At 30.7% G+C, this 132,328-nt stretch overlaps 5 protein-coding genes across 8 annotated transcripts in view; 1 reads left to right on the top strand and 4 right to left on the bottom strand.

Moving 5' to 3' along the window:
• Window positions 1-19,089: 19,089 nt before the first annotated feature.
• On the bottom strand, window positions 19,090-21,557 carry LOC112690849 (vesicle transport protein SEC20). The gene is made up of 5 exons (XM_025564949.1): window positions 21,291-21,557; window positions 21,041-21,225; window positions 20,247-20,354; window positions 19,468-19,589; window positions 19,090-19,399 (listed from the first exon to the last, which is right to left on the bottom strand). Exons 1-5 carry the CDS (start codon window positions 21,360-21,362, stop codon window positions 19,212-19,214), a joined length of 675 nt encoding a protein of 224 aa, XP_025420734.1. The 5' UTR covers window positions 21,363-21,557; the 3' UTR covers window positions 19,090-19,211.
• Window positions 21,558-24,543: 2,986 nt separating this feature from the next.
• Window positions 24,544-28,327, bottom strand: LOC112690847 (stomatin-like protein 2, mitochondrial). The gene is made up of 9 exons (XM_025564946.1): window positions 28,049-28,327; window positions 27,471-27,575; window positions 26,452-26,599; window positions 26,271-26,391; window positions 25,477-25,604; window positions 25,261-25,416; window positions 25,090-25,205; window positions 24,839-24,967; window positions 24,544-24,759 (listed from the first exon to the last, which is right to left on the bottom strand). The coding sequence occupies exons 1-9, from the start codon at window positions 28,094-28,096 to the stop codon at window positions 24,688-24,690; spliced, it is 1,023 nt and encodes a 340-aa protein (XP_025420731.1). The 5' UTR covers window positions 28,097-28,327; the 3' UTR covers window positions 24,544-24,687.
• Window positions 28,328-28,465: 138 nt separating this feature from the next.
• On the top strand, window positions 28,466-30,554 carry LOC112690848 (U1 small nuclear ribonucleoprotein C). Of its 2 annotated transcripts, none has more exons than XM_025564948.1 (3): window positions 28,466-28,628; window positions 28,821-29,268; window positions 29,336-29,435. In XM_025564948.1, exon 2 carries the CDS (start codon window positions 28,823-28,825, stop codon window positions 29,261-29,263), a length of 441 nt encoding a protein of 146 aa, XP_025420733.1. In that variant the 5' UTR covers window positions 28,466-28,628; window positions 28,821-28,822; the 3' UTR covers window positions 29,264-29,268; window positions 29,336-29,435. The 2 variants fall into 2 exon arrangements, with proteins under 2 accessions (XP_025420733.1, XP_025420732.1); XM_025564947.1 differs by lacking the exon at window positions 29,336-29,435 and adding an exon at window positions 30,445-30,554 and having other exon boundaries at window positions 28,467-28,628.
• Window positions 30,555-34,440: 3,886 nt separating this feature from the next.
• On the bottom strand, window positions 34,441-82,466 carry LOC112690850. The gene is made up of 8 exons (XM_025564950.1): window positions 81,901-82,466; window positions 49,123-49,358; window positions 46,864-47,036; window positions 46,595-46,783; window positions 46,238-46,531; window positions 42,949-44,167; window positions 41,812-42,412; window positions 34,441-35,538 (listed from the first exon to the last, which is right to left on the bottom strand). The coding sequence occupies exons 1-8, from the start codon at window positions 82,187-82,189 to the stop codon at window positions 34,724-34,726; spliced, it is 3,816 nt and encodes a 1,271-aa protein (XP_025420735.1). The 5' UTR covers window positions 82,190-82,466; the 3' UTR covers window positions 34,441-34,723.
• A 16,559-nt stretch (window positions 82,467-99,025) lies between these two features.
• The window catches only part of LOC112690832, a 242,408-nt gene continuing 209,105 nt past the window's right edge, over window positions 99,026-132,328 (bottom strand). For all 3 annotated transcript variants that reach the window (XM_025564927.1, XM_025564926.1, XM_025564924.1), the window contains 5 exons: window positions 132,127-132,204; window positions 111,908-112,089; window positions 111,280-111,478; window positions 100,050-100,156; window positions 99,026-99,224 (listed from right to left, as the gene is read on the bottom strand). In XM_025564927.1, coding sequence (XP_025420712.1) covers window positions 99,099-99,224; window positions 100,050-100,156; window positions 111,280-111,478; window positions 111,908-112,089; window positions 132,127-132,204 — 692 coding nt within the window. In that variant the 3' untranslated portion in view covers window positions 99,026-99,098. The remainder of the gene's footprint in view (window positions 99,225-100,049; window positions 100,157-111,279; window positions 111,479-111,907; window positions 112,090-132,126; window positions 132,205-132,328) is intronic.

The raw sequence follows: 132,328 nt of genomic DNA, 5'->3' as shown, positions 1-132,328 counted from the left end.
GGGGGGGGGGGGGGGGGGATTGAACCCCCAAACCCCCCCCTATATACGCCACTGTTTATAATAATAATAGAACAATATAATTATATATAATTATCTATACTTCCAGTGGCGGAACTACATAAAGGTGTGTTTTCACACGGGCTTCGGCATAAGAGGGGGCTCAAACGATTTAACTTTGAAAATTATGAACATTAAAATTTAAATAATTTAACTAAAAACCTCATAAAAGTTTATTTTTAGTTTTTAGCTTTCCATTTATCTTTCTAAGTAAACCATTGCATAATTAGTTATGGAGGTTCAGATTAATAGAATAATAGTAATCTAGTATTAGTTATTATAATTAGTTATTAGATCTTAGTATAATATGAAGATAGGTAGGCATTTATTCGTTTTAAATAAAATATCATAGAAGAAAAGAAGTTATAACTATACTAGTGCAGAATAATAATTTTATCACATAAATAAATTATCGCTTGTAACTTGTGTCCTGCTGACATTTAATTCGGCAGAATTAACCAATCAAATCGAATCTTTTAGAATATTATTTGCTTTTGAGTTCGAAACATTATCCAATATTTTTGATATAACTAAATTGTTAGTCGTTGAAAATAATAATCTTATGACAAGCTTCCCGAAATTACTAAAGGCATTTTACCAGTAACTGTAGTCAGTGCTGAGAAATCGTTTTCAAAGCTGAAGTCAATAAAAGCTACCACCATGTCTCAATTACGTCTAAGTGGTTTGGCCATGATATCTATTGAAAACGAACATGCAAAAAAATCAAATATGTCGGCATTGATCAATACTTTTGCATAAAACCAAAGCCGAAAATAAATATTCACAACTTAATTTCAATATTTACCTACTTATAAATATATTATTAATAATAATATATAATATAATAAATACATATATATTATACGTATTAAAGAATAAAGATGTTACGTGAGAAAAACAAAATTGTTAGTTTTTTTTTTTAAAATCTGTCTTAGATATTCGCCACGAAAATGTTTACACGGGCCTCCAAGACCTAGTTCCGCCACTGCACACTTCACGTGTATTTTTATAATACCTATCATAAAATCACATATTTTTTAGAAAAATGTTAAGCCCTCCCCACAAAAATATTGAAATACACCACTGGTTGCCCTTGATTATGGTTTATTTTGATAATACATACAGTAGAACCTCGATTATTCGAACCTCCGTCGTACGAACTCTTCATTATCCTGGCTCGGGCGGCACTTTTTAGGGGACGGCAAAATTTCACAGTAAATAATAAAATGCAGTTTGTAAATATTTAAACCATTTCATATTTTTAACGCAACTATAAAATTCGGACCGAATGAAAAGAGCACGGAATTTTTCATTACTTATTCTGTAACGAATTCGGGAATTCCCTTTCTTTGAATGATATTTTGTGCTTGGATTATTTATGACTTATAATCAGCGAGAATGACTTCTATTACATATTTATTAAGTTCATTATTGTTTATTACGTTTCTTTAAGAAAATACGTGATAGTTTGATAATTCAAAGAAAATTTATTTATGGATCTTCAGTTGTTAAGTTCACTTTGTTTCATAATTGTGATTTTTGTGCAAATAAATAAGTGTAGTGGTTATGAAATTATTGGATAACTTTGTGAAAATTTGAATTTTCCGCTACGTTTACCTACATTTAACTGTGTGAATATTAAATATTTTATTTATGTAATTATATGTTGGACTGTCTGATATGTTGTTCAAGCTTTAATTTATTAAAATCCGGCCATGTACGAGTTTTACACTCACATACCCAGAATTCTGAACAATTATTTACGGTTTTCAGATTTTTACCTATAGATAGATGTGGTGTAAAATAGGTATACCTAGTTTTTGAAATGTTCGATAGTTTCTTTTGTAACTCTAAATTTATCATTACAATTTTTTTTTATTTTAGCATCAAAAATGAAAAGAATAAAAGAAATTGCGGCGGAATAAGATAGTTATAATAAGTATAAATATCTATAAGTAGGTTCTATTACTTACTTAAAATTAGGGTTCACCTCGATGGTCGCATGATTAAATAATACCTTTGTACATAGGTGTAACTAAGGTAAAATATCTGTGGGTGGGCTACAGCCCTCCTATCAAAACTTAAAATAATCTGTAGATCACCCCTACTCTTATATACCATGTTAATATAGATATTTAGTTAAATTTACTGCAATGTGTCTTTTTGTATGTGACACTATTGTAAGTTAAGTATGCTGTGTGCAGTATGCCATGTATAACATGGAAAATTTATGGGGGCCCCCCAAGTTACACCTAAGTCTTTGTACCTGTTATATCATTGGTTGAAGTAAGAATTTTTGTATTAATAAACGTGATTATAAAACAAATAAACTTTTTTATTTAAAATTTAACCTGTATATATGAATTATAATTCAAAATAATGATGACTGTTCTTGCCAAAAAGTTCTCTAAAATTAATGTATATAATGTATAGTACACATTAAATTGAATTACCTAATTAAGAGGGCGTCAAAATTGTCTTCCGTCCCGGGCAGTCGATATCCACGCTACGCCACTGTCTTTAATACTCATTAAGAGTTTTAATTCCTCCATTTTTCTCTATCATGGGCTAATTCTCTCTAATCTTGAACTCTCATTCTCTCCAAGTCCTCTTCAACAACATCTAACCATCCTTTTCCTGGTCGTCTCTAAATTAAATTATAATTAGTAAATATTATAACCAGACAATACTTAATAGTGAATAAAAAAAATATTAGAATGTAGGTATTTTTTTAGAAAATTTTCATAATTAAAAAAAAAAAAAATGTCTAGTCTTTTTTCTGCAAATGCATCAATAACTTTATCGAAATTAATGCTTGCAGTAGTGTAATTTTTCATGGATAAGATCCCTAGGAAATCCAACATTTCTTGACCCAGAGATGATCTATTTTTAATCATTTTGAAATTAATTTAAAAAATTTAAGGGTTAATTGAAATTAAAATATTAAATCCAGTAGGTGGACCCTGGAAAATACCTACAATGTCCTTTCGTAAATAAGCCCTCGGTATACCTAGATAAAAACTATTAAATTATACTGTCCATCAATATATTTTATGGTGCATAAAAAACATTTGATAATTATATCCAGCACATAAATTATGAATATTTATCAAACTTGATCTTATAGATTTTCTTTTTTTCTTTTTAGTTTGTAAAATGCTTGAAATCCCAACTAAAATCCAAATGACAATTAGTATATAATACTCAATATAACACAATAGGTAAACACATAGGCGTGCGCACGGGGCGAGCCGGGCGAGCAGTGCCGGATCTAGTATATTTTTTACCCGGGGCAAAGTATAAAATTAGCGCCCTCTTCCTTTGTTATGCCCACAATTATACTTATGTACCAGTTAAACTCTAAAGAAAAAAATCGAAGAGAATAAAAGAAAAAATATGTATTAAATAAAAAACTTTAAATACAAATTATTACAAACTGATACATGAAAATAATCATTATACAATAATCAAATAAATTATCATTAAATTTTGATTTTTCTTGCTTTTCTGGCGACAAAATCGTTAATTATATCGTCATAATCTAAATTTTTGGCAATTTGATTTTCGATTGAAATAATTGAATTTGATAGTTGTTACATGTCGAAGAAAAATTAATTTATCAGTATTGTTAATCGGGTTTTAAGATCATGTGTTGTCTGATTATCGTAATTTATAGTTTGTAGATATCCTATTAGCAATAAAATATACTACGAGTCGCAGAAAATATATTTAGTAGACAAATAATATCCATTAGGTTTTTGAGTTTTTCCCATTGTTGTTATGACCATAAAGTCAAATGGAAATAGAAATTGTAATTTGTATAATACTTTTATTATAAAATTAATAAAAACTATTAAAATATATACACAACATATTTTGTAATTTGGCGCTCCCCGACCAAAACTTCCGGGGAAAGTGCCCCGGTTCGCCCCCCCCCCTAGATCCGGCCCTGCGGGCGAGCCCCGGCTTGATTGGAATTATTTTAGGGGCATATTAAAAGTTAAACTAACCACAGTAAAATGTCTATATATATTTTAATATTGTCGTGGAAATCAATTAATTGTATTTATATAATTTGATTTTAAAGAATTTAAAGGTTTACTTTTAACTTAAAAAATATATGCCTAAAAATTAGCATTATAATACTTGATTCTATGTACAGATATAAATACTAAATTGTTTTTAATTTACAACAGAATCTACTATGTTGAAGTGTTAAAAAAAAATTAGAGTTACTGTCTAAGTATTGGGGCACTGTTTGTATTCAGGCTCGACAGGAAGTTGAAGTCTGCGTACACCTTTAGGTAAACACCTAGTTCAACTCGATTATCTAGAACATGTTACATAGCACTTTTAATCTAATATAAAAAACGGCTTTCAAATATACTACTTAATTATAGGCTATTAAAAATAATGAACCAATAATATTTTATTTGTTATTTGTACATTTATTTAAAATTAATCATAACTTATCATAGTTTATGCATTGCTAAATGTATTAATGTAGGTCGGCATTGGAAAAATTGAAGCATTTATCTTATTCCTATACAAACGCAGGATATCCTGTTTAAGTTTATCCTTGGTATATATTTTTTAATCTAAATAGTATGATACGCAGTTTTGTAATATTTAAAAAAAAAAATAATAATTAAAAGAACCACAGGAGACTAATTTTATGATCACTATAATATAAGACTGTATAACTCATAGTATTTAGTTACCTACCTACTCTATTACCTACTGATTCTATAAATACGAAATGTTTCTTGTTTGTGATTTCGTTTTTTAAAGGTTAACCAAATCATTAATTATAAAGTATACTATTTAATATGCATTCTTGTTAAGTTTTATAAAAATTAGAGTGTATATGTATGTTGATCATTGATTATAGATAATGATAATAATATACAATAGTTAATATTGTGTAATGAGTTCTTAAATATATCTAAATGTAACTGTCATATCCAGTTATGTAGTCCTGAAATTATTTGTAAGTATGTTTTAGATCATGTACTAAAAATGTGAGAGCTTTAGGGGGTCTTTTGTCATTAACTACTGTCCTTCCAACGCTGTTCCATTATATAAACGAATAACAATCTATATTAACTTTAGCAATGTATTTAATTCTTCGTCTTTTTCTACTTCTTTGACTTTTTTGCAGGCTTTTGTGATCAAAATTATAATAATATAATATAGTATTAATGTAATTAATATTATTACAATTTTTTTATATTTATTAAATACATAAAATATACTTCTAAATTAAAGTTATAGAATATTCCATAATTTTTATTTAAAACTTTCTTTTTCATTTCTATTTATTTTTCTGGATCTATTGTCATCAGCCGTTCTATGGTTTAAAATCCAACTTTTAACATAGTCTTCATTGTTCCATATATTTAATGTTGAACCATTTATGTTAATCAGGATCAAATTTAAAATATTGCGAATAGTTAATCTTGCAAATAATATTCATCAAGCAATATCCATAATCACATTCCACAGTATAACATGGGATTGTTTTTATCAAATTATTTATTTCATTTAGTTTTTTAATTTTATTAGTTTCATCATCGATTAATATTCTTAATCCTCTTAATGTTTTTTTTTCGATTTAAAAGAAATCTGTTTCAACGTTGTACTTCTTCACCCAAACGAATACTTACATCAGCAAACCATGTTTTTTTGTCTTAAATTTCAAGCTGTCGAAAGACAAATAAATAAATAACTGATATATTGATATTATTATTATTTTTATCGAAAAATCTTAAATACACTGTACAAACAAAATATGTCACCATGTTATTTTATCAAGTTATCGATTTCCAAAGAGCGGTAAATCTAAAAATAAACTGTTTTACACAAAAATCCATAGAAATTATATCATGTTATCTACAGGCATTCCGCAATCAGCTTTTAGTAATATGGAAGTATAGCCAATAAAATTACATTTTTTTTGTTTCTTTTACTTGTACACTTGGGCATAATATGGAATAAAATTATTACTTACTACTGACATAAAACATTTTTAGTAAAGTGGTTATACGCACGTTTTACAACGCATATTTGCGGTCTCCAGTTTTTTTCTTTAGTATGCTCTTTTTATGAAATTTCGGAAGTAGGTACGCGTCGCATACCATTAACTACATCCCTGGTCATATATATGTTAATTTTTATAGCAACATGTTTATTTTCAAAGATAATATATTTCATTATGAAAATATTGCATGAAATTATTTTAACTAAAAAGCTTGCATATTTAACTTCTATCATGTGTTATCCGAACTAAATTTTAAATAAAACAATGGTTAAAATATTTTATTACTTTATAGCTATCTAAGGTATAGCTTGTATTACTTGATAGCTATCAAAAGTATAGTTGTGAACGTAGCTAATTTATCGTTTTAAAAATATAAGTGTAAAACAACACATTTTCTACCAATCCATTTTCCCCGCCCATTTATTTTATTTTTAACATAAATATGAATACTTCCATTAGTGCATATATATATATATATATTTAAAGTTCTTCTATAATAATATAAATAATTGAATTCTTAAATAAAATATAATAATTAGGCACTTAATTTTATTTTTTTCCTTTGCAGATACATCTGTTTTCATGTAAAATGCATGAAAGTTGTTACTATCTGAAAGTTAATAAATTTAACAATTTAAACTATTGGTAAATTTATTATAAGATAATGAGAATTTTTTATATATATTCTATTTCACTATAACTATACATCTTGATAGTAACAGATAGTAATGTTGAAAAGATTTATGTAGTCACTTTTTACAGTAAGATTAGAAGTTACATTAGAATAATTTTACATAACTATGTAAAATAAACTCTAAACCAATTTTAAATATTTTTTTTTCGATTAATTATTAACATTAATTATATTAATATGACATTGTTTGTGACATTGTTTATTATCTATGATTTATGTGTTCAAGTAATATAAATAGTAATTATCTTAGAGCCAATTAAAAAATATTTAAGACTTAAGCTAACATGATAATAGGTACACTACATTCATTGTATTTGAAGTTTTTTAATTTTTATATTTTAAAAAAGAGATCTTTTATGTATAAAGATTAATCAAATGTGGAATCAATACGTAAAATAAATATTATGTATTCGTATCTAAGAGTTAGTTTTGAATATAGTTAAATATTAAATACAATAAAATTATATATGTATTTACACGACAGATACTCACATTGAATTAAAATCATTTCCCTAACTAGAAAGACACATCATATTAGATAATATACTAGATATCCTTGAGGTTTATTCTTCCGTCTTCAATAAGGTACAGCTGCAGGTTATAAAAAAAAAAAAAAAATACTACTGCTGTGAATAAGTGAATTATTAAAATTACATTGTTGCTAACTGATGTCATATTTCCTGTAAGTTTTTTAGTCTTGTTATTAATATTTTATGTGTATCTGATTTGATACTGTTGTTATTAAATACATGTTATATTACGAAAATAATTAAAAATGTAGAAATTATAGTATACTATTCTGATTAAATTATATTAAAGAACAATTCCAAATTTGAATAAATGAAATATAAGTAAATACAATATTTATTTAGAACGTAAATATATATATATACACAATTAAAAAAGTAAATAATATATTTTTTATTATTAATATAATACATCAAATTATTTCAGTTTGATTAACATTACACATTATTTATTATAATACAAATTTCAGAAAAAAATAAATATACATGTATATGTATAATTGTATACTCATTTAGCATTCTATAGGTAAAAAAACCGTCCCTCATCATTTTTAAACTTGCAATACACGTATTTATTATTTTCTGTGTGACTAATGTCAGCAAGGAATATATATTTTTTACCATTCTCCTTATTTTTAATACGTTCATAAAACTTTTTTTACAATTTTCTGATTGTTTTTTAATAACCCTTATGACAAAACTTTTATCGATTTTGATGCCATAAATATTAAAATTTTAAGTTATATGTATTTTTACCATCAAAATCTCGTAGATTTTTATAACTTTAGTTGAGATTTATCAAAATTAAAAATTGAAACGCTTATAATAAAATTGTGATTAAGAATTTTTGGAATTTTTTGCAAGTAAGAACAATATACAAAAAACTTTGTTTTTAATTGTCAACAGCTCTTCAAATAAAATTATTTTATAAACTAAAATTTTTCTGTAGATATTTCATGAAAAAAGCTAAGAAAATACTAAAATATATTTTAACTGTAAATAGCTCAATAAAAAGTAAAAATATAACATAAATTATAAAACATATAATAAAACGATTTTGTCAAAAACCTATACTTGTAAATTTTTTCAGTTATTTATAAAACTATTGAAAAATTTAAACTGACCCTCTTAAATAGATCAACTAGGCAACAATTGCTATCAGGCAAAAATATCTGATGATTAGAGCAATTTTTATATTCAAAAAGTTGTAAACCATCAAATAAGAAAAATTAAGAATTACACTTCATGGTAAAACCAGTACATCTCTATCGTTACTCAAAAATCGAAAATCGTATTTTTTTCTTTATTAATTAAAGTTTCTCTGAAATTGTCAACTAAACGTATTACTAACAAAACCACATTTTTTGACATTTGGAAAAAAATAACAATAACAATAATAATGTCAAAAGTCAGATAGGTTATGTTATGATGATATTACAGTGTTTGACAATGTTACGTATTTTAACTATAACATTAGTTAACTACTACGTTTTTAAGTATTTACAATAAAAATATAATACAATTATAATAAAAGGTTGTATGAACATCCACTCTTGAGTTAGAATACAGCGGGTAGGTAACTACCTCTGTATAATCATCTGTAAAATTTCGCACTGCGAGCAAAATTGATGTAGTTGAAGAGGTAAATTTTTTTTATATATTCAGTTATTGCAGATATTGAATGACAGGAAATATAAGTGAAGTGCGACATTACAAAAAAAAAACCATGGAGCATTTAGTAATGTTCTTAGAATTTTGGATTAGAGTAATTGCATTTTGTGTAGGTATATGGATTATTGCACAATTTCCTTGGACAGAGACTCCATATAAAATTAATGGTCGTAGAATTTGTTTAAATAGCATGAGAGAACATGTTCAGCTTAAGCTGAATTAATTAATTATTATTAATTAATAATGTTTGTCGGTTTATCAATATAGGGCCGTGCCTAGGAAGGTGCGAGAGTTTTGTGTGCACCGGGCACTATGACCAGTGGCGTAGTTACGGGGAGGGTGTAAGGGGTTTCCACACCCCCACAGATTTTTTTTTATGATATTTGATTATTATTTATTAATATTTACATATTATAGTAAAATATTTTAATTTTATTATGATTAGGTATATATTAAAAATTGAGTAACAAAATAATTCTCATTAAATATGGGACATAATAATAATAAAATGTTAAATGTAATATTATTACATATGACCTCGTATTAAAATATACTAAGAACACTTAAAAACTCACTCTTAAACACCCTCCCCAGAAAAAAATTGTATCTACGCCACTGACTATGACCACTGGGTGCCAAAAGTTTTTTTCGTAATCTAAGTAATATTACTTAAAGTTAATCATATTATTTGATTTATAATATTTAAAACGTTCAACGCCATGGTCTCGACGCTTAGTTGATATCATTAAAATTGTCCTTATAGGCGGTGTTGCTATTTAATTTTTAGTATTGATATTTATTTTTTCTCGAAATGATGACGTCATCGATCGTCGATAAAAAAGTAACAATAATATACCATTTATACTCTATTATTATTGTTACTTTATATAATTAATTTAATAATTTAAATGAATGTCAATTTTGTACGATTTTATTTTGAATCCATTAATGATAATGTTCACAACATAGTTCATGAACGCAATAGTTACATAGCTACTTAATTATTTTTCATCAGTAATTATTTTAAAGGTAAGTTATTTTTTGTGTACCTATATGTAAGTATTATTTTATTTTATAATTTAATTAAAATAACATAATTGCGAGAGAATTTCAAATAACAATTTAAGATATTTTCAAATTTTTATTTTGCTTTTATCAAAAAAATCATAGCAACATTTAGTTCTTAATTATGGTACTTTTTTTTTTTTTGTACTTAGTAAATTAAAAAAAATCTTGAGAAAAATTAATGAAAGAAGTTATAGTTAAGCTTGATTTTGAAAAATGAATAAACAAATAGGTACTGTTTTGTAAGTCAGTAAAATAATAAAGCAGTTTCTTTTGAAGAATTCATTTTTTTGTTATTTCATGTTAACTAATTTTTATATATTATGTATTCGTAATAGTCTATCCTGGTATAACATAACATGAAAAGCAAACAAAAGAAAAGACTGACTAATGTTGTACATTAAATTACACTCACTGACAAATAGTCATCATGGGCACAAATATTTCTGTCATTATGTTTCATTACTAATAAATATAGTACTACTTACTTTATAGTTGGTTACTAAGTTTTGTGTTTACTTTCTCGTTTTCCAAAAAATTTCAATTATATACCCATGGGCTATAGTTTATCAGCCCTTTCAAAAACTGACATTACATTAAGTTTTACAAGTTACATTTATAAGTTAACACTTATAAGCACTGATAATGTGATAACTGATTATGGAAAGTCTTCAAAGATAAAGTTATACTCCAATGAATCTATAACCATATTTAGTAGTGTCTATTGACAAAGCTAATTTTTTTTATTTCAAGATCCAACGATTTAATTGATCAACAACTTCATTTTATATAGAAACATAAACATTTTAGATTTCATTAAGCTTATTTTCATCTAATATTCTTTACATGATCAAAATTCTATAAAAAAAAAAAAAAACTCAATAGAAAATCAAAGTATTAAGTATTTTTATAAGAAACTGTTTTATTAACCTAATCAAAAATAATGAACAAACAACTTTCGTAAAGAATATAATTAAAAACGAAAAAATAAAAAATAAATTTCACATTTAATTCAGCTTTAGAATTAAGCACTTTGCATTATAACAATTTCATCGTACATTAGACATTTATTTCAACTTATATACCAACTAAGAAAAATAGAACTACTTTGAAGTAGTGTTTCTTGATGTACCGAAAAACGTTTAATGACGTTTCGCTTGAAAAATTCTCTCATAGAGCCTCTTTCTATTTGCATCCTAATTTAATCCTATATTTTTTCTTTTGTCAGACACGATATTAATCTGTAGTGTACTATTATAACGAATTCTATAGTATTTATCCCGTCAAAGCGAGCGTACCTCAAGTTAGCTCATTAGTATAATGGTACTAATAATTCTATTTATTTTCACTTTCAATGTACATATTTCATTTTACTGTTACTTACCTATCTATAAATTGTGTCATTTTTGCTGATGTTACTGAAATTACATATTTTCATAGATTCATTCAGATTTCAGACACAACGCTAAAAACGCCAAGATATTTGTGAAATTAAGGTGTCTATAACTTGGCGAACCCTAATTTAAGTTTCTGTTCTATAGTAAATGTTGAATCAGATACTAGTTCAATACAAATTTTCTTGACTTTTTGTGCTCTTTTCGATTTAAATATTGTTGAAATTTCAGCTTCATTTCATGCATTATTTGCTAAAAGTTTAATATTTTCTGATTCTTCATTTCGCATTTTATCCAAAGTCATTACAACACAATTTTTGATCCTATGTCAATAGAAATATTTGATTGTTACAAAGTTATATTAACTCTATGAACTTGATTTAAAATTTAGTTCCACATAACCAAAAGACTCAAAAATCAACAAACTCAACCTTAACTAAACTAAGTAAACTCTGAGCATCGAAAAATCCACCTCTAAATTTTGAATTTTCAGATATTTGTTGTAATGCTGAACCATATGTTTTAATTGAATGAGTAATGAATGTAAAATATTATATTTTGGATTCCAACGTGTACCACATAATTTAAATTTATTTATTTTAATTATTTTATGTATTTAATATTCATCAGATATTTTGAATTGCCACTGGTTTAGTATGCCACCTATCTACAAACATATTTCACGTAAAGTACATATAGGATTTTTATTACAGTTCTTATTTTAACTACACTACTTATTTTTTATTCATTAAACGAATAAAATAAATAATCAACAACTAAAGAACAATACAAGTAATATAATTTAAACTAGATCAAAATACGTAGATAATTATCTATCATACTAAACTGGTATAATTTATTTACAAATCAAACTTATTCGGTATATATATATATATATATCAGTTATCATTATAAAACGTAGTTAATGAACTGTAGTTTTTTTTTAAATAATAGATAATAGGTATATTAAAAAAATAAAAAATATATTATCAATAAAGGGGTCAAACAATGTCAAAATATAAGTTCATATTTATATAAATAAATAGGAAAATTACAATCAACTATTTTATGAAAATAATTAAACAAACGCATACAACCTAACGATTATATTTATATTGGTATCCATTTTCGAATACAAAATGAACTCGTCTTTCTAGTGACTATACAAAGCCACAGAGGTAGATGTTTATTACAGGAACAATAAAACAAGTATAGTGTAACTACAGCAGTTTAGTTTAACAAATTTAATAAGTTTTGATCATTATACTAAAATTAAATGAAACTTCATAAAATACGAGAATCGTTTTTTTATAATGAAATAAATCTCAGATAGATATTTCTTCTTAAGAAATGTTATATATACTATATATAGTTTTAATTTCATGACTAAAATAGTATTTACATACCTACATATTATTACATAACTACAATATTATGTATACCTATAAATAGACAAAGTCGGATACATTTTAGTGATGATGTCATTCGAAAATTATTTGTGTACTATTTTACAGTAAAATATTCGGATTAAAACAAAATGTATTGATGTGTAAAAAAAACTATAGCTAGAGTCATTTGAGGTATTCGTTATTAATAATACTATCACAAGAACATTTTGTGCATGAGAAGAGTTTATATTAAAGGTGATTTTTGGTGGTAATACTTATGAAAATACTTGATGAGTGTTTCTACACTGGATGAAAATGCGTTAAATGGCTAATTATATTTAATTATATTTGATTATTTTATATGTATTAAACGGCGTAAAAAAATAACACCATAGTCAGTTGATTTAAGTAGATTATTTCATATTAAAAATACGTCTAACTACAATAATATAATTAATACGCAATATAAAATGTTACTAAAAAATTTTCAAGAGCTATTTAAAGAGGCTTATTTATAACTAAATGTGATAAAAAAATAAGTTGTGTTAGAAATGTATCAAATAAATTAAAAATTATAGTAATTTTTTTATTGTTTTGCAGTAAAATTATTTTTACATTTGCTAGAATCAAAAGTTAATTTCGTGGTTAAATGAAATAAAAATGTAAACTTGAATTTTTATATTTTTATAATTTAAAAATCTACCACTAATAAAATGTTGTTGAAAATGTATTTAATATTATTTTGAAAATTGTAATTAACATTTTTATTAAGACGTACTTTTTGCGCATGTTTCCTGAATGATTTTGTTCATTATTTGTTTAAATGCGTTTGAAATATTAGTAACTAATAATTCAATATCGTAAAAATAAAGAAGAAGTATGATGTAATAGACAGTTGTAGACTTGTTATTATAAAAACTGATTTATGATATTTTTGAATGAATAAAATGGTGTTTAAGAAATTGCTTAAATTACAGATGTAGACTTTTTGACTTTTTCCTTATAGTGATATAGTGATAATGTTAATTTCTTTCGTGGTATAATAATTATTTTTTGCACTGGTATATTTTTTTATACGAAATTAAAATTGTTTGTGTTAATTTACAGAGGAAGTGAAGAAGTGTTTTGCAGTATTTAAAAAAATTATAGTAAAAAAGTATTTATGTACGAATTATCTTGTCATAATAGATTGAGTGTGATTAAATATGAATAAAAAGAGATATTTCTGATCTATTGCTCGAATGATATTTGGAAAGAATTAAACAACCATGTTTTTATGATGGGTAAGCAGTACCGACCGACAACAAAGTATATGCTTTACAAACCAATTATACGTTTCTGAATTTTGATCTTACCCCCGCGTGGTATTTTATCTTGCAGACGTGTAGCTGCTTGATTTGAAGAACCAGAATCAAAATAAAAACGAAATCAATCCAGTTGCTAGTATACGATTTCGATTGCAAGGGCGAGTTTTTCTCATTTGAATTTCACATATGGTACGTAGTTAGTACGTTGTAGTACAGTCGGTGTTTGTTGAAATCGAATAATGTAGTATATTGCAGTGCTCCGTCCGTTTCCCACTCGTTTGCGGTTCGCACGTATGTAACGCGATAAATTCGCGGTGTTTCGCGACGTGACTTCGAACGGAAACGCGAAAACAAAAAACAAAAAACGGAAAGACGAAAAGTTGCGCGGAAAACACCCGCTGTAGACCATATATCGATACGGATGCGACAATCTGTAAAGGGTATCGCATAAACGATAAGCTGTCGCCGTCGAACATAACGCGCGCGTATACGTTATTATTGTTTCCGCGTATTTATCCGCGCGGAGTTGCCGCGAACCGTTCCCAAGGCCTGCGCCGAAAACGCGTAAACCGTAAAACGAGCGCGGGCGGGTAGGCGGCGTGCGGTTGGGTAAGTGCCGGCGCCGGGTGCGTTCGGCCGCGTATAAGACGGGCAGACCGTGGCGGAGACCAGGCACGAGCACAACCGCTGCAGCAGTCCGTCGTCGCGCGCAAGATACGCTGGTCACACCACAATCGCGCGGTAAACCGTACGCGCCGACAGAAATAATTCATTTTACACCAACGATTCGGTCGTCATCGGTGAAAACCTTGAGGTCAACGGTTTTCCGTTGTTCGCGGCCGTTCAATCTCGCGCGCAATGAACCGATAATTTAGTGCGCGTCGAATTCTTCGCCCAATCGTCGCGGAAACCGCCGTCGTCGTCCGAGTAGGATTTACTCAACGGTATTACGCGCCTACCCGATACCCGCATCGAGGCGCGACAAGAAAACGGAGAGACACAGTGATCGAATCAAATTAAATAAAAATAAATCACGTAACGTTATTATTATTGATTTACCGTACGCACAGGCGTGTATACTACGGTTAATAATAGCCGAATCGCGTGCTGATTTTGATTTTTTTTGATTTTTCGAAAATCTTTCCGTTTCGTCGCTTTTCTCGGTCCATCGCGCACGACCGGTAGTACCATCAGCAGCAGCAGCTAGCGCAGCTTCACACGATGTCCGTCCGAGGTTGGTTACGAGTGGCGTTAGCGTTCGTCCTGTTGGCCGTCGTCTACGGAGCGCCCATTTGGGAATTGCTCTTCGGATTGTCACCGCGAAAGCCGTACTACCAAAACGAGGAGCCCACGCGCCGGGCGCCCAGAGCCGGCGGCAAGGAAAAGTACAAGGCCACGTGCTGGGTCATCAACGCGGACAACTATGCGTTCCCGGGACAGGTGCCGTACCCTTCGGCACCCCTGTGTCCGTACTGAACGTGTATTGCGTAAAGTTCAAAATATGTCAAATCTTATATATTTACGAACATAATATTATAGTACACCGAATATCATATAATATTGTACGGATTATATGAATATTATGTATTACCATGCGCTATGTACCAGCGTCACGTGTGAGCGATGATTTGCGAGCGTATGTACGCTTGCGAGTTATATCTTGTGTTACGCGCATGCACGTATTTCATCGGTTTTTTCACCTAGAAATATTACTTATTACTTTATAATACTACGATATTATCTCAAGTCGTAAAAATTATTATAAATATTCCACGTGCTACTCGTCGTTAACGATGTGCGTCTCGTACACGACGGATAGAATATAATTTATAATTATGTATTTTTATATGTGCGAGTGATGCGTTTTGACGTGTACCAAAGAATAAACGATTTTTACTCTTGTAGATTCGTCGCGTCTTGTTTACTTTATTACTCCGTTAAAAGAATGTGTCGAGTATAATTATAAATCGTAATATCTTATCACATAGAGGCACATCGTCAACACCATACGTTTGCGTATTATCTGCGGACAACGAACAATGAGCCCGCAGTACGTTTGGAGGTATCTATATAGCCGCATCATACGTAGGTAAGCGTGTACAAGTTTACGTTGTTCGCGACGTTGTTACATATGACTGTTGGTCTGTAGGTTAAATGTGGTAATTTGAAAAAATATTTGGATTTTAATTCTAGTTGACTAGTTTCAATCGACTGTACAGAATACTGTATTTCATCGTGTTTGTACCCGCCAATAACTTCTTACTAAATGCATTTTATATATATGTATACAATTTAACTGCTGAAGAACCCCATATACTACAGTTTTCCGTCGTACAATATGCAGGCCTGATTTTTTTTTTTTAAAAAAAGCCATAGTTCAATTACCATTTTATTTCTGTAAAACATTTATAAAGCTATGTTTCTTAGCAATTTAAATAAAATATAAAACTTGTATAATATTACCTAAATGAAAATAATATAATATTAACAATAACAAACCGTAATATATTATATATTATGTTTGAATTAAAATATGTATAACAACATGACTATATGATAAATACTAAATTAAAATTAATAAATTTACTGTAAATCTTCCTGTAGAAAAATCAAGCCCATAAATAGGCAATTTTCGGGTTTTTTTTAATATTAAATATCATCCTTTATAGATTAAAAATTTTGGATGTATGAAAATAATTACATTTCTAAAATATTATTTAAGAATCAATTAATTGGGAGAGGGACAAATATACCGGTATACCTATGTAGCTAGCTATATATATATATATATATATATATGAGTATAATTATATACATTTATTATATATATTGTCACGATATAAGCACGCGTGCTTGGTCGTTGGCACTCGTAAGTTTACACAATTTAGAATAGTAAATAGTACGTACTACATACACATATTGTAAATGTCACAAGTAGAGAACGAGAAATTCGACACAGCTTTCTCCGTTTCCCACCCGGCTTCGATCTAGGGTTCTGAAAAAAAAAGTTCCTATCAGACGCTCAGCCTTGAGCGCAGACATTGTTATAGTTCGTCAATCCGTATATACATACAGTTATGGAGGAAGTCAATCGTCCGAAAAATGCTCTGCAGCTGTTTTGTTGTAAATCTGCTGCTTCTTTTTCCCTCCGAAGACCACTGAGACAATTGCAACGTTGGTCGAATGGCGAAGTGGTGAACAACGACAAACTGTTCCCGACTAGGCAATTGGTTTGACGAATCAAATAAATCACAAGTACCGCGTGATAAACCGTACGTAGCATAGTCGATATTGTGTGCTAATACACCAACATGAAGGTCATAATTATATATATATATATATATATATACACGTACAGACATTATTATTGCCTACTTCAGTGTTTTTACTTTACATTGTACGGCTGTTGGCCAAGAAAGTAATGGTATAGGTAAAATAGTGAAAAAAAAAAAACGTTTCATGCATGATTTTTGACACACAATTTACGATGACCAAAAAAACGTGTATCTAATTTAATGAGTTGCACCTACTACTAAGATATCTGTTTGTAGAATCAACTCAGCAACGTTTCTAAGATATTTATATTTCCATTGAAACTTTTCACTTTTTGCTATACGTAGCGCATCAACCCTTTGATTGATGGTCATCGATACATGTTAACATGATTCAACTACTTTAACCAATTTGTTACACAACGTTGCAAGGACGACATTCTTATGGTCCGTCGACCGTAGGGCCGGAGAATAAGGAATTTTAGGAGGTTGTGCCGACCCCTACCTCGTTTAAAAACATTTTAACAGTTAGTACAAAGAAGATTAAGGCAAAAATATGGATATCTAGTTCCATTTACTGAGGTCAAAACTCCAATTTCATTGACAGCACACCCTTTTTTTTTCATTTTTCATGAATTTTTATAAACAATTCATATTTTGGTAAATCAATAATCGTACGAGTGTACAATCATTTATCATGCCATACCATACCAAATTATAAATGTAATATCTATTTGACAACAACAAAGATTTCGGTTCACCAACTACAACTGTAACTGGATTCCTTCATTACTAGGTAAATAGATTATTACTTACTTAATTTATGATAGAAGCATATAACCGATAGTTATCATATTCCATTTGTAGGTACAATTTCTACCACATTCCTGGAACGGAATACATTTAAATCAACCCGTATACAAATGCATTTGTAGACAGTCATTGGCTATAACTAATATAGATAACTATAATAATGTTGATTGTGTTTGTAGTTTGTTTCAGGGCTCAGGAAGCCGCCCCAAGATTTATATGCTATTATGTTAATATGTTATGTAACTACTATATAGAAATTAATTATGATGAAGTAAAAGATATATTTTGTAAAACAAGTTGACAATAAAACTCGGCCTCATATTATTTTGTAATTTTCCCTCCCTTTATCTATTAGGTAATCTTAATCAGTATGTAAATTATACTAATCTTAAGCTATCTTTAATTTTGATCAGCATTGCTGTAATTACTTAAAAACCATTTTATCCAACAGAAATTATTTAAAATTATTTTAACTAATTTATCAAGTCTGTGCACACTTCAACCAAAAATCAAAAAAATTGTAATATTTATACTACTGAATAGTCAAACAAAACTTAAATATAATACAACAAAAAGCATACGTTTACCTATTTCCAATTATTGTGGTCTTAGTTAACAACTTGTTAGAAAGATGATAACATTTCATCAATATTAAATTACTTATGGTTGATCATAAAACAAAATCATTGATCATATGTATAGCAGTAAGTACTTAATTTAAACTGTTCATCAATGTATCGAATAACATATTTACAACAACCATTTTTAAATACCTATTGAGTAGTATTAAGGCAGTAAGGCATTACATTAACATACTAATAGATTTTAAAATAATTTTTGTTAAATAAAATTTCCATTTAATAACCCATAATAGAAAAACAAATATATATCACAAAGCTCAAAATATACCATACCAATTTATACATAAAAAGTTTAATAAAGATCAATAAAATGAAGCATTTTTTAAATGTAAGTCCTGAACATTAGAAAAGTCGCTTTTGTATAATGTAAGCAACTACACAAAAAAAAAATGCAGAAGCAAACATAATAAGAATTTTGTCAGTTGTTTCACGCTGCCCATATTTGTTTAAAAGTTTTTCAGACTGCGTTAATGCACCTTTAGCGTTTTTTATTTCGTTGCTGATATTAGATACGGTTGATGATGATTTTACTGAAAAATTAAATTATATTAAATTAAATACTAAATTAATTATTACTTATTTAATAATATAATCTTACAAAGAGTTTCAAGAGTGTCCAAACTTTGCTGAGATGTATTTGCTAGTTGTCTACTAACAGATAATAGTTGATTGGTAACAGTTGATGATTGTTTCAATAAATTTTCTTTATCCATTTTCAATCTAAAAATTTTAAATTTAATAATAGTTTTATGTTGATATTTTGAAAAAAAATTATACATACTACACACAAATATTAATTTTTAACTCAGAATAATTAAAAATTATTATTATTAATTATTAATAATATTAATAATAAATAAATATATTATAATATAATATAATAATAATAAATAGTTATTATTAAGATTAACTCATGCCACTACATCCTAATTATATATTTAATGCAATATTCTAGATAATTTTTATCTCTATCTGATCATATTAAAAGGTTTGTATTTACTTTATATATTTGAGTGGTTCTAGTAGGGCCTTACTATCGCAATGATGAACAAATACTGTTAATTGCAATAATTAATAATTTTCATAATAATTTATTTCATAAAAAGCTATTTTGAAATTTAATAGAAAAATAAATTCAAGTTATTTTTCCAAGCTAGTTAATGGATGAAAATATAAATTTTGTAGTACATTTTTAAGATATAATTTTTAATTTAACTGCTTTAAAGAAAAAAAATTTACAAAATCTAGTGTAATATTAGTTTAAGATTTTTAAAATTAAATTTAAAAATATTCCTTATTTAAAATATTTATCAGCACAAATGTTGTACATAAATTGCAAATAAAAATAATTTCAAAAAATTATTTTATAATACTTACTTGTGTCGTACTTGTTCTTCTTTGCTAGTACCTAATAATTGTTCACTAGATTTTTTATGAATCCTTGCCATACATTCCACATTAGCTTTTCTGAATGAAGCAATATTACTACAAAAATACAATAACCAATTAAAATGTTTAATCTACTTGACTTTTTGAAAAAATTAATAAAGTATAACCTATATTTCTTATCTTTGAATAATAAATTAGTTACTGTTCTTTTATTAAGATAATTATTATGATTTTATTATGTTTCTTTTAATGTTCGACCATATTCACTACAGTAGTATCATTTTACCAGTATACTTTTCTTATTTGTAAATCGAATTTCCTCAATTTTTACAACTTTTATTCCGCTTTCATTTTGTTTATTTTAATTTTTAAGATCTAACATAAACTATATGTAAGAGGCCATCTACTAAAACTTTATATTAATTTATGTAGATAAATCAACTATTTTTTTCCCCCTTAGCTCTCCAGGTCCGAGTTTATAACTATAGTAATAATATTCAAAAATAAAGTTAATCTTTCATTATTTAAGATCAATGCTTTTAATAAGTTTTTAGTAATGTTATTTTTTAATCTAGAACTATAGAATAAATTAGATTATTTACATTTTCATAATTTATTATTAATTTAATATTAAATATTAACTTACATTCAATTTAATTGGGAATTTGTAATACATTTCTATAGAAAACTTTATTCAAAATATATAAGTAACTATAATAATCTATATTTTTTTTTTATACTTGAAAAATTATATTTAATATTGAATTTGAATTATTAATTACCTAGTCAAATATTCTCTCTGATTACGGACTTCTTCTAAAACTTCTGATTTTTCTTGTTGGTTTTCAGCTTCACGAGCATATAATTCTAAGTTTTCAATTAAATTTCTGAATATATTAATTTGCTTTCTACCATTTGCATTTAAATGTGTCAATGATTCTAGTGGTCCTTCACAAGAATATATATCCTAAAAAAAAAAAAAAATTAAATAAGTTAATTCTAGTTGAAAAATATCTTAGGTTAAATATTTACCTGTATTATAGACTTTAATGAGACATTTGTGTTTACAATGCATTCTCTAATTGCGCTTAGTTCTTTAATCATTTTTAAATATATATCGAATAGCACAAACAATATTTTAATAATAAACTTAGGTAAATAATTCTGATAATAACTTATTTTTCTAACTCAATTCTTGATTAACAATAAATGGAATCAAGCTGACTAGAATTTCATTAAAAATATTATTCTATACCAGACACATCAGTTTTAAAAATCTTTGGATTAATTATAACTATGTAGATAATACAAGCGTTATTATAAACTATGTTTCAGTTATAACAAATTGTTATCCTTTAACAACTGCTGTAGATACTAGAAATCAATCTATTATCTACAGCTGCGTATGAAACATATTCGTTTATGATATTGCGAAAACAGCTGATTAATAATAATGAATGCTATCTGTTTATGACGGAAAAAAATTCTTATTATTCATTTTAAAAATCAGAAATTATTCAGATAATAATTAATTAATATAATTAATAATACAATAAGAATTATTAAAAGGTCAACAGTCGTAAATTAATATATAAATAAACTAGCTGACCCGACAAACGTTGTTTTGTCTTATAAATTATTTCTAGAAAATAATAACTAATTTAATATAGGTGTGTTAGGATGTGGTATATAAGTGAAAGAGTTATGGAGTGCTGTGAACGATGATGAAATATAAAAATGAAAAAACATCAAAAATTTATTTTTTTAATAATTTTTTAAAATTGATCCTTTAAAATTATATATGTCGCTAATTATGGCAATATTAGTAAGAAACAATACAAATCCCATAATGCAACAGAGTGTACAGTATTTGTTGTTATCCCATCTTTTGCCAACACAAACAAACTGGATGTTCCGAGAGCTCGTCACGTATAATTGTCCGTGTGAGAAATATAATGTGCTTAAATCTAAGCCACAGACAGACATCGTTTGGCCTTGAGACTTATTGATAGTCATTGCAAATGCTAATCTAATTGTAAATCGAAGGGGTTTCAATTTTATTGGCACATCTGTGGGTATAATAGGGATTCGCGGTAATAATATATTTTCACCTCGGAATTAGCCTTTTAAAATGATGGCTTCGATAACATTTTTCATTCATTTTTTAATGACTAACCGCGTGCTGTTGGACAAACGTGGTGAGTTCAAATTTCGAAGCAAAATAACCAGAGATCCAACCTTCAGTTGTAAATTATGCGGTGGCATGGGTGATAAATCCAATGAGTTTAAAAAATCTGTCGGATAATTTACAGCTTCAGTAGCATCGCAAACTATATTAATAGATTTGTATAACACCAAGTCTCCTGGTAACAAATGTTCTCAAGATTCAATTCGTAGACGTCCACATTTTTTGTTGCTAAAATTGCTCTTTCTGCCAGCCACTCATGATTTGTGTATTGTCTGTGTACACTGGGAAATATCTGGTCAATGAGAGCATCTTACAAATCAATGATTGTGCAGAAATCGGTCGGCAATTGTATGCGTCCCGTTTCATCTGTAGTCCATCACCGATATTTAACAATTGTTTTGAGACTTTTCCGCATGCAGCTTTTTTTAATTGAATCACAAGTATCGTAATCGTTCACTCTCTAACTTTACATACATGTGAACCATGAATTTATGACAAAGCTCATGACATCGTAGAATAACATAGTCCTGATCGCATCTAATCATTAACCGATATGCATAATAATCCTTTGAACTAATATTCTTGATTGTTTTGGCACCTGTTGTGGGATATTGTTGTTTAATATTAATGCAATACCCGTCAGGGATGGTAAATTTCATAATTGTACATTCAGGGTCGGACTGGGAAGGTGAGATACCGGGAGTTTACCAGTGGGCAAGTTCCGTTTTCTTAGGTTTATCGGTTTAGGCTCATTGTGTCATCGGACATAGACGCATTTTCTAATGCGATTGCATTAGTAACTGTCTAAAATTATACAAACGGTCTTTTAATCATTAATAAAAATATTCAGTGTTCAAATTTTCAAAATTATATACAATAATTGTATATGAAAATATACGTTTTTGTTATACTTTTGATGTATCTAAGTGGACCGTTTTTTTTTCCCCCCGGTAGAAATTTCTGACCAAGTCCAGCCCTGTACTAAGTATTATTATTTAAAAAAAAGATGGAAATCAACAATATTTAAACTATACAAAATTATAACAAGGATACTTATTCATGTTAATAATATCGATAATTGTCCAAAATATATATTAATCACATGTAAAATAGGTATAGATAATTAATAAATGTCAGGGTAGTTAAAAAAAAAAAATCAAATGATAAAATAGTAATTAATACAAACATTTAAATGAAAAATTGTTTAAAAATAGGCTTCTTTCAAACTAGGTAATTAATGTAGTTGATTGGGATTTTATTGGCTACTCATTATATTGTGTAATAATAAAGCTACAAGATTGATACCTAAATCTCATTAAAAAAGAAAATCTAAAAATAGCATCCCCTGTTGTTTATATATTAAATATATAGCATTGGTAAACTATTATTATTTATATAGTAATACAAATTTTTGTTTAGATATATAGGCTGATCCATTCTACATCTTTCGTTCAGAATAGTTTTTTGAAACTGATGGTACATTTATTTCACATTTTTAATAGTAATTTACAACTAAATCAGTCAATTAACATCTATACCTTGACCCTTACTTTATTATAATTGTTTATGTAGCAATCTGGTACATACATGAAAAAGACTTCTTTGATGAGCAGTTTGTTGAAAAGAAGAAACCTATTTAATGGAATAATTTGGTCAATACTATTTATTTATTAATTTATTGCTTATAATTGTGCAGTATTGTTTCATAATGGTGAACCAAGAATGACTCTAATGAATCTTAATGGAAATGCAGTATAAATCATAACATAAATAAATAATAATATTTCTAAATATAATATTTCTAGAAGACCTCTATAGGTATGGCCAATCACTTTCCTGCAAGGCCTCTTTTATTTTATACTCAACAATATTTTGATTGAAGGATAATAATAGTATTATCAATACAAATGATTACAGTTTAATTTTTTTTTTTCAACATATATATATATTATATTACAATATCCCTTATTCAAAGGCTACAGTATTCAATATGCCTAATGAATATTATTTTAACATAGTTTTTTTAACAAGAGAAAATAATAAGTATTTATTAGTTGAAGGGGATATTATAAACAAATTAATATTAATGAAACACAATTTGAAAATGTTTATACATTCATTTTTTTTTTAAATATAATGTATAGAATATTACATGAGGTATTCAATAAACGTTTTTAGTAACTAACGTTCCATCCATTTCCATGTATAAAATAAAATATATTTCAGTTTACTGACTATAGATTATTTCTCTTCTTCACTTGTTCTTCTTGACTGTTTTGATTTATTAGTTAATGACTTGTAAATGGACATTGCCTATTTTAAGGAAGCAAAATAATTTTTTTTTTAAAGTAACCATGATAACTAAGAATTATAATTACAGATTCTTATTTACCTGCGTTACCATTGAAGATACATCTGAAGTATTACTAGGAATAATAACAGTATTTGTAGATTTAGCTAGTTTTCCAAAAGCTTCAACATACGATTCGGCTATTTTAAGAGATGCAGCATTGTATCCATCCTAAAATTAAATTGTTTAATTTATTTTTATATTTAAAGGTAATACATGTAATATTTTATATTATATTATGATTTAAATGTAATTTAAATATCAATTGAAATTTCAAATTTAATATACTTAACTGTTTGCTTAAGAGCATCTGCTATTAATCGTATACCTTTGGCTTTAGCTTCAGCAACAGCTAGTAAAGCATTGGCTTCTCCTTGAGCTTTATTAATTTGCTCCTGTTGATCAGCCTCTGAAGTAAAAATTTTAAATTATTGACCATAAATCAATAAATTTTAGTAACTCACCAGAAGCTAAAATTGTAGATTGTCTTTTACCCTCAGCTACATTTATTTCAGCTTCACGGATACCTTCTGAATCTAGAATAGCAGCACGTTTTTTTCGTTCTGCTTCTACTTGCATTTGCATCGCTTCTTGTACTCTATTAGGAAGTTTTATATCACCTAAATAGAATATCATTAAAATATCAATATCATTGTTAAAAAAAATATGATAATCCTTACGAATTTCATATCGGAAGCATACTAGTCCCCATGATGCACTTGCTTTATTAAGGCTTTCAACAATTGCATAGTTTAAATTTTCTCGTTCTCTAAAAACTTTGTCTAAAGATATTTTTCCTAATTCTGATCTATAACATTTAAATATTATATTTAATGAAAAAGTATTTACAATAATGTCTATCAATTGTAATAATATTCATTTCATTGAAAATCGATATACTTATAATTTTAATTCACATATTTGAACTATTTAAATTTAATATTAAAGAACCTCAATACAATTAAATTTAGAAATGTTTAGCAATACTTAAAATTAATTAATTAAATAACTTCATACTTATACCCCTTGAAAAGTATTAACATGGAAGAGAAAAAATCAAAATAATACATAAAACCCATTAAAATATATGAAAATAATTGAATGACGAAGTAGAAGACAAACTCCAAGAAATAATGAAATAATAAATATTTTTGATATCACTTAAAAATAAAATGTTTATGGTTGTTTTATTATCTAAAAGAGTATTATAGGAAACTTCAGGAGTCACATGTTTTATGAAATTGAGATATAAGTAAAAAAGTATACTATTTATGTGTTTCTATATGTTCAGGGTTAAATTTGTAAATTTGTTTTAAGTATATATTTTTTAATAAGTATTCCTTCTTAATTGATTTTTTTTTCAATCATCAATTCATTTAGTATTTAAAAAATATTTCTAGAATATACATTTTTTTTTGTCTTAACTTTAATTTCAATAAAACTTGCTAATTCAATTATATATAGACATTTTTACCTCATAGTAGTCTGAGCCAGTTGAGTTATTGCAAACTCTGGATCTTCAACTCCATAGCTAGCTAAGTAAGGATCATTGACTCTCAAATATAGAACACCATCAATATTTAGAGTTACATTATCTAAAATTATTATTTTTATTTTTAAAAAAGATTTTTATTTGAATTAAGCTATAAACTTACCTAATGTTACAGCACTTTGTTTAGGAATATCAACAGCTAATTCCTTTAAACTTTGTACATAACCAATACGATCTAAGAAAGGTATCAAAAAGTTTAAACCGGGTTCTAAAATTCGTTTAAATTTACCCATCCGTTCAACAATCCATGCCTATAATATAATTCCATATTTTAAATATATTACATGAGAATTATGATCAAAATTAATGTAGAAAATTTAAAAAATGTAGTAAATAAATGATTATTCTTTGGGGTAATGAAAGAATAAACCACAAAATGATTGGGGCTTAAATAATGTGCACTAAAGTAGTAAATGCCATACATTTTAATTAGTGGTTACTACAATACAGAAATTGAGGAGGAAAGCAATAGCTCTTATGCCCCATAAATTACGTACCTGAGCTAAGTATTATCATGAAATTGAATATTCTGAATTATGTTAATAACCATTTATACTAAAGACATACTATAGTGTTTGTATACAAAAGTAATACTTCTGAAACATCCATATTTTGTACAAAGAACATATAGGGTTTCTATCAAAACAATAGATACAGAGCCGTACAATTTTCATTACCATTAAAGCTACTGCTAGTAGTTGTAGATCATAGAACGGAAAAAAATATGCATTAGCCGTGTATTTTCATTTTGAACATATTATGATAAAAATACATTATATGAATCAATAAATTAATATTAGTTATTTACGAATAATGGAATACCCAATACCTATTTATAAATTTGTTTAACATAATGTAATAGTTATACCTTATATTCATGTTAAATGTGACTTTATTAAATCTGGATTTACATTTACTCAGCTAATTGGGATTCATCAGTTCATTTTTATAATTCAATAATCGTCGAAAAAATTATTAAATATAATACATTCCATGATAACAAGGAGACCCAGTATTGAAGAGATCACTAAAAACTTATCTGGATTGAGAAATGTCTATAAACATTTAAACTATTTGCTATTTTTAAAATCAAAACATTTTATAAAAAGTTAAGTGTCTTGCCTCTTGCTGTGGAACAAATAGGATTCCAGTGTTAAATGGCCTATTACTTTTAAACCTTGCTAATGCAATTGATGTATTAATAGGTCTTGACAATAGTTTTTGCCGCTGAAAAAAAAAATGTTTGATCAATTATTGTCTTATTGTGTTCTAAACATTATGAACTAATATTCATTATATAATTAAATAGTTATTTATGTTGAATAAAGAATTTTAAATACTATTGTGTCAATTTTTTTCTTTGAGAAAAAAAAATATTAAAAATATCTCTATGTATGTTCTGTATTGGCGATTCGTGTGACACAGATCATTGGTATGGAACGGTTACACCTGCGACCATATAAACTAAGTTTATATCTTAGTTAATATGGTTAAAGGGTTACACACTCAACTCGAGTCCACGCGATTTCTAATAATTAAAATTAGTTAGTTTCTAATTTACTATGGTTCCAATTCATAACTGGCATAACAGGAATGGCAATGGTTCGAGGGAGATATGGTAGACTATTGACAGAACCTAGTCCAAACAGGACGTACATAACCAGTACGCGCATAACGAAACTGCGAGTAGTCGGGTGTACCTTGAGAACAGCAGTGAATCCCATCGGACTGAGTTTGCGAACAAACATGACGTCGAGTCACACGAAAACCAAGATGCTTCGGGAGTGACTGGACTGCGGAGCGAACTGTTACGAGTCACACAGCGACGGACGTGGAACAGAGGATTCGATCGAGAATCCAAGACGGACAACGGTCGAATGATATTCAATAAATATTATTAATCGACGGAATGTGACTTCAAAAAGTATTGTTAAAAAGGAGAATTACAAATGCCGCATCGTTATCAAACACGGCGCGGATGTTATCACGCATTGAATCGGTGCCGGACGAACAAAAATAAATTACCATTGCACGACCAGAGAAGTTTGGTCGGGCACAGTTGGTCTTCTGTTTTTCTCTTCTCCCCTAACCATCGACCATCGCGGCACCGTGATTACATTATCTCGGAATATTCGACGACTCGCTAGGGATAAACAACGATTGAACACGACCGACCAGTATGCCTTGAGTGAAATTGTTGTTCACCAAACTCTTGTCGTGCCCAACCGGACCGAATAACAATCGCTGAAACCTGACACTCGTGTTCGCTGATTACTAAAGGTTGGTGTTTCGTTGTTTTCGTTGAGAATCCTAGAGAATCCGGGCAGTTCTAGTGGCAAAGTGAGGAATTTCGATTTTCCGATGTCGATTCTAGGACGACGTGCACCACGCACGATCAACTCATGGAAAATCTATTAATATACTACCTATTATAATGACTTTTGTTTTACTTCTACTGATTATTTATTACAGATATGCCGAAATACTATTGTGATTATTGTGATACATATTTGACGCATGACTCGCCATCAGTGCGTAAAACCCATTGCCAAGGCCGTAAACATAAAGACAATGTTAAGTTTTACTATCAAAAATGGATGGAAGAACAAGCACAGAATTTGATTGATGCTACAACTGCTGCTTATAAAGCCGGAAAAATAGGAATGAAGGGTGTTTGTATTCCACCGCCAAACATGGGCCAAGCAGCGCCCCAAATGTCCATGCCACCCGGTTCAATAATGCCTCCTGGACAAATGCCTATGGGTGCTCCATCAATGATGTCTATGCCGCCCATGATGAGACCTCCTATGGGACAAATGCCAATGGGAGCGCCACCAATGATGCCTCCAATGCCACCTAATATGAGACCACCTATGATGGTCAATCCTCCTCCTAATCCTCAAACCCAACAATAAAATAAGTATGTACTTACTTTTATCATTTTTAATACTACTTTGTAGATAAATATAAATCAAGTTTCACTTTAGGATTCCCTAGAGATTTATTTCGGCATTCGTGTAGCAGGTGATCTACCTAAGGAATGGGTGATCTGCAAATTCAGGACAAGTGATCTACATTTTAACAGTATAAAAACACATTATATTTTTTACTACTCATATGTCATATCATACAAATATTTGTCAACTATAAAAATAAAAAATAATTAGTCAAATATAATTATAATTTCAATTACAGTAAACATTTAGTATCATTTAAAAATTTTAAAAAAGTATTTTGAGGATTAACTGATCTCCACCATGCTTCAATGAGACGATGATGTAAAAGTTCCAATGTAGTGCCATTTTTCATCAACAATTATTTTATAAAATTCAGACCCACGCATTATAGAAAGACTCAGACCAATAAACAATTTGAAACTAACCTATCCAGCAACGATGCTAATGACTCGTAATTATATAGTATATGTCATTAATCGTTATCGCAATACTGTTCCATTGCGGTCTGCGATAATGTGTATATAATTATAGTATAATATAATATAATAATAGGTAATAATAATTGTAGATCACCAAGTACACCTTGTATAATATGGTAGATTACCTGATACACCTAAAAAGAGGCCGTAGATCACCTGTAATGCAAATGTCTTATTTTCTTATGTAAAGTTTACTGATTATTAATTAGTAAATAATATCAGATAACTGCTGTCAACTTATGGTTTATTTCGGTTTATTATTTATACTTTTCAGATTTTTAATTGGACATTATTAATATTATTAATTATTTAAGTAGCAGAATTAAATTGTTTAGAAAATTGAAGGTTGGCTTTCTGTAAAATGCAACTAGAACTTAATGATAATTTTCTACTTAGTGTAGGAAATGAAATAAACATACTATTTTTCAATTATACACATTTATAAATAATTGATTTTAAGATTATTAATTTTTTTAATAATTCTTCATTGTATTTTAAGTTAACATTTATTAATTCAACATATTTTATTATGATATAGTTTTTCCTAAGTCTATTTTTAATCGTTGATTAATTTTCAATTTTCTATTATTTTAAATATTTATAATTATTTAATGAGCATTTAGAAGTAAGTATGCAATTTAAAAATTATTTTATTTTCAGGCCAATTGAATTTCCAGACTTGGATAAAGGCAGTCATTAAATATAAAATAAGTTCTATTACAATGATTATTCAAATGTTTAAAATTTGTGTACTTTCAATGTAAATTATTTTGTCACAAATATACCTATATTCCAACACAAATTAATATTTCTAAAATGAATTGTAACATTTTGTTATTTTTCTTTAGGATATTATTATATTTTTTGTAATACAATTAAGTATGATAAAAAAATTAAAGACATAATCTAAAAAAAAATTGTATTTACTCAGAAATTCTAGTTTTTAAGATTTAAAATTTGTTTATTTGACTTGTGTTTTATATAATTCTGACTGAAACAACAGATTTTTTTTGCTAATCACTATTACAGTTATTAAACTTATATTCTTTGTACAATAATATTTATAGAAGTACAATCCAATGAATATTTATTGATTTAATTTAAAAAAATAATTATAAATAACTAGTTTTGAAAGTAAGATTGTTTATATAATTAAATGTAAAAATAAAAGTTACGCATTTCTATATCTTCTAATTTTTGTTTTCTTTACATATTCTACTATATATACTATGTATATATTTTGATGGTATACTTTGATGAATTTTAAAAAATCAATATCAAGCCTTAAAAATTACTGTATTCTTCAAAATGTTAGTAACTTCACATTAATTTGTGATTTATAAGTTATTTTTTGTATAAATCGTAAAAAATGATTTTGTCTGTATCATGTTCATAATTAAATTTAAATTTATAGAATATGAAAGAAGGACCAATTATACTATTCTGATTATTAGTTTGTTGAATGATGTAAGTATTCTTATATTATATAACCATGCATAGGTATGATATAGGTGTATAGATTATAGGTATCTATATGACTTTTATGAATTCTTCTTTCTTGGTTCTGACTCTTACCATAATTGGTATGATACCATTAAATATAAAGTCTCGTCCCAGAGGACGAGGAAAGAAAGAAGCAGACTTCTTTCCAATCGATTGCTGTTCCTATTCTTTTTAAATCTTCCCACTTTAACCTAGGCCTCCCTAAGGGTCTTTTTCCTCTCGCAGTGCCGTGCTAAGTTGTAATATTGCAAGGGGTACACATATTTTGTCACCTCATCATAGATATAAATGTATGATATTAAGGAGAATTATATACTATTTATAGTTAATAGGGTTGATATATACTATTATTTATATTTAGTATTTACTACAACTTTACATCTGTTCAGGCGTACAACAATATCTTCGTCCATCGAGTCTCGAATGTGTTTACACATTAATGTGTGTTAATATTGTAATTATTTGAATAAGATATATTTATAGCTGTATAGGTATAAGTAAATATGATTTATTATAATTAAAAATATTTTTCATATAATACTTAAATATTTTAACATTTAATTTTGTAATATAACTGATGGAAAAATTGATTTATTACAAAAACCAAAAAAAATTGAAAAATTAATATACGAATGCCGCTTAAGAAATATTTTCAAACGCTGCCACCAGGGGCAAATGCCCTCTTTGTCCCTCGTTAAACACGCCTCTGCTCTTAGGCTCTTATATGAGTTCATCATACATAAACAAAAATAATACACTATTATAGTGTTTCTTTTGTGTAATATCATTTTAATCAAAATATACGTAAAAAAATATTGTATTACCACTGTTGAAAATTTGATAAAAGTTAATGCAGGTAAAAGACACTTATTAGTTTTTATTGAAATTTAAATATGCACTTAGTGCTCATGGGTGAAAGTGAACCTATACGGTTTTAAAAAAATATGTTTAAACTAATTGGTATGTTATTTCGACTACGTACACAATTAAGTGGTAAATTGCTTTTTACAATTTATCATGTGAATATCCGGGTATAAACATTTATGCTAACGAGTTCGATTTTCATCTAAAATACAAGTAAACGAACGACCTTTTTTCGCTGGAAAATCACCAAATTGGTTTAGTTTTTCCTATACAAATGGTAAACAGCTGTTCGAGAACAGGAAGAAGAATCATCTTAGACAGAAAAAGTAAATTTAAATTAATTTGCTATTAATAACTTTTATTAGTTCAACATGTTTTGTGACGACCGGCAGATTCGAGGTTAGGTATTGATAGTATTTGTAGGTACTTTTTTATTCTTTTCGAATCTTGGTAAGTTTATCAATATTATATATTGATATTATATATTATATTACATTGATAGTTCAACGAATTATCATGTTCAGACCGCGATCAACTTAAGCGTACCCATGAACGGAGAAGAAATACAGAAATATCATAAACACTTATCATATTATTATTCATAAACGTATACCAAACATGTATTTGGTAAAGATAAAAAAATTACGTTTTATTTTGAATTAAAGTTTATAATAACCAAAATACAAACGTATTTTATAAAAAAAAAATCGTGTTTACAGATATTCGTAATTTTTCACGCAGGTAAGAATATTATATGAGAAGCTTAATTTAATTTTTTATTATTTATTGTCGAATTAAAATATTTTATTGACGATTTACGAAACAAATCGTGCGGACCCTAAACAGACAGAAAATTAAAATACACACATCACAGTAAAATCAATGCACATTCTCCGCTCAGAATCTAAAATAACACATTTATCGTAGTTGTACAGGGCGATTACAAAGTGTCAAATAAATCTAAGTTGTGTAGCGATGAGAATTATTTTAATTTTTAATATGAACTCGTATGGTGAACTATAATCTAAAATACATTGTACAATACATGGTGTTCAAACTCCAACACAGGGGTGCTCAGACTCCGATTGCCTGTTGATCCGAACATGATTTGGGTTTAAAATCATTTTGTTTTACATTTCGTACACCCGGGTGAACAAATAACGAAGTTGGCAAAAATATTAGGTACAAATGGTACCTCTAATTAAACTATAATCATAAAATTATAAATTATACATTATAAATCGATTTTAATTGAAAAAAGATCGTACAATGCAATGAAATGCAAAATTTCACGTAACGCAATAGTTAACTATTATAATTGAGTACTATATATATTATATATTTGCTAACCCAATAGGATTTTAAATATCTATTTCAGTTTCGGTTTTTCGTGTTGTATTTTATTTTTATTGTTCATGAGAAATCTTTTCCATTGCTTTGATTTTAAATAATACAATTTGAATCGATATGCCTAGCATCTTTAGGAAATATTTGGTTTTCTTGCTTCGGAAAAATAATTAAAACAATGTTATTCACTGTAATATATACATATTATTATTAAAATATCATCATAAATCCGTCAACAAATAATAACAATAGTAAAATGTATGTTTCTTTTGAAGGCCTGTGATCGAGTGCAATCGATACGTGGTTGTCGTTCGGACCTTATTTTTAAATCAATTGAAATCCAACACGACGTATGCATTTTGAATATTTTTAAGTAATATATTTGTATTACACAAAAAAAAAAATCTCACAAACGAGTAATAAAATACGTTAACTTGCGCACAGACAATTTTCTTGACACAATTTAATTACTGTGTAAAATATGTAGGGATATATTTATATGCAATTCGTTCTACGAATTCAGTTTAATAAAAAAAAAAAAATACGAATATAATATTATAATGTGGTACTATGTACAAGTTGTTAAAAATTATGATGGTCGAGAGATGTACATTAATAGTAGTAATAATAAAAATAATAATAATAATAACAAAAATGGCACGTGATATTAGATTCCCGTGTTATTTTAGGACAACTCGTGACAACTGTCAAACAGTAGTAATTACACTGAAATGTACCACATTGTGACGTTTAAAAATACGAAAATATTTTTATGTATATAAACATAGAAAAAAATTAATAATAATATTACCAACAATATATATATATATATATATATATATATATACCATATATGTGTATATAAATTAAAAATAAAAATATAAAATCAATGTTTTCTAGTGTTACTCGCCGGCCTCGTAGAATTGTACTTATTTATACAAGTACACGTAAAAGACTAGATGAGTACAATATTACAATGATAATACGATAACATCGACGGTACGGAGCTGGTGCGAGCGACATTAAACGATTCGAAAAATAAATAAATATTAATAGTGTCCGCGTAATGCAATATTGTTGTCATCATTTCGGGGTACAAGGCAAGACTACGGGATAAAGGGAAAAAGGATTCTCCGAGCGCGTTAAGTCAGACGAGAACATTCTCGATCACGTGTCATACAAGGGCCGCGCACTCGGTGGCCACGGGCAGGATTGCGGCTGCCGGTCAAAGGGCGGTTTCCAGTGCGGAACCGGTGGCGGCCGCGGTGCCGACGTTGAGACCTTTGAGCGTGCGGTTGACGAGCGAGGCGGACCTGGGAACGCCCACGTCGGCGGCGCATCGATAGCAGTCCTCGTCTTCACGACAATCTTCCTGTATTGTCGAGGAGAGCACGTTCGACTTCCACGACGACGTCCTCTTACCCGCGGCCATCACCGGCACGGTCCTGACTGGAGGCTGCGCCGGTTGTTGGAGCCGGGCCACGGCCGACTGTTGCGCTCGCCGGCCGCCGGCCATGTTGGTCTGCAACAGGAGGCGTTTGAAGTCGTACCGGGCCGACCGGACGTCGCGCGGCTTGTACGTTCGGTCCGATTGGCGTTCGGGCGCGGTTCGTTGTACCGCGGCGTTCGTCGCGACCGACGACGGAACGGGCGACCGCTGTGGCGCGACGATCACCGGCGGCGTTTGCGTTCGCGCCTGTGCGCCGCAAACGGCCGGCTGTTGGCCGAGCAACCGTTTCTTCGACTCGTGGATGGCCGCGTACAGGTCCATGGCCGAGCGGCCGAACGCCGGCCGCGCGGACGGCACGTGGCCGCGGTCCACCGTGGTTACGCGCCCGTACGAGACGGCCCGCGGAGGACTTGCGAGCCAGTCGCCGCGTATCGGCGATATGTTGCTGCTGCTCATGTCGATCCGACCTGCGCTCCGGTCGTTGTCCTTCACCGGCGTGGACGCCGACACGTCGTGGTCCCGGCGGCCGCCGCTCGTGTCCGGCGTGCGCGTCGCGGGCGAGTGTGGCGTACCGTGGCTGCGGCCCGTCCCTGTAAGAAAAGCACACGAAAAACCGAACGTTATACATACACATATACGAAACGATTACAGGACACGTAAAAACGACTGTAGATCGTATTGCGACGGCTGGCGGAGCCCTCATCGTCTCTTGTCAAATACCCCGGAGCCGTAAAGAGCTAACGCCGGTGTACGCACGCGGAAATCGTCGTCATAATCGCTTGTGTCCCTCGCGGTCGCGTTGACGGACACGCTTGGTCGGTCGGACTGCAATCGATATTAATGGGCGATCGAAAAATCATACCACAATGGATGATTTAGTTTCAGTTACAAACAAAATTATTGCTCGCGTAGGACGTCTACGACGACGGAAGACGTTCGGATAAAGTGCCCGTCGTGTAAAAGGGTATTGTCATTTTGAGGACGGTTGACCAATAGTTAGTTTAGTAGGCAGTACACGGATATTATTGGTATCACGGAGATACATTTCTAGAAACATCGAATACGGGTGAAAACACCGCCAGCCTTAAAAATACGCACGCGCTAACGAATAGGCACCTGCGTTGTACTGTTGTAGTGTGCGTAGTCGTGTCTCAGGGACGTTGATGGCTGATTTCCTAATCAAACGTTACGCTGTAAAAGTATTACTCGTGAAATGTAAAAATATGATGATTGGGAGACGACGACGAGAGGCTGTAGCTGTGGTAAACACTCTCTGGGGACATTGTATATGTTTTTACTGATGTATTAATAGGATTAGTCATAGTTCAAGTAGGGAGCTAACTACCATCTCATCTCCATCCGAGGGTAACCAAATTCCCGTAATAATCAACCAACAGAATAGTGTTTGATTATATTTCTATATTAGTTGCGTGAGTGAAAATATGTTTTGAATATTTAAAAAAAAAATATATATATATATATAGCGTAACATGTGGTGTATTTTTAGTATCAAAATCATAATATATCTATAAATATATCTTTGAAAACAAATTGACACATCTATTATGACCGAAATAATGTTTATAATTTCTATAGAAGTGGATCGCCTCTAGACTCGCAGGTGATATCTTAACGGGTCGGGTCCTTTATATTCACATAATCGAGTTGTTGAGATGTTTAATTCTAGAGTAATATTTTGTGTTCATAAATAATCGATTTCAAGTACCCGAAAAAAGTTTAAAAAACCCGTCAATTGTTGGGGGAGTTTAGGGAGTCATAGTTATAAAATTTTAATGTACACGTAAAAATATTTTGTGTTAAAAAAATGTGTTCGCGACACCACACCGAATATTTATACATTTCGAAAAAACAATGTACGGTCATTATTGTCGTTCGTTAAAAGATACTTATTTTCATGGTTTATTATAATATACTAGTTTATAGTTTTCCCGAACAGCTATATTTTACGTCATAATATATCATCGCCTACGATCGGTGCGGGCGATTCGACTCGTTTGATTTTCAGTGCGGGCTCTGCAACTCGGTTTGTCTACGGGTGTTTGACGTGAATGCATCTGCACCGGCCCCGGTTTATACGCGCATAGGACACAACAGTTGTCGGTAATAAATTAGAAAGTATATGAGAGTTTCACATCGGAGACATATTCATACACACTTGTATATGTCTATAGAACCGAAATGTGCCAAAAAAAAACATTGAAAATCGCTGATATATTTTTGAACGTATTATTTTAAGTGTTATCATCCACATCGTATTGTTTACTTAATCAAAGAAATTCTATGGTGAGGTTTATCAAATAATGATAACAATGGAATGTTAAACGAGTACATTTTTGGTAGGTTCCGGCAGCAGCGGTGAAGGTTTTTCTAAGCCATCAACGTCCTAGCCTTATCAACAAATAATTAATGTGTATAATATAATATTTAACTGCCTTACCTTATTTCGTTAGTCTAGTTTGTTAATAATCTTCATATATACCTCATAAGCTACCAGTGTGAAAATCAAAACTTTCGGCAACAAACATCAAATGTAAAATTACAAATAGTTTGCACGTAAACCCAAGCGATTTGTGATGAGTACTTAAGCTAAAATAAGTGTCAAAATAATAAAATATGTAAACATGTGTGTATGTGTTTGTATGCGTGTGTGTATACAGAAGGATTAAAATAATGTGTACGTACAATATACCACCAAATAGTTGTGAGAGGTCTATTATATATACAGTATAAAATCAAGTCATAAAATCAGCAGTGTATAAAAAAAAAAAAAAACACACACACAAAGAAATAAATACAAATTTTCTAAATTAACATAAATAAAATCCATTTAATTAGTATAAAAAATCCATGCATTTCCAAAATAATAATATATTTACATATGTTTATATGTTCATTTTATACAGTCTACGCACAAACATTATTGCACTTGTGGAGGTATCATAGCGTAAACAAAACAAAATTTATACTAGGTAACAATTATACTACGTATGCAAACATTTTCTATTCTTTTTCTATATATTCTGATGATATTAATGGTCTTTTTACTATAAACGCGTAATTGTTGAAAAACTATACAACGGAAAACACTTGTTTTATAAATTTAAATGTTTAATCGTAATTAGTAGGTAAAATTAATTGCAAATAATGATATGTTATGTAATATATATATATATATCAGATACTGTAATCATTTATTGTCTAAACTTTTATTTTACCGCAAAATTTAAAAACCAAACTGGTAAGCTTAAAACCTAGACGGGTTGAAGAAATTCATATTAATTTGGAAATTTTAATCGGTAAAATCATTTAAATATTTTAAATCAATAACATTATGCTTAATTAATATAGCAATAAAAATAAAGTTTTAAATACATTTAACTCTGTAAAATAATCAACATCATAATTGATTTAACATTTTTATAAACAATGTATAAATAAGAAATTTTAAATCTATCCAGATTTTTGCTAAGTATATGTATAATAATATAGGTTTTATATGATCACGTACCTTTGTATGTAATTATTTAACTTCGAAACCATCGTAAATTTTACTTAAATATTACAAATAAATTTTAGTGTGAAGTATTTAAATTTTGTAATAGCACTGTTATCTTGCTCGTTCCAGTCGAGCAAATGGTACAATTAAATTATATAATTTAGGTTCAAATAAAAAAAAAAATGAAGAACAAGTAATTAAAAATAAGTCTCGTTGTTTAAATTCTGATAAGTAATGACTGTAGAGTTTCAATATCGTTACATTTAATTATTTCCTGATGTTTTCAGAAAAAAGAAAATCAAGGAAGTTCTATATTTGAGTTTAAATCTTTGAAATTTTTAACAAAACAAGAGCATTAACTATAACAATAAGAAATGATTTCTGAGATATAATAGTTATACACAAAAAATGATGAATATTAGATGGCTTAAAAATAACTCGGAGTGTAATGTTTCAAAAAGAAAACTTCTATATTTCAATAATGTTATTACAATAATTTGTTTGATCACTTTAAAAATGTCTTTCATTGGAAAGTTTTGCACTCACTATTATTCATTTTTCAAACGGTTTCAGAAATCATTGCGCACGTTCAGTGTAATATCGTTACGTTGCACAGTGGAGTATTTATACAAAAAAACTGACCAAAATTAAAAAAAAAAAACGTTTAAATTATGACAACACTAGTTTTATTTAAGTTTAATATGTACAACAAGATAAAAAGAATATTTTACAAACATTGTTCTTGATGGCTCGCTAAATAGTATTGTTAAAGTTCAATATTGCTTGTTTTACACTTCGTTGTTTAGTTTATCGTTTACAATATAATATTTTGTATACGTTTATTTATTTTTACGTTTATTTTATTTTAATTTTATACGTTTATTTAGTATACGATAGTGACTTAAAATAACTATTATATTTAGATGGGTTGATATTTAGTTTGTTTAATATGGTATAGTTTTTTCCTATTGTAATTTAACATGTCATTAATTTTTGTTTTTTAATACATTAACGTAATTTTATAATTGATTAATTAATTATTATTTGTTTACGATAATACTTGGAAATATAATTAAAATAATATTTAAGTGATTGCAGTCGAGAATATTGTGTTGTGCTAGTATGAGTGTATGACAAAATATTATAGTTTAAATTAGAGTAGTTTATGTAAAACGATTATGAACATGGTGCCAATTGAACCAAAAAAAAAATTAATTTTTTTTTTTTAATATTTTATTTTTATTTTAACGATTATTGTAATACTTTTCAGAAGTAATAGCAATATAAAAAGCAATGACTAGGAAATTCTTACACGAACTTATGCGTAAATGTTCAGAAAAATATATTGACAAAAAATTAACGTACATGGAAAACGAACTTTTTAAAATAAAATGCCCAACAAAACACAGCGATACAATAGATATATGTTAAGATTTTTAGCCGATTCAGATAAATATTCACGCACCACTGGAACAAATATAAATCTAATTCAAAAATTTAAAATTGTATTAGAAGTAATATCTAATGATCACAGTATAAACGTAGAAAAGTTTGAAGAGTATACCATAAACACAGCAAAACCTTATGCGTAAATTTATAAAAATTATATTGTTGGCACCTAATGACACCTACATTACATACAATTTTAATCTATGAGGTTACTGTTATATCACATGCGATAGTACCTATGGGTAAATTATTTAAAGAAGTTGCTGAAGAAACGAATGAACATTTTAGATTGTATAGACAATACTTTTTAAGAAAATATTCTCGAGAATATTGTAATAATGATGTTTTAAAGAAATTTTGTTAAGTTAGATCCATTTTTGAGTAGCATAAGACCAAATCTATGAAAAAAAGTAAGTCTTTTTCAAAGGTAATAATGAAACTTCTTCTCCCAAACCCATTTACATATGATATTATCGAAGATGATCAAGAAGACAACGAAATGGATGATGAGAATTTTGACTAACGTGTGATTTGTCATAAAAATAATCAATGTTTTATTCAAAAAAATGAATTTAAACTATAAAATTATAATTTGGTATCGTTTTTAAATTTATTTCAACTCCAAGAGCTCATGTAATATTTTTGGCCAGCTTTTTTGTTTAAATACTGCACTGTGCGTTGGCACAGTTAACAAACATTTCTTACGTATTAACATTAATGTATATGTTTGTATATGTATATGTACTTATAAAAAGTATGTGCAGTATACATATAATCAAAGACCCAGTACATCATGCAGTTTACACCAAAACAGTCAATGGCGATATTAGTATAAATTAAATGTTAAATTAGGAACATTGTACATTTTTTGTTCGTTTCTTTTCAATTAGTTAAAGATTAATAATTTCTATGGCCGACACGGGTCGTGTACCTAATGCGTATTATATATAGTTACATCCTCGACAATATTATTGTTACCCTTGGTTAATATTATTATTATATACAGTATATACCAACCACGCAGAAGGTAAAAAAATTGAACAAATTATTGAATGTTAACAGATAAAACAGTTGTTTTGATTAAAACAATAATAAAATATATTAATTTATATGCGCTCATCATAAGTCGTTGACTAACAATAATTATATAACGCGTGTGCAAACGAAATAAACTAAATACAAATGTGTGATAATATGAGGTTGTATATTACGAATATGGACATAGATACAGGGTCATTTTTTTAAGTACGTTCACCAAACCTTTGAACTTTTAACATGTTTGTAAGTATTTTTTTTTTAAATTCTTATTAATCACGCAAATTTTAATTTTCGGAAACCAACTAAGTGTTTTTTTTTTATTGCAGTTTGGTTTTGTATTTCAAATTCACACAAGCGAAGTTATACGGTGACAAGAGAAAATTAATGTAATATTGATGTACTGTTCTTCCGTTCATTTAGAAATAATATTCAAAACTTATAAACTTACCGGTACAATAATTTATTTTTAAACGCGTTTGAATATGAAATTTAAAATCAACGTCATCGTTTAAGAAATGGAAAAAACGCATTACTACGATAATAAATATGATATGCTTTCTCGAAAATTTAAACAACAACAATAGGATATTGTTAGGTCAAGGATTAAGAATTGAAGTCGAGGCAATAGTACTTAAGAAAAAAAAAAAACGACCCTGTAACGTCTATACGCGATACTAAGAAATGTACAAACACTAAAATACGGTGCACAAAACATGTGGTTGTATATACAACAATATGCTAAATCATATTGTATAATACACGCAGGTGCGCTAAAAACATTACACTACCACCATAGTGGTGTTGCTATATATACAGCGTGTTTACCAAATATCCGTTTTGTCTGTAAAATGATTTTTACCTTGAGTGTTTTCGTTGCGGGCCTTTTGCAGAGCCATCAGCATGTTCGGCGACTTGGCCAGCCGGGGACTGGCGGCGTTCGCCTGTCTGTAGCTATCGCTACGTTTCACCGCCGATTTGACGTCGTCGTCGTCTAGACTCGTCTCCAGCAGGCACTCAGTGGGGTCCTGCATGCGCACGTACGCGCCCCTTACCACCTCCTTGGGGGACAGGCTTCGCCGGGTGGGCGATATCAGCGGTGACATGGGTTTGCCCACGTTCGGCGACGACCGGCTGTTGTCCGGCAACACCACTAGCCTGGTCGACGGCTGCCGCTGCTGCTGCTGCTGCTGTTGCTGGCGGTTGATAACGTTGTTGTTGCTGGTCAGCGGGAAAGCGGTCTTGGAACGCCTCTGGCCCGGTGAGCATACCAAAGGTATGGGAACCAACGGCTTCAGCTGGCACGACGTCAACGCTTGCTGATTTCTTTCAGCGACCAGTTTTTTGGGCGACGCGGTGGCTACTACGCGGTGCTGCTGCTGCTGCTGCTGCTGCTGCTGCTGACCGGAGAACGTCTTCTGTTTGGTCACCGGTCGTACGTTCAACGGCGAACGGGGTATAATCTGGAAAAACGTATCACGGAATTAGTACGGCGAAGTTAAAATCATATTGCCAAAGAACATTATATCATAATCGTGTCACCGTCGAGGCCTTGGTTGGTACGTTTCCATTTGGACACTTTTCATTGTTCAAATACTACCGAATTTCACCCATTCGACTTCGATGCGAACATAGAACTATTGTTATTATTTATCAAGCTACGGTTTTATTCAGATGAACGTAGAATGATGTTTGTACAAAATATAATAATATGGGAGGATTATACAATTCATGTACAACATGCACGACAATTATTCGGAGAAATGACGTTTTCTGAACCATTGGAATCACAGAAATCCTTACCCACGGGCGAAGTGGTATTGAGATAAAGGTGCGCCGGAGATTTGATTTATCGCACCGTAAAAAAACCGTCGAATGACTCGAAAAAACAGAAAAATCTAGATAAATGTCGATCGAGAACTTGTGTCCGAATAGACGAGTTTCAACGAAACAGGATTCGGCTACACGTGCAAACGTGCTACACGATCGGACCACGTACCTGATTCATGACGTTATTCTTGTCGGCGACCGGCAACCGGACCACGTTGGCGCTCACGCATGGCCCCGGTTCGAACGTGTTGGTCGTGTGTATCTTCTTCCTGCGCTTCAGGCTGTCCGAAGTGTAAATGACACGGCCTTCGGCGTTTAGAGTGACCCGCGCACCAGTCGGTTTCCTCATTTCAAGCGTACCGGCGGTCGGCAGCTCGGTGAGGTGCACGAAACCTCTGGGTTCAGCCGCGGCCACGGGTACGGCCACGGCCGCAAGCTCAGGCACGACGTGCGCGAGCGTAACGTACTCGCCGTAGTCATCGTGCTCCTCGGACGCCCTGAGCGTGGCCTTCAGGCTCACTTCGTCGTCGCTCATCGGCGGCGTGATGACGCACATGGACGGTATGCGACTGGTGTTGATGGTAGTCTTCACTCGGAGCCTCTCGACGCGGTCGATGCCCTCCAAGTCGGAACACTCGGACATTTCCAGATCGACGGACGGGTTGGTGATGGAGTCCACGGGTGAGCTGCACGTGTTGTGACCACTGTCGGGCGAGTCGCCGCCGCAGCCACCGTGGTCCGCGGTGGTCCGCGGTTTCACGTCGATCATCAGCTGCCCGTCATCCTTATACCGGGTGCTCACGTTCTCCTTTGTCAGCCTGGACGGCGCCGTCTTCGACCTGTCGTCGTACATCGGGTCCTTGGGCTGGCCGGCCCCCGCCGCCGCCGCGTGATGGTGCACGATCCGGTCGGGCAGCGATCCGCCGTACGCGTCATACTGGTCGGACGATAGCTTGCTGCCGCCGCGCTCGGGCACGCTGGGCGGCGACACCATCAGTGACGTGCAAACGGTGCCCGCCGAACTGGCCGTGGTCGACGTGCTGCCGCGGCCGAACACGTCGTACTCGCTCTCGGCCGACGACGACTGGAAACTACATGGCGTCAGCGCCGACGTGGAGTGTAACGCGGACATGGGCTGCTGCTGGTGGTTGTGGTGGTGTTGCTGCTGTTGGTGGTGGTGATGGTGATCCTGGTGCTGGTGGAGCTGTTGCGACGACGGCGACGGTTCCTCTTCGCGCAGGGTTTTTAGGCCGCTGTCCACGTGGAACGACGTGTAGTAACCCTCGGTGTCGCATGAGTACGTGGATCCCGTCTCGCACTCGTCACTGGTCACCGAGCCGCCTTGGTACGTAGGTTTCGTGCTCCCGCTGCAGCTGCTCACGCTCGACCTGCGAATACGCGTAAACCGCGGTTTAGTTTTAGTTATGATTTGATTTATTGTTCACGTGCATATTTTCATCGACCATTCTCTGCATAAACAAAACGATATGAAAATATAGTCGAACTATGGTGAACGCGAAAACGGTAAACACGTTGACGGGTTTGTATTACGAAGTTCGACAAACGAAATCGGAAAACCCGTCAAAACTATTTTTTTTCAAACCATTTACACCCTCTTACGGCGTTATTGTCTATTTTTTATCTCCTTTTTGTCGAAAAAATTACAGCAACGCAATATTATTACATATTTATTTTTGGACTAGGCCGACGATAAATATGTAACACTACGAATCTCGTTCAGTACGGGAACTTTTCAACAGTCGGATGTTATATATTATTTATTTGATCCGGCGTACTTTTGTATTTTGCAGTCGTCTTAAAGGTTAGAGTAAGGTAAGGTTAAAGGAACAGCGCTACGTTGTCCAATGGTCATATGTCGGAATATATTTCGGAAATTTCATTTTAATTTATATTTTCCCACACGAAAATAATTATAATTATTATAAATATTTGAATGTCATTTTAGTAATTTAGTTTATCACGTGTCTACAGAGGATCTACATATGAATATTATAAATCGATTAATATTTACATTTTTGTGTTACATATTAAGTTTTATAGTTTTTTTTTCATCATTTCCAAAATATTCAACACCGCATATAATTATAAATTAAAACTATAAGAATTTAAACTATTAATCTAAAAAATAAAAATAAAACATACATTTCAATATGTGCCAACTTAGTTGATTTACTCACTCCGTTTTGTTTGTTTTCATTCTACAGTAACCAAATTACAAACAAAATACATTTTATATTCCAATACAGAAACCGTATAATAATATTAAAACTGGTTTTGTCGAAGTAACTGACAGGCAAGAATATGTGACTAAATCATTTTATCTGCTTTTATGCGTACAATACTTAGATGTGATTGTAAGTAAATAGTATGTAGATAACACTTTTTGGTCATGTAGAATAATATGTAATTACAATAATATCAAAACGTTTTAATCGAGATTATTTGTTTAAGTAAATACCAAAATAAATGGTAAATACGTATAATATGTCAACGGAAAAAAATACTACGATGTCATATATTCACAGAAGTTTAGATGTCTTCTCATATGCAGCCTTGAGTATGTTGTTCTTTAATATTATAGAGATATTACTATAGTTCGTAAATAACCAATCAAGCCATTCAAATTTTTTATTTTATTTGTTAATTTTTTAATTTCATTTATAATAATTAATATTATACTCTTGCAGTCTATACGTATACCCTCTTGAATAAAAATAATAATTATGTTAATTACTAATAATTAACACTCAAATCATATATTAATACATAAGAAATTAATTAAATTTTAAATATATATATAAAATGACTGTTGAACTATAAAAGTGACATATACATTATAATCAGAATATAATTTTAATTGTAAACGGCTTAAATATGTGTTTTCTTTCTACATATTTATGATTCATATTGATGTAATAGGATGTCTTATCTTCAGCATGTGTAAACATGACAGACAAACGATATTTTTAAATATAGTTTTTTCATATTTGAATATATATGGTTATTGGTTATATTAGTTTGTTTATACATATATTTTTTATTCTTCATTCTATTTGAATAAATAGGTACATGCTTTATTTTCGAATAAGTTTCTTTTTAAATGTTAAATGTTAAAACAACTAAAATTAATTACTTTAGAAATAATATATATTATTTAATACCTACATTTTAAATTAAGATGAAAACTAACCCTGTAGGAATTTTAAAAATCCATTTTTAATATTTTTGACAACATTATACTGTATTATTTTTGTAAACTTATATTTAAAAGTTTTAAATCGATTTCACGTGTTTATATTTTTGTAACATTAAATATACATAGTTTTTTTTTTATTTAAATAAGTAAATACTATGAAATTAATTTTGGAATTTCATGTAACTGATATATTTATTGAACCATGAGGTAAAAAAAATGTGTTATTGAAATCGTTGGTTACCTTGGTATGTGACTAGTCGATGTAGATTGCCCACTCTCTGAACTTGCTGACCAATTGCCAGAAGAAGAATGTACCGGTTCATCCTTATCCCATTTTCTTCTAGCTAACCCTACTTTTCCTTTGTCTCTTAATCTGACGGATGCCGCCGTTGATGATTCTATATTTTTTAATTGTTTCAATCTCATTTTCCCCCAATCTTTTAATAAATCAAGGTTAGACTTTTTCTCGGTGGTCACGACGGTCGCACAGCTGGACACAATATCATCAGAATCTTTATTACTATCTGACAAAGAGCTGAAAATAAAACAAAATGTTTTTATAAAAATATTCAAAATTCGAATGATCTAAGTTTATTACCCAATAACTGCTTCTATTTCTTTTTGATCGGTTCCAGCAATCGTGTTTCGTCTCTTGCCCCTCGGTCTCCTGCTCTTTCGTCGTCTGACAGACGTTTCATACTCAACGTTCTGCAGAGATCTTCTGAGCGCGCTCATACGGTTGAAATTCCGACCAGATATATCGACTTCGACAATTTGTGGTGGGAAACTTTAAACCATTGTTTTAAAAAATTTGAGTTAATTTCGATTTAAAATGTATTTTATTATTTATTTATTTTTATCACTTACTTCAGAGCAATAACATGTTGTTGTTCTTCTGGAGATGGTAGCGTGTGGTCAATTTGATCTTCTGCTATTGGACTGGGATCCCTGGGTATCCTAGACGAACAATCAGGAGCTACGGTAATATCTCCAAGAACTTCTTCCGATGTCCATGGTCGGAGATTGGTAATTGCTGCAGGCTGCAATTTATAATTTAAAATCAAAATTAAGTTAATATATAACGGTCAAACGTATTGAGCGTCCAGCAATGTTTATAAAATTAAGAGTAAACGTAATATGGCACTATAATAGTAACATAGATCCTTATTATATGTTTTATCATTGCTGTATTTTTATGTAGGCTTTATATTAATTATGATACGTTCTAACCTTTATGCATTATGTGTAAATATAGCAACAAGTAAAATGTTAAGCTTGTTAGAACTGATCGTGTATTATAACACTTAGAATATATTAAAATTTTATATATACAGCGTTTTACACTGAGGTATAAATACGTAAACATTTTTTTAATATGAATCATTTTTTCAGCGCCTTAATTCTAAGAGACCATTGAAATCTCCTGATCTCCGAACTATCTAATCCTAATATTTTAGGTGATCCTAGACGGCACTTAAAACGAACTTAGTATCGTGAATTTTTGGACTAACAAATTATAATTAATTACTGTATGCAAGTGTCATCAATGGATGGCTATTTTAACCCTGTATTTTCGTGTCACTATATAACTTTTCATGCATGCTTATTACAAATAAAAATAAAATTTAACAATTATTTTTACAAGGAAAACCTAGGTATAATTAATTTTTGTATTTCATCTAAAAAATTTTTAACTGTCGGTTATTTATTTAAAAGAATTATGTTCTTAGGTATTTTTTGAACTTTAATCATAAATAGTTCATTCAACGCTATAAAGAGTATGGAGACTGTGGTTTTCGTCCGAGTCGAATTAGTATTTAGTTTTGTTTTGTACATCTTCCAAGACGAATGTAACCTTGACCGTTACAATTGAGAATTGTCTTCTACTGAGATACACTGAGGTACGAATACCTATCCAGGGAATTCAAGGGCAGATTAGATAATAAGAAAACTTTCTAACTTTATCGGGAATTTTCTTTAATTATATATATTATATATACAACTTTAAATATATTATTAAATTAATATAAATTAATATTTTGATAAATCATCTTTATTATACTTTCTACAAGTATATAGAATAATATGAGTAATTCACAGGAAGAAACTAGGACAATGATTTGATTATAATTATCCATTATTATTATTTAGAGAAGATTCACCGAGTTAAACAAACAGTGTAGTTATATACCCGCAGGAGTTGAAATCAGATAACATTAAAATTAAAATAGCCTTTTACAACTCATTATGTAAAATAGGAATAAACGATGTTTTGTATTAATATAGAATACAAAGAATAAAATAAACTGTTATTTTACACAATAAGTTTTTTGTCAATAAGTCAATTTGGTTATTACAACCACCTATATACTCAACACACCTGTTACATCCGGTTTTCATAATTAATCTCTTCCTCTTATGGAAATTTATATATTTTTTTTCGCGTTTTAACGCGTAACAAAACAATTTGTACCGTAGAACACATTTAATATCTGTAGAATAATTAAATTTGCACAAGCCTTAATCATTTAGAAAATGTAGACCCTTTATAATTACAAATACACATAAGTTTATTGTTATTATTTTATACGTGTATTATATAAAGCGTACGTGATCTGGTAAAATTAAAGAAAAATCTTCGTTTTATTTGTAAGTTCAAAATATTAATAACTATAGCGAAAACATGCATAGGATGTATAAATAACGGTCATACTTCGTGTTTTGAATGTTGATATTTATGTTAATATTAAAAAGGCTATCATCAGCATATATGTGGGTACGAATAAATGTTTCAAATGTTTGATAAAGGTAGAATTATTTTATTGTGATCAAAATATGTATAATAGAAATAAAATATTGACATATCGCTGAATTCTGCAGTAGGCTGTTATATTATAAAAACCTTTTTATATTAATGAATATTAATTACTTATTAAATATGTCTATTATTTTATTACTAATTAATAAGTCAAAATATTTTAGCTTTAGTAAATTGTATACGGATTCTTCAGAAATGTACAATTTAATCAAAATATTATAAATAATACATTATTATAAAAACGAAAACACATTCGAAATAATAATGATAAAAACACTACGAATAGGGACTTGTGATTTTGTACTAACCTTCCTAAGTTCTATGTCGTTCAAAGGCAAACAACTGTCATCGAGTGATCGTTTTCTTCTCGATAATCTATGAACATGAGGTTTGTTCGCGTAAACTTTACTCGGTACACCGGCTTGATCGTAAAGCCTTTTAACCCAGACAGGTCGGTTTTCTGCTGATAGTAAATTCTTGCTCTCTACTTGCTTGCTTTTAAAATGTTCAGTTTTTAAACTGAACGCTGTCAGGTCACTTTCAGCTGTGAAAAAAATAATAATAATAAGAAAAACATTATATTATAACCTGCAGAAATACTAGACAGATTATCGTACAACACTATACTAGAATTACAGCTATCATCACGTTACACACACGACACTGACTATATAATTTAATATTTGAACTAACAATAGGCTTTCACACCAAGGCCGGTGTTTATACTGCACCGTAAAATGATCTCACAAAATCGATTCATAAAATGCAAATTTAAATCTTGCAAAATTATTATGATTACGTTGATAGAGATCGCGGTAGTTAGTACAATAGTATTATTTCAACCACCATAATACATGGACTTCATTGGAAATCTCGTTCGGTGTGTAGAAACATGCACATGTTTATGTTATATTATTCCAGTGTTCAGCAGAATTTTTCTTTTTTTCAAACAACGTTAAACTTATCGTGTTATTTGACCACCCATTTGTTTAGTGAAAATATTTACATTCCCTTTTCTCACAATATTATTAATAATGACCGAGAAGTTAACACTGAAAGTACATCGGCGTCTATTTGATATTTATATACTAAATTGACTACGTTTGACACATTAATCTTTTATAAATTATTTTACGAGTATTTACTTCTATTAAAGTATTTTAATATATGGAATATAATAGTGATTTTTATTAAAATTCTAATTGATTTTTTATCTGAATTTTAATAAAAATCAATTTTTTTTGTTGGTTTTTTTTTTTTTATTTAACTTTGTGTAAAAAACAATTAAATACAGCAATATTATTTATTATGTAGGTATTGATAAGAAAGTTAGCTCATTAACACTTTTAAAATTTTATTAACATGTTTCATGTTATTAAAGGTATTAAGTTTCTAGAATTTTTCGAATACGATGGTAAAGTAGCAACGGTTTTTAAGGAATATAAATATATATAATTTAAAGATTACATGAAAAAAAAGTAACTAATTATAATTGATTGAAATAATTTTAATAGTAATTGTTCTAATATTAAAAAGAAATTAAAAAATACGCATTCAGACTATATTGTTTTAAGACTATAAGAATCAGAAAGTATGTGAACAAATTATCATTTTTAGATTAAAATTCATTCATCGCTTCACTTAAAAATCAGAATTTAAAAATCAATTCAATACTAATTATGAACAATTTTTGTAGGTCAAATCTTCAATTAAGTTTCTTATCTTTTAATTACATATTACCTATATATTTTTTATTGATGTTTTTAATCTGTTAAATTGAAAATATAGTTAATTTTATATTTATATTTGTTTTCATGTTATCACGTTTTTGATATAAAATTATCAAAGCGTCTGTTTATGTAAGTTTATTATCCATATACGAACTACAAATAGACGTGTATACATTACGCTAAAAAACATTGCCATTTAATAAGCTACGCGAACTGTGATCGATAATATTTATATAAAATATAAAAAATTCAACCGGATTACAATGATATAAATAAAATAACTAGATATATTATGTTCTTGTAAACGTAAATAGAATACGAAAGCGAAATTAGATTTAATCATTTATTCATGTGTATATATTTTAATACAAACGTAATAATAAAAATAAATAATAAAATATTTGATATATTATTTTTCGATATATATTTGATTTCTTGTCTTGAACAAAATATGATATATTTATGTCAAACAACAACTTCGGTTAGAAATAACTTTTGTACAAAATATTATCATCATCTTATATTGCGCATGGAACAAAACTCTGGCGGTAGGTATACTCGTATTATATTACTGTATTCTGAAAGGTTATGATTCAGGTTTTATGTACGCATTTGGCGATCGTCAAAACAATAATGATATTTTACGATTACGTCGCCCGACGGGTAAAATAAAATCCGACACGAAAACTTGGATATTTATCGGTAATAAGTAATCGGTAATAAGTTTATCGGTAATAGTAATAAGGATTATATTTCGACTTATCCACGTATGGAAAAACTTATAATCAATACAATCATAATAAAATCTAATTTTGGGATCGGGTCAGGACGCACGTGCACATGCGTAAATCGAGTAAACCGTATAGGGTGGAAATGGATTTGCAGGCATGTGTATGCCAGAGATAGATAATTCTTGATTTTTAAAACAATTATTATAATGGTCATCGGTAATCCTCTATGGTATTATATTTTATTTCAGTGGTTCCCAATGAATGATCCAAGGTTATGTTCAAAATAAAAATATCAACCATATTCAACCACACTTGGAAGAGATTTTGAAAAAAAAAAAAAAGAAATAAAAGTTCGCTGTCTCAAAGTTCGAAAATCGATTAAATATCAAATCATTAAATTCGTTATAAATTATCATGTAATAGGTATAAAAATAAATGTTATACGTAAAATGAAGGTAGTTAAAGTGTAAAATCAAATAAACTTCTTTACATTGTATTTTTTAAGAAAATGTGTAAAAAGGTTCCATACTAATCGACCACCGTTTTTACGTATAATCAGTAAATGGTAGTATAACGCCGTCGGGACACACACACGGACGAGGGGGGGGAGGTATTCTGGCACTTGTTTATCAAATATCCAAAAACATGATTGATTATACCGTACGTCCGTGGAGCAGCACGAACCGTATAGGTCTGCAGCCTCGGGGGCTAACGTCACGGCGACCATTCTATTACATCGTTGCATTGGTCCTTTCACGTGACCGTCGATGACGATGCACCGACGACAACCGCCGTCACTGCGTGGCCACAGGTATTATACTATTATAAACCTGATACTCGGTCTTAGGTACGACTATTACTATACCACATAGGTATTACGACGACGACTATTGTACGCCGTGTACTGGCAGTGAGTTCGGTGAACTCCAAGATGTCGTCGTCAACAGCACACACACAGACACGTACACACACATCGGACGTTAGGTCTATAAAAGGTATGGACCACGTATTTATGTAGTCGCGGGGACCAAACGGGACCGGTCTGTCTCTTGGATCGACTGTTGCAGGTACGTGCGGGGCCATAAGTGAATGACGCGTACATATTGCGGACGAGACGGGTGACGAGAGAGAAAACTCGACGTCGACGGGGAGAAAGAGAAAGAAACAACGGCGGTGATGGCGGGAACAAACGGTTCTTGTGCGCGTAAGCACAACCGCGTACACGCGAACGTGATGCGATTTCGAAAATATGTCTCAGAATCGTAATCCTTTTGTCGCGCGTGTTTATGTACCGCGTACGCAGTTACACAAGCGAGCGAGCGCCCAGATCGTGGGAAAATTTGCCAGTCGTTGGTGGTTCGATTTCTATACGTGGACCGTGATCGCGTCTATTTCGATTTCATTCGATTCAGCAGCAAGCACGATATGATTTTGAAATACTTATCGGTTATATGTACCGTGTTATCGACCAGACGTGTGCTCTATTATCATCAGGGGCAAACGTTAAACCGTGTCCCAGATCATATTTAGTGGTATTTGAATCAAGTCCGGTATATTTTCTTAAACACGTTCAAACATCGAAGTACACAACGATAACGTCGTAGATAATTGCAAACAACACGCAGTATTTATAACTGTGACAAAAAAGTGCTAATAGATAAAACTTGACGAGTACACGTAGATGGACAATCTGTAGAGGACATATTTTTTGACAGACCATCGAAAATTTTACAATCTTACAATACACAATTATAAAATGAACATAAATAGACGATAACTAATCAAATCTCCAGGTACAAAAGACGGTACTTAAATCATTCAAAACATTCGTTCGTTTATTATTTCATTCAAAACTATCGAAATACACGTGAAACTCAAAATATATAAATACCATGACAAATAGAGACCAGAATATTTCATATCATTGTACAATAACTCTGTAATAACGAAAAAACTGATTTTAAAGTTTAGTGCGATGTTCTAAAAATCTTAAGATTTTTAGTAACCATGACTATTTTTTAAGGGACTTGAAACAAAAAACTAAAAAATATTCATAGTACTCAACTGGAACAACCCAAAAGTATTAGTATCACCCAATTCATTACAGGCTGGATTTTTTCTCATAACGGAAATCGAACATGTCTGTAAATTAGCACCGTTGGCCATTGGTGCGGGATGACGTTTTTGCAGTAGGCTACCACGCGCAACGAGCCAAAACTATTTTTACAACCTGGCGACTGACTGACCTCGTACAAACCAAACGCGTGAAATATGTGTCAAAAAATAAATAACATAATTTTATTTATAGATGACGAGTGTGTAATATGCGAATCTGGAAACACACTTTCTGAATGCCAATATATAGTATTATTGCATTTTACTAATGTCAGAGACGTATTCAGAAATTTGGACTCCGGGTGCTAACGTTTTTCCGCTCCTTCCCCCCCCACAACAAAAATTATTTAACTTTTTCCACCTACTGAGCATGTCGGAGCTTACCTTCCAGTAATCACCCGTAAGCCGTACGTTATCGTTATCTTTTCAAGCGCTTAATAACTTATGAGTATTTATTACATTTTTGTTTTTAATGTATTCAATTTTTGTATTTTCCGATGGAACCAGTTCCCATTGATTATTTAATCAAAAATTTACATTAAACAATTTTTAGTTGTAAGAAAAAGAAAGCACAGTTTAAACTTTAAACATTATGTTATCTATATAAATTAGTCACAAATATAAAATAGGTTTATTTATTATTATTACAAAACAATATTTACAATTTATATATTTTTTTTACGAGCTTAAAGGAATTATACTCATTGATTATGTCATCATACTGTAAAATTTTTGTGATGTCTGATTCAATATTTAATATAGCCATACTGTTTAGTCGTTTATCGGTCATTCTTGACCCCAAGTAACTTATTTACGTTTTGAAGGAAAGGTTATTCGTCGATAATTTTTGTCCCCCCCTTACCAAGAATATTTCCAACCTTAGAATATTATCTTAGATAAAAAAAAAAATTAACCAATTTATATTATTGTTCATCAACATGAAATAGGCTGTGTAAAAATCTGATGCCGCCCGAGGCGATCGCCCCCTCTAGCCCCCACTTGAATACGTCACTGACTAATATGTAATATTGTTATGTTATACACTGCAAGCCTAGTTAAAAAAAATCTATTGTCCGGCATCCAGGTGAACAACAAAATATTCATTAAGTGCCGACTTTATGAGTTTACAAATGCGTGGGTCACCCAGATTATTATTTAATTAATAAAAAGTTACTCTATAGTAGTGTGTTATCACTGTTATCGCCGATAAAACATAAGTACCTTGTGATTTTTTTAAAATTAATTTTCAAATGTTGTACGCGTGGCTTACATCCAATTATAATTTATTACAGTTAACAAAAACGTTGGAGGGACGGGAAAACAAATCTTTAGCAATCTAAGCTTATCGTATTGAACGACTTCAAATATGATACTATACTCATGTAAATGAGTTTTTTTAACGTTTTCAAAATATTGACATTATTATGTTCATATAGATTCAAACGTACAAGCAAGTATAATTTAATAAATATACGGACTGTATTTCTTCATTTTTTTGTAATCACATCGTTTCAGTGACCCATTTAAGACAAAATGTTTCTACATTGTCTCGAATAATTCGTATGTTTGAATAAAGAATGAAAAATACATTTCATACTTGATAGAATATATGAACATTTAATATTTATAAACTTTGAAGTTTAAACGACGAGTATTAAAATATACTCGTATGTTAAATGAAAAATACGTATAGTAAAAAAAAAATTTTATATATTTTGTAATTTATTGTTTTGACGTTCTGAGACATTCTGAGACAAAAATAAAAGAGGGAAAATTATATTGCGACAAATATGTCATGCTTGTTTCTACAGGCGTCGATGTAAGCGAGTCTGTATGTGTGAGAATACCAAAAATTGTTGTTTTTACGATATGAAAATATTTCAAGTAAATATTTTTAAGTTTTTGAAAGACGATGTATTTAATATGCATTTGATAATAATTGAATACTTTTCTAGAATCGATTTCTTTTTTACCAAACGTTTTTGTTGGGGTTTATGTTTTGAGATCCGCTAAATGATTATAATTTTTACATTTGACATACATAAAATAAGATATAAAATAGAAATTTAAACAATATAAAATTACAATATAAAAGTACAATTGTAGTTGAATACACCTGAATGGAATATAAATTAATAAACTATAGCAGTATAATGATTATTGAGCTCGGAGTTTCTCACAGAAAATATACCACGGTTTTCTAATTCAACAATAAGACGTTCATTTCACAATTCGTACTTATGTATATTTTTCAGAGAAACATTCTTTAGACTACACATTTCATTTTTAGAATTACTTCTAGGAAAGTAAACTTTATAATAATCTTTGACATAAGTACGATTCGTGCATGTTTCTCATGTTTATCCGTTCAATCGTGGCATTAAAACGAGTATAATATAAGTATATGATATACACTGATGGTGCATCAGAACTCAATCCCCGTGACATTGTTTCCCATATGAGTATCAACGAGGGTTAATGAAATGAGCGCTTTTGAGCCGACGAAGAGCAATATCCATAAATTCTGGTCCTCGGGCGGGGTTTGAGTGTTTTTAGGGTTAATTGAATGCCGGGCTTACGCAACTGTGAATCCTAAATGTGGCACTTACACGTGTGTGTGCGCACACGAGTATTTCTGGGTGTATAAAGCGTATATAGTTGTAAAAAACGATTCACCCCCACACCGCCGGCGTGGATATAAGACATCGAAATGTGCGGTGGTAAAACGACGACGGTGGATTCCAAAAATAACGCCCTCAGAGACGTTTTACCACTACAGTCATCTTCGCAGACTTATAATTTTTGAAGTGGAAACGTAGTGGAGCGGTATATTTAGCTCGACGGATTCTTCTATCAAGATATAAATTTTTTTTTTCTTTGGGAAGGCATTGTATGTAATAAATTTCACGCACCTAATTAAAAGATCGTGAGAATATATTACATGATCATATGATCATAATATAAAGTTGGGATTTTTCGAGAGATTACGCGTTGTAGCGGTGTACATTTCAGTATTATCTATTTATGGTTGGTTTAAAATTAAATGGAACTGCATGGTAATGTTATTAGCATTATGCATAGCAATTGTTGAACAACCGTAAAATGTCATTGACTAAATTAACCTATTATTTATTTGTACTTGAATTTTTCTTTTTTTGTTATTAGTGATTAAACAAGGCAACTGTTGAAATGTCTGAAACATATTGTTCAGAAACGTATTTTTGTATTCTGCCAATATAATAGAAATAATAGTCGCGAGTTTTCTTCAAACAGAAACAGCAAACACTAATTTACACAATAATTGTGTAAAATACTATGTGATAAACATGCATAAAAGCTTAGTACTTACCAATACGATGAATATATGAGAATAATATTAAACTTTTACGACGCGTTTGTTCTAGCTGATAGACACATATACACACAGACATTAGCTCTATTCGACGGTTTGAGTGGGCAAACTATCGTTAAATACAAATTAGTCTTGACGTTTCAAGGCTCTGGCCAGAGTGTACAATCTTATTTTTTTAAGATTTTTAACAGCGAACGTTAATTAAACGCATCTTGCTAGTTTATGTGTGTGTATGTGTGTGTGTGTGTGTGTGTGTATACCATGAAAATCCGATCGAAAACCGTATGGTTGTTGAAAACGTGGTGAGTAAAAAAATAATAATCTCACGCAACACACAGGAAGATGTCGTTCTTATATACGTTTGATCATGGTATGGAAGTGGTAAAAAACTAAAATACGGTATATAATTCCATGCGGTCTTCTCTCGTCGTCGAGAAGTGTATAGACATTGTGTTATGGAGGATGAGGCCGGAGTAGGGGGAAACGTGATTTTCATTCGATCGTGTGGGCTCTCTACGTCTACTGCTTTTCAATAGAGGTATATCCACACATACCTAGACCTAAAGTCTTTCCCCTGAAGAGCAGTTACTGGTCGGTCATAAAGTAACTGAGTATTCCCCGTTCGTATGTAGACGGAATCAATTAAACGAGAAATTCTTGTGCTCACGTCATCCGAGATCGATAATAATAATAATAATAATAATAATAATAATAATAATAAATCCAACCGAATCGCACACAGTAACCGTGGATAAAAGCTTTTCTCTACTTACTATGTACACGGACCGAAAATAATAAGGATATACATTTACTTACATATCATACATATATATGTGTATGTGTGTGTATTTATTACATACATATACCAGAGTCTGCAGCATAGGGACCATGCACTCCCTTCAGACTTGAATATTTTTAAAAAAATACTTTACTAAGTAGTACTTAGAAAAAAACAGATTTTACATTAAAACATTATTGGAAAGTAGTATGTACGATAACAAACAAAACGACTGTTATAAACTACATATATTCGTACTATTAATTATAATATATATTTTTTGAAGCATTGAATTTTAGTGTAAATAGTTTAATATTGTAATTACTTTTTGACGTGCATGCCAACTTTTTACCCCTTTTTGAGTTCTTAAAGCCTTCCCTGACAAGTATAAATAGAATAAAGTGTACATTTAATATTGATATACTAACGGCCGAGACGCCGGCGCAGTCGTGTTATTAAACCACGACGTGTTGATGTCGCGAAAAGATGGATGGCTAATTAATTGGCCGAAATTAAAATATACGCCCACGACGGTAATATAAGGCGGTCGAAAAACAATTGACAGTAGGCACGAATGTCGTCACGTGTCTAAACGAATGACACACATACACACACATACACACACATATATGTATAAGTATAGACACGTAGTAGCACAGGTCAATTTGTGCACTGAAGTCATCGACCAGAGTAAGTGAATACCTCGCTTGCAGGGCTTAAAATCTTCAATTTTTCATAACACACTAAATAAACGTTTGTAGACTTGCAGCTAGCCTGTGTCAGGATGAGGATAATGAGTTAACCTCCTCAAAAATTATTGTCTTCATTAAGTATCTACGAACTGATCTTACGATATTTGTACACGCGAGTAACCGTTTTTGTGATAACAATAAACAATGCATTTTAAATATATCTATTTTTAACTCATCAAAAATGTTATGTGTAAAAAATTTATAATTTTTTCCTTATGTTTCATTAATAAATTAATTCGTTAAAATTTAAAATAAATGTTTTGCGCAACGCTTGACGACTTCAATATTGAATGTTTCAATAAATAGAAAAATATTTGACACTTTTAGATTTCGTAGTGCGTACTTCAACTTTTATGTTATCATACATAAAGTGATTCGCAGAGTACACAATTTTAGGCCCTGGCCTGTTTGCGCATTTATACTTCATTTAGATGTATAATAATTTTCAGTGGTCGAAATACTCGACATAGGTTGAATTTCAATGTGAGGTAAATCATTATGATTAATGCATATACCTTTTAGCCTTAATGTGAATGATGAACAAATAGTTGCACGTGAACCGCGTTCTTCTAACATTCGGTATATGTACAAAATGAATTGTTGTGCTGTTACAGCTGATGACGTAAACGTTTTGAATATAAATTATATCGAGACCCGGGGTCTTACGCATACAAAATAAAACAGTACCAAAATCGGAAACAGTTATTTTTAAAGTTATACATTTTAAACTGGAAGAAATTTCAAAATTTGCCTGTAACTATTCTGAGCAAAAGTTGGTTAAAACAACATAATACATATATAATAGAAGTGTCGAAGGACTTATCTAATTCGATTTAAACATCAAAGCATTATATCGATCATATGAACAAAATTAGAAAGTTAACTAATTTTTATTTTAAAATGTTTTTACATAGTCATACATTGGAAAACATTTTTTTAAAAATTATCAATATAAATGAAAATAATCGTCATAAGTCATTTTCAAACTTTGAATAATTAAAACAAAAAATTGAACTTTAAAATATTAAAAATAGTTAATGATATAATAGATAAGCATTATATTTTTAAAGTCATGAAACATAAACAATTTTGTTTATCAAAATAAATATAAAAGTTTAATAAAAGTACATTATTTCAAAGTTTTTTTTTTTTTTCAGTTATTCTTTCCAATACTACTGAAAAACTCCAACTGGAAAAAAAATATCGCTTAACGAACATATGTCTACTGGCAACGTCTGTTTTCCTATCTGAAAACTTGCCACGTGAAACTTTCGATGCCAATTTACGATCCGAAACTTTGATTACAAAATAAAATACGTCGTTTTAAGTTCAATATATTTGTTGCTATGTTTAGCATCTAAAATATATCGGATCGATGTAATAGTTTCGAGACGTTTCTGACGTTCTAGAGACATTTCTCGGTAGTGTTGCGAGTTTCTCTTGTTTCTATAAACCGAATAATATTATTGTTAACGCAGCTATTCAAACACCGGTATATTATAATACACACAGGAACACAATAAACCACGTTCCAGCAGACGGGTGAATAAACACTCGTGGACGCAATATTAGTGTTCATACATGTAGCATTGAAAAAACGTTCGACGTCCCACTGCAATCATTGGGACATACTCAATGTGAATACAAACAATAGTGAAGCATATTTTACCATAAAAAATAGTTTATCTATAAAAATCGTCTTCTTTCCGCAGACATTGGCTGTGTTTAATAGCACTAAAGTAATTTTACCGTTGGAGAGCTGGAAATATATGTATATAAATAAATGTTTGCGTATTATGTTCACTGGTTTCTTGGAGTGTATTATTGTTATTTTATTTTTCGATTTGCACAATTGCGAATTTTCAAAAACCCGAGACCGAACACAGCAAGTGAAAATCAGGAAACAAACAACTGGAATAAATAACGGCGAAACGAATCGATCCTGGGTGTCGGATTCGAGTGTACTCATGAGAAACCGGAATGATTAATAACCAAGATACAATATTTTCTCAAATAATTGTGTGTCATTTATTATATTTACCGTGAACTTGCGAATAAAAACAAAAAAAAATAAAAATAAAAATAAAATTAAACGACAACGGATAATGTCAAAATGTTTAATAAAGTGTGTTTTTATTTTTTCTTTGTCGATTTTCGAATATAATTTCAAAAATAATGTACGGTTTAACTTTGAATAGAATAATAATAGTATATTCACAAGCATATGCCTGTTGAAATGCGACTGAACGCTAAGAAATGTCATTCGCAACAATTATGCGTGCAACGCATATTTTTTCGAAAGAAAATACCGTACGTACAAAGACGTATGTATTTATGCGTTTAAGGAGCAGAAAACGTTTATCAACATTGATTTTAATCAGACAAACACAAAAACAAAAACGTATACATAACACAAATAAAAACACATCACATCATTTTATAATCATAAATAGGCGTACACACAATCAGTATTTTCTGATATCACAGCAACTTAAAGCAGTGACTTTTACTGCAACTGATTAGCAGAAATTCAGGAGCACCTAATTTAATACTATTTTTGTTATAATACTGCTATTAATGAGAATAGATTGGACTGATATCCTTAGTCAAAAACCGCTTATTTTGGGGTGAACCATTTTTATAAATTCCACCTTAATTTCGTTATAGCTGCTTGTCTGGAAAACATATAAGGTTCTTGATATTATTTTGTATTCTTTTTACATACTAAACTCAAACTTATATACTCCCAACAATCTTTACACTTAAAGGGGAGTTGCAAACATGTATATAGTATATTTTAATTTATCAGTGTATACTTATATATTGCTTTGTTAGATAAATTTATTATTATTGATAAAGTGATCAACTTGAATACTTCCCCTCTGGAAGCTTGATCATCTGATGTTCAATTATAGGAATATTTGGATTATGCATAGTATTTATAAACATGTTACTGTCAGTGTTTCTCTTTTTGACATTTTTTTTTGTAAATTAATATTCGTAGATGTATGAATATTGAATGCATTCGCGTACTGTACAGAATTTGACGTGGACGAAGTTAATATTATTGTACGCGGACGGAACGCGAGCTCAACGTACTTCAACAGAGCACGAACAGTCGTGTAGGAGGTATGCGCGCGCGAGCGTAGCTGTCGGACAAGAAAAAAAAAACACTACGATTTACTTCTTTCAATACCCGTTCGTTCATTATGCTGATATTTCATTATTATTTATTATAACTACGGGGTATATTGTAAGTATACGTTGATATTCCACACGAAAAACGCGACCAACATGTTATTCATATATATTATATAAGGTTTATGTTTTATTACAAGTGTTCTACTACAATACAAATAATCTGATCAACACCAGCGGCTGCAGAAAAAAAAAATAAAAATATATTTATAAGTATTGTGTGCAAGTACAATAGCTATTGTGCAGCGATTTTAATACGGCGCGTATAAAGAATTAAACGCAAAATCGTATACGTGCAGGCAATCATAATTTGCCCAATAGGTATACGAGTTCATGTAAATTAATACGTACATCTTGTTATATGCGTACGCGGATAGTGCGATGCGCATATGTATAACGGAAATGTAAAAGCTGTAGGAAAAGCATTGGTCCACGAAGATTTTTCATCGAAAATAATAACGAAATGTGTCGAGCATTTCGAAAAGCCAAGACTACAAGGACGCATTCGATGCAGCCATGACAGTTGCACCGAACCGCTACTAATTCCGACGGCGTCACGCATTATAGTGTCTGATAAATGCTTTTCTGTCGTGGCGCTCAATTTAATATCTGTACACGAACAAGGTGGTTGTCATAATACGTAGCTGATAATGTATAAGAGGCGATATCCCTAGTCCACGGTGTATATAGTCACCTCAAACCGGGGTTTGCACCGCCGCACATGAATCTGCGATTCAAATCACACGCCGGATGTCATCTGCTAAAAGAATCGTCACTCGGAAATACGAGGGAAAAAAGTATATCCCGAATAACAGAAATAATGAGAGTTCGTCAAATGTCGTTACAATGTGGCACACAACGTTTTTCACTGAACCCACAATACAGTATCATGTGCACTATATAACGGACGAAATGCGCCGCTGCATGACTCGTATAATACGATTATTTTTGTTCCGACTTGAACAGCTAACTCGAATCATTTTCAATGATTAACGATTCGATGTGATATAATATATCATAATATATTATATTATACGTAAAGACAGCGTATATAGGTAATGATTACACGTGATGATGATCGAGCGCGTAAGAAACTATATGAAAAGTCTGTATTAACTTTACCAACGTACCAATGATTATTTCAATCAAAAGTTCAACATTCTACGAAACAATTCACAGTTAGTCTGTATACCAATAATAGGTAAAAATTTCGTATGATGGTGATTTTATAATGTTTAAAACTGCTATAAATAGATTTTAATAGCAATCGTAGGAGTGATCAGAAATATATATATATTTATATATGTATACTATGTACATTAATACAATGTTAAAAAAATACAAAAATTCCATTCATATTTCGTTTTGTGGGTAAGACCAGAAGAAAAAACCGTAACTGTATCGTTTGACATACGGGCGGCGTGTGATAAAATATGAGACAGGACAGATGGCTGGCAGCAAGAGTATGGCACGTGCTGTTGGTCGGCTGCGGCAGCTCTAATGATTTAAGTCCGAACATATTGTATCTTAATTCTATACATCGTTAAACGGCATATGTATTAATAATGCTAAGTATCAAAATCGATATTAATTAAAAAAAAAAAAAAAAAAAATTAAAAGTTAGTAAAATAGACGTTCTTAATATCACGAGTAACATGATATAATGAAAAATTATTATGCACATATATATTTACACGTAAGTATGAACGTTCTAAGTTGTTAATCGATGTAGATACAAAGTACAGTGAAAATATGACTTAAACTTTTTTTATAATTGCAAAATAAATATAGGTACTTTAAAGTTATAACTTGTAACTACGTTTAAAATATTGATATATATATAATAACCGAATTCAACTGCATTGTAACTTGAAACTCTTAGGATAAATCTCACACAATCTTTTTAGTTATTGTATTATGTTACTTTAAACGTTTAATTAATATGATATTAGTTAAACGTTTAATTTAACTAATATGATTTTTTCAAATTGTTAACTTTAAATTGTTTGTAAACCAATTACAGGTTTAAGACAGAAATCAGAACACGTTTTATCAATATCTGCAGATAAAATGTTGTGACTTATGTTTATTAAGTCAAATTAACTTTGATTAATAATTTTAAATTCGTACTGTGTGCCACAAAATATATAAATGCTATAGGATGTATACTAAACAACGTAAGAATACAACAATTATTTATTAATATAGTAAAAGTATAATTATATTTATTTTATAACATTAGAATTTTTAAATCAAAAATTAAATTATATTTAATATTTTGTAAACTATCTATACTGTACCTGTGACCTAAATATTATGTCAATTACTAATTTAATATTTATTTTATAAACTATAATACTAAAAACTATTCTAAATATAATTGATTCCGTAAATAAATAAATAAACATATATTTGTGTATAAATATGTTTTACTGTTATAACATTAATGATTTTGAGAATTTATTTTTATCATAAAACGCATGAATTTAAATAAATACATAAATAAATTAGCGATTTTGAACGCTTATGTAGACGTGTTATAAATAGTAAATAATTCACAAATTTTTTTAATGAGTACAAGTAATTAACGTAAGTAATGAAATTTAATTAACGTAAGTACAATGTATGCAAAATACGGTGTGCATCGTGTAAAATACAGAATACGTTCGGATTTGAAGATACCATCAGTAGTTAATTAAAAAATAACGTAATACAAGACAAATAAATAATTTTTTAGGATACATATAATATAATATTGACTTTGATACTTTATGAAGAAATCGCATAAAATCAATACGCACTGAAATTAAAACAGTAATCGTGTGTAAAGACGCCTTTTTATCAAGTAAGTATTATTACTATATAGATTCATAAGTATAAAAAAAACCATAAAAGGTACAAACATTTGAATAATAATTAGTCATTGGACTTATTTATTATGGGTAACTGTATACTGTACTTATTAAAAATATATTTCCGTCTTAAAATTTAAAATCGTCAACTCGATTAGTTTCTTACAGGAAATTGCACAAAATATTATGTTAAATATATTGCAATATCGTACGAATAAATCCAATGCTGTTTTGTCGGACGAGGTTAAAATACAAATTTGAATCGAATTGTCGAACAGTTCTTTTTTTTTCCTACTGCGTAGTACCCTATTGCAACCGCGTGAATATGTCCCCTCTTCTAGATTTATGATTTCTGCACCACTTGAATTCGAGAACACCGTGTGGTACATGCAAGTTAGGTGGCTGTACATGTGTTCCACCTTTATACATATTATATTGGCAGCGAACACTTGGAAAAAAATAAACCCTTAAAATTCACATCACGAATTATCTCATCGCCACGCCTCCCTATCGATATGAAATCTCTCTTACTCTCTCTACTTCTGTCTCTATACACACACATACACACACACATACACATACACACACACACACACACACACACACACATAAACACACAAGTGGTGTAATAGTAGGTACTCCAATTTTTTGTCGATTTTTTGTTTTCTGTTTCACTCAAACTTCGCATCGACAATCGTTATGCTATATTGTTCTCTTGTAACGGGCGACGAGCCAAACAACCCTCCTCTGGAAAGGTGCTGCAGTGTACACGTCACCTAGGTACTGATTTTACGATGCCATGTGTTATAGGGGTTGTGGGGTGTACTGCACACACGTACTGCGATGGGTCATCAATGACGTGTACTGGGTGTGCCGTTGTATGTGTGTGTGTGTATATGTCTTTGTACATAGAATACACTCTCTCCGTTTATATATACATACACGGTGATCCGAATAATTGAATTGGGATTTAATGTGCTATTGTCGCCAGACTTTTAATGAGTCCGAAGTGTTTATTTCACCCCATTTATCATTGGAAAAAGAGGGGGAAATCACACACGTGTCTGATTTTTGGGTTGGACTTCCGGACGGACCTTGCCCAGTCGTGAAACGAAGCTTTTCGGCGGAAACGGTGCGTTGTTCCCCGTCGACCCGCAATCGAACATATTGGTGACAAACGGTAGGTCACACAATACGTGTAACGTTGTACGCCCATGCCGGTAACCTTGTTATTGTAATCAAGTGTAATAATATAACTTCGTAAATAAATCAATTTGGATAAAAGCGTTTTTGCAAACTCATTTACGACCCGAACCCGACGAAAACTGGTTTCGTGCGTGAATTTAATTTGTCACCGCGCGCGCGCTTATATCAAAACATTTGAAAGAGTAATATATATATACGTACACAGTTCTATCTCTCGTTTCACACGCGCGTTTACAGTAAGCATACAGAATTCAATAAAAAAAAAAATAAATAAAATAAAATACCACTGTAGGATATTATGTTTTTTGTCTTTCGTCTTTCTGTCACTTGACTGAAAAATAATAGAAAAGACTTGTCGAGAAGACGGTTTTTTTTTCTCTCCGTACGTATCGTATTAACCGAATCATACAAAAGGAAAAAAAACCACGTCATGACTTTACGGAAACGCCAAAATCGGCCTACTCCGTTTCTTCCCTCGTTCAAGCAAATCGTTCGGGTTATATGTATATCGCTCACCGCGTGTATACGATTTAAAACGATAATAAAATTTGGCCGACGTTCTGCCGCTTATTCATCAGCTCATTGTGAGTACGCGAGTGTTACGCCGAAACATTATCCCGCCGAGCCATTGATAAATTCCGAACAAAACTACCAACATTTGTAGTATTTATTCCGTATTGCGGACTATCGTTGCAGGTGCAATGCGCACAGCGTTTTGTGATTATTTTCGATGCTGCAGTCGGATGTGACGCACTTCGATTTATTAGTTCCCGTCGAGGCCTTGTAAAGGTTGATACACACACTATAGGTGATTTTTTTTTTTTCATTATCGCCGTTCAGAATATTTTTCATATATTGCGCGTCCCAAAGTAGTTTTGTCGAGAAGATACAGCGCGTAAGTCGACTTTATATTATTATAGTTCGACGCCGATGTGTCGAATATAATGGCCGGTATTACGAATATATATATATCCGTAAGATACATATATAATAGGTTTTCATCAGTTTGTGTAAAACGATTACGCTACATCGATCGGCATACAGATGGTATAATTTCGGGACAAACGAATCGTAAAAAATATTATACTTTACAGTATACGTGACTAACTACAAGATCTTGTAGACGAAATGTGACGGCAATATTTGAAAAGACGGTACAACATAAAAGATGAAAGGTGTAAAATGGACGTATATATAATACATATTATACATGTACAATTTAGAGCAAAATTAATATGACAAAGGTATTTCGTACATTATGTAATATATTAAAGACGATAAATTATGGACAGGGGTCCTGGAGAAAGTACGTTTATATGGATATTTTATTTCTATACTATTATAACAACAAGTGCGTTATATTGAACGTGTTCGTAGAAAAGGTAGACTACATAAAAAAATAAAAAAAAATTAAAAAAAAAACAATAAAACGTGTTTAACAATACTTGAAATTATTTTTTTAAAGTTGTTGCAACATATATAATACCAGAAAAAGTATGTATGACAATATTACATTTCATGGAGATTATTTTTGTCTTGTTTATATTGAGTTTACTACGTGATTCTTACATTATTTACTCGTTTCATTATTCTACATAAGAAAAAATAAAATAAAATTCAGATTTTTATAAATTAAATACCGTTACAAACAAACGTGAACCAGTCGAAATCCGATATACTCGCAGCTATTGGAACATGCACGATTTCTCAGAAACCGAACGCACAGGAATAAAGTGCTGACATGAATACGAGAATTTATGAGTTCGTTATAACCAGGACAAATTATCAGGAAATAAATAAATAATTTAGAATTGTAAAATAATGTAAGATAATGAGAAACGTCTTTTCATCATTTCACGCGTTAAGCTCATTGTCAGATTAATAACATAAATAATTTATTCGGCCGGAACGGTATTCCAAATTCGTGTACATAATTGGGAATCTCTTGAAAGTTTCATGCTTGGGAAAAATCACTCTGAACACTCATGCGCAGATACTGTGGATGGCGAACGTATTATAACGCTCGACACTTTAAACTGACTCCGGGGAAATTCGCAGACGGAAACACCAATCGAAGCCGCAAGTATATCATGAATAATGCAAACGATGATATGCACGGGATATTATGGACTCTGTTAATAGGCACGGATTTCGTTTCGAAAATATGTGACAAAATACGAATAACAACAAACTGCTATCTTTCATCGGCGTATAATGATATATTAATATGAATTCGATGCAGTTAGTGAAATAAAAATTAGAATCGATAAGATTTTAAATGAAAATCAATGGGATTATATAATAGCAATAAGTAAAAAATACGTCCGTTAATCAGTATACAGTTTATATTTTAACAAAATGACTATAGAAATTCGATGTGGTTAAAATGTTGATTTCTGCGTTTTTTCTTCTTTGAGACCAATACAACGTTTTGAAAATATTATCCGACTTTTATAAATTATATATTTTATAGAATTTTCATTCTCACCAAGTATTATAATATTTTATGCAATTATTGAATTAAATTCGTTTAGTTAAAAATTCGTTACTACATGATTTTTATTTTTAAACCGTCATCTTGTCAAAAATATATTAATTCTAGGGTATTGTCGATAAATTTACATAATTATGTTTCGGTTCGCGGTGGTGTTTGTAGTTATTGAAGAGCACACCAGAACAACAGGATTTTTTAGTGAACTATTCGATCACGATTTAAAATGTTGCAACAAAAGAAGGGACTAACTGTCGTTGAGGCTCCTGTGTCTAACGAACGGAATATAAATACTGTTGGACGTATAAGATCACGTACACGGGATTAAAGTAACACAATAAATAATATTGTACTCGAACGTTTCGGGAACGCTGAAAATGTCGACTAGGTTTTCGCTACGTCTTTTCAACAAAACATTATGTACCGCGACGTAATAGTGCGTATATTCATCCGTGTCTCGTCGTCGTCGTCGCGCAGAGCGGTCGTCTAGCCACGCGTATTCGCATTCGTTTACCGATGCACCGCGTTGCATAACTGCATTTAGACCGCTGTCGGCGGACGCCGTTCAAAGAAACGCATTCGGTCGGTCGCGCACAGGAAGTGTGTTAATAATAATAATAATAATATTACTTGTACGAACGCCGCACGAGAGCCGTCGTCGTTAATGGTTATTCACCTTTCCGTCTTTCCGCGGCGGACATATGCCGCCGTACAATAATGGTGTAAGACCGTCGCGCATCGCACACGTTCTATCTGGCCGCGAAGGACTCGACGGCAGCGGCGTGCCTCTAAGAATTTCCCCCCGACGCCTACGCGCACAATGGCCGCGCGTTAGATGTACTCCGCGCGCGCGCGCGTGTGTGTGTGTGTGTACGGTATACGTATAGGCATTTATAGTAGAAATTCTCAAGGCGAATAGATCTATCTGGTCGCGTCGTTGTCGCCCCGGCTGGACCGCTACACCGGTGCACCTACAACCGGAGAACGGACGAACACCAACATTCTCCGCGCAGTGTAAGAACGACCGCGCGCGCGCGTGTTTTTAAGGAACACACAAGGCGCACGAAACCAGTTCCCATTCGTAGTGGTGGTACACAAAGGATTCCCAAAACGCAATGAGACCCGGGGCCGCCGAAATATCGAAAAACGACCGTGTGAATACTAACGATGTTATAATCGTTTAGGGGGTTGGTTACTGCTTGTAAACGGTACAAAACGAGATCTACGTATATTCAATAACATATGCATCAGAACGATCACGAAATCATTTCGAACACACAGAATTGTATTGATGTTATGCGCAGTAATGTTATCGTCACGCTAGAAACATTTTATCGAACCGAATATGCAAGTATAACGCAAATGCGAAGAAAGCAATTAAACAGCTGTAATATTATAAAGCAAAGAGTTAAATACAATATGTTGATAATTGTTTAGTTTACAAGCATGATCGGACAAAACGTGTGTTGGTGAGATATCACTAATTATTTTTTTAAAGAGATTTGAACAACATATTACACGGCGCACAGTAGGATAGAATAAAATTTAAGTGGTCAAAACTGTTTTTAAAAATAACGATTTTAATTATAATTATCATCTATAACATATGTTATACAAATATATTTATCATAAATTCAATAAAAGATTAGATTTTATGGGTTCGTTTAGCTGTGTTTAAGATTATAACAATCTATCGAACGTGCATTTCATTCATTTTATCGTGTTATATGCGTGTGCAACAAATCCAGATTTTTCTTACGAAATCAAATTAAATAAATACAACTTTACATGAAAAATATTTTCATGAATATGGAAATTGAAGGCAAGCTCATAATTTTGGAAAACTTCTATTTTTAGTATAATGTGCATGCAAATTATAAATACGTTTTGAGTAGATTTGAATGGTTTTATCAAATTTAAAGGTCTGTAACATGTAAGTTTCAAAAGGTTTCATAAATATGAAATATAGTATTTATAGGGCAAGATTATATCTTTTAAATTATATCAATTTTAGGTGCATCCATCTACCACTTTATTTATTACGACTTTTTTTTTTTTTTTGTAGATGAATCGAGTGTTAAAAATACTGGTCAATACACGTATAATAATTTGTTTAATTAAAAAATTTTATTTAAAACCTACATTTTCGGAATCGATTCAATAAGTTTGGCACTATTTCGACTGCTTTGGCCAGTGGCTATGAAATTGTTAAAATAAAAAATAACATAAAAAATGTTTGAAAAATATGCTATTGATACAGCAAATTATTTGTTTCACTTTATCCATGGTTTTATATGCTACCCACCGTACATACATAAGGTTTTAATACATTGAGCTGAAGTTATTCGCACTTCGATACTGCCCCAATAGGTAATTGTTGTACTCGTATTATATTTAACTTCTATCTTGTCTGAACAATTAATGAATAATGTCTATGTTATTACTCATATATAGAACAATTATCAGAAGAAGCGCAGGAAGCTCGAAATAAAGAGTTTAAAAAATATAGAGAGCATAACACTCGCAAAAATTTGAGAGTGAATACAAACAAGACCTTATGCATGTTCTATTCGTATCAGATCCTTACATATCTTCTCTAAAAAATTGTCGTTAAGAAAAAAAAAATCGTAATTTTCTGCAGAAGTTATGTCGTTATTAGTTATAAAAGAAGATGATACCGAAATCGGAGATCACAATTCTTCGAGTGACAGTAAGAGACTGATACCGATAGTAATTAATTTTACTCATAAACATGTATTAATTTAAACTAACATTAAAAACTTCAAAATAACATTATATTTATAATGTATTTATATTGTTTTCACAATAATGTAATACATTCAACTTTATGTTACTATTAATTTTGTCCACCTAAATTATATTCTATCCCATTGTGCGGCGTTTGAATTTTTAAGGTATTTTGTTTCATTAACACTTTTATCTAGGTTTTAACAAATTTAATTTATCAAAAGTATTTACGTTTTTATGTATAATAAAGCTCTAGTACAATGGTAATATATTTTGTCAAATGCCAAGTCGAAATACTAACCTAAATTATAATATTTATATATGTTTTCTTCTGTCAAATTTTTTATTATTATTATTATTATATAACAATATGAGGGGTGTGTAAATGCAGCGATGCGTGAATTTGTCTACATAATGTATACAAATAAAAAAAAATAAAATATTTACACGTCAACAGGCAACATGATTTTAACGGAATCATTTGGATTTAATCGAAATATACGAGTACACTATGATACGTATATGTGATACGAACATAACACCGAACTACAATTATTTCGAATAATAACATGCCAATGTTTTCGAATCGTTTCGTAATTTTGTGCGAGTAACATACTCGGTATTTATTCCTTTATAATTTAATTGAAAAACGGCTGGAAATTGGTGTATAACGTTCTGTTTCGATTTTAATTTTATTTTGCATCATGCACTCATAGTTTTTTATGTAAAACGTGTCAATGTCGTTTTAGATCGAAACGTTTACTGCATAATAAATGAAACAAAACATATAAATGCAATTTTTTTTATTTGACCGCAACAATACAGGGAATAGTTGTATCAATCGTCGAACTAAGTATATTAATTTAAAATTATTTATGTTATTTAGTACATAATCTTATACGATATAATTTTGTTCGTTCTATACTTTTTAATTATATCTAACAAGTTAGATCAGTAATAATTACTCGAACATCCAATTAGTCAAAATGTTTATCAATTATAAACACTTCTTTCCTTCCATAGAGAAGAATTTTAACGGGTTTTAGAAAAGTTATAAATAGATACTAATTCGTATTTAATTATTTTAAGTACTACACATTATCTGAAGAACAACCAAAGAAATGTTAAAGTACCTAATATTCAGTTTTAATAATCATTTTATTAGTTAATTTAGAATGTTTATGGTATTTTAGGTCTTAATTATTTTCACAAGTTCGAATATTGTTTGTAAACTATTAGTTAAATATATTTTTTATAATATTATACTGGATATACACGTATACACATACAGCTTTAAAATAGCTATGTCTCTTATTTACGTATTATAAACATTACCAGTTAGAGCATATTTCATATAAACGAATAACTCATTGGAGTACATAAAATTTACGTAATTATAATTTAAATGTCTATATTGTGTTATATTTTAAAGGTTCCCTTTATTCACGATCGTTTTTTCGAAATAAATGTCTAATTGTTTTTTAAATGCATAAGAACAACTCATCCATACCTTATATTTTACCCTTTATTTCGTTTAAAATGCAGTTTTTTAAAAAAAATATTATACTTTGATCAATATACCTATTATTATTATTCGCAACATAGTGTTAAGTGACGGTATAAGTTCACTTTGTGTAATATATACTTTATTAGGTGGATAGAACACAATAAATAACATCACGAGTTTTTTTTCGCTTTTAAAGAAACTGCTACATATATTATTATATACGCGGTGTAAAGGATATGAGGGTTATTTTCTTGTGTCTTTTGTAATTAAATTGTTTCACAATAAGGTTTGGTCTCTTTCAGCGAGCCCCTGACAGGAAGACACTACGGGTGTTTGGTTACAGCTGTGGTGCGTTTGTGGGGATCATCTCGGAAACGGAAGCGGCGACTCTGCTTCAGTCTCGTGAATGGTAACTGAACGCAGCACTCGAAAAAAATGTATTCAAATATAACTATATATACATATGCGTTACCGGAAGTGGTGAAAATCATCGAAAACCTCAGTTTAAAATCTCAATAATGAGTAAAGCTGGATTGAATATCATTTGTATGTATATTATTTACATTTTTATGCGAAATGATGCCAACGAGTTTCTACGGATAACACCTGATTTTAAAAATTGGTACTTAATAGTTAGTGCGTGAATACAACTATGAGCTAGATATTATACGTACGTTTGAAAATAATAACAAGAAATCAATGTTAATATCAACATTATCCGTTAATAGTCAAAGTTTTTCTGTTGTTTTTTGAACGAATAGTTTATGCGTATCAGACAATCAGGTTAAAATCGAAGAGAATACATCAAATACTATATAATATGTAACATTGTATACCATTTTCTAAAAACTGTAATGTGTACATAAAATAAAAGGTGAACTAAAATAATAAACGTTAGTCATACTTGGGCTGGCAGAATAACATGTGCATTAGGATTTATGAAATTACCGAACGAAGGATTGTAATAAAAATCATACGAGTGTGTATAAAACAATATGCGTTAGTATGCATGATACGTAGAGCGTGTTTGTAAACTACTGCAGTTAATTATTCATTATTTTCTATCGGTTAGCCGTAAGACAGATACGTGGTAAAAGGTGCAGGTTTATAGTATACTTATTATGTTTCAATAAATCGGATTATTGATAGCTCAATTTTGATTGTTGCGTATTTAGTAATTCAACTGTTTAATCGTTCGACAGTGAATAAAAACAGTCGTCATAAGTTTTAGAAAATTTAAAATAATAATACATCGTACCCGTAAAATGTTAACCCGACGAATGTAACGTATACACGTAAGCCTATCTTTAAATCATTGTATTATGATATGAACATGGAGTCTAGAAAATACTGTTATTTTTACATAAACAAATACATTTCATACTACTACGGCTGTGGTTATTAACTACGACCAAGTAAACACTCTTCTACATACATATGAAAACGAAGCAACATATGTCGGTGTTTGTTTTAATACCAACACATTTGAAATCGTCTTAGGCGATGATGAGTAAATATATAATAAAGTACATCTTGATAAAAAATAATATTAATAATATATCCATAATTTTTTCCGTCGAGAATTTTTCGTTACGAGCGTTAACTGTTTCCCCTCTCATATACTGAGGTTTCTTTATCAGCGGTTATTTACACAGCGAACAGAAGGGACTGCATCGTAATCGGTTTTAATGGGAGCGCGTCACAATATTACGTTTTTGCTCGATTTATTGTTTTAGTTGTTTTTTTCGTTATTTTGTAAATAAAAATGGAACAATAAAAATCAAACACGGTAGTTACACACCGCAGATGCCTACGGGCAAAGTGAATAAGAAGGACGTGAATAATGAAATACAAAACGCGATTTTTTAGGCGTTACGACTCGTGTAATAATTTCAAATCTAAATTATAATGTTGGTCGTGACGCGTTGCCGGCGGTGTGCGGTGTTTAATTTGCTGTTGCGGCGCACCATGCAGTCCGTGTAGGTGTACACGCGCACGGCAACATTAACGTACAAGAAATGGCCGTTTTTACAATAATAGTTCTCCGAAACGATACACGCGACGTCGGGCGAAGATGTGCACGAGCGTTTGAAAAAAATCCTGCACGTATCCTCTCGTATGAAATACGCAGTCGACCGCACCTCAAACGTGGCGGTGTCTTCGCGCAACTATTATCACTAATACAATAATAAACACGACGGTTTTCAAAACGTTAAACGTTTCGAGCGAACGATTTCGAGAAAAACCATTAGATTTCCAAGTAATCTTGAACCGTTACGTAAAAATTAACACTTCTTAACGGGCAATAATAATTAAATACGACAAAATACATTGGTAATTCTATATTTACAAACGGCACGTTATTAATGAATATATTACCTATTGTTTCGTAATAATCTTACACAGGATTTGTAGTTTGTTGACACACGCATTCATGACGGTCTATAGAGTTTTTTTTTTGGGGGGGAAGAGGTACGTTTCATTTTTTTTGTATACTTATTTCATATCTTTACATTAATAATAATAATATTTATTGAATTTCAAGTTTGATTTCCAGAGGCGGATAATTGCCACAACTTGATCCATCCCCGTAGACGCCTATGTAAGTATTTAGAATTTGAATTAGCTGAACGAAGCAACAAATAGGAAATTCCACAAATTATTGGAAATTACATTACTCCGAATAGGTCTGCATTTTCAATACATTTATACGTACATAGGTAATTGATTAAGCTACTAACGTTTTGATATTCAGATATTTTTTTTAAGTCGAAATGTTCAGCAAAACATCGTTATCATGAAATCAAGAATGTATGTCACCAATAATTAATGCAGTGAACGAAAGAGGTGAATTCGTAATTTTTTTTTTTTTTTGCAAAAACGCCGAGTATGAAACTGTGTACAATGAGTTATTAAAAAAAAAAATGTTTCAAAAACCGAGAAGACGAGTGTTTGACGTTAAAAAATATCACCCTGTATAGTACAGTACTGCAGACATATGCATAACCCCATTCGAATATCGTACGGCGTTACGCACTACGTATATTACATGAACGTCTACACTATGGTCTTCCTGTTCGAGAATCGCTAGCGCTGTAAAACCTGTCGGTCTACGTAGCGTAATAACGATAATCATTATCGAATCATAAACTGCAATTGAATATTTCACTTTTCACCACACACGCCGCTGCCGGCACGTTCAACATAACCATAAGTATCGTAACCGTGGTATACCACCACCAGCTATACGATTACACGTGCAAACGCGCACCCGGCGGCTGGTGGCGTGTAGTAACCGGGTAGCCGTCGTTAAGCAGAATGCGGTCATCCTTGAAGTTCGGCAACGTCGACGAGGGAATACCCGCCGCGGTTGGTGGGCGGTCTCGCCGGTCTCGTGTTTCGTCAAAGAAAAATACGCGTTTTCGCGGTAATTCTTCTCTCCGGGGTCCACGCACGCACGCACGCACACGCGCCCGACCCAAACGCCCCGATGGAATGTTTACGATCGGCCGTACGAACGCGATATTGTACATTGTTATGCACCATAAACAGCGGCGCGTAACCTGTCCGGCGGTGGCCACGGCGCTATCCGGCGCGATCGACACCCCCGCAGAGACATACGTACCTGTATTCAAGTAATAATACACGCGTGGATCGGACGGACGCGACACGCTGTTCCACGGTTGAGGTCGTTCCAAGAGGAGGTACAACGCACGACGAACACGGTACGAAATAAACCTTAAACGCGGAAACTCGAGAATTTCGAATTCACCGAGCGAATTATACGCAGTTGTTCACCTGCAGCAGAGCTGTTTTCCTGTTGCGCGCCATTATCGACCGGATAGATGACTGCCGAAGGTCGGACGATCGGCTGATGAATGGAAAATAACCACGGTCGTGTATCGTACCCGCACCGGGGATGGGTGAAAACGGTCGGGAGGCGCACATTGCGGTTATGACGTGGAAAAAACAGCACGTAACCCGTAGTAGACAGGTACATGTATATCTTAATGCGACGATCGCGGTATGAGTATTAAACGCGTATGCTGCGCCGCCCGTCCCTCCCCGAACGAGAATCGTAGGAAATGCAAACGAACCGTCGACGACGGTTTAATAGCAATTTATTCCGGGCACTAAATGGAGCACAGATGGTAGCGACAGACGGTTTTTAGGTCTAGATTTTCACCCAGCATATTTATCCAGCTGGCCGATACAAAACGAACGTTTTGTTGTTATTATTATTATTATTATTTTTTTTTTAATGATATATTATAATATTACTGTCGATAAAAGTTGCACTGTACTCTATATACATTAAAATATTAAGACTTTCAAATGTAAACCGTTATACTGCGGTCAAGATGCGTATATACTATACGTTTTATATGAGGTAAGGGTAGTTCGTTTAAGAACTCGTATTGTTAATGCAGTTGAAATAATTTACAGAAATTATCTTTTCGCCAACGTTTCGAGTAATTAAAAAAAAAAAATATTAAACGAACGGTAATAATTTTTGGAATAAAACGAGCAATCGCGGTGTTATACGAACACTGCGTTTGATTAACTTCCGGTAGTCATAGATACCAAACGTAGCGTAAATAAATAATATACCTCTTGCATTTTTTTTTTTCATTTATAATCGTTGATGAACGTGCTTAACGGCGGTTTTTATAATCCCCTTAAAAAAAAACTATTAAAACGCTCGTGCCCTTTTACACAATAATGTGTATTCATAAATACATTTTATCTACTATAGTAGATATGTACATATATATACATCATTTGTAGGTGGAAAACGTGCATTTAATTTTAAAGTACACAATAAGTATAGAGGATTTATGATTCAAGGTGTTTGAACTGTACGAATCAATATCGGTTCTATGGTTTTCAAAAAAATAGTCTTATAGGTGAGATGTAACGATGAAAACGCTTTTTAAATGTTTTTTATTTTATTTATCTATCTACGACTGTTTTGAACTTCATTAAGCAAATGTATACACGATTAAAGGTACCGCGTCTAATTTTTCCTTCGATTCACATTACACGATATAGTAATTCTATATCCTTACCAATTTTCGGAAAACCTAACGGCAACCTAACCTGACCATTGTACACCACGTATATATTTCATCCCTTCTACTTTAATAACAGTTACTTGTAAAGGTTTCTTCGAACGCCACGTATATTTCATTTTTCGAGGGTGGCAAAGATATATACAGTTTACAAGTTAAAAAATGAAAACGAAAATAGTTTACTGGGAATTCAATTGTGAAACCCAATCATTTCGACAAGCAGAGAGCGTTGACGTTTATATTGTAACGCGCACCCTGTTCGCCTATGGTTTCCCAGCATCGCGAGTACGGCTTCTGTTGTCGGTCACGTGCACACACATACGCATACTCATTCGAACACAACTTTACATGATTAACAAATAACTCGACGGAAACAATCGTCTACGTAATAGTAGTAATAGTAGTGTCACGCGCGTCTATATTAAATGCGTTCACCACGAGGTGGTATTAACGAAAACCACTGTTATGCAAGACTGATGATGAGATACATGCTTTTAGACAAACACGCAGCTTGGAGACGACAGTATAGGTCTGGGAATAACGAGTGTCCGAGGGCTAATGAACGATAAAAAAATAAATACTAATAGTGCATTGTGTCGCGCCCTAATGGCGTCTGACGAAGACGGTAATGTGTACCCAATCCCATCAAGATTATAGTCGAAAACCCAATGTTACTTAACTACATTCCTACCGCAATGTGATAATTATTTGACTCTGGATTTACATTCGTTTTTAATGGCCTTATTTCACTATCGAATATTGTTTTTAAGTTTAGTTGCGTATTCGAACGACAGTGACCCCGCCAAAGAAATTTATATACACAATTTAAATTGAATCTGAAAATTTTTCCTGAATAATATTACACGTACAATTTTATGTTACTCATTTTATGCACGCAGCATGTTAAAAATGAAAAATATATAATATCAATTATATTTCATAAACGTAAATTATAAAAACGTCAAAATTAGTAGTTATTCTGTGACAATTTATAAATACAATAGTTTTTATATTTTATATACATTTACTCAGTTTATTGATTTTTTTTTTCATTAATAGTAACTTTTAAAATATTAACACCTCTATCACCCACTTATGCACGGTTGAAAATTAAAATGTATTCATAAATATACCGGATTAACAGAAAGAAAATGTACAGTTATTTTTCGTGAGTACTATTTTCCTGTAACCAATATTGTAATTTTTGCAGTAATTGTAAGTTACGGATAGTTAGAAAATCATGTGTACATAGTTCAGTGTTCATAGTGTCGTATAGTTACAGATATGAAAGATTTGAGTTATTAAATAACTAAATAACTTCGAGAAAATCATTATTTTACTTGAGTAGTCGAACTCACACGGGTGTATGTGTAGTTAAATAAATAAATAAATAAATATTATTTCCTTTCAATTCGTTAACACATTACCATTACGTCATACTGAAATATTTTTAGTTTCAGCATTGAAGCAATACATTTATCCGAAGACAGTCTACAAATTGTTTTACAAAAATATAAAAACCTAACTAGGCGTTGACGACATTGGTTACGTTGTAGCGTAATACTAGTAACTGAATAATAATAATTACAACGGTGTATTACGTAGTTGAGCACAATGTAACAGAGGCATAATGTAAACCGTATATAAAATATGGTTCCATGTCAAAATATTTTCAGTAAAAATAATTCCATCAAAATATCTCCGGTAATAATATCTCTGGTGCAAATAATTTTAAAAGAAAACAATGAATATTTGTAATGTAGTTATTGTACAACAGCATATCAGTAAAATATAATATAAAAAGTATTAATAATATATACTGAATAAGAGTATTTCTAAGAAACGAAGATATTTCGACGGGAAACTTAAAATATAATAATTAGAAATCCATTATGTTTAAATATTGTGCTGTACCCGGTACACTTAAAAGATTTCTATTTGACTTCACCGTAGAGATCACGGGTAGGAGGTATGTACACATCATGTATACGTACGCGATGATATGAATGTAACTCGCGAATAATGCGTAAACGTACAATATACGCTCGTGACCTACTGCAATTCGTGAACGCGTACAACCATATTGTAATTATTCTGGCGTTCGAAACCACGGAAGGACGGCTCAAAATAGAATAATAATAATAACAATAATGAGATTATTATTCGCATATCGCACGGAGGGGGATCCCACGCCGGATTCAAGTGAACACGAATTCACGTGTACATAATATGCATATAAACGGTCATCCATCCGGTCCGGCGTGTGTTTTGTCCGTTAAGAGCCTATCCGCGGGCGCTCGTTGTTATATAGTCAAAGGGTATCGTCATCGTCGTCGTCGTCGTTACTCCCCGAGCCGGATCCGGTTTTATTTTTTATTATTATTATTATTTTTTTTTTCCATTTGAAACCGTGAACACCCCGTTTTATGTATATAATACAGCCCTGCTGTTTTTAATAATCGACACCAGCTGCACCGTTGCCACTGCCGCCGTCGGTTGGCATAAACCTGTAGTCGAAAATAATGAAATAGTATAATCGTAAAGAGTGAAAGAGAGGAGCAAAAAAAAAAAAAGAGAAATATAACCGTCATCGGACCGCAGCGAGCTTAATACTGGTAAGCGCAGAATACTTGTCGATGGGTAGATATAATACGCCATATTTTACTTGGGCTACACAACAGCTAAACGGACGCTGTGTGCGCGTGTACGTTATTATAACAAAACGGAAAATAAAAAAGAAACTATATGCTCGTCCGTAATGTCCGTTTTGCAGTTGACCCGAAACCGGTTTCAAGTACAATCGTAACATAACTCGTCGCACGGATAAAACGGCAGTTGCAATACCAACTAGTCATTATTATACGTATGATTATTATATAAATACTAAATATATAGGACAACCGCGAAGTATTATTAATCGATCGATTAATGTTGCGATAGGTCATTTTCTCCGAATGGACTATTCTGTGCGCTCCGTCTGGCACTGGCAATGGATGCGAATCATAATTTATTCAATTATTGCGATAGTTTGGAAACGCCTCAAGGAACGCAAAATGTCTTTCCGCTTGTTTTCATCTTGTGATCGGGGTCGACTCTTCGCTTTCACGTCCATAAAAGTGCGCTTATTTATATGTTTATTAACAGTTATTTTCTTTATCAAGCAATAATATACTTTTGCGTTTTGCAGCCACGGGAAAACATTCGATTTAGCCTATTGCGTACTCGAACAACAACAATTGCACCTGGGATGATAACTTGTTCTCGGACATATTTTCTTAGCCCATCGATTTGCATAATCACTCATTTCCTCGTCGAGCGTTCGAAATGTGTTTGAGATTTTGTTAAATAACAATAGTTTTCCTATTGTTACTAATTAGGTAACTAATTGGTACAACATATATCTATGCATACGCACAAAGATAATCCGTCTATTTGGCCGACAGTAGCGAGAACCCACCGTTATCAAACAGTTAACGGTCGAAATAATAATTAATAGCTGCGAATCGCGAATCGCTGGTAGAAAAGTGTTTCATAAAATACAAGTGTACAATAATACGTATAATTATCAATCCGCGTAATAAATATATTGCCTCCCAATATTTATTTATATAACATGTACCTAGTAGTTTTTATACGCAAACCTATATAGCTGTAGTGACTTGTGGCCATTGATAAAAAAAAAAAAATGAAACCAATAATAAACAATGATAGAAATAAATATCACTGTACGGAATCAATAAAATAATAATAAAAAACAATGCAATTATGCGGTACATAATAAATACATTACAGCCCCTAGTCGTTTCACGCCAAAAGCGTGTGAACCCCGTAATCTGTTGTTATATGCATTTATAGGGACCAGATTTTGAAACATATGGGAGTGAGTTTTCTGTGTATAGGCACACGTTGACAAAAAAAACCTCTGAAGGGTAGGACCAAAATTTGTGGGTCACATCTCATTCTCGGAATGTCTGTTATTATTCTCACTTCAAACGAATCATTCCCGCCAAAATCTTAGTGCGTAGTTATAATTTCTTGTCCGTTCGGCATACAATATATAAATATGTAGACAAACACGCATTGTTAAAAATAAAACCAACGAAATAACACTCTAATGTGTTTACACAGTCGAGTGTCAACATGATACTTACGTACATAGAGGCAGATACATCCTCACCTATTAGTATATGTTCGAAAACGGTTTAAATATTGCACTATGTTTAACTTTACGAAATGGAGGTAAAAATCAGAAAAGAAAAACCTTGCAGATAAATTTGTTTTATTATCGCGAGTAAAATAAGATCACGAATCTTGCGGTATACTCTCGACCTATTCGGAAAAGGCGTTTGGGGGTCGGTATAATGTTTAATAATAGGAGCAATACACCACCAAGGCGTAGTGAGTACCGAATAACTCTTCACCGGGTAATGGGTTCGGAAACTTGAGGTAAAACGAAACGGTCGAGTTCGGGTAAGCTCGTGCAAAAAATAACAACTAGGTACGACAATAATAATAATAGTAACAATAATATTAACGATAAAGTAAATAACTCACGAACTGTGACTGCTTTGGGATCGGCGTGGTCGACCAAGTGGCCGAGCGCCTGGACACGGCATTTGAGACCGGCCGACCGGGTGGCCACGTCGGTCAACTGGTTGCGGAGCTCGCGGAACACTTCGTCGGCGAGCGCGGCCACCGAGGCCATCTGCCGGAGTGCGTTGCTCAACGCGAAGTTGGTGACCGCGTCGAGCTCGCGGTCGCGCACCGTCGGTGCACCTTGGTCGTTGTGCAGCTTCACGCGGCTCAGGTGGACGGGCGCGACGGCCCGTTGCACGAACGGCATGTCGAGGGTACGTCCCGACGGTCACTAACGGTCACCAGAGCTGACCGCGGACGCGGTGACGATGACCGGCCGGGCGGAGCACGACATCGTCGCGAACATTTGAACGTAACCAACGCTAACCGAGTTTCTCACGTTTACACCCACATACATATACACAGGCAGAGACACACGGACACGTACGATCACGAGAAACGGATGACGGCAATTGACGCACGTCCACAACGGTCGGTGGCCGACTGATAACTGAACCGCCGGCACGGACACGCCGCCGGTACACGCGATATGTCGGCCGAACGTTGTTTTGAAAGCCGGCGGTGGCGGCCAGACGGTTCAAACGGATCGACAGGTTGGCCAACCCCGAGCCGGTAAACCGTACGCGTCGCGTGATCCAGGTGAGACGTCGTCGCGGACCCCTCTTAACCGCCACCGGAGAGTTTAGGTAACACGAAGGTAGACCACCTCGAAAATATCCGTGCATTACGTTCATTAACGAAAACGTACGGAAGTATTAAATTTTTTTCAACAACCTTATTTATAGATTTTATTTTATTTAAACATAATATGCAACTAACAAAAGTAATGTATTACAAAAAATTAATTAATAATACAGATATAATAGTATTCACTACAGTATTGTACACAATAAATTCCACAATTAGTGGCGTATCCAGGATTCATTTAACGAGGGTGTTTTAAAATTTAATTGACTTATGGTTAGTAGAACCTCTGCCGCCTCCCCCGTATTACATAAATAAATTCCATGTATTTATATAAATGAAAATTATTACATTAAGACAGCATATGTACGACCTACAAGTTGCATACAACGTTTATTCAAATGGTCAGAGTATGTTTACAATTTGGTGAAATACCATAAAATAAGGTCGTTGGGGGGTGTTCTAACACCCATATTAGCTCACCTAAATACGTCCCTGTCCACAATAATAATGAAACAGTGAAATAGTGATAAAAAAAATGATGATTAAGAGATTAAAATAATTTTAATATTTTAGTATTAAAATCCGAAAAATTCCATACTTCACTCATGGTGCTCATTTTTTTTCCTGATATTTTCCCGACTACATCACCACATAAAGTATGGTAAGCTAAACGCGGCCAAATCGGTTCAAAAATACATATTTGCTCCTCCGACGAATTATTCGCTAGCTACTTTCGTTTTAAATTATTGTATGATTATCATTGCACCGGTATTGATGGGCGTGTATTTATAGGGGAGGTTTTGGAAATTGTTTTCTTTTTAATTGTGTATAGTTTTAAACATGGAATGTTCACGACGATTAGATTTAAACGTGTGCAGTTTATATTTTAAGTGACCGATTGGATACTATGTACTGCGCAAATGTTATATTGTAGTAGCTATTTTTAGGTTAGGTTAGGTCACGCAAATGAAAACTATAATACGTAAAAACATTGAATTCCTCATATTTATTACTGTATTCATATAATCAAGGATATAAATAATAATTTCATTCTAAGTATCTTATGTAGTAAGTAACTATGTGCAGATATTGCTGTAAAATCAACAAATTAAATTGGATATATTATTCCGTTGTTGATGGTCATTGTATATTTTATATATATATATAATAATATAATAATATATAATAATAATAAATATAATATATATATATATTTTATAATATTTATTTAGTAGATATAATTTCATTAATGTTTACCGAAGAATTAGACATTATTAGAGATGGTAAAAAAATACGAAGTTGAGAGAATACTTGAAATTAACTTGACAAACGTGTATAGGTAAAACACTAATCAAGTTACGTAGCAATTGCGGTTTCTAAACGGTCGGAATCCGTATTTTTACCATAAGAAATAGGTATATTATGTATAGGTGTATACAGTGTCTATAATATTAGTTTAAATATATATAATATATAGTATTCATGTATGTACATATTATACATACACGGGCACTGCATTAATTAGACTGTATCTGTTCCGTACCTCTGTGCTTGTTTTTTTTGTAGTAATTATACTTATTGGTTGCACAGTACAAAACAAATGCAAATCCAGCCACAAATAGACTAATGTAATTATATCATCTTTCAACGGCATAACCGCAGCAGAAATAAATTATTTTTATTGTAATTATAGTATTATATACTATAAGTATACTAAATTATAGCATTATTCGTAAAACAATTGCTTATAATAAAACGATTTTGATGTGAGTTTATCAGTATGATTATACTACGATAAGTAGGTGTATTACAAAAATATATATATTTTTTTGGTAACAGTATTATCTCATGTAATTTACGTTATTAATCCATCGTTGTATTATGGTCTTTAATATTTATGTATGGAATATGGTCATAAAATAGATAATATGTAGACGTATTGTTGAGAGAAATATGTAACAGAAACGAAAAAAAATTGATTATAATAAAGGATGAACTTTTAAACGTTAACCTAGAACTGTAATAAATTATACGGTTGATATTGATACATAATGTACATACGTGAAATTGGCAAAGCATATTACAACACATACATAATAACTATAGTGTGATAAATTTGATTCAATTAGTAGAATTTATCAAACATAAAAATTATTTAATATTTTCAAATATATAATTTTACCTTAGAGGTAATTAACCATTATAAACCATTTAACCATTAGATAACCACTTATAAATAATAATGACCATTAAATATAATTTTTATACTTACCGATATGTGCACGTTTCATATGGTCTATAATATTATATTTATTAAATAATTCTACAACGAAATATTATTTTAGTAAATTTTTTTCTATTAAATCATAAACAACATACTCGTTAATGTATAGATACTTTGTTTAATTACATCATTATATTTTATAGTTTTTCAAATGTAAACAATATTTAATTTCATTATATAATTTTGTATATAAAATATAAAAAGCATAAAACAAATATAGATATTAGATTATTTATCATCTTAATTTCTCACAACTTCTTTATACATTTGACTACTTTAATTGTATAATAGCTTTTACGTCAAGCATTGATTATGTATAAGCTATTATGTATAATTAATGCGTCAAGTCTAAAAATGTTGGGTATTGTCAATTAAGTAGTTATAATTTAGATTTTTAGATTTTGAGTAAAACAAAAAAATAAATCGCTTTTGCAGCCATGATTCTTTTTTGTTGAGCTACAATTTAGACATTTACCCTTTAAATTTTAAAGAATCGCTAATTCTATGCAAAGTCAACTATAGTTCACTGTTTTATTATTTTGATTTCATATTAATTAAATAGGTTCTTTAACATTATTAATCATAATTTAGTTTATAAGCGTTTTATGTTAGAAAAACTTTTTGAAACATAGATTTTGTATCGAGGTTAATACTTTTGTATAATTATTAATTACTATGCTATAACTTATCGTGTGACGTTGCGCCGGGGTTAGGTTAGGTTAGGAAAAACATTCACTGTACGTCATCCGATTTCAATTCTTTCTTAATGTTTTATATTATGTAATTAGTTAAAATTCACAAATAACTATATTTGTGATTTAAAGAATTTAAAAAATAATACTTAATGATAGCTTATTCTTATATTAATTTGGCATGTTATTTTCAGTTACACACAGTTATGATATCTTATACAGAAATGTTATCAACAATATATAGCGTTTGTAATGTTTAAAAATTATGTTTCTAACTGATATTTATAATACACGTAGGTACGGACATATGGTAGCTTTTATTTTTATTTACATTGTAAAATATAATATTTTTGTAATTTTTTCTAAACAAGCAAAAAATGTATAACACAAATATATTAGCTCATTCTTAATTTTTTAAACAAATGTAATATGTATGTACGTATAATCTTTTTAGTTCTATAACTAATGACTATGTGTAACATTTAACCCTTTTATTAGATACAGAGCGAAGAGAGGAACAAATAATTGCAGTTATAATATGATGTTTTTATAAAAATATTTTCTATCAGAAGGATTATTCTGATCATCAACGATTTTATATATTTTAAACTATCTCTAGTCTAATAGATGATTTTTAAATAACGAAGAAAAAAAAATGAAATATTACAAACAAATGCCAAAATTTACGAGGTATAAAATTTAATATAAATGCTTAATAGATTTCGATTTAATAATCCTAGAGATTTTAAATGCCCATCAAATATTAATATTATATATTTTCTAAAGACTGTATACTTTTTAAAATATTTTGATTTTTTCTGTAATTTCTATAGATATTTTAAATGTTTATGTTTTTTTATTTTTATTTTTTTTTGTAAAATGTCAATAAAATAATTAAATTTTATAACAAATCTTGAAACGTAATACAATGTTCCTCATAAATTATTTTTACTTTATAACTTGTGATCAAAATGGAGTTAACTTCGAAGGATATTGTAATAAAAAAAAAATGCTTTAACATGGATTATTTAAATTGAAGACTTCCGTTTTTGTGTAACAAATATGTAGGTTTTCAATCCTTTGACGAAATATACAATAAAGGGTACATTAAATCAATTTAATGTACCCTTATAGTGCTCTTTTATGTATAGCTATCTATTTAAATAGTTTATAAATCATGGTCGATAGTTATTTGTATTATTAACCAAAATAATTATCACCTGGTGAACACAACTTAAAATAGATGCACCACAACAGTAGCAATAATTTTGTACACCTACACCAAAATCGAAAGTATGCCTACAAAGTTCTTTTTCTCATATAGGATTGCTCACATGATTTGACTTAAACTTAAAACTGTTCCATCAAATTATATAATGAGTTTTATTTTACAATTCAATCCAATTATAATATAGTATCTTCATCAACAGTTCTTGACTTTTGTGACACTTTTAACATGTTATTTGAAGCCACGGAGAAAAAAAAAATATCTTTTCATATAGTTGAATAACATCAATACGTATTGTTTAGGTGCATAAGGAAGATGATAGAGTCTCTGACCACTGATCGCCAGTATAAATATCAATATTGTGTATATCGGTTTAGCTAAGACTAGCGCACTCTAGTGGTTCGATAAATAACTAGATCAAAAAACACTATATCATGAAATTTCACTTCAATGGAGTTCGATTTTTCATGATAGTAGACACGTATAAAGGTCCAACTCTTTAATAAATTATTAGATCATTAGATTATTTTAAAATTTAATTTTGAATAGTGTTAATTATTGATACTTGATTTTATATTTAATTACTTAAATTCCATAATATACTTTTAAATTCAAATTTGTTCATCAAAAAAGATTATTGTAGAATAAAAATATAGTTATTTTCATTATGATCGAAAATGAAACAATGTGATTGGAACCTATTGCATTAATAAAAAAGTTTGATTCATGTAAAAGTGTTGTTTGATTTTCATTTAACATTTTTTTTTTAATTTTGTTATACATTTTAAGTTCCTAAGTTTTGTCAATTTTGAGGTATAGCGATCAGTATTTGAGTAAGTAGTAATTGCATTTTATATAGAATGTAGGTTATAATACCACTATGTATTCTAATACAATTTACATGTACGGCACTGTTAATAAGTTTCCAAATAAATTATGGTTTTTTTTTTTATTTTTTATTAAAACTAAAATTATAATATGAGACTGTTAAACAAACATTATTTGTAATTGTAATTAATAATATTTGTATGAAAAATAAAAATGTATTTTTTTAAATGTTGTATTTTGATATACTATAAAATATTTTTTAAATTTTGGATAAAGACTAAACATAGGCTCAGGGAATAATAATTATTAGTTATTAATTAGTTATTAGTTATTAATCATTATTAATTAGTAATTATTAATAATCTATCACTTTTATACTGACATGAAAAAATATTCTTTTGAAGCTAATACTGCGAAAAAGAATTAAAATTAATAATAAAATAAAGTTGCATGATATTTACTTTTTATTGTTTGCTGGTCATTACTCAACTGTCTTCAGTAGAAATAAAAAAAAAAAAAAAATTCAAATCTATTATTTTCTTCAGACTTGATGTTCATAATATTGTTATCATAACGAGGTCACAGGTTTCATTTTACGATTTATATACAATAATATTATGAGGTTATAAAATAACTTTTGGTGGTCGACAAAATTAAATATTTAATTTTGAAAATGGATACACGTCAAGGATACTATGTGATATTATAGAGACTTATTAAATTACCTTAATTTATTTTTGAAGTATTAGAAAAATTATGTAGGTACTTTTTTAAAAATCGTTTATTTTAATATTATTAACAACACACACAAATAAGTTAATAAGAAAATATTATTAAAAAAAATTAGAATATTGATAAGCACGAAAGTGTTTCACATTAAAATCTTCTGAACGCAGGTAATGAAATTAAGCATAAATGAAAAATATACATGGAAATTGAGAAGATCTTGTGACCGTTTTTTTAACGTGTTTATTTGGATTACCAGGAAATGAATAGAAATAAAATTGAGCGATGAAGTTACTTGAAGGATGATCAGTTTTGGAGTGGTTGCGTAAATAATACTCGAAAGCTGTTTGTCTTATAGTAAAAGTTCTAAGATTCTAAGGTATTAATGGCAATTGGTAAGTATACCAAGAAGTATTATCAATCGTTCAAAGATAAAAGGCTACGCTTGAGAAGTAGACACATATTTTTATTTTAAAAAATACATATTTTATAATGTAGTTATTTTTCATCAGACTTGTTTTAACAATAATTCTTCATTAAAATTATTTTAAATTATTCTAAGCTATAGACAGAGCATTATTTTTATGAGTTAGAAATTTTATATTCTAGAATTTCAACAAAAACAGTTTAGTTTATTTTACATAATTTAAACCATATACCTAAATTCCAGTTATAAATTAAAACTTTCTCTTTAATTACTTATTCGTCTAAATATGCACTATACATAAATTATAAATTTTAAAGTTTATTATTCTCAAATGTATTAATTTGGAATGAGAAAAAATTCCTGTAACTATTAATATATCCAAATGTTTATTTATATTTAATATTTATGAATTTGTTAAATGAACAAGATTAATTTATCATATTCTTTCTTCTGTACTATAAATAAATACAAACATTTATATATATTTATATAAAAACCTTTTAGTGAACATCTTAGTGGTTGTATGGTTGTTACATACAATTATTATTACTGTGGTTTGGATATAAAACACGTTCTCGACTGGCAATCATAATCATGTATAATTTTATTTGACATCCTTAACAGTTGTTATAAATGGACCGACGTTCATGCTTATAATGAATCTTAATTTTTATTATAGAATCATCAAACCGCAGTTTTATTTTTTAAAAATAATATGATGTGTTAAAACTGAAACTAAGTATTATATTGGATACAATGCTTTAAAAATTTATAAGTGTTTTTGTAAGTATTTACATTAATTATCATTAAAATATATTTTTCCACATATTTACTGTAGTTATATCATTAAAATTAACATTATTATAATTATATTTAATGATGAAATGATCTCCTATGAAATAAGAATAATTGTAACTTACTCGTATATGTATTTTATTACAATAAATATTCCCGTATTTATTTATAATTAAACAGTAAATATTAGTTATTAATAACAGTAATATATCAATTTATCAATTAATATGTTGACAAAGATCAACACCAATTTATCTAAAATTCTTTTTATCTTTTGCTTTTTGTTCATTTTTGTGGAATACTCAATCGTTGCGAAAATTTATCGACTGAAATTTAAATGAAAATTATTATTATGAATATGCTGAACTGCATTCTTATGGTATTATATTTTTTTGATTAAAATGTTATTTTTTATCAAAAATAAAACATTTCTCTCTAAAATTAACATAGCATTATAATAATTATAAGAATAAAATGTAAATAAAAAATATAAATATAAAGTTTTTACGATTATTTTTGTATAAATTATTTGCATGTATATATTTTGCAAAATTTAGTTTATTCATGATATGTGAATGAGTTTTGCTAGTAAATAAATAATAATAAAACTGATCAATAGGCTGTGTTGTATTCACTACAAAAAAATTTAACGTATCCAGTAAATTAACTTAGCGGTACAGAAAACGATAATAGCTTATAAGGTGATATTGTTTTAATGGACACATTTTTAATCAAATTAATAAGAATATCGAAGACCGATGAACGGTATATTATATTGTTATTGTTTTAATTGCATACTAATGATTATGGTCTCCCAATCCGCCACGTCTGTACATAAAAAAAATCGAATATATAAAAAAAAAGGGAAAATATTAAGTGTATGGAATAATTGAAACTGGCGAAATTTAAAATAATATTTCAATGTTTTCTCAGTGTAAGAATGCAAAACTGCATACACCACAACGCACATGCATACTAATCATTCAATCATTGTAGGTACAGCATACATTTGGAATCCGATTTGGTCCCGTTTATTACAAACAGGAAATGTAGCAAAATATAATAATAAAATATATAAACAAAATAAAACAATATTCGTTGTAAACATAAATAAACCGTTAAACAAAAAAATAGCCTTCAAACACATATCTGTGTAGGTTAGCTTAACTCGACATTTTGTTTCGAAAAATGGTTTTAAATATCTCAAAAATGTTCAAAATGGTTTACAGCAGTACTATAATGCTAAACGCACTGTATAATATTATATGTATTATATTCCGTAAGAAGTATACTTAACCAAAAAGTTGTCTGTGTCATGTATGCGTGTATGTTGTTGTATCGCGTTACTGTAGTATTCTATAACATAAGTAATCACCGTGAGTATGTTTTCAACTAATTGAAAGATATTGTTTATAGGGTAAGTAAGAAGAGAGAAGAATTAATGTATCAACACCGGTGTCGGATATAGCCACGATAATAACTAATGTTAACGATGTTTTATGTTTTATTATATATATATATTTAGGGGGCATAATGTTATTTTCGTCAGCTCTTCCGATACTTAATGGTCGACGAAATAATGTTTTCAATAGTTGGATGCGATGGATAACACTTATATAGACGCATTTACGCATGCACGAGAATTTTATTATTTGATGATACGCATTTATCGTACATCAAAGGAGAAGTGATAGTGTTTTGTTGAGACGGACGGATTTATGGTTAAAAGAGACCCGTTGATGGATTATGAACGGTGTAGCATTGCTATGTCGATGGTTTAAATTCAATGCGTTTTGTTCGCAAGTGGTGAACGTTGTAAATGTCAGGCGTTTCAAAAATCATTTCAACAAGTTAATGGGCATTTAATTGTTATTGAATAAATGATGGATCGCAGAACAGGGACTCTTTATTATAAATTTCTGGTAGATATAATGATATAACGGACGCTGTTTTAATATGTACACCGAAATTATCAAACTGTTGAAACTGTACAGTACTGGAAGTTCTGTTATGCGTAGTATATAGTTTAATATAGTATACATCAAAACTATGTTATTGGTATGTATAATTAATTATGAATTTACGTTATTGATTTCATATTAGTTTCTTTATTCAATCTTAAAATGTACAGAAAATATTTACTTTTAATATTCAATACATTTTATATATAATTGTAATATCATATTAGAATATACGTAGATCATATTATCTATTAAATTAGAACCAAAATAAAATTGTTGACATTGATTCGTTGATGCATCTTATATTTATTTGTATTTATGATGTAAAAACTAAAATAATAAAATATAATATATTACCTTTACGTTAAATGTTATAATAATTATAACATTATAACAGATAATAATTATTATTATCTAATTATAATAAGCTTAATCTAATATAATTTGATTTTTTCATTTGTAAATTATTTTTTAACAAAGCAAAAATCATTGTAATGTTACAATAAATCTATTAATTTTTATTATTTATTTAATTAATTTATCATATAACAAACAAGTTAATTTAATATAATATTAGAGGGGAACAGTGGCATATCTAGGTCTTTCTTACAGGAGGGGGTTGACATATATTTTCACCCATTCTCATATATAGAAAATTTCTTACAATAGTAACGTTACAGTTACAACGATTTTATTAATAGATTCAAGAAATATTGGACTCCTTTGTATTTATAAAATTTACCTTTTTAAGACATTTAAATATAATATATTGCATGTTTTTAATATAAAGTCTAGTTTCCGATTTTTACAAGAGAAAATCTTCCAGTGATATATACATAAACTGATATAGGTACTTATTTCCTTGTAAATGTGCAAAAGTGTAAACTCAAATAAGCAATCCTAGCCCATTTTGAAGCGTAGCTATGTTTTTTATAGTAAATGTAAATAATTAAAAAGCATACACGGTAGATACTACCTAGATTTATAAAATCGCCAAAATTAAATGATAACACCAGAGATTTTGATCAGGTTCGATCATAAGTTAACAATAATATTTTAATACTGTGGGTGATTTAATAATGATGTTTAATATTCTTGTTTTTTTTTAATTTTTTTTTTTTAAACCATAATTTATTTTGTCCGTCGGTTTTATAGTTTGCCTTTCCGATTTATTGTTTGGCCTATCAGCCATCGACCATGTAGTCCGTCTACCGAATATCGTGATCTCATTTCAAATGTATAAAAAAAAATCAGTCACCTGTTTCTGTATTCCATCTGACTCATGTAACCCACCCGACGCTCAGTACTTTTTTTTCTGGTAAAATCTGTACGGTTATCTACCTTGACCTTTGATAATCGGTTTCGAATCGTATACATTATCATTGGCTATTTATTGGTAAATTGGATGTAGGCATTGGATCTCATTTTCATACACCATATTTGTTGAAAGTCAATGTTCAGATTTTAATAAATGTGTTCGCTTATTTGTTCTTATATTCTTACTAAACTAAATCGTTAAAATAAAAAAAATCAAAATTCAAAAACACATTATTATCAACAGCGCAAATTTATTTCGGTTAAATATATAAAACTCGAACGTTGTTTATTATTTTTAAAATATGCATTATTCAATATAATTATAATAATAATAATAATAGTAATAATATTAATATATATAAAGGTATCTTATAAATACATAATATATGATGATAGTTTTAAACGTAACATAATAATATTAGCAGATTGCCAAAATCACAATAAGAAAAAAGGGTTAGGAGATACACTAAAAATATAGATAAACATTGGTTTTTTTATTATTATTTTTAAGTGGTAATATTAATATTACATTATTTATATAATACAGTATATTATATATTATACTAATAATGTATATTTGTATTTATATATAGATACATACATACATATATATAAACTTATCAGTTGGTTAACACAGCTACTCATTGTTTACGCTTACAGTATAATCAACGGAATGTACATGTCAACCAACCGATTTACAATATTTTCCATTTTAGAGTACAATATAATATGTAGTATATTGTAATATCGAGGTAGAATGTAAAACCAATCGGCACGCAATACACGAAGACGGTGAATTTATTTATTTATTATTTTAATTTCATAATAGCGTAATTTATTAATAAAAACGAATAATTATTAACGTTCCTGTAAAGTTTATTAGCTTAAAAAGCTTATTTACACGTTACTAAGCTCATTTTATGAATAGAAAAACACTATAAATGAGCGTACTAAAAAAAACACCTAATTGTTTTAATAATAATAATAATAATAATGGTATTTAATATTAATAAAATAACATATTACGTTAATGTATATTGTACTTATATATTGTGTTTGTGAATATTCCCAATAATATGGGTGTTAAAGTATTATGTAATCTTAAAAGAAATGTTTAATCATCGTATTGGGATACGGGTAAGCAACGGATAAAATGTAATTTTAAAAAAAGCGACGTCATAAAAAAAATGAACACGGTTAATTTGTCCGAAAAACAAATACAAGTGTAAGAAAATATTTTGTTATTGCATAATATTATTTTAAAATTAAATTTTAACTGCACACGAATTTGTGCAAAACGGGATATTCGTTTTTGTTTTTGTTATGTCATTTTTCGGATTCATTATTATTATTAATTCATTCGTATGATCATCGTTTGATTGTAAAATGTATTCGGCTTGTATCGTTCAAAGTTATTGTCTCGATTAAAACCAAAAAAAAAAAAAAAATCGATGATTATGATTCCATATAGAATGATTTGATCCGAAAAAATAACAAAAAAAAAATTACAAACTATTTATATTATCAAACCCCTACAATCTATATATATTTAATATTAAAATATTACCTATTGTACGTATGTACCTATTGTACATTCGGTCTAACATTATTCTAATATTATATAAAATCATTATAGTATATTATTATTTTGAATTAGTGTTCTAACGCTATATAAATTGTAAGTGCTATTATTATAATAATAATAAAAAATTACTATAAGTAGTAGTATAATAAGATATTATATAAATTGATAAAACTTAACAATATAAATAACAATAATTAATAGTTTGAGGAGATAACAATGTTATACTAAACAGCTTATACGCTATGCATGTTATACGAGAAATTGTTCGCCTACATTGAACGATACATTATATTATATACAAGCATAACCAAACAAAAAAAAAAAAAAAAAACAACTAAGTGGTGTTTTCTTACATAAAACGCAAGAAAAAAAGACCACGTTTACAATCCGCTACATCCTAAACGATTTAGCTCTTAAGTTGGCTGCGACACGATTGAGCATAAAACACCTTTTTTGCGACACGATTGAGCATAAATTGTCGGCGTATCAAAGGAAATTGAAATACAAAAGAAAACCAACACGATTGAGCATAAAAAACTCTGCAACGTTGCCATTTTCAATTTTGAACTGTATCGTATAAAAACATTTATTTAAATAATTATAATAAATCAAAATATAACATGACAAAAAAATATCATGTTTTCATAGTCAATATTTAATATGCATGAAAATACTTATGATAGTAGTATAAATAATTAAATGTGCCATCGCCAAAATACTCAGTACAATTATTTGTCATAAATTGTAGATTTTGTTCTGTAGTTAAACATACAAAATTATCATCAGTCGGCATGTAAATGAATTGTTGACCCTTATATTTAAAACATTCTTCATTTTTTAAGTCACTTAATTGATGAATTGTTTCATCCAAAGAAGTTGGTAATTTAGGATAGGTCTGCTTCCGTTTATCATACATTGCTTTCCGTACATTTCTTACATTTTGATTGTTTAAATTTGATGTTGGAGAAGAATTTAAAAGTTCGGTGCGAATAATTTTAAGTGGCCGTGTGTAAATTGATTCTTCAGCTTTTCTTTTGCAATTTTCTCTTAAAACTTGCGTTTCTATTTTCTCAATAGAATTTTTATCGTGATTATGTTGTCCAGCAGTTTCAATCACTTTACGTTTATCGAAACCCGAGAACATTATTGCCGAACATTTATTATTAGTACACCTCCATCTCAAAAGATTGTCTTTTTTTCGCTCTCCAATTAATTTATACTTGTATAAATTAACTAGGGCCAATTCTTTGCCTCTTTCCGATAAAATAATTGTTATATCCATATTTTAAAAAAATAGAAAAACGCACTAAGTATACACGCACTATACACTACACAGGTGATCGAACACTGATATTATTTCTATAATAATTTTGGATTTGTATCTTAATTATCTTATATTTTCCCCCGATGCTAAATGTTTAAAACGTCGTTTTGCTCCGGAACTAATTTATTAATCGATAACATTGTCGATAAAATTTATAAAGCCGATAAAGCTCACGGCTCGCGTCAGATATCATAATAATTGGTGTAATAATACGAGAAAATAATAAATTACAAAATTTTGGCAACGTGAATGTGGCAACGTCGCATAAAATATTCTATGCTCAATCGTGTTGCTAAAAAGGTCTATGCTCAATCGTTTTATGCTCAATCGTGCTTTACCGCTTAAGTTTTACATTAATATTACGTGTGGCATACCGCGTAATTTTTACGCAAATACGTAGTCGAAATTAAGCAAAATATTATAGTATTACTATCAATATAACCAACAATGACAGTCGTGTAGTAGAAATATTATGAAACAAAAATTTGTGTACAAACACATTAATATAATATGTTAATTACATTTTAAGTATAAACGTTTTTAAGATGTTTTTTTTTTAAATTTATTTTTTTGAATCACTTTTAATGAAACAACTGTACGGCGATACACATGTGGGGGTGGGGATTAGTTTTCTTTTTTTTTTTTACAAATAAAGAAGAAAAATACCGATATGTTTTTGATCGATAACAATGTTTCTACGATAATATTGTTTTAACGAAAAAATGATAACCTAACGAGGACGACTCTCAGCAAAGCGGATGGATTTTCGACAATAATATTGCTGTGGGACAGAATTTAAAATAAATGTTTTCGCACGGTTACAGGTTTAGTGAGATTAATAATGGAAATCTACCTCGTCGAATCGCGCGAATTACGTGGTCCAGATTTTGATCGCCACGAATCGCATGTTGCGTAGGGTGTTCTGTGCGTTCGCGATACACAGAGAAAGCGTTTTCTTTAAGCGTAAACATTTTGACGATGAATAAATTTGGTTCGGTACAAACGCCGAACGAATATGGTTTGCGATGGAGATGTTTGTCTGGCGGTTTTCTGCAGGCAGTCCGAGATATCGCGCCCGTTCAAAGTCGTAGAAATTGTTTGCGAAAGTTCAAACAGGGCTGGGGAATACGCGTAAATCGTCCGGTTGGCTGAACGACCTGAAAGCGGATGAAGCGGCACAAGCGGATTTTGGAAGTCAAAAAGAAAATTAGCACTCGAACGCTTCCATGACCGACGGGAGCATCGAATGCGATTGATTGTTCACGATAATGATATGGTGTTCGTAACAGTCAAACAATTAAAGCAGTAGTCGGAAACTGGCCAAAAATGTAATTGCATATTTTGAATAATTTTCTATCACGATAGATAAAAGAAAAAAAGAAAAAAATTATGTTCTATTCTATTTATCGCAATAAATTGCGCTCCGTAAATTTTTTTATCTAGTATTGTAATTCGTTGAAAACATTTTAAATACAACTATTTAATTTTAAACATTTACTAATTAAATACGTAATATGTACTTAGTATTTACAATAGGTGAATGTGATGGTGGTGGTGGTATATTATGGTTTGACTGACTTGGTTTAAAGAACCACCTTTTTAAGACACTTAAGAACAGGATGTTATTTTTTAGATTTGAATTTTTAATTATTTAAGAAAGAAGGAATTATAAATAAATAAAACAAAAATATATTTTTTTTCCAGGACCGTTTCTTTATAGTTTTTTTCCAAAATCTCCTGAAATCTAATGGAATTTACTTGCTAACCTTTGGCACTAACACATTAACACGATAGCTGTGAGTTACCCTAGTACAACTCGAATGAGCACATTTAGTGGCCTAAGCCGCGTTTGTTTCCGGCGTGATTGCAATCAAAACATCATCGTCTCCTCCGCTGACAGAAACGTTGTTACAAATATTTTACGAGGCGGGGTTTGGGTTTAAGCATCCTATTGATATTATATTAGGACACGTTAATTGGATTCTGGACACGTGTTCGAATGCGAATCAAGTGGAAATCCCGAAGGCTACGGGTAGGCGAACCGACCCGTTTATTCGTCGGCACATCATCGTCGTGGCTTTGTGTGTCGTTAACGGGCAGGGGATTCCCATACCGAACAACGATATTTGCATTGCGGTGAAATCCTAAATCCGCGAAAGCAAGCAATAGTCCACCACCGCAGTCGCCCACGTTAAGAGGGATGATTAGAGGAGTGTGAGGGTTTCTTTTTACAGAATGTATTTACACGGGGCGCACGAGTGAAAAAGCCATTAGAGAGAAGCATGTACACGTATTTTTGCGTAGTACCATTATCCGTATAGTAAAACGATATATTATTTATGCATATAAAATCAAAACGTCCAATGGCATGGAAGATCACAATAATAATATGTATATATGTATGTGTATGTGTGCATGTGTGTGTATGTGTGTCATATAAATGGTTAAGCGTTTTTTTGTTTTCCGAATAAAATATTCCTAATATTAAAATATAATATGATTATACCGCAAAACGTTACACATCAACACGGAAATTTCGATTGTATATGGTACAGACTTAATAGTTTTGTTTGGCTTAATGTTAACATACATTATATTTTTATGCGTTAGATTAACAAAATAATAATTATAATAATAATATGGTTACAGGATTTGAATAAATCGCGTACAAATAATTAATCATTTTCATAAGTTATATAATATGATTTTATTTAATTGGTAATTTATTATATATATATTAATAATATATTTTTATTCAGTTATCATCCTATTAATATAATTTAATAATATAGCAATGAAAAATAAGGGAAAATGTTCGAAAAATGAACCGGTTCTTTGTGAGAACCGCGGGGCATATGATTTATTCCGTCACATACGGTAAACGCAATTAAATTGAATGTCACACTCTTCGGTATTTTAGAACTTTGTGAAATTACATAATTTTATATAGTAAAAAGTACACAAAAATGAAACGTAAAAATAAATAGAAGGTTGGCACGATTCAGATAGAAAACACACATACACTCTGACTTATACACACACACACACATACGCATGAAAACACACACACACCACATACATATCTCACACACACACACACACACACACACACACACACACACACACACATACACATACACAAACACGTGCATAGTCACACAAAATTATATTATACACACAGTTCGATTTTGTTGTCAGTTATAAATTCGAGTAAATGCATGTATGTATATTTGTTTTTTTTTTTTTTACTTAATTTATACGCGTACGTATAAAAGCTTGTGTCAACCCTTTGGGGTTCTACATTATACGGCATCGACTTCATGGCAAACTTCCATGTATTCCTGATGATGCATGATGTCCTTTATTAAGTCTTTCAGTATGTTGTAACGTGGAAATATCGGGTATACTTTTGAGTTGACATATTCTACCTGCAGAAGGATAAATCAGCCAAGTTAGAAATGTTAGAGTAAAAAAAATATAAACGGAAAAAGCATCTCGTGAATTGAATAGCCTGACTGAACAACGAGACAAGCGCCATTTTTTCAATTACGGTTTTATTAGTAGAACGTCAAGATATATGTGACAATTAACGGATACGAAAATGTATTTAATAATTTTTAAAAATAATTTGAGGCTTGATTTAGGTAAAATATTATTAGTTTAGATAAGCGGAACAAAACTATTATTAATAATATTTTAAAAAGGTAAAAAAGTGGTATGTATCACCATATTATTTAATATTATTTTCAAAAAGGTAAATAATATAATATAAAATAATAATATATGGTTGCGAAAAACTGAGTGGAATAATGACCTACAAGTAAATATCAACCACGTCACATGTATATGTGTTTGTAAAGTGGTGCTTGTCTCGTTGTTCGGCCGAGCTATTCAATTCAGAATTTATATAAATGTGAAAATATAATTTATTATTTCATATATCAAACAATCGTAAATAATATATTAATAATGATAATTTATAATCGATAATAATCTCGACCGAAGAAAATAATACATAACCTATAACAATTACATTAGGTACTATAATTAGTGGTTGAATGAATAAAATAGTAAAGTATATTTTGTTCAGTTTTAAGAACAAAAAAATAATGTAATTCGTCATATGAGTCGCTATTCATCTCAAGTGTAAAACTACACATAAGAATTTGTGATAATCATATTTGTGACATACGAATAAAAGTGCGTGTCTCTTTAAACTTTTTATTAAATAATTTGAAACACTATAAACTCACCTTGAGTTCTCTTATTAGATTTCTTAATCCAGTATATTTCTTTAAAAGTCGGTAAAGATCATTTGTCATTTGAGTGTTTTCGGCTTCAATTTGAGCCGTTGTCATGTCTGTAAAAAAGAACAACAATATTTATTTACATTACATTATTTTGAGTAAATTGTGTGTAATTTCTTAAGTACTTTTGACTTCTTGGTAACAATAAATGAACAGCAGTACAATATTGCGGAGCATCCGAGTTGGGTTCCGAGTACTAGAGGCTAATCTCAAGTAGTGTGCTAGTTGGATCCTGCATTTTTATAGATACTACACTAGTTGGATTCCGGATTTTTATAGGTATTACACTAGTTCCTTAATATTTTTTTGGTAAGCGTTATTTTAACATTTTGTCATTAATTTGTATTCTCAAATATTAAAGTGTTGCATTTTAAAATCCATGACGAATAAGGATGATAATGGTACACGGATCACCAGTTGTCTATCACTGATCTATATTATTATAATTTATAGTTCACAGATAACGTGTGAACATTGAAGACCATACTTTTTAATAAGAAACTATATTATTATTAACGTACCAGCACCAATTATCCCATAGTTACTGTGGCAAGCAAATCAGAATCGTGTGTAAAACGAATTATTTCAAAGATTTCATGCGATTCAATTTTACGTGTAAGCAGTAAATGTATGTAGATACTTATTATAGGATACAATAGGCTACGAACAAACGTTCTGAAGATATGATTTGCTTATCTTTCGAAACTTATGTTTAGAACGTTATGCTACATTATATTTTTATGGTATATATTATAATGTTGTTTTACGATTACTGTATGGTCGAATATGCACAATATTTAGGTTAGCCCTTATTTTATGAACAGTAAAAATTCTATTATTTTCCGAAAAATCAATACTACATTCTTCTCCAGAGTCCAAGCAAATGAATTATTATGTACTTTGTTGATTTTATCGGAAAGCTATAGAGTTTTTACAGTCCATAAAATAAAGGCTACCCAAAATATTGTGTATATTAAATCATACCGGGAGTCGTAAAGTAATATAATAATTTTTAAAGGTAGAACATTTTTTATTTTACAACTGATAATACATTTTAATGTAATTGCTATAATTTTTTGAAGTTTTTTTTAAATAAATTCAAAAACTAGTATGACTACCCTTTTTATTAATTTTCCAATCGTTTTGAGGCACTTGAATGGAGTATAGTATTGTTAAAAAATTGAACGGAAATGAAGTACTGAACAAAATGTGGAGGGAACGGAGTGCTCGATTAAATGATTTATCTTTTTTTTCACCTATAAAATAAGGGTCATCCCCACATTTACGGCATTCAGATTTATAATCGGTAAATTAAAAACGAATTAGTCGTCGTTAACGGATCTGTCCGCTATAATTAAAAAATTATTTACCGTTTCAGAAATATATTGTATAAATGTAAAACAACCGCATTCTTCGTTTCACTCAGGATCTAAAATAGGATACTACAAGAATTGTAGTAAATGTTATTGTCTGACGAGCATTAACAATATGATTTTCGATTAGTTTTAATTTAAAACCATGGACGGTCACGTGTGATACTGTATTGTTATATACATGTGAATAGAATTTTACGAAATGCCGATTTTTGATAATCTTTTCGCAACGATCGCTTCTTGGTGTAAATTAGTTTTTACTCGATCACTCATATTGGAAATACCTCACAATATATATATTTATAACAAAGCGTCGGCCCGTTGTTTATCATGCCTTGGGACTATAATAGGCAATAATATATAAAAATGAATGTCATAACTAAGGACGAATTTTCGGTGGTGCTAGAAACAATTATTTCGTGTTCAAATGCTTGTAAGAAGCACCACACAATAAAAAAATTAAAAAATAATAAGTCAGCTGCTAACTTGACCCCTACATTTAGCTTTTGCATTTTGCTTTCTAAACAATCATATTTTAGTGGTTGGCTGTTTTTTTTTAAAAAAGTTTAATAGATGCCGATAAATTGACCAATTATTTTAAATAATTTGACTAATAAAATTATAAGTCTATGAAAAAAATAGCAAGTAAAAGTTCTTCATAATAATAAATTGTTTACAGAGACTTACGAAAAAAAAACATAGCGTTTTTGGTGTCAGGTACACTCGATTTCAATTCATCTGTTTGCATATTTTATGATTTTATGAATACAAACTTTTTAACATTTATAAGTTAAATTATTTATTTTTATAAGAATTAAAACAATTTCGAATTAAAAAAAAAAAAAAAAAAAAAAAAAAAAAAAAAAAAAAAAAAAAAAAATATAAAAATATCAATTATTGATTTTACTGTAAACCAATGTAAAGAATATTTTAAATTACATTTATCTAATAATCGATAAAGTTAAAAATAATATGAGTTTATGTATTTTTATATTAAAAATTATAAAACTACAATAGTTATTATCAAACGTATATCGTGGACGATATTAGAAAATAAAAAAATCTTATTACTACGTTCAGATTAGTTATTTGAATAATCGGTGTAGCAAAAATGCTTTTATAATATTTTCGATACGACGTCGGTGCAGTATGAATGAACAGGCACCATATTATCTTAATGGTAGGAATCATTACGTGGCAACAGATCGATTTCTGGAAGTCCGGATATAAGACCATCGTTGTGGCAAATTTGATATATAAAGTTGCACATTTGCCAATTCGTTACAACATGGTTCAGAGCTATTGTTGAAGTTTTAGAAAACAATTTAGTTAATAAACTTCTACACTTCATCATTACGAGTATACTTCCTAATGTATAGTTTCGTTTTTGTTAAGTAGTTTTATTCGTTTTCTTTAGTAAACTGTATACAGAAAACTTCACCTATAGTGTCGTTTAGAATTCTTACTTCACAAATACATATGTGTGTAAAAATATGTGTGAATTTATATGTGTATATGTTACCGGAAAAGATGAAATTTCAGGAATTGTCAGTATATCCTAGTCATTGTTGACAATGACTGGAAAGGTTAGGCAATGTTGGATATTTCGTAGTTTTATCAACATTTCCGTATTATATTAGGCAATGATATAAATCCGCATTCAAACAAATATCAACACCGCTTTATCGGTGATCGATCTGATTATGGAACATTCAAGTCTTCATGAAATATATATTAATTTTAAATGACGAACATTTTTTTAAATTTTTTATGGTGTTACGAACAGAGCCCTAGGCAAACCATTGCGGAGCACCAAAGGCTTCGCGGAGCACAGTTTGGGTACCGCTGTACTAGATTATATAATTCCAAGTGTCATAGTAATTTACCACGTAACAATAAAGATTAAGATTATGATTTATCCTAAATAGCTAATAAGTATTAAAATATATTAAATTAATGTTTAATGTTATTATCAATGCCTTCTTTTATTATGAATTGTTATCAATGACTAGGTATTGACATTAATTCCTTACTAAATCAGGCATTATAGTTATTGACTAGTCATTGTCAACACGGACTGATTGTCATCTTTTCCGGTAACATATATATATGTGAATTAATTGTGAATTATTATAAAGATTGATAAGAGATGACAACTAAAAAAATTATACATCGCAAAATATCATATTCGTCAAACTCAATAAGTTAAACTATGCATATTTACTCGTATGTGATTAGAATTTCGAGTTTCAAATTGTTTAGGGTGTTTCCCCTTAAGTGCATAGAGGAAAAATTAATTAGTTTTCTCCTGGATATATCACGTTTTCCGGTGAAATAAAAATGATAAATGCACTTTAAAAATAGTTAATTTCATGGTGTAATATTTTGTGGGAAATAAAATGTACCTATTGAATAGCTTTTATGTCTTACTCGGATTGTAGATTAAACAAACACGCAATATGATACTTGAAAATGATTAAAATGTATTAAACCGATAAGCTTGTAGTGATAATATTACTGAAATATTGTAAATTGCAATTACAGAATGGAATGTGACTCGTTTTGTATTTTTATTTTAATTTTCCGATTGTTCACCAGTAAATAAATACTAACACGATGCGCCCAACACTGTTAGTAGTAATAGTCATATTGCATTTTTAGAAAAACGTTTTCAATAAAACATGAGATTTATGCTTAGCACATAATATATTGTTTAAAAATTATAGTTTTTCAACGAAAGTAATAATAACGCAATAGTTTGTTCTCAAATAAAATGTAAATAGTTATATATATGTTATGGTTATAGTATCCATACTGAGCATGGGTGCACGAGATTCTTCGAGTTAAGTTATCTGTTTAGTCAAATTTTTTTCGCGCATTTTGGATAAATATCATATAAGCAGATTTCATTATGTATTCAATACATTCAAAACTACTACGAGAAGCTACACCTTCCACAACATCCCTATATCGACTATGAACAATTTGTTTATGTTATTTACTTATGTAGAGAAAATCTAAATAACTTACTGCATAAAAATTATGTGATATGAATAAAATAGGTCACAGTTAAAGTTTAATAATAATAAGTATGTGTTCTTCATGGCGATCAATAACTGGATCACTAAACGCACTCTAATAATACACCGTTTATATCGCTTGTACGTTAAGCGCATAACTGTTATACGACTCATTTAGTTGTTCTAATTTTTTATGCAAACAATACTTATTTGAAATTATTAGTATAGATACGATCGTTAACTGTACCATTGAGTCTTAATATCCCGAATCTACATTTATTCCGTTCACATACGAATCGTACTAAAAATATCAATATAATTTTATTGCATTTTTTTTTATCTAATCATAAAAATGATAATTTACGATAATATGTGAACATTTCTATAATCGAAACGATATCTGTAACGCGATTGTATCAGGAATCATTTTATGTCATTGATGAGCGATACCTTTTAAACCGTATATGTGAACTTATGAATACGATTCGTTTTCAATTATTTTCAACCAGATTTGTTTTGCGTTTAGAATGTGTGTGTGTATGTTTATTGTATGATTTGCATGACTCATGTGTAGATCCGTTTTTTGTACATCGTAACACACCGCGACGGTTGTGCCATAATAATTGCAGAAAATTATAGTGGCGTCCCAAATGAACGGATCGCGCCTGCTATGTTACACGACACGCGTGATGTAATTTCGGTTATTATTTTCAGGCTACGCGAGTCACGTCCTTCCCGGTGCCCATCGTCGGATAATTGTTTCCATAACGCATCCGACAGTTTGTTTCAGTAGCTCGCAGTGAACGAAATAATCGCCTGAAAGCGAAAACCTAGCGACGGAAGTGTGCAGCCGCACATTATAACGTATACTATACAACGTTCCGATTTTTATGGGAAAATATCTGTTTGATTCGGTTTTGCCAGACGATTTTAATCAGTCGTCTGACAACCGATGGTATTAGTATTACTACCGCAGAACATAAGCTGACGCTCAGATAGTGCACAGCGGGTAGAAAGCCGTTCGCGTAACCGATGAAGTCAACATAACTAGAGGACCCACCGATAGATGAGTGCATGCGTATGTGCTCGTTTAACATCGTGGTTAATAATTGGATACGTTGATCATTAGCAAACAGCGTTTTTATCAATGAGAGCGGAAACAACTCTTGAATCGGATTGATAAGAATTATGTTTTACGTGCGGCGCGTATAGATTTAATATTGTTTCTACTGCTGTGTTAATTCTATAGCACTTTTGTATATCAGTGATTGGCAACGGTTATGTCCAGGCCCTGGATTACCGGTTCATGGGATCGGAACAACTAAAAATTACGGGTCCCTGATAAAATATGAATTTAATGTTTATTCAATTTTTTTTTTTTTTTTTTTTATCGATCGACCGTGTGATATTGTCCCAGCAAAATTATGTTAAATTCAACCTATACAACTAATTTTATTTGCCAAATTTGTCCTTGTATTAAATTAGTCCCGGTTCTTTTCATTGCGTACGATTCAAGCGTGGACCTAACCACTTTTTACTTAACATGAAACTCGTGTCGTATTAACATTTACGGTGTTGAACTACTTTGCAATTCTTTTTCAGCCACATTATAGCAATAATATTTAAAACGATTTTATCATTCACCGGCAGTGGTGGACGTATTAAAACATTTAAATTGCGGAGCATATTATTATTCATATATATGTCTACATTTTTATTCGTTTTTTAATGGAAACATACTAGTCAGTGGGATACGTGTCAGTCAGTAGTGACAGCTGTCGTGGAAATTAACCGCGTTATCACCGGGTCGCAAAAATCGAGCAAAGAGCGAAGATTTAAAGAATATTTCACGTTACGCAAACGCGGGCAGCAGGGTGAACGCGTTCGTTCGAAAAGCTGCGTTCGTTTACAATGCCCAATAATGTAATCTGATCATATAAAGTTTTATATGTATACAAAATGTCACCGATTAAATTTAAATAATTTATTAGTGCAACGTTTACGCGTAATCCGGGATAATATTTACGAGGGGTACGTAGGAGAAGGTCGACGCAAAAATAATGTTTAAACACGCAGAGGATGGGATCCGTAGCCAACGAACAATCGGTTGAAAAAAAAAAAAAAATAGTAAAAATAAAATTTAGAATCGGATGGGGAGGAACTAAATGTTTCCTACGTTTTTCTGAATTTATTTCAGTAAATTTAATTTTTTTGTTTCAAAATTTTTATTATATTACCATTGAATATTGTATAGTATTGCAATTTTTCAATTTCAAAACGGTTTACAGAGATCTAGCTTTATCTAATTTACCTATCGTCTTCTATCCAAGTATTGATTTATTAGTTCGAGCATGATTTCTAATCCATAATTTTTATACTCACGTATAATTAAATAATAACTAAGGTTATTGTAAATTATTATTTGTATAATTAATGTTATCAATCAAGTAAGAATGATGTAACTATAATAATATGTGGTTTCGGCTGACTAAATAAAGCTAAATTATAAATAATATATTATAATAACAAATGAAAATATTATAATTTGCAACGATGTTTTGATATATTATCTTATTTTACGTTTTATCAACTGGCATTTGGTAAATAAAAAATAAATTCTCTGAAAAATCTGTACAAGATAACATAGTCGTATCAGTATCTGATGAAAACGTAAATAAAGACAATGTACTACTGAAACACATATTTTTCGTCAATTTTTTATTCCGTCATCATCTATTTCACATAAATTGTGCACAGACTTGTGAGATAGATATACACACACAAAAAAAAAAAGTTTTCGAACGTAAGAATATTACAAAAAAAAAAAAAAAAAATAAGATAAAAAGTAAAAGTAGTTTCTTTTTGCATATAATTTGATGTATGAAAAGAGTTTGGATTTTAAAAGCAACTGTTATACAGACCCGCCAGAAAGACGACAAAAATCGTTTGAACACAAACTGTTATTTTTTAAGGGGGGGAAGGGTAGAGAGTTGAATTAGGATAAAAAAAAAGTCCACTTGACACGGCGGACCACTAATGGAATTCGCGATTGGTAGTGCGTGATAATATATTTAATACATTTATGACGTTTTTCTTGGGCCTGTGTCGGGCCGCAAGTAAAACATGTAGGTGGTGTTGCCGGAACTGCGATAAACGGGGTTTATTTTTCGTCGTCAAATCGACCACTTCCGCCGCCGAATAATGTATAATATGATTACAAAGAAAAAAAAATTATAATTATGATTTATTTTGAATTTATATAATAATTATATCATGAAAACAAATTTCCCCAAAAAACATATTGTAAAGATATTTCATCGATTGAACTCTTTTAATCTTTTTTTTTTTTTTACGTACAATACTTTTCACATTATCGCGATACGTATTATAGCGGTTGCTTGTAACAATTTAATTACGAGCAATTCAAATCAGTTTCATAGCATTGGTTTTTGAACGTTATCAGACGAGAGCGAAACGTTTCTTTTCCCATTGTAATCTCACCCAAGTCAGACTGCATGCTTGAGTTCTACACTTCGTACACGACCACAAACCCCCTAAATCAACGGTGCCCCACTGGTATAATGGACGGTTTGGAGGGAGCCGTGGCATCCGCGGACAAGGTAAGCATGTGTGTATAATATTATTACACCTATCGCTATCATTGTGACGAGCACTAGCTGTTGATGTTTCTGTTTCTGTTTTTGGATGCGATGGAATATTTCGGTTGTATAACTTCTAAACGAAATTTACAAAACGGATTACTTATTATTTCGGAGGACTGTTATATCATCACGGCTTGTTAATGATTCAGCACTGATATTGTGTTCTCGTTCCGTATGACCACAAGCGAACGATGTCATAATACCCGAACAAACACATACACATACACACACACACACACGTATTACAAGTCTGTACCAATTAATTACACCGTATTCAATAATTTAACCATAATGTATTCTAGTACTTATGTTAATGCGAAACGAATAAAAAAAATTAAAACATTATACGTACATTAAAAAATTTTAGTTTTAAAACCAATTTTACTCGAAAGTTTTTAAGTTTTTTTACTTATAAAGTTTTTGGGACATTCAATTTTCAAATGCATAAACTTAAAAATGAATAATACATTATCACGAAACCGTCTGCAATACGACGATGGAAATCTACTTTAAAAAGCTATCTCTCTGATGGATTTCCAGCTATATCAGCTTTATACAGAATCTGGCAATCATACAAAGCAAAACCCCTTTGAACTTTTTCCGACTTGTTTTTAAAGCCAGCTGGAAATGCGTTACTGATGACTGATATAGAATCGAGCGTAGATGTTGTAAAATTAAAATACTTCGTTGAAGATGATCAGACATTTGTAGAATCGTTGAATTTGCGAAACACTTTCTCTTTAAGTCCTTAACGTATTTCAAGAAACTTCAAAAAATCTTCAAACAATATTACTCCCAGAAGAATTAACTCTCAGCGATGAATAAGAAGAACCATTTCCAAATAATCAATGTTCAAAATATGTGTTTCAATAAAAAAAATGTCTTGTGTGTACTTGTGTGACTATATGAAACAAAAATCAATATCTTATACATATTATATGCACTCCAAAATATTTTATATTTTAAATAACATTTTCCGCGATGAATATGGAATAGGTTTTCTTATTTTTGCAAAAAAAAAAAAATTATCTATCTACGATGATTAAGTATAAAAATACGATTCTGAACACATTACGTGATTATTCAATAGTAAAAAATCCACCAGATAAACTACAATTCATATATTTTTGTAAACTATAATAATTTTTGGTTATAAGTCAATTGAATCAATAAATCAATATGAAATCCACCAAGATCGAAATTATTATATGGTTTTCAAATAAAAATTATACTATGCACCTTGAAATGATTTCGAATTTATAAATTATAAGTTGTACATTATTATTGTTTACATACTTTGCGTGCGTGTTTATTACACGGAAAAGTTCTGAAATACTTAAATTAACTGATTTTTACTTTATGTTTGACGTTTATTTTTACAACATCTATAAAACATCTACGAAGATAAATTCCTATATATTTTATTATGGACTTATTTGATTCAAACATATATTTCTGCTCGTTAATATATCATTCCAGTTTATATTTTTGATACCCCCATCGGTAACTGTAAAAAATAAAAACGTGATTTCGCGAACATGTTTTGGAGCATTTCTTCGTCGTGACGCGTCGTTTTTTACATAAAGTAAACGAGTTGAGCACACATATAAGCAATAATAATATAATGAATACAACAATCAGATTTTTAAGTCGATTATTTTTTTGAAACGATTTTAAAAGTAGTGGTTCAGCAGTTGTAATCTTATTTGTCTTGAAAATATTTGTTTTTCATGTCTAGTACGTATGGAAAAAAAGTTCTGAACTATCTTTTAACCGAAGTCCTTTAACCGAACAATATTACTAAGATAATACAAATCGAGAAAAGAAAACATGAACATTTGTTCGCATTTGGTGCAAAAGTCGAATTACTGATTTGAAGATTTAAACCGAAGAAAACACTTTAAATCACTGTATACCTAACAGTGAGTACATAAATAGGAGCAATAATATGTTGAACTAAAACTGGTGTTTTCAATAGTAAAGTTGTGATCGATAATGCTCCGGACTAAACACGAGTACACTTACGTATCGCACCTAAGAATATAATGTGAAAGCTATAAATATTATATTCCATAAAGTATTCGTCTGTAAATATACGCAATAAGAGCTGATGTTGCAAAGAGAGCAACGAAAATTTAACTTAATTTTTATTTTACTGAGAGTACCATAAATTTATGAAGCGTACATGGTCAAATATCGATGGTGATTATTATTTATTTTTAGGTGATTCTGTGATTAATTCTGGTAGAGAAACAATGCAAACAATGTACTGAAGACGCGGGCGAATTAGTAATCATGAGAATTTTCGAGAACTTTGCCTGAGAATCGGACGATAATAAATGCAAAACAACAAATTTATAAAAATGTGTTTTTCATTATTTTCTTATATACAGTAAGATAGTTGGCGGTTTTGACGTGTCAACGGAAAACGAGTTTATTCGTAACGATTAATGCATTTTTCAATATTTCTATTTTTTATATGCTAGAACATCGGATGAAAGCAGTTATTTTAAAACTTTCAAAAAAAATTAACTAATTGCAGAATTTTCAAAGTTTTGAAGTTCGTGGATAAATTCTTATATAAATATGTATACTGTTTATGTATAAAAAATTGTCTAATATTTGTGAAAAATGATTTTATTACAATTACCAGGGTTTAACATGTGTTCAGAAGTTCGTACTACTACAGTGTTTCTAGTTGACCGACTAGTTGGGTCGATCAGAAAAAACGAACAATCAAAAGATACTTTATATAAAAAAAAAAAAAAAAAACATTTCATCGGTTCGTTGAACACAACAACATAGATACAAATATAACTGTAGTCTATGAGTGGGTATCATTCTACGGATATAGAAGTATACCGTTTTTTTGATGAAAAGTGTGTACGAGTATATGTACTCGCATTATTTAATTATACTGAGTAATATTCAGAGGTTGAACTAGGAATTTTTACGCCCGGGGATGAATCCCCGTTTTCCACCCACTAGTTTCGCCCCTGGTAACAACGCATTTTTTCACAATGAGTACCGTTTTACATAGTCACATCGTATATAAAGCGCATGCCATTGTATGTTAGTTTTTAATAAAAGTGTTACTTAAAGGTATTCTGAATACGCTTACCGCAAAGTCTGTCGATACGTTCTCGTTTCTTTTCATCCTCTTCAGCTAGTTTTGCCGCCGACTTGACTCCCTCGCCAGACTTTTGAGATTTTTCCACAATGCCACACGCCCTTAGTACAAATGACGGTACCGTCTCCTGTTTCTCCTGTTTGGGTATCTCGACCAGCGTCCAGTATTGAGTTTCCAATCGGATGACTTCCTGTAGCAGCAACAAAAACAAACCAATAGAAGAAAACAACAACAACAACAAAGTAACTTGGTATTGTTAGTATTATTATTGTTATTATTGTTATTATTTGCCAACACAGACAAAATATCGAATTGTAGAGACACGATCGCTTGAAATCGCTTGCTGTATGTTTATATACCCTGGCAATAGATAATGAATACCGAAGTAATAGTTTTGTTATTATAGTAATTGTCAATAGGTATATTTTACGGTCTAATAATGAATTTATTTTGTAAGTGGATCTAAACATTTTTTTTATTTTGCTTTAAGACAATTATATATTTTTCCTTGCTATTATTTATTTTTAGTTATTTTTTATATTGAGAGAGAAAAAGCGTATTTCATTTTACAATAATAATAATGGCAATAAAAAAAATAAATAAAATTGTTAAGTCAAACCTTAATCATGGCCTTCAGGAGGTTGTACCTTTGGAAGACATTTCGCGTAGACTTACTCTCCGTGTACTTAGTCATTAGCGTAATTAGCGACTTTTTAGCTGTATCATAGGACTCTTCCAATCGAATTCTCACTGCTCTCAATCTTTCATTCGTCTCTATGACTTCTTCCTTTGTCTGGCCACCTAAAATTTTTATTATATTTATAGTTAATATGACGTTTTATTCAATGTTGTTAAATATTTCTTAATACATAATATTATTTCAGTTACGGTTTTTATTATGGTAGAAAAATGAAGCAAAAGTATTTTTTGTGTTTCTTTATAAAAAAGGTCATATCTTTTAATCATATAAATTTAGTAATGACTATTTAAGTGAATTTTTCTGAATAATTGTTTAAATTTTTTCAAAAAAAAAAACCTTATAATCAATAATGTATAAAACTATAAAGTATACTAAAACTATTTTATTTGATTTATTTTTTATTTCAAAATAATTTTATTATATACATACATATATATATATATTTAAGTATTCTTTTATTAATATATTTTTAAGTGAAAACAATTTATCTATAATAATTATATTATGTCATAACATTATTTTTACATTTATAATAATAATAACTTTGTTAAATTAAAAGGATTATTTACTCGACAACTAGTTTTATTTTAGTTTATCTCTTTACGTTACAATAGATTTATTTTGCTATTTAAATATAAGTACAAATTAATTGGAGGAAATAAATGATTTAAAAACAATAAAAATATATGTATTATTTAAAAAAAATAACTATTTATCGACTTATTCATAATTTATTCTTTTTCACAGGACTAAGATTTATATTATTTAATACTACAGTCATATATAAGTATTCAATAAAATGGCAATGTACAATTATGAAAACAATTTTTTGTCGCACAATTGAATTGTATTATATCGTTTTTAATTGTATTTAGTTCATATATTTTTGAATAATCAATTATTTTTAAATAACTAATTAGAATGCATTTAGAATTCAAGATTTTGTTAAAAACCATTATTTTTACAATCATGTTTACAATTTGATTATCCAATCATGATAGAAAAATGTAAAAAAACCATTTTAAGTAGCTATAATCTATATTCAATGTCAAACTATAGTGGTTTTTGAAACCTTATATTGGCCTTTAACGAATGCATTAAAAAAAAAGGAAAAATCATTGTACAATCAATATATTCGTATACATTATTATAGGTCCTTTGGTGTGCATAGAATCTTAAATATAAGGCTTACACTACGAACAATTTTACTGTAGATTTTGATTTAATAATGTTTTTGATTTAAAGTGTTTTCACGTTACATTTTCTGAGTTTCTCAATGAAGTATTAGGATTATTAGGTAGTCGATTTCGTTTCATCATTATTTTTACTCTAGAACTATTATAAAGGGTTTTCAAACAACGAATAATTTTTAAATTTTATTGCTCATGTTATGCTTTGAAAATATAATATTGTTTTAGCATCATTATATTATTTGAGCATAAATTGAAAAATAATATATATAACTGTACTTAATAATTAATACATCTTTAATTTAATTTATTTTCTTGTTTGATAATCATATATCGCAGTACAATTATATTTACAGTGTTTTAGATTTATGATTTGTTCTTTTTTTTAGGTAAATAAAATTGTATTATATAGCACACAGTAAATAAATGAGAAAAATATTTCTTTTTAGTAGCACATATTAGTTTCACATATAATATGCTTTAAATAATAGTTCATTAAAACATTTCATTTCAGTCTGGTAAATCATTATCCGGAACACGAATAAGCTATTTACAGTATTTTTAACTTATAAAATAGTCCGTTAAAATTATTTTTCTCAAATGTGTTTCATTATGTAGTGTATGTCATGTACGTGCATTTGTAGATTTAAGTACTGTATTTAATTTCAACGCTTTTAATATTATTGCCATTGTTTCAATTTTTTAAAATCAGAGTGTTGGAAAGCAACGGAATTCTTCTTAACGGGTCCCGAATACTATTTTCGAAACCTATGCTTAGTCAGAAGATAATATGAGTAAAAATCATAATTTATCCGGTAGTATCCTTGATTTTAAATCAAATCTCATCAATCTAAAGAATAATCAGCTCTTATAAGCTGTCGGATTTAATTTCAATGTTCAATTCGATGTTCATTCTCATGGAACGAGTAGCAATGAAATCAACAGAGATCCAAAATAATCACGATGGTGCAGATAGTACCATGGATTTTAGACTCTTTTAACGAGACCCGTTCCGACGTCTCTCACGGAAATCGCATTCCCAAAATAGTTCTATCATGAAATGAATTCAAGCTTATTCAACAAAGCGCGTAACTTTTGTTGAAATGAAATTCAGTTATAAAGCACCCACTTTAATTATAATATTATTATCTTGTTTATTTTGAATCAGTCAATTGCTGTGGATGTATTATATACACATTTTTTGTTTCAACTGGAAATCGTGCTTGTGCTAATAAATCCAGTTCATTAACGTGCGTCGATTTACCGGCTTATATACTTTCACATACCCTGAAATATTTTACCCGGTGCCTGTGTTTAATTCTTGAATTGCAGTAGTTATGAAGGTCGGAAAACAAATGATTGCACTAAGTTTTCTTAAATCTCTACGACCATGAGAGTATGTATTGCAACTACGAGGCACATTTGCGGTGCCACGTTTGGGCTTAAAGCTGAAGGAGAGAAGTAAACCGTTATCACCAATCACATAACATTCCATTTTATAATGTTTATTTGTGCATGTGGCTTAAACATTTTAAACTACTTTTGAAATAGGAATGTGGCTAAGAATAGAATCATAGTATTAAGATGAAATTCTATCAATACATCATATTTTCATAGAAATATAAAAAAAAATCACTTTCTTAGCTACTCCTATAAGGTTGACAAGGACGATTGGATTGATTTTTTTTTATGTTGTTTATTTGCGCTGTACTAATTATTTAATTTACAATTAATAATCAAAAAAAAAAAAAAAAAAAAATTGTAATTTATTTAATAATTAATTTTAATTTTTTAGTAAAAATACAATCGCTTAGACTTTTATTTCGTTGTGGAACTCATCACTAAGCCATTCATTATGAATACAATTAAGACAGAGTAAGAGTGAATACATTTTTCTTTGAATGTTCTAAACAAAATATTTATGAAGATCTAGATGTACATGGCTCATAGTATTTAAAAAATGAATGGATTAAATTCCGTGTACGCCATAATTTTGTCTTAATAATACACCTATGACGATTGTACATTACACGTAATTAATTTTAATTTTATATCGTAGAAATTTCGTCTTCGTGAAAAAAAAATAATAACCGTCTTCGAGTAAATTTTTAAGAGACACGATGTGAGAACAGCGTGCTTACGGATTACATGTGACTAAATTGATCTCAAATGCATTTGTAACGATATGTCATCGTAGAAACGCTTTATCGGCTATAGCTATCAATCTGAGCTAAAACATAATGCAATATAGAGGCGAATGCAAAATTCATGCAGTACATGCTCATTTATATCGAGAAGTTTAGTTGAAAACAATACAGTATGATTTGATAATAAATATTTATGGTACTCGTACATTGCAATAACTAGAATAAATAAACATGTATAAGATTATTTTTATTTATGAGCTGAAAACAGCACGTGAATATTTTAACGAGCATAATATTATAAGTAACATTAAAATATTTTATTATTTTTGATGAAAAAACTAAATGAAAAGTCTCCGTAGGAATGTTTACAAATAATCGTAATTATTGTCATTAGGTATATTTTTAATCGGTATTGTAATTAACTAAAGAGTAACTAACTTAAAGAGTAGAGTTTTAATTAAACGAAAAATAAGTGGTATTTTTACATCACATTTGATATTTTTTTTAAGCTAGTCGCTATTAGTCGATAAAAAATAAAACTCTGTGGGTTTAAGATATTTATGTTCTAAATAATATTACCCAATGGTTTGTATCTTATTTATATTTTAAATTGACTTCCAAGTTCGATGATTTTTTTTCATGTCTTAAAATATTTTTCTCGTATTATGCATAAAACCGTAAAGGATACAAACGAAATATTTACATTTTTATGTTTACTTATTATTACGTTGACGGTAATACGTAATAATAAAATAATCTGCTTATACGGTTCTACATGTATTATTGTATGAATATATAATATTACGATAGATATTTATCGCTTAAGATTTCATAAAATATGAACAAGTCTTATTATTATGGGCTGATGTAGGCGTAGGTTTATATCGTTGCACAAACGCCAAATACCACATACTAGTATTTCTAATGAATCGTCATAATTTTATTACGATCATTTACGGTACAGCGGTGATTTGAATGGCGTTTAAAAATTATATAAATATTTAATTGAATTATTTAAATAGTGATTACACTTAATACTGCTGCGCGATAAAAAATATAAGTAAACGATCGTGCACCGTACAACGGGGCTAGGTACATTTTATAGTTGTTTTACAACTTACACGGGTCGTCAGTCAGAGTGCGTTGTTACAGCTTAATCTTTTTCCATTCCATTGACTAATGTTTACGGTAGTATAACATGTAGAATATCTCGTGTACGTTTAGCGATTATACATGAATAATATATACTTGTCATCGATCATAATAAGCGAACCGAGAGGAATAGACATGTCGATGGGATTAGGTCTGAGCAGGATTGTATAACTATAAAAAACAGCTAAGCCCCTGAAGTAAGATTATTTTAATTATATATTATACACTATAAAAAGTATTAATTATTTTTTTTATTAAAATAATTATCGCAAATGAATCGTTGCACAACATTAAGATACAAGAACTTAGTTTTATGTATTTATTTATTAATATGTGTTTATATTATATTTAAACAATTATGTACTTATTGTAATTTTATATTCAATTATTTCTAAAATCTAGCAAGATTCATATTGTTCTTCGTGATATATATATATATATATATATATATATATATAGTATACAAGTACTTTTGCGTTGAGTAATAAAAATTATATAAGGTAATAAATTACGCGCGATGATTCAATTGATGTATAAAAGTGAAAAACGTGCTGTGACCGTCATGATATGTACAACTAATGTTTTAAATTTGTATTGTTTTTAAACGGTCATTGTTACTCTTTTACATTTAAAATGAAAAATTTGGTTAAATATTTCGAAAATTTGAAAATCTATAAAATTCTAACATGAAATTACTTCCAATGGAATTGTGTGTGACAAAATGTTAAGCAGTGTCGAGTTCGAAATTCGATCTCGATTGAATTATTTTGTAATTTTTTCTCTGTTTATCTCGATTATTTGGAAAATTGCCAATAAATGCAAAAAATTACCCATTTCCTCTCCAAATACCGACCAGGTAACATTTTCTAATTCAAGAAACCTCTCAAGATTGTGATGTTCATCTTTCTGATCGAAACCGTGTATGCAGATATAACAAATAAATAAAAAACACACGCACGTTTTAAACGTTGTTCGTTTTTCTCGGGATCGAATACACACTCGAAAAGAGCAAAACTGCGTTAGAAAGTGATAGTTCACTCCACATCCTCCCACTCTAATAAACAGTAACCATGAAAACACAGTTCATTCTTTTTTGTATGCACCACTACCAACATCGCTACCAGCCAAGCCAATCACTCCATCTGAAATACTCTCAAAAATTAACAAGTTACACTCAAAAAAAATCCCCAGGTCACGATTTAATCACAAATAAAATAGCTAAACATCTTACAAAAAAATCAATACTTCTGTTAACCCATATTTTCAATGCCATGCTGAGACTATCACATTTCCCTCCAACATGGAAACACTCAATTATCATCATGATTTCCAAATCAAACAAACCCAAGCAATTAGTTACATCCTATCGACCAATTAGCCTGTTACCTACATTTGGTAAATTATTCGAAAAACTATTATTAAAACGTATTACAACCATTATCCACGAAAATAACATACTGCCTGCAACTCAATTCGGTTTCCGTACTAAACATAACACTATCCACCAAATACACAGAATAACTGATCACATATCTACCTCTTTTGAGAAAAAACAATTTTGTCCAGGAGTCTTCCTCGATATCTCCCAAGCGTTCGACCGAGTGGCATGATGGCCTACTCTTTAAGCTCAAACATTTTCTACCTGCGCCTTACTATCTTATCTTAAAATCCTACTTAGAAAACTGATTATTCTCCGTACGTATTAATAACAGCATCTCCATATCACACTCAATTGAAGCTGGTGTCCCTCAAGGAAGTGATTTATCGCCCCTACTTTACAACGTCTACACTTCGGAGATTCCATCAACCAACAATACTATTCTTGCAACTTACGCCGACGATACGGCAATCCTAGCTTCGAGCTCTGATGCAAATGTAGCTTCTGAATATATACAATCACACTTAAGTCTCATAACTACCTGGGCCAACAATTGGAGGATAAAAATCAATGAGACTAAATCGGTACAAGTTAATTTCACATTAAGACGTAATGAAATTCCTCCTCTTATTCTAAATGGCACATGTATCCCAATCCAGTCTTCGACAAAGTACCTGGGCATAACTTTAGACAAAAGATTGACATGGTCACACCACACAAAATCTAAACGTAAACAAGCAAATATCCGGCTACATTTACTTCGTCCCATCCTTAAATCTAAAATCAGCCTAGTAAATAAAATGCTCATATACAAAAGTTTAATCAGACCAGTTTGGTCGTACGGGATACAAATATGGGGACCTGCCAAACCATCTAACATTAGACCATTACAATCTTTCCAATCAATAGCTCTACGAATCATCACAAATGCCCTCTGGTACTTTACAAATCAAAATCTTCATAAAGACCTTCAACTACCAACTGTCAAAGAATTAGCAACTAAACATTACAAAAAATTCCACAACAAACTAAAAGATCATCCTAATCCACTAATTCATCAAATGTCCACCACAAAAATTCCAAATAATACCACTCGCCGCCTTAACAGGGACTGGCCTCGTGACCTACTAGATCCTGTGTTATTGTAATACAGTTGTTAATAAAAAAAAAAAAAATTGTAAATAACAAATAGTAAGTAATATTGTAGGTGTGGCCAGTGGGCCACTTCCTATTCAAGTTTTCATGTCACTGTTGTATTTTTATTATCATAATTGCTTATTGTGTAACGCTTCACAGATTGTAATTTTCTATACCAATAAAAAAAAAGAAAGTGATAGTCAGCCTTATACAGGTTTGTTACAAATAGAACATAGGGATACATAGGGAACATTGCATAGCACACTGATAGATATAGACAAAACAAAACGTTTTTGCTTTAAAAAACAATTAGACATGACTGATACTGTCTGATTTTCCATATTTTTCGTTATTCACAAATATATATTTTTAATAATATTTTTTATATACTTATCACATAATGGGTTCTGATGGGGAAATATTAGTAAGTTTAGTGGAAATAAGACCATCCATTTATGATTTTGGAGACAAGGATGAATTTTTTTTTATAATTCTGTTCTAAATTTTGTAATGTGTACCACATGCAAATCGCAACATCTTCATCAGATGACATGATGACAATGGATTTTTGTTTTGTATAATAGTGTTTTGTCTAGGTAGTGTAAACTTTATAAAAACAAATTGTTTTTAGTCAACACAAAAATGGCTAACATTGTCTATCACAGTTTTGCTCTTTTGGTGTGCGATCGACCAAATGCTCATGATGAAAAAACAAAAACCAATAACGTCTTTCGGTTTGTATTGATAGTAATAATTAGTTAGAAATATGCTATTAGTTATGGAGGTTTTTGATGAACGAACGATTTTCGATCATGACCCAAACGATGATCAAGTGTACATATATTCTGCATATCCGCTAAATATAATATCTTAACCGGCGTTTGTTAATATTGTTTTTATTATTTATTTATCGGTGACAGTTTGCCGCTCTACCGAACACAGACAAAATAATACACTATTCAGACGTATATATTATTGTTATAATAGCGTAGTACAACTGAAAATCATCGTTGGACTCCATCCAACGTAATAGTTTTACCGCAATTAAAGCGCTCAATTAACATTTTTATCATCGTCGTTATTATTATTATTATTATTATTTTGTTTTTCTACTCCTCCGAATCGTTGTTCATGCCAACAAATTGTAGGTACTTAACGTAATGCGGAACTATCCGATCATATAGTACATTATTGTTTTGTTCGAAAGTTACGCGCGGGACAAACGAATACTATGCGGCCACGATTACGGGGATGTAGGACGTTTTCCCGTTTACGACTGCACATAAAAACCTTTTCGGTTTTATCGCCAACGGACGGGCGGCATTCGGAGATAAAGATTTGTGCGATGAACGCCAGTTGCCGGTCATAAAATCACCCCCTCGGCGTTCGGGCATGGTGTCGCCGCACGCGTCCGACTGCCGCGAAGTTAATTTCCTGTCCGGTTTCCCGCGCCGGAGGGTAGGTGGTGTGTTCCGTTTAAAACGTCCCGGGTCCATAATATCATTACGATGTCCGCACGAAGGTCGGTGGCGGTCAAATAATTTTACCGTCGACGGGCAGGCGGCGGAGGTAAACATTTCACATTCAACCGGAATCCTTGAAAACATCATTTTAAATGTGATGCCGACCATATTAGGCGTATTGATACTAAGATAATGAGTAGTGTAATGGTGTATTTTATTTGTTGCAAATATCAATTAACACTGGCAGGCAGTACAATAATACATAAAGAAATTAAAAAAAGGTCACGGATGACGAAGTATATATATCTTATTACAGGAACACGAATCTCTTCTCGTGGCAACTCACTGTTCCGTATTTATTGGACTACGCGATAACGTACATCAGTCATCACTTGAAGTATATGAAAATAACACGGGACGGAATTCTTAGGGTTTAGAAACTCGTCGGTTTAAGGATTGCTTCACTTCCAGCGGCCGAACCTTTCAACAAGAGGATTTAAAATTTCCCCGAAGACATTCTTTCGTCTAGCTTGCACTTGCGAACCATCTTAAACATTCACGGTCACATGTCTCCCGGGAATGTAGAAGGATCAGTCACGTAACTTTTTACTAAAAAAACGCGGATGAAGAACTTTAAAGTAAGTAAAATAACATTATACTGATTTGTTTGATTAAGTCATGTAATTCGATGCTATTTAAACAAAATCGTGATCAGTAATCATGACCAATATGAAATAATCGACCGCGCAAGTGTTAGCAAAACCATTGTACAGATATATTATTTTTTTTTCAGTTAAGCATATATTGTTGTAACGTGAATAAAATAGTACGTAGAAAGAATTAATATTAAAAATACCTTAACGTTGTTGAAGTATAATTAAATCGAAAATGTTTTAAGTTTTCGAGGTACAAGTATTTTTAACGATACATTACTTTTTGTCAGTCGGTAGATGTAACGATAATATTATCGGTAAGCATTTACCGGATGTGACGGCTATTGGAACGGCTGTTGCTCAAAAAAATACAAAAAACACTTCTTTGATAGTTAATAGCATGTCGTTAAATATAATCGTCTGAAATAGCGCCCCAGTGATAACTGATAGCTGTAGACATTTTTTTTACCAAGATTGTTCACGACATTTAACTTTGATTCTCATGTAGTTAACGTTACCGCACATTTACGAATTGCCGATTAACCGACTATTAGGCATGGTTTACTAATCAACCATTTGTTTCACCGCAACTAGATTCGCAATTGTGAAATACACCGTTGTGAGGTAGTGATTGCTGGTGTCATAGTTCGTTCACACTTAGAACTTACAACGATAATACAATAATTGTATCATGTTGTAAATTATGTTTCGAACAAATATTATTGGATTCATAATAGGACTGATATCATTGAAAGTGGGTATACAGAGAGTTTTGATTTTAGATGAAGTGCTTTTAGCCGTGTTTTTATGTTTTTGCTAATTTATTATCAAAGTGCTTTTTTGGGCGTCACCGATTGTGGAATAATACGATGTGATTCTTTTAGACTCCTAGAAGACGGCTTTGCAAAGCTAGTAGAATAAAAGTTTGATATATTTGCTCACATTGATTCAATAATGTAACGCTATGGGTTTTAACAAATGGCTTGGGATCTCGTGATCCTTCCGTCTCTGTTCGCTGCCGATGGTCGAAACGCGTGGAGAGACCGATGATTGAAATCTGGTTCGTCTAGAAGGAAGTGGGGTGAAGAGTTTAACGACAACTGACGAAGTGACTTCGTGACGAATGGATGACGAGTGCTGACGTTCGTATCGAATACTTTAAAATTCAAGAGAAAACAATTCCGGAGTCGTCGTGCGAGAAAATTAAACGCATTCGTATAATAAATATCAGGCGGTAAAAAATCACAGAAATACGCGAGCGCGAAGGAACGATATGAGAAAAATGCTTAATGAACAGCGTTTTCCTATCAAAATAAACGTATGCATATGTGTAGTTGAACCTTTATTAAATGTACTTGATATATATTATTTAATTATTTAATTTGAAATTTGAAATTTCGTTGAAAATAAATACAATTGTTTTTTTATCATAAAAATAACTCGTTTTTACCGTACGAAATTCTCGTGAATAACAATAATATTACAGTTTTATATTATACTAATCTAAAATAATTATATATTTTGCAAAAATAATATTATATCTCTGTATATCAGTAATAAATAATAATAATACGTTAGTATAGGTGTATTATGATAATGATGCATAATGATGTGTTCCCGTTTATAGGTAATTTTTTTTTATCCAAGAACATTACAAGTGTATGTACTCTATAAATTCCAATAGTTTCAAAGTTGTCGAAAAACAATACAATCAAAACCAAATTAATTATTTAAACGGATACGCTTATTTTTTCTTTTTATTTTCCATAAAAAAATCGTTAAGCGGATAATAATTTCGCTAAACGAAAGTAATTAAACAGAGGTTAGACCGTAATTGTACATGTACCGTAACGCGTACGTATTATGAACGGTATTACGTACGGAATCCCTTCCGGTTGCGATTTAATAATAAACCGACGTCCTTGTTCGACGATTTGAATTAAATAAAAAATCGCACCAGTTGTACACGGAACAAAAAAAAAAAAAATCTGAAAAGCCAAAGAGTTTTCACCGCGAGCGTTTCCCGCGAAACCGTGTTTCCGCGCGCTAGTCCGTGCAGCGCCTTGACAATGCACATTGTTCTACGACCACGGTACGTTAACTAACCCGAAATCCATTCGAACGGTACGAGCGAAACTTTCGTTCTACCGCGGACACAGACAATTGCGCTTTGTGCACGGGCATGACGGTCTTTTAACGTCGGTTTTGTGTTGTTTATTTTTTTCCGTTTTCATAATACGGACACGACACGAAATTAAGGATCGCACTGAAGCCGATTCACGTGGAGTGCCGGGACGAGACGAACACGGAAGACCTATCAGGGGTATATTTAGACTTACTTCTAGAGGAAGGGAAGCGATTAAAAGGTTTTCTTTAATTCAGGCTTAAAATTTACAAGTAAAATTTTTGCTAATATTTAAATCAGGTGAATCCTTAATATTTGTGTTTTTTTTTTTTAATCTAATGCCGGATTCACTTGGAATTGATTTTGCGTAGTTCTTTTTTAATATCTGTCTGTGTTTTTAAAGTTACGTTTGTATTTTATTTAATTTTTCACTAAGTATTGACCCGACAAAAAGCCCAATTCAGTATTCACAGTCACGCGTATTTTGATTTCGTCAATAAATCACATAAAATCAATTCCTTAAATACGGATTTAGGGGGGGAAATCGCCCCTTCGCCCCTCTCTAAAACACGCCCATGGGACCGATACGGTCTGCTATGGTCAATAACGGTTTTCGACAGCACAATAATGGCGTCTTTGTCGTTAAGGTGCGATTCCTGAAAACGCGTCCGTATACGCGCGACTGGTTTTAATTTTTGCGGCAAGACTGAATTCTGTACAACTACAAAACGTAGCCGTAAGAGACGTGCGACAGGTCTATAATGTACATTTTTATCGTACTATTATATGATATTCTCATATCCCTTATCATTAATATCTTCATGGTCTGTTTAAATTTTTGCATATGTCTTCCCGTACGTTTTCCTTTATTTAGTGTTCTCTATAAGTACTGTGTTGCAAATCAAATAGGCATGGATGGCTTTCACATGATTAGCCAGCCTAGAATCTTTTCCAAATGTAAAACATACTCTTGAAGACATTTAAAAATTATATGGAATTTAGAAATCAATATTTTTAAATTGGACCAACAAGTCAATGATAATCGGTCACGCGTCTCGTGCGTTTTGACCGCCTACTGAGCGGTCGTTAGCCGCACAGTGGTGTTGAGAATAAGTTACATTTAAAAATACGGAAAACAGCTAAAATTAAAGTCGCGTGTCTACAGACGCGTCCTTAGGACTTTAAGCCACTTTAAGCCGAACGCATTGGAGACGTTGGTCGCGTTGCATCTGTTACAGAGGCCAATCCGATACGCCCGTGTGGTAGCGCGTCAGCAACGTGCGTCTTTCGTCTTCGTTTCTTCGCGTATTTTGATTAATTATTAATTCCGGAAATTATTCGAAACCACCTCCGGGAAACGCTTGTTAAGCTCGGCCGTAACGTGTTGAAGCTTAAAAAGAGTAGAGAAAAAAAACCCGCGTATAAATTTAAATATTTTCATTTATTAGGGTATTACTCCGTATTCGGATGGGGAAAAAAAAAAAAAAAACTTTTACGGAAAAGTGAGTTAAGTACCTTTGCGAGCGAAAAGAAGCTCGCGCATAAAATTTAATAATTCAAGAGTTTAAATGTTTGTTATTATTTTAACTAATATTCGAGGCGGAAAAGTTTAAAAAGTATATTTTATAATGATCCCAATCTTTCACTCCCCCTCTTCTCGTCAACGCTACCGTTTCTCTTCCACTCGTCCGCGGTAAAAAAGAAAACTGAAAAATGCCAATTTTAAATATTCGATACGATATAACGTAATAATAATACGTACAGCATACAGCAGACGGAGCAGTATGGTATTGCGTGCGTACTGCACGACTGGTTTTGTTTTGATCTTCCAAAGGGCTCGTTGGTGTCGATCAGATAATATAAATTCGTCAAATCAAACGCGATATAAAATGGTTGAAATCTAGAATCCGTTGCTTTACGACAGACGAACTATTGTGTATTGTTCCCGGTCATATCGTTTCAATAACCGTCGGTGCCGCTTTACGTCAAAGGTACATTGTAATAATGCGTGCATAACGCGAAGCCTACCAAAAGCCGACCAAATACTTCTGAAAGCACTGTTTCTTGAAGTGAACTGGCTGTTTCCGAACGTTAAGAGCACAGGACCACACCCGCGTGTATGGGTTTTACAAACGTGCAATACGGCAAATCTGTGTTCGGTACAATCGATTTTTTTTGTGGTTTGCTTTCACGTAAGAGCAATCCAATTTCTTATCTAAACGGAAGAACATTACGTACTTACTAGTTTTTTACGATACTTTAATTTCTAAGCAAATTATCAGTAGGTTGAATATTACAGTTAAAAAAAAAATCTTACTACTCTTATCAGCTCATAATTTAAAAATGATTAAAATATCGTAAAAAAAATTACAAGACGACATAGATGTTCCATAAAATGTTCTTGAAAAACTTATGCTTTTTCCCTTACAGTCTACTATAATATAAAATCTAACTAGACAAAATTGGGACTACTGAACGTAGATTATCTGTGATATACGTTCGTATGTCGGATACACGTGTTATGTATATGTGGCATCCTCTAACACGAATTATTTGACATTCGTGTACACTTGAAAGTCCAATGACGGTATTCCAAAAACGATTCTCACTGAAGATTAGTGTAGAGCGTTAATGCATTACACAGTTGGCAGTTGTTATTACATAAAATATGATTGTCTAGTTTAATAACTATGTATAATTCAACAACGCTTATAGTAGAACAATATATTATACATTTTTTTTATTCAAATTCAATATTTATTTTATTTACAGTAAATATTTGAGAAGTAATATTAAAAATATGAATAACATTCAATATTTATCAGAAAATAATAATATAGTCCATATTTTGAATTTATAAAATTAATAATAAAAATAAATAGCTGATAGTAACAATAATTTGAATATTTGATATGATATAAAATATAGCTTTAGGTATGCCTTGATGCATTTTCTAGTTATGAAACAATAAACTATTATGTTTGAATGAAAACAAATATAATAACGCATGTCAGGAGGTTTTTTTTTAAAAAAATAAACTCATATTTTGGAAAAATATACTTTTTTAAAGTACCATATGTCCACATAGTGATCTAATAAAAATAGTAAGATAAAATATGAAACATTATACTCATACCTACATTTAAGGCTATGTAAAGCGATTATAGGGAAAAAAGACCGAAAAATTTAATATGTACTGCTAAACCAAAATAAATGTGAAATAGCACTATGTAAATTGATACGTTTTTCGCTCATTTTGTAGTAAAAAAATAAAAACTCGGCTTCGTGTGACATTGTTATATTGTAATCGTAGCACGTTCATCATTTTTAGTCTAGTATTAACAGGTAAATAATTTATTATTATTTTCTAGAGAATGATAAAGATGGAGATAGATATGAGTGAGTGAATGTGTGTGTGTGTGCGAGAGAGAGAGACAAATATAGAAAATGTTTCCGTCCGTACGGTTATCATTGGTGGACAGGCATCAGATTCGCGGGGAGGTTTCTTTTCTGGGGACATGGCCAGTGACCAAAATCCTCGGGGAACTCCACGATGTTGATAATAGTATCGATTTTCACGTCAGATATGCTTTAGTCGTTTGGCTTTCGTTTTTGAGAACGACGACGATGACGCCGACAACCAAATATCCTATGCAAAAATTTGTTTTTTTTTATCTGTGTATAATTAATATATCTGAATATATTCATTTTTTTAATTTCAAATTATCCGATCGATATGCTCCAATGTAGTGATTGATCGATATGAGGTCATCTAAATATTATCGGGTTAAATCAAGATCAAAATATGTATCAAACGTACTAGACACGTATATTACGCAAAGAACACTAAAATATATCTGTTATCAGTGCATAATATTATTATCCTACGCGTTTCTTGCGATACTAAGAAACAAAAAATGTATAATTTTTTTTTTTTTTAAAACTGTGGGACACAATGCACTCTTACTTATTTATATTTATATTATTTTTGCATATTTTTGTGATCACTTGCATGGTTACATTTTTATTAACATAATGACAGCCACGTAATTACGTATAATATTAAATTGTTTGAATAATAATAATCGTCTCTACAATGTGTGGTTTTATGTAATACTAAGTGTTTGGATTCTGAAGCACTATTTCAAATTGAGAACGATCAGTAATAAATATGTATTGTAAGTATTTATGGTTATCGCTTGTCGGATTTAAAATCTTCGAGACCACACATTTTAATGATTGTTATACGTGGTACAAATATAATAATATAATAATGTTGGCGAAAAAAATATTTGTTTTATTTTAATTAAAATTAATCTTATTCTAAAATAATTTATCGATTTCACAAATATTTGTTTTTGTATTTTGTAACTTATTTATATCTTATGTAATTTAACTTAGCCGGAGCTGGACAAATATTTGAAATATCCATGTAAAAATATACTCTGAACAATGTTAACAGTACAGTGAACATACATAATACTTTTAATGATAATATAATCTGTATATTATCAATAAAATAATAAAAAATTTAATGAAAATATTAATAATAAGTTATTAATACTAACGAATTTGAGGTCGCGATTTGATTGACTTTGTTTACACCTGATGATCAATTTTTAATTCGATACTGGATGTACTTTTCAAATACAGTAATACTCCAGGTCGGTGGAAGACATAAGTGCCAAAATCCTGGGTACCTTTGTACCGTAGTTAATAGATATTAAATAACGGATATTAAATTTAGAACTATATCGTTCAAAAGTTTCAAACGTTTAATCTTAATAGACGAATTTAATATCTTACTACAATAGATTGTCATACAAACAGTGTATGAGCAGTTATGTGTTATAACATTATTAATATCTTTGTTCATAATCATTCGTGTTTATTTGTATGCATATTTTAATTTGGGCACAAATGGATATGTCATTTTTGTACCTTTGGCGCGTGACATTCAAGCTAAGCATTTATATAAATATATAAACACTATTTATTTATTTATTAATATAATACATATTATTATAGAAGATTTTAAAATTAAGTTTTGGACATTGATGTCTAGAGATCAGACGCTTTCTTCATTATTTTTCGAGATTTACGCACGCATGTGTTACAATTTATGACTATTGTTTTTTTTTCATACTGTAATAAATTATTTTTATAATAATAATCGTACGATATTTCATTATTTTTAAATATTTGTTTTCATTTTTTTTTAAATTATTACACACCCTATTATTCACACGTTATGTTGAATATTACCATAAATATCGGTCGTGTCATAATTTTTAAGCCAAATGGGCCATCCTATGGGCCAATAATTTTAACAGAGGCTGTTACGCTTTTATTATTATTTACTGACCCAGGGGAATCTATACTGTCCCCCAAGAAAAATAGAATGTCACGCACATTGCATTGTACGCTTTTTTTTTATTACCAATCATAGTCCTCTGCATGTATGGCTGATTTGATTACTATGTCATAGAAGCTGTACTATTAGAACGGTGTAAATAAATTAGCAACGCAGAATACGAGTGCTATGGTTCTGCCGTTTATACCACTGAACGATTATGGGATCGCGATTTGATAGCTCGAACATATTAGCATATGAAAGTTATTTTTTTTTTTTTTAATGTTTGAATGAAATAGGAACGTATTGGTTCTTAAAGTATTGCATGGCGTTTTGTTTCTATTGAATTGGTGTGTTGGGTCTCTTGCCGTTTGTTGAAAAAGCTAACACGCGTGTGGTATGGATCCTTTAGTTAGGCCATATTCGGTTTTCCATTGCAGTTCGTCTAGCGAATTGCGAAACACCACCGTTGATTTTTCGAATGATTTGTAAATTATACGTTTTCCATACAGTCGAAATTTATTGTTCCAAAAAACTCTTTCTTATGGTAAACGATATTGCTGAATAATGAATTGAGTACAAAACATATGAAACATTGACATGTACATGTATTTCTTTCAAGCACCAAGATTTCACGATATGCTCTTCAAAATCAATAACATTTGAGCTGGAGCTACAAATTAGTGAAACAAGTTTATTTCTAAGAGTTTCATTATTTGACTAGAAACATAATAATATTATGTATTATGTATTATATTATTATATATAATATTTTTATAACATATTATGTTATACGAGCTGTTAATGTATATGAAAATTATGTATTTTGATTATGTAATAATTTAAATAATCGTTGTTATCGATAGGAGTATATACAATTAAACACGAAAAGACATTGCTAATTAAATAGTTGAATATAAAACTCAAATCGTAAAAACATTTTAATCATAGATATTTTTTCAACAATGATTTGTATTCTTTTAATAAGAAGATTTGATTTTTTTTAAACCTTTAAAGAAATAAAAGAAATATACAAACCATCATTGTCTTATTTGGAAAAATATTTTTAATAGTATCGTGTGCATTTATTTTTAAAAATTGAAATGAAAATGAAAATTCAACCAATATTTTTAATGAATATATGCTTGTAATTTCAATAGATTTTTATGTAAAAAGAAGAAGGCATATTTAAGGATATAATACTTTTTTGTAATGTATGTATCGTATAAAGTATAAAAAAAAATATACGACAAATGTTTTATGCCATGTGTTCATATTTCGATGCTTCATCGATTCCGACGTATTAATATTGATCCCACTGAATATTTGTATACACCAATCACGTCGAATATTTTTAATTAGGGAATTTGAAAATTGTTAAAAGGAAAACACTCATATTTTGTGTTGTACAAGTCGTATACAACTGTGTTGCGTTTCTTGCAGATATTATACACGACATTTTCTGTAGCCTAATCGTTATACGTTTTTTTCGTGTAAAAAGGTAAGACGAGCGCAATCGTGTTAAAGCCGAAGATAGGTTAGGATCAGTTTCCGATACCTCTTGGAGTACGGTTATTTTATATTCGGTTTCAACTACGTGTTTCCATAATAAAATAATACCATCTTTTGTAATGAAATTATTTCCTATGTACTTTCAAGATGTTTTTCGGTTGAAGGTAATTTTTTTCATTTACACTCGTAATGCCCGTATAACACGAAATAACTATGTAATTAACAAGTTATGTAAAAGAGCATTTTTTTCTTACAATAATGGTGTATAAAAACACTTCTTATTACTTATTTATTAATAGGTTAGATAACGCTTTAAAAAGTTAAAGTTCTTATTAATTGAAAAAAAAAAATAATTTAAATTATTAGAAGTGTAAATAATTAAAACGATGCCAAAATACACATATTTTAGTGAATATAAAACAATGTATTTTCCAGAATTCCGAAAAATTTTAATATTGTTTCACGCAGCAGGCAGTGATGTATTTTTATTCTACAGTAACCGTTTGCATAATGCGTTTATGACAATAATATTATGATAGGCATGTCCCATTATAATTTTTTAATTACTGCATTATATAAATTAATTTTATCTCTTGTGTACATTATATGGTAAGCGAATCGATTACGTCATATTGTTATTGAAATTTAATTAAAATACAATCTCACGTAATACAAATATTTATCGTTCCTACTATATATTATTGGTCTATTATTATTTACATCAAGTCGTTATCGTAACACCTATAATACAATATTGTGATTGTTGTTTCCTGTTATTTTTCAGTTCATATAGTTACTGCATTTTTGTTACTCTCAATATCAAACGAATATCTAAATAATTAAAATAAAAAAAAATAAAAAAATGAAATAATAATATCGTAAGTCTTAATAATTTTCAAAACTCGACGAACGCGCAGTAATTGTAAACATTTTTCAGAAACAGGATTATGTCACTGACAATATCGTTAAAAAAAAAATAATAATTCAACTAAGTTTTTTCAAATTTAAAAATATGTTTTTGATAGGTCTTAATTACGATGCGGAATGAATTGCGGTTAAATCAGCGCGTCTAATTAATATTGATTACAAAGGTATTTAAACACCCTCGCGTGGGATAGCTGTGAGCTACAGCTGGATAAGTGAGACGTGGAGGGAGTTAAAGACTACTAGGTATAATAAAACATACAATAAAACGCGTCTTCCAACCGAAAGGGTTTTAATCTCACGTTTTATTGTTTCACAGAGAATCATACCACCCTTCGAACGTAAATTCATATTGTTTTTTCGGTTCCCAATGCGCTTGATCGCCGTGTTTATTTCCCACGAAAATCGGTGGAATCCCCGTTTCCGGACAACAAAGTCTCTTCCGTTTACCATCGTTCGCTACACTTTAAGTTTTCACTACAACTAATACTAATACTAGTAGTACTGCAACACGGTGTCCCGGGAAAATGAGATGGTTTTAAATAATTCTCACATATTTTTTATACAGTTTTTTTTATTGAAAATTGCGTCCACGCCGTGTGCCATTAAGAAGAGTGGTGTCCGTTTGAACGAATACTTAATTTCTGAAACAGAAACGTGACTCATCGGACACTAACGTGTCGTCAGTTGTCTTTCCCATAACTTTTTTTCTACCGAACCGCTTAGGAGCGCGAACGGTGGTCTGGTTCTGTTCCAGCTAGTGCACGATTTCGATTATGTAAAAATAGGTAAAAAGCCATGCATAATGTCAGCTCTCCACTTTAGAACCGTATACCTATGTACATACTACCAGGCGGAAATTAGTTTCAAAACGGGACATCCGGACTCATTACGGCACACGGGATAGATTCCGATTACAATAATAAAATCAAGCAAATAAATGTTTTTTTTTAATTCCGTGAGAGTTATTTCTAACGTTGCGTTTGCTTGGAAGACCAGAAAAAACTAGTATTTCTACCGCTAACTACTACTGTGCTACTGTTAATTTTATACTACGATGGTGCGTTCCCGGTCTTATCCATATTAATTAGTTTTGTAACGTACTGGCTGTTCCTTCGTCCTTGACATCTTGCACTATTCGCCTGACACTTTGAGTAAATTTGCCCACAATGTTCGAACCGGCTGAAACAAAAATATAATAGTTGTTTACAAAATTAACAGAGTTTACTTACAAACATAAACACACACACACACACATACACACACACACACACACACACACACACACACACACACACACACACAC

Source organism: Sipha flava, unplaced genomic scaffold, assembly GCF_003268045.1.
Source record: "Sipha flava isolate LNK unplaced genomic scaffold, YSA_version1 522_pilon_pilon, whole genome shotgun sequence".
Taxonomy (NCBI): Eukaryota; Metazoa; Arthropoda; class Insecta; order Hemiptera; family Aphididae; genus Sipha; species Sipha flava.
Note: the sequence above shows the minus strand (reverse complement) of the source record. Positions and strands in the feature narration are given on the sequence as shown.

Bases quoted from the DNA above. Each gene is read 5' to 3' on its own strand.
- LOC112690848 (XM_025564947.1), top strand. From the start codon at position 28,823: ATGCCGAAATACTATTGTGATTATTGTGATACATATTTGACGCATGAC.
- LOC112690847 (XM_025564946.1), bottom strand. From the start codon at position 28,096: ATGTTTGTTCGCAAACTCAGTCCGATGGGATTCACTGCTGTTCTCAAG. The intron at 27,576-28,048 runs GTACACCCGACT...TTTTTTTTTCAG, and splicing joins GATTCACTGCTGTTCTCAAG to CGGCAAAAACTATTGTCAAG. The intron at 24,760-24,838 runs GTAAATAAGAAT...TCCTTAAAATAG, and splicing joins TATCTTCAATGGTAACGCAG to GCAATGTCCATTTACAAGTC.
- LOC112690850 (XM_025564950.1), bottom strand. From the start codon at position 82,189: ATGCCGTTCGTGCAACGGGCCGTCGCGCCCGTCCACCTGAGCCGCGTG. The intron at 46,784-46,863 runs GTAAGTGATAAA...AATGGTTTAAAG, and splicing joins CAACATGTTATTGCTCTGAA to TTTCCCACCACAAATTGTCG. The intron at 44,168-46,237 runs GTAACCAACGAT...GCGTATTCGCAG, and splicing joins TCGACTAGTCACATACCAAG to GTCGAGCGTGAGCAGCTGCA.
- LOC112690849 (XM_025564949.1), bottom strand. From the start codon at position 21,362: ATGATTAAAGAACTAAGCGCAATTAGAGAATGCATTGTAAACACAAAT. The intron at 21,226-21,290 runs GTAAATATTTAA...TTTTTTTTTTAG, and splicing joins CATTAAAGTCTATAATACAG to GATATATATTCTTGTGAAGG. The intron at 20,355-21,040 runs GTAATTAATAAT...GTATTTTTGTAG, and splicing joins CAGAGAGAATATTTGACTAG to TAATATTGCTTCATTCAGAA.